The sequence below is a fragment of the Rhineura floridana genome, chromosome 6 (genome assembly GCF_030035675.1).
Source record: "Rhineura floridana isolate rRhiFlo1 chromosome 6, rRhiFlo1.hap2, whole genome shotgun sequence".
Lineage (NCBI taxonomy): Eukaryota > Metazoa > Chordata > Lepidosauria > Squamata > Rhineuridae > Rhineura > Rhineura floridana.
Window position 1 is genome coordinate 7,622,954 of NC_084485.1, and position 142,895 is coordinate 7,765,848.

At 44.7% G+C, this 142,895-nt stretch overlaps 4 protein-coding genes, 1 long non-coding RNA gene and 3 other non-coding genes across 16 annotated transcripts; 2 read left to right on the forward strand and 6 right to left on the reverse strand.

Annotated features, from left to right (window-relative positions):
• Positions 1–224: 224 nt before the first annotated feature.
• LOC133386546 (uncharacterized) lies at positions 225–19,499 on the reverse strand. 5 transcript variants are annotated; one of them, XM_061630214.1, is made up of 5 exons: positions 19,375–19,499; positions 7,187–7,487; positions 5,432–5,647; positions 4,350–4,490; positions 225–2,830 (listed from the first exon to the last, which is right to left on the reverse strand). In XM_061630214.1, the coding sequence occupies exon 5, from the start codon at positions 2,088–2,090 to the stop codon at positions 882–884; it is 1,209 nt and encodes a 402-aa protein (XP_061486198.1). In that variant the 5' UTR covers positions 2,091–2,830; positions 4,350–4,490; positions 5,432–5,647; positions 7,187–7,487; positions 19,375–19,499; the 3' UTR covers positions 225–881. The 5 variants fall into 5 exon arrangements, with proteins under 5 accessions (XP_061486198.1, XP_061486199.1, XP_061486202.1 ...); XM_061630215.1 differs by lacking the exon at positions 19,375–19,499 and adding an exon at positions 19,263–19,344; XM_061630218.1 differs by lacking the exon at positions 19,375–19,499 and adding an exon at positions 19,204–19,292.
• On the reverse strand, positions 3,493–3,613 carry LOC133388233 (small nucleolar RNA SNORA5). The gene has a single exon (XR_009763710.1). It is a non-coding gene; the product is annotated as a small nucleolar RNA SNORA5 (small nucleolar RNA).
• LOC133388228 (small nucleolar RNA SNORA5) lies at positions 4,841–4,975 on the reverse strand. Its single transcript, XR_009763706.1, has one exon. It is a non-coding gene; the product is annotated as a small nucleolar RNA SNORA5 (small nucleolar RNA).
• On the reverse strand, positions 6,850–6,984 carry LOC133388229 (small nucleolar RNA SNORA5). The gene has a single exon (XR_009763707.1). It is a non-coding gene; the product is annotated as a small nucleolar RNA SNORA5 (small nucleolar RNA).
• A 3,769-nt stretch (positions 19,500–23,268) lies between the features above and the next one.
• Positions 23,269–28,552, reverse strand: LOC133387016 (serine/arginine-rich splicing factor 6-like). Of its 3 annotated transcripts, XM_061630904.1 has the most exons (6): positions 28,193–28,519; positions 27,600–27,748; positions 25,999–26,120; positions 25,609–25,817; positions 24,935–25,018; positions 23,269–24,755 (listed from the first exon to the last, which is right to left on the reverse strand). In XM_061630904.1, exons 1-6 carry the CDS (start codon positions 28,297–28,299, stop codon positions 24,392–24,394), a joined length of 1,035 nt encoding a protein of 344 aa, XP_061486888.1. In that variant the 5' UTR covers positions 28,300–28,519; the 3' UTR covers positions 23,269–24,391. The 3 variants fall into 3 exon arrangements, 2 of the variants coding, with proteins under 2 accessions (XP_061486888.1, XP_061486889.1); XR_009763344.1 differs by lacking the exons at positions 23,269–24,755; positions 24,935–25,018; positions 25,609–25,817 and adding an exon at positions 26,454–26,721 and having other exon boundaries at positions 26,032–26,120; positions 28,193–28,551; XM_061630905.1 differs by lacking the exons at positions 23,269–24,755; positions 24,935–25,018; positions 25,609–25,817 and adding an exon at positions 26,557–26,721 and having other exon boundaries at positions 26,032–26,120; positions 28,193–28,552.
• A 13,678-nt stretch (positions 28,553–42,230) lies between these two features.
• LOC133386547 (uncharacterized) lies at positions 42,231–45,482 on the forward strand. Its single transcript, XR_009763190.1, has 3 exons — positions 42,231–44,042; positions 44,771–44,797; positions 45,287–45,482. It is a non-coding gene; the product is annotated as an uncharacterized LOC133386547 (long non-coding RNA).
• Positions 45,483–56,462: 10,980 nt separating this feature from the next.
• LOC133387017 (signal-regulatory protein beta-1-like) lies at positions 56,463–69,005 on the reverse strand. The gene is made up of 5 exons (XM_061630906.1): positions 68,799–69,005; positions 66,576–66,917; positions 63,712–64,026; positions 60,779–61,126; positions 56,463–56,979 (listed from the first exon to the last, which is right to left on the reverse strand). The coding sequence occupies exons 1-5, from the start codon at positions 68,866–68,868 to the stop codon at positions 56,810–56,812; spliced, it is 1,245 nt and encodes a 414-aa protein (XP_061486890.1). The 5' UTR covers positions 68,869–69,005; the 3' UTR covers positions 56,463–56,809.
• Positions 68,973–100,928, forward strand: LOC133387018 (tyrosine-protein phosphatase non-receptor type substrate 1-like). 3 transcript variants are annotated; one of them, XM_061630909.1, is made up of 6 exons: positions 68,973–69,056; positions 87,778–88,119; positions 91,972–92,076; positions 93,352–93,373; positions 97,194–97,236; positions 98,323–100,928. In XM_061630909.1, exons 1-6 carry the CDS (start codon positions 69,047–69,049, stop codon positions 98,446–98,448), a joined length of 648 nt encoding a protein of 215 aa, XP_061486893.1. In that variant the 5' UTR covers positions 68,973–69,046; the 3' UTR covers positions 98,449–100,928. The 3 variants fall into 3 exon arrangements, with proteins under 3 accessions (XP_061486893.1, XP_061486891.1, XP_061486892.1); XM_061630907.1 differs by lacking the exon at positions 68,973–69,056 and adding an exon at positions 72,535–72,719; XM_061630908.1 differs by lacking the exon at positions 68,973–69,056 and adding an exon at positions 72,535–72,719 and having other exon boundaries at positions 97,194–97,218.
• Positions 100,929–142,895: the final 41,967 nt, after the last annotated feature.

The following is a 142,895-nucleotide window of genomic DNA, read 5'->3' on the forward strand; positions in this document are numbered from 1 at the left end:
GTCAACACTAATTTTTATTGCCAATGATGTTTGATCGATTTTAGGGTAACTTTGTGTCGCTGATTCCAAATATGCCATCGGTTTTGCTAGATTGGCTCTAATTTTTGAGATAATGGATGTCCCCATTGAAAAACATAACAAATTCAAAAAATTTAATGGTCAGGCATAGCCTACCCACAAATGACATGGAAACTGTCTCAAATCAGACAAAAGAAAACACATGAAATACCTAATGGCATTGTATTCAGTACAATAACATTAAAACAAAGTAAGCTGATTCAGATAATCACAATTAATGGATAGAAAAACGCTGTGTGTACGATTTTCTTTTATGTGGGGCATCAGGACAATCACGTTGGAGGCTCCAGCAGTAGTCTGCCATCATGTGTCTGTCCCATCTGCCTTGATACCTTTCCTCCATCACCTTTATATCCTGATGGAACCTCTCCCCTTGTTCCTCACTAAAATCATCAAGATTATCCGGAAATCTGTCTAAGTGGCTATGGAGATAGTGTACCTTTATGCTCATATTAGTACCCAAATGTTTAAAGTTAGCAAGCATGTTTTGCACCAATCCTTCATAATTGTCTGCTTTGTGGTTACCCAAGAAGTTCTTGACAACTGAGACATAACTGCACCAGGCAGAAGCTTCAACATCATTCATACATTTAGTGAAATTCAAATCATTGATGAGTTTACGAATTTTAGGACCATCAAAGATTCCTGCTTTTAGTTTTTCCATAGTCAGTCCAAGGAACGATCTACAAATGTATTTGAAGCAATCACCATCTTTGTCCAAGGCCTTAACAAATTGCTTCATCAGTCCAAGCTTGATATGGAGTGGTGGGGGAATGATTTTTTCTCTGACAACCAATGGCTTGTTAATGATGTTCGCTGCACCTAGTCATGTGTTCCCTTGAAGGCCATGTCACTTTTTTCCAATGATCTCGCTTTGCCCTACTATCCCACAAGCAGATGAAACAAGGGTACTTCGTGTATCCACTTTGCTGCCCAAGCAAGAAGTTCACCATCTTTAGATCAACACAAATAGACCACTGGTGCTCATGATAGCAGAGCTTCTGCAAGACCATTTTGATATTTTCATATTCTTCTTTAAGTTTTGTTGAGTGAGCAATTGGAAGAGATGCACAGCGGTTACCATTGTGCAATAAAACACATTTCAAGCTTCTGGTGGAGCTGTCTATAAAAAGCCACCAATCTTCTGGTTGATATTCCAGTAGTCCCATTTGGAGAAGAAGTCCAGGAATGTTATTGCAGTATAGAAGTTCTTCATCTTGGCTGAAGTATGGAAGAAGTCCCTCCTCTCTTGTCTGATAAGCTATTATGTTAGCTTCCGGCTGTAGACAGTTCTTTTCCATTAGCCTGGATGCTAAAAGTTCAGATGCTTGCTTTGACAGACTGAGGTCTCGTATCAGATCATTGAGTTCTTTTTGGGAGAACTGCTCAGGTGTTGAAAAGTTTTCTTCATATCCACTTCCAAGGCTACCACCTGTGCTACACTCCACGTCCAGCATTTCTTCAACATCTGACAATGGAAGGTCAGGCAGTGAGGTAAACACTGGTATGGATACGTCTTCGCTGTGTGGCACAGATCGCCTTGCTGAGTCCAAATCGGGATACTCCCACTTATGTTTCTTGTAGCGATTGAAGCCTTTCACATTCACAACACAAAAATAACAATCATTGTGATGGTTTTGCGGCTCTCTCCACACCATAGGCACACCAAAGTTTAAACGTTTCCTTTCTCCATTTTTCCACTGTCGTAGGCACTCTACACAGGTTTTGCAAACCTTATGGGGAGCCCAAGACTTATCTTGATCTCCAAGCTTCACTCCAAAATAAGCAAGATATGGTTGTTTTACAAAGTCAGTGATGTTTTTTCTTTGTTTTTGCAGAGTGTATTCGCCACAAATGTAGCAGAATGCATTAGGATTGTTTAAGCAGCCTCCCCGTGATGAACTCATATTCCTCTTCCAAAAAAAAAAAAGTATCAATATGATATTATATGCAATGGATAAGCTTGCAAAACAATGTTCAACAGTAAAAACACAGACCAAACTCTGCTGCATATTTCAGCAGCTACAGGTCGTATTGGGGTACAATCGTCATTTGAGGGGTATCCATTATCTCAAAAACTAGAGCCAATTCCGCAAAACTAATGTCATTTTTGAATTTAGCACCCCCAAAACACCCTAAAGTCATTCAAACATCCTTGGCAACTAAAAAAATATATTTTTTTTGTTGGGTTGTGAGTAAAACTTACGAAGTCTGGCACAATTTTGATTTTAAAAGCATCAGTGTGTAGTGGTTAAGGTGTTGGACTACGACCTGGGAGACCAGGGTTCGAATCCCCACACAGCCATGAAGCTCACCGGGTGACCTTGGGCCAGTCACTGCCTCTCAGCCTCAGAGGAAGGCAATGGCAAACCCCCTCTGAATACCGCTTACCATGAAAACCCTATTCATAGGGTCGGCATAAGTCAGAATCAACTTGAAGGCAGTCCATTTACATTTAAGCTTTACTTTTTTATAAAAAAAATCAGCTTGATACAATGAGAAGATGCTGAGGACATGATACACAAGTCACAGTCCCCAGTCTGGCTGAAGAAACCCAATGAAATCCAGTCAAAGCTGGCAGACGTGTTATGACTTTGTTCTTCCTCAGAGGTGGTTTTACAACCACAAAAACCAATTCTTTGTCAGCGTAGATATACATAAGGGACAGTTTGTTGCTTATCACATGGTTTTCTGCTTTCGTGAAGTTTTGAAATAGTGGAACATTCAAGTTTAACTGTGAAGTCTTCTGAACCTATTACAAAAAGAAACATGCTTATTCTGTACATTCCTTCTCAGTTTCAAGAGAAAAGCCTGCCCAAAAATACTCCCCCGGGAAATCCCCAATTCAAATCGGCTATACTTGAAGGACAGGTTCTCAGTGAGGCGTCAAACTGCTGAACCAGCCAGCATAAGCAACAGAGGTGAAGACCCTCTGGCCTGGGCTCTGTATCCCTCCCCCCATAACCCCCCCCCCAGCCCCACTTTGCACCCTCCTGGAGTGCTTTTGGCCTGGCTGGAATGTGTCCTTGAGCTCCAGCAATGCCTCTTGCTTCCCTGGACGGAGGATAAGAGAAGGATGGGAGAGTCTGTGCAGAAATTAGTCTGCTGTACTAAAGTAACCTTGACATTTATTTATTTTTTGCTTTGCCCACTTTTGCCTCTGGCTCCATCCGCCACGGGCACGTGGTCCCCGGAAAGTTGATCAGAAGGGAATGCGGCCCTCAAGCTGGTAAAGGTTCCCCACCCCAGCAGTAGAGCCAGCTCGCAAACAAGAGGGATTCATTAAAAGCCCGCTGCTGATACCCAACACTACCCTTCCATTGCTATGATGGAGGAGGGGGAGGATGACTCCTCCTGCAGATGTTGAAAGGGCATAAAAGGACCATCTCTTTAACTCACTCATCTAGGCATTTTGTTTATCTGTAGCATGTATTTATCCCTAGGCCCAACGGCACAGACCTACACGTTTGTTATAGCAGTTGCAGGGCCGGTTCCAACCATTGAGCAGGCAAGCGCTGAATTTGACAAGGCTGCCTTAAGGTAGTCCCAGTTAGAGGTGAAAAGAGGATAGCTGAGCGATGCTGCATGAAGCTGTCTCTGCAATGCTGGGGTGGCTCTTTTAGGGAGGACTTCCAACCTAGCAACATCAGGCATTTGGAGTCAAATCCTCTCTTGGCACAAAGCCTCCGGCCTCAATCCAGAGACTCTGTCTAATCCCAACCCACCTCACAGGATTACTGAGGATAAAAGGGAGATGAGGGGGAAATGCCTTTAGTCTGCTCCTTACTGGAAGGGCAGAATAAAAATATGAAGTTAATATTGTCTCTGGCACAGATACCTCTGTTAACAGTAGCTAGTTGTGTCATGCTAGCGATTTAAGAACATAAGGAGAGCTTGCTGGATCAGGTCCAGCATCCTGTTCTCACAGGGGCCAACAAGATGCCTATGGGAGCCAGTGCTAGAGGCAAGGGATGGTGACGTGTGGTCAGAAGCAAACACTTCCTCAGATAGGACTCATCATTTGGCCTTTGCACGTTATGCCAAACTAGTTGTCTCCGCTTGCATGAAAGGGTCAAAACAGCATCAGTTAGCCTCACTCCAAGGTAATTAGCATTCAGATTGCCGCCTAATGCAGCCCAGAGCTGCTGAAATGTCAGTAGATAACACACACTCTCTCCTACTCAACTGTGCCAGACCTTGGGGGTTTACCAGACAGCACTGCAATTTTGCAGGCTATCATTTAAGTTCCACCCATTTCCTTGCCCACTCACCTGTGCTAAAGGCCTCAGAGACACCAGTTGAGTCACTTAAGGCTGGCAAAAGGATTTGAAGCAGTGCACTCCGTTCCCATGTGCCAATTTAGTCCTATGCCACCTTCTGATGCATCAGGGTCTGGTGGGAATTCAGCTTCCCTTAGAGAGAGGGGAATAAACGAGTAGATCCTTAAGAATGCTGATTTGAGCTGTGAAGACTGCAAACATGGCTGCCACTGATATTGTCTCACTTTAGAGATCCGATGTCCCCGTGCTAGAAGGGGTGCTGCTGCTAAGGTAAAGGAGGCACGGAACCAAGGAGTGGGCAGGCAACTGAGCCTGGAGTCATTTATGTGACAGAACTAAGTAGAGCTCCAATGAAGAGGACTCTGGGCCTTGCCCAGTTCATCTGCTAACAAGGCTTTACTTTGGAGGGCTCGCTTTTATGTCAGTTGTTTTGTGATGGAGTGCATGCACTCAGACTTGAAGGGGCAAGAGAGGCCAAGTAGCACTGTCTGCAATAAAACTATCCTCAGAGCCCACAAAGAGTTCTGAGGCCCATGAACTACAGACCATTGCTGTGGCAGCTGTTTGGACCAATCCCCACCACGGGAAAGGCAGGCAATGAATTTGACACAGCTGCAGAGGTTTTTGTGGGGAGAGACAGACTCGCTAACACCCCAAGAGGAGAAGCTGTGTAGGTAGAAAGCTCTGGTTACAAGCATTCAAAAATCAGGAAACTGAGCATGTTCTGCACCAGGGATCCCCCTTGTGGACTAGTCTGATCCTCCTTTAAATCCAGTTTGTGTTGGAGAGTATCACTTCTCACCTTGCCCTTCTAGAACATAGGAAGCTGCCTTATACCGAGTCGGACCATTGGTCCATCTAGCTCAGTGCAGTCTACACTGACTGGCAGCAGCTATCCAAGGTTTCAGGCAGGAAATCTTTCCTAGCCCTACTTCGAGATGCCTTTGGGACTGAACTTGGGACCTTCTGCATGCAGAGCAGATGCTCTGCCACTGAGCTAGGGCCCTTCTCTTCCACTCAGTGCAGGAGGGGCCTCCCCTTTAGGCATAAGCATCACAACACACTTTTCTTACCCTCATTCTGTGTCAAAGAGAGTTGCAGGTGCTTCACCAGGTGACTCAGGAGCTCGCTCTGGTCCCCCTTTACGGCACCGGCAGCAGCGTCCTCAGCCAGGGGAGGGAAGGCCCTTGGAAGTCAAGTCCCCAGTCCACCTCCTGCTCTGCCCAGCCCTACAGAATGACGGCTCTTCTGGGGGTTCAGCAAAGGGCAGCATTCCAGACCTGAGAAAGCTAGACAGAGCAGGAAGACAGGCAAGTTCTTAGAAAGGGATACAGGATGACAGACAGCTGAGGTTACTAATCAGGAAGTTAAAAAAAACATTTATGCCAAAGAAATATACTCTTCCCCAACTCTGGGGTAGGAAAAACCAGATTGTATGTGCCAAATTACACAAACAATTTAAAGTAAAGACATGTTTTCCTTATTGAATTTGCATATTTATTTCCATTTATGAATTGCTTCCTATAAAACACCTCAAAGCGATTAATAAAAACATAAACAATTAAAACAATTTCATCTATAAAACGTTTCAAATCCAATGCAGTTGTAGACAGGATCAAAAACTCCACCTGAAAGGCATGTTGAAAGAGGAAAATCTTCAGCAGACACAGAGCCTGCATCTTTCTATTAACAGGAGGGAATTCCAAAGGGAATTGTACAGAAGGGACCACCTGGTGAGATGGTATCTGCAGGAGGCCCTCTCCTGTAGAGCACAATGATTGGTTGGGTATACAAAGGGTTACATAATCTTTTAGGTATTCTGGTCCCAAGCTATACAGGGCTTTGTATACCAGTACCAGCTCTTGAATTTTTCTAGTAATTGGCAGCCACTGTAATTATTTCAGCAGCAGCATAATACAATGACAATATTCAGCCCCAGTGAGCAGTCAAGCTGCTGAATTGTACCCTAGCTGGTTTCCAGGCCAGCTTCCAGGGAACCCCCACACAGAGCACATTGCAATTGCCCAACATGGAGGTTACCAGCACATGGACAACAGCAGCTGAAAATTAACACATCTATCTTACCAACTGAAGCCGGTCAAAGGCACTCTTAGCCAATAAGATCACCTGGGCCTCTGGCGACAGAGATGGATCCAGGAGAATCCCCAAAATATGAACCTGCTCCAAATCAACTGGCCCCAGAATCATTTATGTGACTAAACTAACAAGAGCTGGACTTTGTCCAATGCCTCCAGTAACACCGCGTCACTTTTGGAGACCTCGCTTTGATGCCAGCTGCTTTGCTATGGGGTGCATGCATGGAGTTTTTGAATGTTTTTAAATACCTGTTAGTTACCTTTTATTGATAATTTAAATGTTTAATTGTATTTTTTGTAAATAGCTTTGAGGTTTTATTAAAATCAAGCAGTATATAAATCTTGTTTAATAACTAAACACATTCAAAATTTGGAGGGGCAGGAGAGTCTGGTGCCAGTGTCTGCAGAAAAACTATCCCCAGAGCTCACAGAGAGTTCTGAGGCCCATGAACGACAGATCATTGCTGTGGCAGCTGTTTGGACCAATCCCCACCACAGGAAAGGTGGACAATGAATTTGACACAGCTGCAGAGGCTTTTGCGGGTAGAAACAGACTCACCAACACCCCAAGAGGCGTTTTTATGTACATAGAAAGTTCTGGTTAACTCAATGAGCAGAAGAAAACCAGGAAGCCAATCCTAAACTGAGCATGTTCTGCTCCAGGGATCTCCTTTATAGACCAGTTTGACCCTCCTTTAAATCTACTTTGTGTTGGAATAGCTCAGTTCTCACCTCACCCTTCTCTTCCAGTTGATCCATCAGTGCAGAGAGCCTCTCCTTCAGGCATTAAGCGTCACAACACACTTTTTTTTATCTGTCAGTGTTAAATACAGCTTCAGCTGCTTCACCGGGTGACTCTGGAGCTCGTTCTTGTCTCCCTTCAGGGTACTGGCAACTGCGTACTCAGCCAGGGAAGGGAAGACTCCTAGAAGTCAAGCACTTCAATCACACTACCAATCTCTCTGCTCCAGCCCCACCAAATGAAGGCTTTTCAGAAGGTTCACCAAAGGGAGACATTCCAAACCTGAGAAAGCTGGACAGAAAAGGAACACAGGAAAGTTCTTCAACAAGGATACAGAGGACTGTCACAGTACTCTTGAGATTACTAACCATGAGGTTAAAAAAAAAATTACACTAAAGAAATATATACACACACCTTTCCCCAATTCTGTGGTAGGAGCAATCAGACTGTAGGGGTAGAGTTGCACAAACGACTTAAGCATTCTTACTGAATTTGTACATTAGATTTGGAGAATAGAATGAGGTAACTTCCATGTAATCCAGGAAAAAAGGAACTCTCTGGACATCATCAAACATCTCCTGTCCTCTACCCTAAGGGGGAAACTTGGTGGGTTTTGTCCATTAAGTGCGGTTTCCATTTCAGATGGCTGCAAATGAGGGTCGGGAGGCTTCAAACAAACCTCAAAGCACAACAACGCAGCTTTTTAAAGTGAATAAACTCTTGACTATTTTACTAAACTATTTTGCATCATTCCGGCATTCACATCTGAAGCTACTAAGCTAAGGCCACCGGTGGTGGAAGCCTTGAAGCGTCATCTGTGACGCCCACGTGGCGCCAGCTCCACGTTTGATCATTGGAGTATAAAATGGAACAAGATTTATGGATTCCCAATCCTTCACCCTCCCCACCAAACTAGTTCCCCTCCTCAACCTTTGCCCCCAGGGCCAGGGCTAGTGTATTCGGCGCCCCCCTGCAAATTATAAATTGGCGCCCTTACCTTTTATAATTTTTTTTGGTTCATTTTTCAATTCAAATGTTAGTGAATTATTATTAATTTTTCCAGATGTTTTTTAAAAAATTTCCAGGCTTAGGGGCGCCTTTGGTGCCCCTCTTTACGCTGGCCCTGCCCCTAAAGATCCAGTTGGCACCGATGTTGTTAAGTTTTCAATGCCAGCTGATGACTTCAATTTGCATCCACCAATGGAAATGGAAATGTTTGTTTTGGGACACGAACGTCGACTTTTGCTGTTTTGGGATATTGTTGCGGTTTTGTTCTTTCTGTCCCATCGCCGTCGTGTCATCATTGTGTTGCTGCTACTACAGCCTCTTTAAGAACGGCCAGTGTTGTTAACATAGTTGCGGCTTTGAGATTGCAACATTTTAACTCATTGCTGCCACCTGGATGTAATGAATATGTTTGAATGAGTATTATGTTTTGTGAATGATTGAGCTGTTAGTGTATGAGTTTTTAGTTGGAATGTGTTGTAGTTATTTTAATATTGTTTGAGTGTATGTGTGTATGTTAATTGCATTGTATTATTGATTAAGTGTGTGTATGTGTGTGAATTTTGTGTGTTTTGGTGTAAATTTTTATTATTTGGGGTGAATGTGAGCAGGTGTGTGTGTATTGGTGTTTTTATCTTTTTTAATATGTGCCTGGGAGACTGTATTATACATCAACCGGGGAGACCTTCGGGGGGCCCAATTAGCGTGGTGACGGGTAATGGGAGGTATGGTGTTGTGAGGAGAACATGCCAGGTAAGGGGAACCCATCCCAGACAAGTAGTGTCTGTGACCCGTTCCGGTTCTCCTCACATCCCCAGGACTGCTGGTTGTCCTATCAGTCAGCCTTTGGTTCTCCATATGCTGTTGTTAAACGCCAGGTCGGTACAGCATAAGATCTCCCTTGTGTTGGTCAGTGACGCAGGTTGTGAGACTTACAGATAAGGTTTTTAGCAGAGAGAGAGAAACCTGAAGCAGAAGGGAGTTCCAGACAATCAAGGTCAGTGTGGCTAGCTGAGGGTGTGATAAGCTGGGAACTGGCAGGAACTCGAGTGTGGGGGAAGAATTGTCAATGGAGGAAGATGTCTCTAATGTCTTTGCCTAGTAAAGACTCTTACATGAAACTTGCCTGGCCTGTCTTATTCCTGTTCTAAATGGCTCTTGGATCCATACCACGTCTCACCTACACACGCAGTGCACTACAGGGGTTATGGGCCCAGATTATGAGGCGTTGTAGCGGGTTCGAGAGCTGGTGAAGTGGCGTTGTTGCAGAGAGAAACAAAACGCAAGTGAGAGGCAAGTAAGAGTGAGCAACATGGCTATAAATCTATCTTCCGGGATGCCGATGGAGAGACTGAATGCTGTAAATTACTCCAGCTGGAAGTGGAGAATGAGAGCTGTTCTGATTAAAGAGCATTTAAATGATGTCGTGGAAAACCCCCCTCCGGCAGCTCCTTCAGCAGCGTGGCTGAAGAAAGACGAGAAAGCGAAGGCTTTTATTACTCTGGGGCTATCAGATTCACAACTGTTGCTGGTGAGTAATGAGCTGACTGCTAATCAGATGTGGGAAAAGTTAAGAGCTGCACACGTGCAACAAACTGCGGGAAGCAGGCTGTGTTTGGTACGGAAGCTTTATCAGATGCGTTTTACTGATGATGTGACTATGGAAGAGCATTTGGCTGAATTTCGTAGATTAAATGCAGAGCTGCAAGATCGAGGCGTTCATCATAATGACTTGCAGATGGTTTATCTCCTGTTATCTTCATTGGATCAAAAATGGGACGTGCTGGTTGCTGGTCTTGAAAGTCAACCTGACGGGACTCTATCTTTGGACTTTGTGGAACAGAAACTTCAACAAGAGTGGTGTAGGAGACAAGAAAACAAGAAAATGGACTTAAAAGAGGCTGGGACTATGTCTGTACAACGGAATCAAAGAAGCAGGGAAGAGACTAAAACATGTTATTTTTGCGGGTCTCGTGGGCATATACAGAGACATTGTTTAAAGAAGAGGAATTACAGAGACTTTGAAAGTCAGAGGGCAAGTGTGAACTTTGTTTCTAAGGGGAGCAATAAACTGATTAACACTAAGTGGCTTCTTGACAGTGGAGCGTCTAATTGCCTAATCACAGACTCTAGTTTATTTTACACTTCAAAGCCGACACAGGAGAAGCTTTATCTGGCTGACGGATCAACTCAGGACGCGACAGCAAGAGGAACGCTGAAGATGGGTAATTTGGGAATTTTAACAGATGTATTATCGATTTCTGGTTTAAAATATAACATTCTATCAGTGAGAAAATTGGCTCAAATAGGTTGTAAAGTTACATTTGAAGGGGATAGATGTTTTGTGAGAAAAGATGGTGAAATATGCATGCAAGGGAAATTACAGAACAAAATGTTTATAGTTGAATGCAAGATTGATAAAGACATGTGTGCTTGGATAGCAGTAAATAAAGAGAAATATGAGAATTGTGTCCATGAATGGCACAGAAAATTAGCACACGGACATTTCCAAAAGATACAAAACACCCCCAAAAATAGTCAAGATTTGAAGTTAACACGCTGTGAGCATGTGGATGAGTGTGAGGTATGTTATAAAACAAAAATGACTGTGAATCCAGTAAATAAGAGCTGTGAAAGCACGACTTCAGAACCCTATCAGGTTATACATGTGGATTTAGCTGGTCCTTTTCAGTGCTCAAAAGGTGGAGCAAGGTTTTATTTAGTGATTGTGGATGATTTTTCCAGATTTACACATGTGTTCTTATTGAAAAAGAAAAGTGACACAGAAGAGAAATTAAAGACATTCATACAGAAAACAGAGACACAACATGGGGCTGTTATCAAAAATATCAGATCAGATAGAGGAGGCGAATTTACCAGTAATTCATTTCAAACATATTTGGAAAAGAAGGGAATAATTCATAGTCTCACCGCTCCCTTCAGCCCATCCTCCAATGGCACGGCAGAGAGGAGGAACCGGTCATTGCAGGATTCATTGAGAGCAATGCTAGCAGATGCTGATTTGAATAACACTTATTGGAGTGAATGTATACTGTACACTGTTTATATTCAGAACCGCCTAATGCACAGAACAATAGGCATGTCTCCCTATGAGAAACTGACTGGAAGAAAACCCAGGGTGACACACATAGAACGTTTTGGGGCAAAATGCTGGGTACATGTTGCAAAACACTCAAGAGCACAAGCAGGACGCATTTTGGGATTTCAGAATTCATATTACAGAGTTTGGTTACCTGAGAAACAACAAGTAGTGTTAAGCAGAAACATAAAGGTGATAGATAAACCTTGGAGACACAGCCAAACAGTGATCTTAGAGAGTGAAAACAAACAGGAAGCCGCAGATGTTCCTTTCGGGCAGCAAATTCCATTAAAAGCTGCTTTGACAGATTTAATATATGGTGGCAAACGTATTGTTAAAAGGCTGAGAGGTGAAGACATAACAACACATGATACAGAAACGCCAAGTACGAGTGCTGGTCCAACTAAAGTTGAAAGTGAGGAAGAAATGGAAATAGATAATGTCAGGAGATCAGAGAGAAAAACGAAAGGTCAACCTCCTCAGAGATTTGCATTTAATGTTACACAACAGAATAATGAAACAGATGAAATTCCAGAGGAATGGGAAAAAGAGGGGCCTATAGATAAATAAACAATGGATCTAATGTGGAAGTATTGTGTTGAAGAATGAAATGTAAATGTATCATCAAATAAAAGCAAACATGAATCTGTGAAACTTGTGTAAATAAAGAATAAAGAGAAACTGAACTGAACTGAACTGAAATTGTAAATAGAAACTGTAAGAATCCATGTACTGAAATGTATTTGTAATGAAAAGTTAATGTTGTAGAAATGTAATAATTGTAACATGATGTTTTGAAGTCTGCAAGTCTCAGGTGGGGGCTGTTGGTCAGTGACGCAGGTTGTGAGACTTACAGATAAGGTTTTTAGCAGAGAGAGAGAAACCTGAAGCAGAAGGGTTAAACTGTGAGAACAGAGTTCCAGACAATCAAGGTCAGTGTGGCTAGCTGAGGGTGTGATAAGCTGGGAACCGGCAGGAACTCGAGTGTGGGGGAAGAATTGTCAATGGAGGAAGATGTCTCTAATGTCTTTGCCTAGTAAAGACTCTTACATGAAACTTGCCTGGCCTGTCTTATTCCTGTTCTAAACGGCTCTTGGATCCATACCACGTCTCACCTACACACGCAGTGCGCTACACCTTGTTCATGATTTAACTGTGGAGGAGGTGGCTGACCTGGCGTGCATAACCGAGACCTGGGCGGGTGATATGGGAGGAGTTGCTCTTTCCCAGCTTTGCCCACCTGGGTATACAGTTCAGCATCATGGTAGAGCCGAAGGTCGGGGAGGTGGGGTTGCCGTGGTCTATAGGAGTTCTTTCTCACTCACCGAGCACCCTGTACAGGTGACGACTGGTCTGGAGTGTCTCCACCTTGTGCTGGGCCAGAGAGACAGGCTGGGAATTCTGTTGGTGTACCGCCCGCCCTGCTGCCCAACAAATTCCCTAACTGAGCTGACAGAGGTAGTCTCGGAGGTATTGTTGCAGTCCCCTAGACTGCTGGTACTGGGGGACTTCAACGTCCATGCCGAGACTGCTTTATCTGGGGCGGCTCAGGACTTTATTGTGTCCATGACAACCATGGGTCTGTCTCAGTTTGTTACTGGCCCAACGCATGTGTCGGGACATACTCTTGATCTGATTTTTGCCACTGGACAGGGAGATGGTGATCTGGAGGTTGGGGGGTTTTCATCTACCCCATTGTCATGGACAGATAACCACTTGCTGAGGTTTAGGCTTACGGGGACCCTTTCCCTCTGCAAGGGTGGGGGACCTATTAAATTGGTCCGCCCTCGGAGATTAATGGATCCTGAGGGTTTCCAAAAAGCTTTGGGGGATTTTCCGACTGAGAAGACTGGCGCTCCTGTCGAAGCCCTGGCTGAACTGTGGAATACGGAGATGACCCGGGCGGTTGACACGATCGCTCCCATGCGCCCCCTCCTATGTAGAGCTCACACAGCCCCATGGTATACCTCGGAGCTGAGAGCGATGAAGCAAGAGAGGAGGAGGCTTGAGTGCAGATGGAGGCGGACTTCCGATGAATGCAATTATGCCTTGGTAAGTGCCTGCTCTAAGCGATATATAGCAGCGGTGAGGGCAGCAAAAAAGAGATATTTTGCTGCCAGTATTAAGGCATCACTCTCCCGCCCAGCGGAACTTTTTAAAACTGTACGAGGGCTTTTACATCTTGGCCCTCGGGACACTATAGATTCATCTGTAGCCCGCTGTGATGAGTTCGCTGGGCACTTCCAAGATAAGATCACTTGCATTTGTCGGGACTTAGACTCCAATATTATAGCAGTTGGATCCAATGAAGCATCCAGACCACGGTCTTGTCATTTATTGGATGAGTTGGTGCAGCTTGAGGATGTTGACAAGATCCTTGGACTGGTGCGGGCGACCACGTCTGAGCTGGATCCTTGCCCCTCTTGGCTGGTGAAAGCTGGCAGGACCGGAACCGCCGGCTGGGCCAAGGAGGTAATCAATGCCTCTTTACGAGAGGGAGTGGTCCCTGACTGCCTAAAAGCGGCGGTAGTGAGACCGCTCCTGAAGAAACCCTCCTTGGACCCAGCTAATTTGAACAACTATAGACCTGTGGCGAATGTTCCGTTCCTGGGCAAGGTTCTGGAACGGGTGGTGGCCGGCCAGCTCCAGGGGCTCTTGGATGACGCTGATTATCTCGATCCGTTTCAATCTGTTTCCAGACCTGGGTTTGGTACCGAAACAGCCTTGGTCGCCCTGTATGATGACCTTTGAAGGGAGAGGGACCCTGTTGATTCTCCTTGATCTCTCAGCTGCTTTTGATACCATCGACCATGGTATCCTTCTGGGGAGGCTCACGGAGTTGGGAGTAATGCTTGGCACTGGCTCCGCTCCTACTTGGTGGGTCGTCAACAGAAGATAGTGCTTGGGGAACACTGCTCGACACCCTGGACTCTCCATTGTGGAGCCCCACAGGGTTTGGTACTGTCCCCCATGCTTTTCAACATCTATATGAAGCCGCTGGGTGCGGTCATCAGGAGTTTTGGAGTGCGTTGTCACCAGTACGCTGATGACACGCAACTTTATTTCTCCTTTTCATCTTCTTCAGGTGAGGCTGTTAACGTACTAAACCGTTGCCTGGCCGCGATAATGGATTGGATGGGAGCTAACAGACTGAAGCTTAATCCAGACAAGACCGAGATGCTGTTAGTAAGTGCCTTCTCTGCCCAGATGGTGGATGTTCACCCTGTTCTGGATGGGGTTACACTCCCCTTGAAAGAACAGGTTCGTAGCTTGGGAGTTCTTTTCGACCCTTCCCTGTCTCTTGGGGCTCAGGTAGCCTCAGTGGCACGGAACGCTTTCTACCATCTTCGATTGGTAGCCCAGCTACGTCCCTATCTGGACAGTGACGACCTTGCCTCAGTCGTTCATGCTCTGGTAACTTCTAGATTGGACTACTGCAATGCGCTCTACGTTGGGCTGCCCTTGAAGACAGTTCAGAAACTACAGTTAGTCCAGAATGCAGCGGCCAGATTGTTGACGCGGACCAGAAGGTCTGCTCATATAATACCTGTTCTGGCCCATCTGCACTGGCTTCCTATTTGTTTCCGGGCTAAATTCAAAGTGCTGGTTTTGACCTATAAAGCCTTACACAGCATGGGACCGCAATACCTGGTGGAGCGCCTCTCCCAATATGAAACTACCCGTACACTGCGCTCAACATCTAAGGCCCTCCTCCGAGTACCATCCCATTGAGAAGCTCGGAGGGTGGTGACTAGAAATAGGGCCTTTTCGGTTGTGGCTCCCGAATTGTGGAATGGTCTCCCCGATGAGGTGCGCCTGGCGCCGATGCTGCTATCTTTTCAGCGCCAGGTGAAAACCTTTTTATATTCCCAGGCATTTTAATGTGTACTATTAATATTTATTGATGTATTTTGCTGCTGCTCTGACTATTTTTGTTTACGTCTGTTTGGTTTGATTTTACTGTATTATTGTATTTATATATTTCTTGGAGTTTTATTGTTATGTACACCGCCCAGAGAGCCCCTGGGCTTAGGGCGGTATATAAATTAAACTAAATAAAATAAATAAATAAATGGACTGCCTTCAAGTCGATCGTGACTTATGGCGACCCTATGAACAGGGTTTTCATGGTAAGCGGTATTCAGAGGAGTTTCCCATTGCCTTCCTCTGAGGCTGAGTGGCAGTGACTGGCCCAAGGTCACCCAGTGAGCTTCATGGCTGTGTGGGGATTCGAACCCTGGTCTCCCAGGTCGTAGTCCAGCACCTTAACCACTACACTACATTAGTCCTACAAAAAATATACTCATTGAAATTAATGGGCACAACTAATATAGGTCTATCCATTTTAAGGGCTCTACTCCAAGTAGAACTTAGCTAGATACAACCCTTTCCCTTTTTTGTCTGACTTTTTGAGTGATCTGAGTAACTTGGTCTGTGTTATATGTGAACAGATGGTTGGATTTTAGTGATTTGCCACTGTTTTGTCAACTCATGATTGTAGTAATATTTCAAGCCATGCAGAAGCCATGGGGCAGGGTTTACATTTTTAAATATATATATATAAAATAAAATGTGACTACATTCAAAAGAGACTGCCAGATTCATCCTTCCAAGGGTGCCTTCTCCACACAGCAAAAGCAACACCTGCTCCGTCTCCCAAAACCAACAGCCATCCTTTTCCACCCACGCATCCCAGTTTAAAGTGCAAAGATATTCTTATAAGCCTCACTCAGCAGAGGAAAAGATCTTTCAGGCTTATGCTATTCTGCCCAGTGCACTACACACTCATAGTGTTATACTGTATTTCCAAATACGGGTTTCTAAAACAATGTCTGAATACCATTTAGACTTGCAGGGCGGTTATAGCCCTGATGCTCAAAACTCTTCTGTGCAACCTGCCTGCATTCCACAAAGCTTTTGGGAGAGCTCTCCGTCTTCTTTCCTTCCTCTACATTGTGTGGGGAACCTTTGGCCCTCCAAGTGTTGCTGAACTAGAACTCCCACCACCCCTGGTCATTGGCTCTAGAGTCCCTCCTGTGCACCCCACTTCCAAAAGTATCACACCACTTGCGACAGGCCACTCAACAGGATCCTTTGCGCGAGGAAGACCAATGAAGTTAACAGGGTGCCTCTGAACATAGCCCTTCACAACACCGCTGAGCGGACTTCCGGGAAGGGTGACTTAGCCTGTGCCTGCTTTTGAGACGGGCTCCTGCCTCAAAAGAAGCTTATTCAGATATATCAGTCAGATTTTTTCTTTTTTTTGACTGATTAAACTTCTCCCGGGTAGGGAGAAACGAAGAGATTAACCTCAAAGCCTATTTTTGTTGGGACGACCAGATCTCATTAATTTATGGGACGAGGTCCAGCCGACGAAGGTGGGACGGATTTTTAACAACAAGCTCTATCTGGAAAAGCGAACGTTCATCTTATCTTCTAAGAGAGAACGCACTAACAGGCAAGCACCCTTCTTTCTATATTTTTCTTTTACTTGACTTAAATTGTTGCTGTTTAAAGAGATTTGCCAGATTGATCGGTTTTTGACATCTCACTGGGGAGCCATAACTTCTCTCTGCTACTCACTAATTAATAGCTTATCTCTGTTTTTGTTGCAAAAAGCTGTCCTGGATTTGCATTCTAAAGATATACACTGAAGAGGGATTTCTATTCCAGATTTTTATTTTGAAGAATATTATATTGCCTGAGACTACTCTCTTTTTGGTCTATTTTATTTTGACGAATCTGTTTTCTGACGACCGCCATTAATTGTTTCGATCCTGGGAACTGCATTTTGTTTACTTAAGCATGGAGAGATAAGGCTGTCTGCTCTGTTTATACTGTGATGTCACCAAGTTTGGAGTATTAACCCAATTGTTGCTGAAATAAGAAGTGGTTTTCCTATATTTTTCTTTTAAAATGGCAATTAAGAAAGTGGCTGAGAAGCTGGAAATAACTATGTTTCAGAAAATAATGGATGAGATTGAGATAACGAAACAAAACCTGCGACAGGGTTGTAAGGAGCTGAAAATTGAATTGAGTAAAATGAAGCAGGAGATTAAAGATATAGGGGTCCCTGTGAGAGAGGTGACCCTGGAAGGGGTCCCTGTGAGAGAGGAGACCCCGGAGATTGGAACAAACGTGGAACAGGAAAAAGATTTGGAGTCTATGGACTTTAGAAACAAAATTTATTGTTTGGAGACACAGGAGATTAAAGACATAGGGGTTCTTGTGAGAGAGGAGACCCTGGAGACTGGAACAGGGGTCCCTGTGAGAGAGGAGACCCTGGAGACTGGAACAGGGGTCCCTGTGAGAGAGGAGATCCCGGAGATTGGAACAAACGTGGAACAGGAACAAGACTTGGAGTCTATGGACTTTAGAAATAAAATCTATTGTTTGGAACTCAATGTTATCTCTGAAGAAATTAATGAAGATTCTAGAGATAAAGTTATCAATGGCATGGATAATCTTCTGGACTGGAATGATGTGATGGAGCCCAATATAGAGAAAATCTATGGAATTAACTGCAGCCATGTGACAATGGAAAAACTTTCAAGAGATGACCCAGTGTATTTTGAAAAAAAGAACAGAGATATGATTTTACAGCAGTATTTCAGCAACCTATTCAGAATGGATGGCAAGAAAATATTTGGGATAGAGGTAATTCCCATCAGACTCTTACTATATGACTATGGCTTTGACAGCAAGATTATTATGGAATACTGATAATGGAAGATTGGATACTGAAATTACTGGACTTAACAAGACTACTGAAGATGGAAGATGGAAAATGGAACTAATAGGGATAATAGAACAATGGCTACTGAAATTACTGAACTTAACAGATTCTGATGTGATGGATTAATTGAAATGTTTATTTTGACTATGGTTATGACAATAAGATTATCATAATTAGTAATGAGATGGATTAATCGATATGCTTATCTGGAAAAAAAAATTGATAGATATATTTCTTAAAGAATTGAAACCTCTCTTTGACTTTTTGTGGAAAGAATAAAGTAATGTTTATGAGATTTGATGATTAAGTAAGATAACTACTGGAGGAAAGTGATTTTATAATATGACTTAAGAGACAGGATTGTTATATATTATAGACTTATAACTGATTTGATCTTTGACAAATGGGAAGTCAATATTTTACTCTTTATTTTTTATTTTTGTTTTTTTTTCTTTTTTTCTTTTTGTTTAACTATTTTTGATTTTGTTTTTTGTCTTTGAATGTTTTATGATTTTGTCTTGTATGTTTTATGAAAATCTGAATAAAAATTATTGAAAAAAAAAAAAAAAAAAAAAACACCGCTGAGCAAGTCTGCCAGGAACAACACTTTCGGACAGGCTGCCATTTCCCATGTCCTCAGCCAGACAGACACCGACCCCTTCCAGAAACTCTTGCTCCTTAATCTTACGTCTGTGGGGTCACAGGTTACAGCTATTCAAGGTAGAGGGCCCACTGCACATGCTCAGAGGCGCCTTCCTTAGCAAGTGGATAGCCAGGGTATCTTGCATGCCTGGCCTTGAATGCCTCGCGGGGCACAGATTAAGCAACACACACCTCCCCCTCCCTCTTGAGCATTCTTTTCCCTCCCCGGCGCCCCTGCAGGCGCAACTTCAACTGAGCGGGCGCGCGCCTCAAACTCTCGCTTCTTTGCACGCTGGGGATACTTTCCCTCGGCTTCGAAGTGCAAAATCCCAACGGGCGTCATTTTCTCCCCCCCCCCGAAGTGAAGCAGGCGTGGAGTCGGCGGCAGCAGCAGCAAAGCGAAGCCTCCTCTCCTCTCCAAGCGCCAGGGGCGCCGCATGCTTGCAGAGCTGGCAGACGAACAAGCGCCCCGCCTCCGGCGCCCCTCAAGCGTTGCGCCCTCCTGCCATGCCTACCTTGCTTACCGTGTTACGCCAGCCCTTAAAACGCATTCCTTAAAAGTAATAAGTAAATAAACCCTCACCCTCCGCAGTCACAAACCAGCCCTTTTCCAAACACTGAGACACGGGACTGGACCCTCCCCCGTCCCCTACTCGCCCTTTCTGGCCCCTGAGATTTCTCCTGGTTGCCCTCACCCTTCCGCTCCCTGCCCACGAATGGCCACCCACACGTGCGCTGACACAAGAGGCCCGGCTAAGGGCCGTCGCGGAGACTAACACATCACTTTTTTCCGCGACCGGAAGGCAGGCTCGCCTTCTGCCAACGGCCATTGGTTGACGGAAGAAGACGGAGGACCGGAAACGCCGTCGGCGCCGCCATCTTTGTTGAAGGCATTCCTATACTGTTCCTGGTTCTGCCGCAGGGCTGGCATCCCAGCTTGAATAAGCGGCGTCGCGTAATGGGAAGAACGCGTAATGAGGCCGAAGTAGCCCTCTCCTTGCTTCCCTGCTGCTCTGCCCTGTTTGCCAGGCTTTGGTTACCTCAGAAATGTGTGGCGTTCACATCTCGCCACCAGTAGCGTAGTAGCAGATCCAGAAGTGCAGGGTCCGTTCATGATAGTCACGCCACACCCCCTTTCCCAGTCTTCCTTGGCTGCCTTGCTTTCCCTGTCATATCAATACCTTGGCACAGTCATCCACCAAAATGGGGACAATGGTCAAGTCCTACCCTGCTTCTGATTTCTTGACTATTGTCTCCAGTTTGGTCAGTGACTGTGCCGAGGTTTTAATAGTCCTTGACAAGAAGTGTCCTCATTGTCAACTTTAAAGTTACATAAATCTTCTGTTATCATTACTTTAGTCTTCTTGACGTTCATGTGTAGTCCTGCTTTTGTGCTTTCCTCTTTAACTTTCATCAGCATTTAAAAGAGGATGAGACTCGATACGTGGAGGAGGTGGCTATTAGTCATGCAGGCTACGCTCAGGCTCTGCAGTGAGAGGCCACATGCTTCTGAAAAACAGTTGTGGTACGCTCAGGCTCTGCATGAGAGGCCACATGCTTCTGAAAACCAGTTGTGGGCTTCCCATCCGCTTGGCCACTGTGAGAACAGGTTGTTGGATGAGGTGGGCCACTGACCTGATCCAGGAAGCAAGCAGGCTCCTCTCACGTTCTTAACTTCACTGAGAAACCCCTGTTCTTCTACTATCATGAGGGAAGAAGAGTCTTTCTTGACCGCCAACATTTCTCTCTCTGGTCTACAACAGACACCAACACCCCCGGAGACCCCACTGGCTCATGCTCACCATTTGGCACCAAGAGGAGGCTTTTTTGACAATGTTCTTCAAAGGGCCCGGGCTGAGTTTATTGACGGTAGCAAATTCAGACAGCTGAGTTAGAAACCTGAACATTGTCCAGTAGAAAGATGGAGCCAGCTCCCAGCCAGTTATGTGGCAGTATGATGTACTGTTTAAAGCAACCAGCTGCCCTCCCAGGAATAGAAGTTAAATATATATCTTATATTTTGGAGTGTAACTCCTGTCACCTGCAGCCCATATGGCCAATGGTCAGCTGGAGACTGGTGCAGGAGTGCCGTTCAGCAGGTTTCACTAACTTGTCAAATTCAACTCTATTTAAGAAAAGTGTACCTTGTCTAACTTACACTTCCTGGCTGCATCCAGACTTTATGTGCCTCCAAGTCAACTGCAACTTATGGCAACCCTATGAATCAGCAACCTCCAATCATAGACCACCCTGTTCAGATCTTGTAAGTTCAGGTCTGTGGCTTCCTTTGTGGAATCAGTCCATCTCGTTTGGCCTTCCTCTTTTTCTACTCCCTTCTGTTTTCCCCAGCATTATCTTTTCTAATGAATCATGTTGTCTTCTCATTGTGTCCAAAGTATGATAACCTCAGTTTCATCGTTTTAGCTTCTAGTGATAGTTGTGGTTTAATTTGTTCTAACACCCAATTATTTGTCTTTTTCGCAGTCCATGGTTGATATCTATATCTCAAAACTGAAAACAATTTTGGACTGTCTTTAAAAGAAAAACGAATCACCTGGGAGGCATTTTGGCTGAAGAGCAGTGTAAAAACGTAAATAAATCAGACTGTGAAAACTTGAACAAGTACATAACAAAGCCACTATATCCTTGGAAAAAAAGGGGGGGGGGAAGAGTAGTATTACCATCCACCTTTGAAGCCCTACATGCTTAACATGTTAAAGTACTGGCTGCATCCATACAATCCTGATGTCTTCAGACTGGTTGGCTTCTGAACCTCTGCCTCAAGATTCATTAGACTGGCAAGCAAAGTAGCACTTACTTATCCTTGGAACTCCCAAAATAAATATGCAGAACCCTGTCTTCATTCCTTTTTTAAACAACTCTTAAAAATGTATTTGCTACAGTTTGCATTCCATTCATAATGCTGAGAGGTGAACTTTAAACCGCTGGTTTTGATTTTTTTTTTTTTAAATGGATTTGTATTTTAAAATTTGACTTGATTGACTATGCTACTGGTCTAATAATGAGAATTTTAATTAAAAGCTAAATAAAAGTGATGAATTCTTATATTAAATTGGGGAGATTAATTGTGATCTATTCAGATGCTGATCCAGTTTTCAAAAAAGTGGTAACAAATCTTTCTAAGCAAGTGTAAACTGGCCATCCTCTTGCTTCAGATTCAGCAGAGTAGCATTAGGATAAACAAAAGTGGCTAGTCATGGAGAAAAAATTGCTGTGTTTGCATTAGGAATAAACAGATGAGAGCTTTGCCACTGCAAGCTTTTACTGCCAACTCAGATGTCAAAACTATAAATCTAGGGCAGTTGTAACATCAGTTCTGCAACAATGATGTGGGTATTTTCTTGGGGATACTATTCAGAAAGGAATTCCTCTGACTGAAAAATTCAATGACCAAGCAAAACACAAATGAACAGCTTGACTCCAATTGCTTTAACATAGTTTTGCTTTTCAGTAAGGCTTTTCCTACGTACTAACCCTTCTAACAATAATCACATTATTTGTTAAGAGTAAAAAGCCTTTCATAATATAGGGGCTATGTTTCCTCTAAAATCTTTTAAGCATGTTAACACCTTGAATTGGACCTATGAAGAAATTAAACACCAGCGACCCACAGGTGCAGCATTTTAGACAAACTGGATTTTCCAGACTATTTCATGAAATGTCTCCTTATACTTGAAACTACTCACGAGAACTTTGCTGATCCTCTGAACCTATTCTACCTGTCCCTAGGTACATGCTAGGTGCGGCTGGTGGAAATGAAGACAGCTTCTGATCAACACCACCCAGATTATGGAATGCCCTGTTAAAAGCAGCTTATTTGGCATCTTCTTTTCCCGCCATTAAGCCTTTCATGAAAGCTACTTTATTTCAACCATTATAGCATCTAAATGGTTTACTGTATTAGTACTTTTTAGAGTTTCTGGTTTTAGAGCTGTATTTTCAGTGCTTAATGTTCTTTAACTATGTACACCACCCTTGCAATGTGCGTATGCCCAGAAAAATGCAATATAACTTCCTAAGTACAAAGAAATGTTCTGGAAGTCTTCCACTGCACTCTAAAAATGGGCCAGAAAAATGCAAATGCTACTAGAGGAAAAAGGTTCCTAACCATGTATCAGCTTATTTGGACTAGGTAAAGTATAATCAGTGCAATAAATATGTCCCTCCCTTTGTGAGAGTTGTCAGCGTACCAGTTTACACAAGCTTCAGTCACTATTTTGCATGCTTTCTAGAGAACAAAACTGGACTCACACTAGCTTCATTTAAACCCATGTGGTACAAAAGCCAGCTTGAGAAACACATCATCTGGATTTACTTTGTTAAATGTAAATGGATGCTAGGTTCTACTTCAAACTCAGAACTGAAGTAAAGAACAGGTCTGATGACAGCATCCTGCATATAGGATGGTTATGCGTCACTAGTGGAGCCTGCAAGGCTAGTGAAACCAGTACTGAAACTGAGTTATTTAGGTTTCTAGGTCTTGGATCCTGATTTAACAGTGGCAGCTAAAGAGTCAACCAAGTAATGTATTTACAAAAAAAAAAGCAAACACTGCTTGATGACAAATCTCTTACATAAAAAGAGACACCCGTTTTCTATTTCAATTACTATTCAATATCTTGTGTGATCAATAACATTGGCAGACCAGCATTATAAGCCATTTTCAGGTTCCTTTACTCAGGTACCAGACCTAAAGTTAGTCTATTCTAAAACAGTATCTAGCAAATAATGCTATACTACAATGTAAACACTGGAGTCACTGATTTAATTTTATACAAGTCAAACTACACATTGTATAAAGATTACAAGGCTATGCTAATATTCCACTATTGTTGCTAACTGATTTGTTACATACATTAAGGGAATTCAGGTTTGAATTCTTAACCACTTGCATAAACTGCATGGGGAAATCTAGTTCTAGACTGCCCATTAAGACTAGAACTTAAGTTCCATCAACTGCCATCAATTTCAGGGAAAGTTAAAAAACTCTTAATTAAAATACAGAATGTCAGCAGTGAAATTGATAGCAAATTGAGCAACCAAGTAACAAAAAATTCATGTGGCACCTAGAATTTTGTTCACATGAGTCACCACTACACATCAGCTTAATTTTTTTTAGGCACCATGCAAAGTTAGAGAAGATCATTTTATTAGGTTATTGATACTGCCTCCAGGTGGTGACAAAGGAGCAAAGAAGTAACTTTTGGCAAGTTCAGGTACAACACAGAGGAAGTGTTCCAACTGAAACTTCGTTAGAAATTTCATCAGCTCATAAGCATCTCTGACGTGTTCAATAAGGCTCTCATGCACTTTTAGAAGCAAGTCATACCCTATTAAATTAGTTTCCATAATTGTTAACAATGGAACACTTAAAGAATTACCTTTCCAAAAACCTTCTGCACTCAGTTTTTATATAAAACCCATATTTCACTCCATAGAAGCTTTCTGCTGGGACACTATAAAAAAAATCAAAGATTTACCCTAATTTCTACAAAAAGAGGATCTTTTCTTGCTCTTTGCCACTTCTGCACAAAGTTTTACATATTTCAAACCTTTGCCTCATTTATGAGGGTTTCGGGCCACTTCTTTCTCCAATCAAGCAGCCCAACTTCGCCAATACTAACATAAAAGACTTCTGGCCTGGCATACAAATGTTCCATAATCATGTGAAAAGGAAAACGAGTTCCAGTCTCAATCTTGTGAACTGGATCTTGAACGTGAGCGAGATTTTGAATGTGAACGTGACCGAGATCGTGATGCATCCCTCTTGAGTGGGGACTCTGATCGAGCCTTTGCAGGTTGGTGCTGCGTAGGCGAACTGGAACGAGATCTGCTCCTTGACCTTGATTTAGACTTTGCTTCTCCTTTACCATTTTCTTTTGGTGACTGAGTCACAGACCTGGATCGGCTGTGAGACTTCTCAGACTTCTCTTTGGATCTGCTGCGGGATTGTGAACCTCCGTCGGATTTCAGCTTAGACTTACTCTTTGATCTTGACTTTCTACTTTTAGATCTCGACCGGGAACGATCTTTGCTTTGAGACCTAGATTTAGAGCTTTTCAAAATAAAATAAGTTATTTACACAGTAAGTCTACACTCAAAAGCTCTAACTATAAAGTCCACTAGTTTAGAAACCAGTATTAAATATCAACGCACAGTACAAGCACTTCAGGTAGGAAGAATATTTCCATCCAACACACCACCCAGTGTATTGTTGATAAACTTAGTACTCACTGAGATCGGCTTTTTGAGGCACTACGGGATCTGCTGCGGCTGCTCCTACGACTTCTACTGCGTGATCGCCTTCTAGAACGTGATCTGAAAAGAAACAGCACATATTTGGGCACCATGCATAATTCTATTTTCCCTTCTTAAGAAGCAGAATTACATGAAATGTGTTCCCTAAACATTACTATACTATGAGAATCATCTGACTGGTCTAGTTTTAAAATATCACAGCTTCTTACATCACTGATGACTGTATCCAATGCTACACCAGCAGGGTTCCACTGGCACAACAGGACTTGTTTCTTCTCCACCCCACTCCTCAAATCTGCTCTAGATTTGATTTTGAGGGTACACTGGAGGAGGGGCGCTGGAGGGGCCAGGAGAGAAATTTCCATTGCACATACCTTTGTGCCAGTGGAGGTGCAGAGTTGAATATGGCCAAAAGCATGTAAAGTTCTCAGAATTTAATGTTCTTGCATAGATATCCAAAGAAATGTGAGCGAGCAGTGTAACATCTGTAATGGGGACCACTGGAAGATTGTGGTACCTACCATTGCAAGGTGCATTTTTTCTCCAACCAGGGGAAATAGTTTCTGCAATTTTCTGTATATCCCCATTTCAGGCTTAATTTCTACACAGAAAAACGTTCAAAAACACATCAGCACCAGTTCTAAAGATACCTTGATCTACTGCCAGAATAAGATCGTCTATGGCTTGACCGTGGTTTGTCTTCAGCCAGCCTGATCTTTCGTCCATTTATCTCTGTACCATCCAATTTGTCTAGAGCATGCTTCATGGCAGAGTAGGAACGAAATTCAATTACTCCTTCGTTTGTTCGTTCTTTGTGAGCATCCGCATAGGTTACCTCACCAGCTTGCCTCATGAAATCCTTAAAAATTAAATTATCAGTATCACTCTACAAACATCGGTGTAGTACTACATCAATTTAAGACAAATCTTAGCAAGTTCAACAAACTCAATACACACACTTTTCAAAGTTAGTTCTTCAAAGTTTATGGAATTCATAAAGAATTGTTTTTTTATGAAAAAGGCTTATTGTTTCAACATACTTTTAAATCCTGCCAACTACAGCGACTGGAAAGGTTTTCAACAATTAATCTGTATTCTGTACGAACAGGTGGTCCATATTTATCTCTTCCTGATGCTCTCCGACTGCTATATCCTCCTCCACCTTTATCACACAAAGATACGTTAGCAACCTTGTATAAAAGCAAACAAGTTAGTTCACTTTAGTTTACAAATTGTATTTACAGGAGTAGGACTTTTATCTTTCTAATCCTGCAACAAAAATTTTAATTCGCCATATTTTATATATTAAGGGCAAATCAAGGACTAAAATCCTACAAGACTGTGCTCCTCAACTCTGTTAGAGAGTGACTGCTCCTTTATTAGATTTACCTTGCTAAGTTTTATTTTACATAACATTGTAAAATATAAAACTTAACTGATTACATGCATTTCTACATTTTACAAAAACGTTTACTAGTTTACACTAAGTACTTACATCACAGTATGAGGTATTTGGTGGTGGTTTGGCCACAACACACGCAAGGTAACAGTCACCTAGTTCAGTTTAACCAGTTTTGTCTAACCCTTGGAATCCTCACCATCACCCTGCGTCTAATGGCAAAAGGCTGCTGTCGTCATGGCTTCCGGTAAGGTCAGCCAAAGGGTCATAGGGCAAGGGTCACACAATGTATGGAAAAGCCATGGCCAATCAGGAAAGGCAGTCATCTTAGCCTCAGTGGACACAGCCTCAGCCCCACTGGTCACTTTCAAATTGAAACATCAAGGACTTGTTAAAAAGTTTGAATTGAACATGCAACAACTTTAAAAACAAACATACACATTTGCAAACCCCGCCCCCGCCAATACCAACCCATCAGAATAGAGATTTGTCTACCTTACTGCTCTTAACCATCATATCAATAAGTCTGATGCATCCCAAATCCTTTCCAGAAAAAACTAAACAAAATGGACATACCATCAGCATGTGTATATTTTGTTTCCAATTCAGTATAATCAGCCTCTGTTAAAATTAGCCATCACCATCCTCAAAAGTCTCAGCAGACATTTATATTTGAGAATTCAAAGCAAAGTGCTTCTGAACTTGGTAATGCTTAAAAACAGCTGTATGTGCCTATTTTAGACAGCACCTTTACAGCACAAACTTTTCTCCATTCAGTTGTAATTTCTGATCATAATATTTATGCCAGATGTAGTCTAATTAAGAGCAGTGAGTTCTTAATACAAAATCCCCGCATATGCCTCCCCACTCTCTCCTGTGCTTTGAGCACCTGCAGAGGGATGTTGCACTTTTGAGTGCAATTTACACTGGGGATGCCTAACCCCCTAATTTTTTTTCCAGCCTACAGAACTAAAGGGTCAAGTATAATAAGCCCCATACCGACAACGGAACCCACCAGGAAGAACCCACGCCCGCCACCCGCCACCCGGGGGCCTACCAAACCTCCTCCTAAACAACCCTCCTATCCCAGCGGTCCCAAGGGGACTGTCCCTTCCCATTCCCTCCCCGCCCACGGCCTGGCCAACCAGTCCCCTCACTCTGCCTCCCTAGTCTCGCCCAGCTGATCCCTCCTCCACCCCTCCCCCGCGCGCCTGACGTAGGCCGCGACGGAGCAACGCTCACTGCGGCTGCTGGAGCTGTAGCCGTCCCTGTCCCGGCGGGGCCCGCGGGCGTGCTCCACGATCACCCGCTCCCCGCACAGGTCCTTGCCGTTCAGCTCGTAAACGGCATCCTCCGCGTCCCTGGAATCCTCGAATTCCACAAACCCATACCTGGGAGACGAATTAGGGGGAGGAAAAGAGGGAGAAAAGTTACCGATGACTCGCGCAGGGCCGGACAACCCTACAGAGTAGAAAAAAAGCCTGGACTCAGCAGCAAACACCGTCCTTCCCCACAACCAAACCCACACGGATACGCACCCACTGCTTAGCTCCAGAGTTCCGGGGCCGCCTTTTCAATGGTAGTAAAGGGAGAGATTGGGTGTCGCGCACTAAAGATTCCCCTCTTCATTCGCCCGGCCCCCCGCTAACGGGACAATAGGGGCTGCCGCCATTTTCAACACGACGCCAGGCGGCACGAGAAGGGGGGAGCAGACGCCGCTGAGGACGTCCGTAGCCTGCCGCGAGACCGACGGCTCGCGTCCTCTTCCCCCCTCCCCCATTTCCTGCCTCAAGATGAACCCGCGCGGACCTCTTCCTGCCCCGCTTCACCCTCACCCGTTTTTTAAGTCGACCTCGAGCAAGCGGCCGTAGCTGCCGAAGAAGCGCTGAATGTCCTTTTCCCGCACATGGTAGCTTAAGCGGCCGATATACACGCGCGGCATCTCCGCGACCTAGAAAGGAGAAAGGAAGGGGGGGAGAAAGGGAAGACCACAAGATCGGAAGACACTTGCCCGCCAGGGGGCTCTTCGGGACACTCACGGCCGCGGCCTGTTCCACAGCACGATGGCGCCAACCCCCGCGACGGCTTGTATAGTGGTAGGCGGGGCCTGGCTGTTTCACCTCACCGCGGTCAATAGCGTACGAAGACGTCACAAGGGAGCCGGTGAAAAGAAGCAGAAGCAGGGAATGCGCATATGAACAGTTCTCCACACGGTCTTTATCCTGTCGTATGCGCCTTTCCTGTGTCTTGAGCTCCTCTTGGGTGGGACGTGCATTGACCTCCGAAAGTTTATAGTGTTTTCGGGATTAGAAACCTGAATGTGGGTTTGGCCCTTCGAGATAAAGGCCTCTGGGGCTTGGTACTTGAGATTATTTGGCAGTTTGCTTAAAGACACTAAGGTTTATGAAAGGTTGTGAACGAGTTGTGACATGAGGTTGATAGTAGGTGGTGATAATGGGGCCTTATCTTGGCCTTGATTTGCCATTAAACACCAGCAGCAGAAGAAGTGCATTGAAGAACACATGAGGTAGTAGACCTGCTCTTTTGCACATGTATGTTCGCCAGTGAGCACTGAGCTATTCAATTTCTTTGTGCTGTCTAAAGTGCAGTCTAATCTCTAAAGCCGCTAATACTTACCTGGGATTTAGTTCTGAATTGGACTTAGTTCTGAATAGATATGGTTAGGATTGCACTGTCTGTCAGGGATGACCAGCCTGTGTCCTTCCAGATGTTGAAGTACATCTGAACATTTGGTCTGATCCAGCATGTTAATTCTCATCATAGGAGGTGGGAATCCAACAGCATCTGGAGTCTTAAGGCAAGACCACATGGTGCTGGGGATTCTTTAACATTTACTGTACCCTTGCAATGCCTCTGGAGCTGTTTTGTATGTCTGCCTTTAATCACTGTATTAAGGAAATATTGCTGTAACCAGAAATTATTTGAAATATGTTTTGGAGCACTTCTTTACATGTTTCTTTTAGGTTGCAATCTTGTGTGCACCTAAGTGACAGAAAGATATAAGTACCACATAGTGTACTATTAAGTAAGTACCACATGGTGGCACTTCTTAGTAAATGTGTATAATAGGATTGCTCAGTTAGAACACCATCTAATGTGGCTATGTAGAAAACTTAAAACATGTCAAATTAGTGAAAAGTAGAATCTCCATAGACCTGGAATGGTATAGCTGAATCATTTACTTCGGATATTCTGCCACTGAAAAATTAGATGTCCATCAGGTACTTTCCAAAGCAGTTCCGGTTCCGGTCGCTGACGAGGGGTGAGTCTTCTTTTTCAGCTGACCCCGGCTTCTGCTATTACTTGTTTTAATCACAAATATTTTTACTGTAATTCAAGAATCTCCACAACAAAGAACTGCTGTTGCGATCTAGGAATTTAAAACTCCCTTCTGGCCGGAGATACAAGCAGGAGCCAATTAGTTAGAGCTCTAGAAACCTTTTTTTATTTCTCTCATTCACCTAAGCTGTTAATCAATCAAGAGCTATGCATTAAGAAACTGTTTTAGGAGTCTAAGAATTACAGCCAGATAATGGTGCTAACGAGGAAAGAGAGACAAGCACTGGGGCTCCCTCCGCCGTTAGAAAGTTTATCAGGCAAAGAAACAAAAAATAAAAGGAAGAGACGAGAGAAGGCTTTACAGGAAACCCTTACCTTTCCAGATCAAATGGAAAGTTCAGTTACAGAGTTAAAGGGACAACAAAAAATCACAAACTTTTTTCCAACTCATCCTCATCATTATACTGATCTGGATAGCTGGCATGCTGTACCCTCTCCCTCGGAATGGACCCTACCTATAAGGGGCTTCGCTCACAGCTCATTGATGACTCCATCTGCTCTGAGTCTGGCCAATGAAATAACTCTGGCTGTAAATCAAAACTCCCTCAACTCAATTAGGTCTCAAGGGGCCAGCTCTAAGGTGATTTCGCCAGAAACCAATGAACTGTCTTTTAATAATCCTTCTCAAGTATCTTCGGATTTACTACAAAATGTTCCTGCTGTCCAGAATGCCGATTTACTACATCAACCGGAAGTGGGCCCCTCCGCTGATACGACTCCAATACATGTTAGAACTTCTGGCTTGGATTTCAATCCAACTTACCCCTTTTATCAGACGATTTTTCAGGGCAAGGTTTGCCTTTAAAAGGGTGGTTGTTTATGCTGGCGACAGATCTGGAGCATGTCAAAACATATCTGAAGGAATGTAATTCGCTTTTAACCCTTTTAGTCACCACAAAACAAAAACTACAATCCCCTCAGCCTAATAATATTTACGTTAATTCTCCCAAACCTCCTGCGGCTGTGACGACGCCTAAGAAAAAGACTACTCGGCCGGAAAAAAAAAGGCGACCACCACTTCAAACACGAAAGAGTAAAAATATAAAGTCATATGGTTTTAGATTTGTGGATTTTATGTATATGTTTTTGTACCGATTTATGTGATTTTATTGTATATACTTTCTGTTGTACACCGCCCAGAGAGCTATGCTAGTGGGGTGGTATAAAAATTTAACAAATAAATAAATAAATAAATACAAACCCTCACGAAGAAACACGATGAACTTTAAGAAGCTTTTTAGATTGCTGGACAGTCTGGCAGACGAGGGCCGTGTGAAGCTAAACCCACAGTTGAGAAAGTATCCTCCCACGGATCGTCCTCACATCTCTATTGAAGGTGACGCGAAGCTCCCCCCCTCCCCGTCCGTTATGAAGGCGTTCAACCATACCCCTCTCACGAGCCCAGTTAGATTTACCCTCAATCAGGATCCCTGGCAAGTTGTTCTAGAGGGAGTTCAGAAACATCAGATCACTGCGCCCTCAGATGCAAAGCCCAGATGGAATCTTGTCCTGAACAGATGCAAACTGGCTTTTGAAAACTCCCAAACCGTGGGGTCATATTTCACCAGAAATCAGGAAACAACATTTTATAGATACTACAAGAAAAGTGATACCATCAGCTTTAAATCCCAGCGATATTAGCCAGGTCGAATATCTTTATTATAATGACACCAATGCCCGAGTGGTGGTTACTTTCTCCACACAGAAGATTGCCAAACAACTATGGCTCTACAAAGCCTTATTGGCTAAGGCGGGCTTAACCACCCTAAGACTTTTTGAAAATTTAGCACCACCTAGTGGATTAATCCCAAACCCTCTCCAAAACCAACAGAGCACACACAAAAAGCCTCAATCTAATTGCGACCTCCTGATTGACCTGGATTTACATGACCAACCGGAAAGGAATGATGATCCTTATAAAGTCACATGTGATTGTCTTAGTCCTCAACTGACTGACTCACAGGTGTCAACCCCGCTAAATATGCTTAATGGGACGCCCACCCTGAATCACCGGGAGGCTAATATCGTGAGAGGTGATATCCCCACCACTCTACCGCCAGGCTCTTTGCAAATCGCAAATAATGAGAGGAATCATCGGAAGGGACGGAGGGAGGATTCCTTAGAGAATGAAGAACACATGTTGCTTCAGTCTTTCAGTTTTTTAACCAGCGACTGATCGTGATGATATCCTTGACAGACTAGTTCAACTCACACTCCGCTTATCTGCAATCCATGAGAAAAATGAGGGCGGCTCGACCATTTCTCCAATAAGAAGCCTGGTGATGGAAAACGAGTCGAAAGAACAGTTACCTATTGAACAAACCTTAAACCAACCACTGCATTCGATACCCTCTCTTCCGTGGTTACAACGAGGGAGCTCTCCTTCCAGGACATCATTTATTATACAAATGAGGAAAGGACAAAACTGCCCGGCCACCCTGATGGACGCATCCAAAACAGACTGACAGACGACAATCCTCTCCTGGAACATAATGGGATGGGCTAATAAGTTTATGGTGGCAGACTTGTTTTCTTTTTTGTATAAGTTTAAGATCATATGCCTCCAGGAAACTTGGATGACATCTTCTCCAATGTTTCTAAATGGATATCATACTTTTACCCTCCCTGCAATTAAATCTCATAGTAAAGGAAGGGGCAGTGGAGGCCTCTGCATTTTTATTTCTACGGACTTATCCGCAGATATTCAAATACTGAACCCAAACTGTGATCATTACGTACAGAGTATAAGGATAACAGGCTCCTCTATAGATGCTCTTATCATCATAAACGCTTATTTCCCCCCTTTTATGGCCAGAAGACTAGTTCCCGGATCTATCTGGGATAAACTATCAGAGTTTTTATCATTTGCTGAATCCCAATTTCCATCGGATAGGGTAATACTCTGTGGGGACTTTAATGCCAGGTTGGGTTCAGAGTGGATCGATGTCCCGACATCGAATCAGGACCCGGCTGCCATCAGCCCTCCAAACCCTAGGATCTCCCAAGATCAGATCATTAATAAACAAGGTTTGAAATTAGCGGAACTCATACAAATACACCATCTAGAGTGCCTACATGGCTCAGCCATAGACCTGTCCAAAGGCGCATTCACATACCTTTCACCTAGAGGTGCTAGTGCGATAGATTTCACGTTTGTTTCAAGGCCTTTAATTCCAGTGGTCTATAAATTCTCAGTTTTAGACAGAATAGAGAGCGATCATTTCCCCACTTTGACAGTTCTGAGCTCAGGCCACTCTTTACCTCCTCCTGCTCCATTACACCAGGAGGGCCTCCAATTAGCTGATCGCAGAGTTCGATGGTCTCCAACTTTAAATACCTCTGTGTTGCAATTTTTGGATAGCCACACTATGCTCTCTCTTAGGAAAGCAGCCATGGACCCTGAGACAGACGCACTTAATACTTACCATCAAATTATCATCCTCTTAAAACCCATGTTAACTCAGAAAGTTTGTCTCAAGGCTGCTCCACCAATGACCAAGAGGTGGTTTGACCCTGACTGTAAAAACGCCAAACGTCAAGTAGTTAAATTCACACGCAGAACAAGAACGGATCCAACCCCAGCTCGTCGTGCCCATCTAGCCTACCTGCGCTCTACTTACAAAGTATTGTTAAGACAAAAAAAGGCCATGTTTATAAGAGCGCAATGGCAACAGCTCAATCAAGCGTTACAGGATGGCAACGAGCGTCTATTCTGGGATATGGTAGCTGGGGGGTTTGGATCCCATAGTCAATAATTGATCAAATTCCCGCCTCAGGATGGTATGATCATTTTATCAAACTTTACACCATCCCTGCTGATATTACTGGCCCCTCCTCGCCTTTTAATGAATCGACTTATCCTGATTGGCCCCCAGTCTCGGTACCCCAAATACACGCCCTTATCTCCGTGTTAAAAAAGGGCAAGGCGCCGGGGGAAGACATGATTGCACCTGAACTTTTTACAAATTTCCCAGACTGGTGGGCACCCATTCTTGCCAAACTATTCACCCAGATTAACAATACAGGCATTATGCTGGAGGGATGGAAGCAGAGCACTGTCATTCCTATTTTTAAGAAGGGCCAGAGACAAGACCCAAATAACTATCGGCCCATTAGCCTATTAGATATTGGAGCTAAGTTATATAGCAAATTCCTTCTGCTCAAATTTGAGGAGTGGGAAATTGCTAATGAGGTCATTCATCCAGAACAAGCAGGGTTTCGGAAAGGGCAGAGCACTACCAATCACTGTTTCACCCTTCATTTCTTAGCCAGACAATCACTGCTGGGTCCCACAAAACACCTATATGCCGCTTTTGTCGACCTGGCGGTGGCCTTTGATTCAATCGATAGAGGCCGTTTGTGGGACTAGCTCGCCCGAACCAATATAGATAAACGCCTCATATCTAATAACAGAATTGTACTCTAATAACACCGTGAGAATAAGAGTAGGAAACAACTTAACAGACTCAATTCCCGCAAATAAGGGTGTAAAACAAGGCTGTCTCTTAGCACCCTCTTTATTTAATTTCTATGTAAATGACATTGTTGCTGACCTAGCGGGTCCATCATATTTTCCTCCCTCCTTGGGAAATAGGAAAGTCTCAACATTATTATACGCGGATGATATGATTCTTTTATCTCTCACCCCAATCAGCCTAAGGAGATTATTGGCACAATTAGATGTTTACTGCAATAAAGAACATTTACAAATCAATTATCAGAAAACAAAGATTATGGTTTTCGGGAAAAGACATACCACACACAAATGGGCTATTGGAGATCACCCAATAGAACAATGTCGTTCCTTTAAATATTTAGGGATCCACTTTCAAGATACCCTCTCCTGGAACAAACAAATTGCTACCACCAAACTAACAGCCACCAGGACTGCAGGGGCAATCCTTAGATTTTACAGGACAGTGGGGGGATATCTTGTGGCCCCTGCCCTGAGAATCTTCCAGTACAAGGTCCAACCACAGATTCTATACGGGGTGGCTATATGGGGTTGGGAAATTCCTTCCCTTCACTAGAAGCCATCCAAAACAATTTCATTAGACAACTAATGCGCCTACCACCCGGCACACCCTCTGCATGTTTATGAGCTGAATCTGGTCTCTTTCCTGTCTGTGCCCAGATTCATAGAGCCATTTTAATGTATGGCACTTCGCTAACTAGCACAAAGACTAAGATCTTGGCGAAGGCTTGTTTGGATCTGGCTGAGAGGACCAGACATTGGAATTCTAGATTTTTGAATATTTACCAACAATACCATATTGCTCCTCAGCCTCTCGCCCATTTGAATAAAGCTAATCTAAGAGAACAGATTGAACAACACTGTATATGGATGGATAGGCTAGCTATTTCTAATTCCAAGTTTGCAAAATGGTATGCCATATTTAAATCTGACCACCTAAGGGCTAAGTATTTGTCAAATCTTCTATCTGTACACCTGAGATATGCTTTTACAGCTCTAAGATTGCAAACAATGCCCAGTGCTATTGTGTCTGGCTGTTTTCAGCAAATTCCATGGGGCCAGAGGATTTGCATCTGTCCATCGGGAAAGGTTAGAAGATCTACCTCACTACCTTCTTGAATGTCCATTCTACATACACCCAAGACTTAAATACCTTGATCCTCTAATTAGGGACCTGGGCCCTTGTGATGAAGAACAAATCATAAGTTTTCTACTAGCTGATATTGATCCTAAGGTCACCTATAAGGTGGCCCTTTTTGCCCTGGCTGCTCAAAAATTGAGGGCTAAACACCTTATAAACCAGGGATCCTTAGGTCTCTAGAGGCTGATGGTTCCTACAGTTTTAATTGAGATATTCGTAGTGTATAATACATTTTATTATTGTGCTGGTGCTTTCTGCTTAAATAACTGTTTAATTATGATGTTTTTAAAAAATTGTAATGTTTTTTCTTTTTTTAACTGTTGTGATGGCCTATGGCCTGGCAATAAACTTTACTACTACTACTACTTTCCAAAGCTGTATTTGATACTGTATGTTTGTTTTTTATTGGATAGAGACACGCTTACCGTTCTAGTTCCAGTGTGTCTCCACCTCTCTTTTATGAAAACGGCACACAACGCTAGTCAGACCCTGCCCCTTTACTGGAGAACCTGGTGAGATCAGCTGAGTGTTTGTTTTTTAATCAGTTTCAAACAGATTTTGCAGCTGATTGGCAGATCAACCCATTGTTCCTCCAGGTGTGGCTAATGGAAACACTTTGCTGTAGGTGACTAGTGTGCTCACAGCCATATAAACTGTTTAGATGTTTTTACCATTACAAAGTCTGTTAAATGAATAAAAGTCTGTTAAATGAATAAAATTTAACAAAGTCTGTTAAAGGAATAAAATTTAAAAAATGAAATATAGAGATAAAGGATGGTATACTGTGGTACACTAATGGATCTTTGATCAGTTTCTGATGGACTGCTGGTTGCTGAGGTCAGTGCTGATATTATGCAAGGAAAAGGTACTGAAATCCACTAGTGCCCCCCATTGATTTATAAATTAAACCACAAGTCCTTGTCCCATAAACCTCCAGAAACAGTCACTGAAGGAGCTCCCCCTCTCCTGAAATTTGAGCACAGGTTGGGATTCTCTAAAAAGTACAGCGCACCAGACTGAAAGCAGACCAGTTTGAGAGATAATATAGTCACTGTTTGAAGCTTGATCGATTTCAGTTGTTGGGAAAAGCAAAGAAGAGGAAATTTGCAAGACTGTTTTTATTCAAGGGGAGATCCCTGGGGAGGCCGGGCTCCCACGGCGCTGTTGGCCTACTGTGAAGTGCTCAGTTCTAATGTCACCATTGCTATTCCCTTAGCCTCAGTTCTAGCCTGCAGTATAGATACTGCAATAGAGGACTGACTTACTGTATAGGGCTAAGAATTATGGAAACAATGTATGTTTAGTACTTTGAACATTTGAAAGCTGCTGCATGAATGCCACGTAGTAGTATGTCTAAGAGCAGCCTACCAGAAATGAAACTAGTCAATTTTATTTATCTGATTTATGGATCATTTCATTTATGGATCACTTCGTATGGTTAGAGTGTTGGACTATGACCTGGGAGACCAGGGTTCAAATCCACACACAGCCATGAAGCGCGCTGGGTGACCTTGGGCCAGTCATTGCCTCTCAGCCTCAGAGGAAGGCAATGGTAAAACTGCTGCTTACCACAAAAACCCTATTCATAGGGTTGCCATAAGTTGGAATTGACGTGAAGGCAGTACATTTACATTTATTCCTATAAAACATCCTATAGTGATTCAACAGTACCTTCAAAGGATCTGTAGAGTGCAAGCCCATAGAACTTGGATTGGGGAAGTCAGGATTTACAGAGACAGCAATAAATATGCTAAAGGGGGGCAGAGTGGAAAGGTGTGGGAGTTCTCTTCAATTCTTAGAATTGGAGGGGGGTGGGAGGTGGGTTTCCAGGGGCAGCCAGGAATGTAACTAAGCATGCTGTGAGTGGAGCTTCCCTCTTCACACAGTTTAAAAGCCCTTGGATTGGGAAGTCTAGATTTGTAGTGCCACTCAGAAAATGCAACAAGCCACACATGCAGTAAAATGGAGAAGTGTGGGAGTTCTCTAAGCACACGTTAACAATCCTCACAATGGGGAAGGTGAGATCTCTTCTAACTGGGGAACCTGTGGTCTGGAGGGAGCATAGAGGGAGAGGAGGAGGGTGGAATGGGGAGAAATGGGAAGAGGGAGAAAGTCAGAATGGATGGAGTGATGAAAGGAGGAGATGGACAAAAGCCCTTGACGTGTGGCTGATGCAGACCTTCAGTAAGAAAAATCTGTCTTTCTAGCAGCTGTTGGGCAGAGAGGGAGAGACAGAAGGAGGTAACAGAGAACAGAAGGGGGCAGAAAAAGTGAAAAAGCAGGTGGCCCTGCCTACTTTTGTTTCTGGCCCCACCCACTACTGGATTTGCACCCATCTACTGCCAGCTCTGGATCTGCCCACCACCAGCATTTAGCCCAGAAGACTATTTCCAAGGGCATATAGTCCTCTACTATCTGCTAGAAATGGGTGGTGGTAATGGCCTATGGCCTTTGGACAAGTGCTTAGATTGGTTTAGTGGGGTGGGGACAGAGGCAAGAATTTGGTTTTGGTTTGTGATTAGATTTTGGATTGGCACATGGAAAGGAGACTCCGATTTAGGAACTACAGGAGGGTACTCAGAACCAGAAAGAAAGGGAGAAACTTTACTCAGTGACACAAGTTGCTCAGACAGCCAGAGCAGCCTGTATAGCAAGAGCTTTACAGGGCAAGACACATCCAGTGGCGTCACTAGGATTGGTGTCACCCGGTGCAGGAACTCATGGTGTCACCCCCATGGACCTTCTCCCGTACCAGACCATACAGAATCATAAGTAAAGTTTTTTGTAAATTGTAATTCCCGTATATCACTGAATGTAATAGCACACACACACACACACACACACACAACACACACACACAGAGAGAGAGAGAGCCAGCTGTGGGATCATCACACAAACAACCTAGAACATTTTTTCCCTTTCACAAGGACATGCAAAAGATTGAACCCAGGACCTTCTGCATGCAAAGCACATGCTCAGCCTACCACTGAGATATAGGGTAGAAAAGCACTCACTATTCTGCTGGCCTGGGGATAATTCTGAGGGCCAGTGGGAGCCACAGGTGTGATGGGAGGCAGGGAGAAGTGCATGGGCAAAGAGTGCAGGTGCAATGCCGAGGTGCCATCTCAGCAAAACTGATGCCAGTCCTAGTGGGTAAACCCCATTCAACAGGGTGGGATTTACTTCTGAGTAAACATGCACAGGATTGCAAGGTGGGGCAAGCAGCAAATCCCCCCTCCCTCAACCCCAGCTTAGCCCTTCCCTACTTTAAAGTTGACAATGAGGACACTGAACTTGTCAAGGATTATCAATACCTTGGCACAGTCATTAACCAAAATGGAGACAATAGTCAAGAAATTAGGCTAGGACTGGGGAGGGCAGCTATTGGAGAACTCACATGCAAATATGTATCACTGAACACTAAAGTCAGGATCATTCAGACCATGGTATTCCCCATCTCTATGTGTGGATGTGAAAGTTGAACAGTGAAAAAAATGGATAAGAGAAAAATCAGCTTATTTGAAATGTGGTGTTGGAGAACTTTGGACATACCATGGACTGCGAAAAAGACAAATAATTGGGTGTTAGAACAAATTAAACCAAAGCTATCACTAGAAGCTAAAATGATGAAACTGAGGTTATCATACTTTGGACACATAATGAGAAGACATGATTCACTAGAAAAGACAATAATGCTGGGAAAAACAGAAGGGAGTAGAAAAGAGGAAGAACAAACAAGAGATGGATTGATTCCATAAAGGAAGCCGCAGACCTGAACTTACAAGATCTGAACAGGGCGGTTTACAACAGATGTTACTGGAGGTTGCTTATTCATAGGGTTGCCATAAGTCATAATCGACTTGAAGGCACATAACAACAAAAACCTTGAAATGCAGGAAGCTGCTTCAGACTAAGGATCATTGGTTCATCTAGTTCAGTATTGTCTGCCCTGATTGGCAGCAGCTCTCCAAGATTTCAGGCAGGGGGTCTTTCCCAGAAATGTCGGCAATTGAACCTGGGCCCTTTTGCATCCAAGGAGGTGCTCTTCTAATGAGCTTTGTTTCGTTCCCCAAATGGTGAGCCCCCATTCAAAAGAGCCACCACCTGTCCACTGCGGAAGTGTATCCAGGGGGTGGAAGGTGGTGAGCAGCCTCGATGTCAAAGCAGGGGCAGAGAAAGGGCGGGCCTTGGCCTTGTTGGAGGCAGGTGTTTGTGGGGGCCATTACTGGCCCTGGGCTCACAGCCCCCCAAAAGTCTGGTGCCAGCCCTAGACCAACCCCTCTCATAACATCAGAGGAGCCTGGCTGCTGGGTCAGGCCAAGAGCCCAGCATCATGCCCTCAGTGGCCAACCAGAGGCCCCACTGGGAAGCCTGAAAGCAGGCCTCAAGGGCAACAGCAACACTCACCCCCAAATGACATTCCCAGCAACTGGTATTCAGAGACATTTCCTGCCTCCGACAGCGGAGGGAGCAACAGAGCCATCGTGGTCAGCAGCCATTGAGCCTCTAGAAACGTGTGCAACCCGCTTTGAAAGCCATCCAAGTTGGCAGGCATAGAATCATAGAATAGTAGAGTTGGAAGGGGCCTATAAGGCCATCAAGTCCAACCCTCTTTGGCATCCCAAAGTGCAGCCGCTGTTCCCACCCTCCCCATGCAAGGCGACTTACTCTGCACCAGGACAGCCCCCCCCCCCAAAAAAATTTGGAGGTTGCAAGAAAACCAGGCAATGGAAGCAACGGAGTTTGGGCTCTGTTTTGCATGACATTAGATTGGAGTTGATTGCACGGAGAAGCCCTCAGGTTCTTAAAAGGGGTAGAGCCTGGGAGTTTATTCCCCCTCCTCCGTCCCCGCTTTCCCCACCTTCTTTGCGAAGGAAACTGACCAGGCCAGAACAGGGAGGTGCAACGGCCAGAGACTCAGAAAAGCGGTGGAAGACATGCAGCCTTTCGGTCCTCATGGCTGGAACTGGTTTCATTGCCGTCACACCTCTTTCATCCCCCCTCCTTGTGTTTCTTTGGACCGGCACCCTTCCGCATTTTCTGAATGGGAGAAAACTACACATCCTCTACGGCAAGAAGTTAAAGAATTAGCAACTCAAGTAAAAGAAACCGCATACGTAACAGCGGAGATGAAGGAGCAACGAATGAAGCACAAGGCGCCATTAAAGCCTTGTCGCTAGAGCACAATAATATAAAGAAGCAGAGTGCGGACCTGGAGGATCGCTCTCGCTGCCAGAATCTGAGAGTGAGTGAACAAGTGGGAGAAACAAAAGAATCTTTACCGAAGACTTGGTAATGTGGCTGAACGTTCAATTTCCTGAGGTGAAACTGACAGAAGATATTGAAAGAGCTCACAGAGCTTTATAGGGGGTATTCACACCCAGTAGAAGCCCCCTGTACCTGGGTACAGCTGTTCTTGAGAAAGTGTCTACACGTGGTGGTTTCAAAAATCACCACATGTACAGGTATCTGGACTTTTTGTTGTTTTCTCTTTTGATGAGGTGTAAGTGATGCCTTCATTTTATGCTGATGGGGATTTTTACAATTTAGCTTAGAAATGCTAATGATTTAAGCGGTATGCAAGCGCCTTAATTAAAATAAAACAAATAAATACGGTGCTATTTGACTATATTAGGTATTGTAACCCGCCATCTATATAGTTGAAAGGCGGGTTATAAATATTTATTTTTAATAAATAAAGGGGCCGCCCTGTAACACAGCACTGTGCTTGTCAAAAGGTAGTGTGCGGTCCACTGATACGCGTGTCTGTTTACACATGTGAACAAGCAGCACTCACGCACACATACACCTCCCCAACCCGTTTACTCCCTTCCTGTGCTCCCACTCACTGGTGGAAAGAGATGCCCTTTGCTAGGCTCTGCCCGCTGTCTCGGGTGGCGCAGCCCCGAGCCGAGCAACTCCGAGTCATGGCTACCACTTCAGGACTTCAACCTCCTAAATGAGGAAAAAGCGCCCGGCGAGAGGGGGAGGCGCCTGCCAACCATTTATTTTCCTGCTCTCGCGAAAATATGGCTCATAGACGTATATATTGCAGACAGCTATACATGCCCAGCCTTTTAACGAAAAAAGAAAAAAAACCCGCCATCGTCTATGATGTTATAATAATATTTTTATTACTTGTTATAATATTTTTCACTCCCTCGCACTGGCCTCAAAACAGAAGTGCAAAGCCTATCTATGTTTGTCGTTGGAAGTGACTTTTGGACAGCAAGTGTCAGTAAGGAACGCGACAGAATACACGAGTTTGTTTGCTAGCTCTACGTATTAGCCGCCGCTCGTTGAAAGATGATTCAAAGCGCCGCTCTTGCGGATTCCGTTTTCCTTCTGGCTCTCTTGCTTTACTGTAACTATTTCTGATTGGTTCTCCCTTCCTTTCCATTTCTCCGCCGCTCTCCATATGTAATCTGATGTATTTCAAATTGTTGTAGCCCGCCGTGGGATCTCAGGGTGAAGGCAGGTTGTTATTATTATTATTATTATTATTATACATATGTGGCAACGTGCTGGTACTGAACTGGATGTGTTAAGTGATGCCCTGTAGCAATGTTTGTAGGTTTTCCTTCTGATAGAAGGTGTGATTTTATGCCGTAAGCTGCCTGGGGAGGACCTCCTTCCCAAAAGCGGCCTGAAATATTTTAAATAAAAAACTTAAATTAATAATACATATTATTATCAGTTGGAAGAGACAGTGGGAAATCCCTTCAAAACTATAGCAGAAGTACCTAGTAAGACAGATGCTGAGCGATTCTAAACTTTCTTGTACTTCTATGGATCGTGCCGTCACTCGCTCATGCGCCGGAAGCGGAAAAAGAAGGACAGGCAATCAAAAGCAGCGTTCGGCTAAACCAATGGGAGTGCGGCTACGTTAGGCGTGAGAATGAGTATCCCCACGCGCTGCGTAGTTGAATTCCTTTTGGGTCTCGACGTTTGTGGAGTGCGCATCTTTGTTTAGGAAATGAGTTGCAGTATGACTGTTTCCGGCCTAGGCCTCGTGGGGGCAGGAGTAGCTTTGTCCTTAAGTTTATTTAAGAGGGTGGTGGCGGGCGATGATAAATGCGGTTATTAATTTCCTCTCACTTAAATTGAATTAATTGTTTCAGATTTGGAGGCTGGGGAAGGGGGCTTGATAGGAGCTTCCTCGCTACCATGAGGTGAATCTATTTCTTGTAGTTAGGGAGAGGATGACTAGTAATTGTTTTCTAGTCATAGCGTTGATTTGAACAATGCTGCTCTTAATACAGCGCAGAGCAGCTTACAAAGCTCAGTAGTAGGCCCTTCTCTTAGGGTTACCATCTGAGAAAGAAATCTTGACACACGAGGGAGGAGGGACAAAGCTCATATTAGTTCCTCAAAATAATGTTTTTTGTAATGTAGATTTATGCTAATGTCCATGCAGATTCTGGCTGCCTTGAAGAGCATCCATCAACCATTCTATTTGGGAATACGGAACTGTACAGACTTTCCCACTTCCATTTCCCCTCTTCCTTTTCTGTTTCCGTTTGTGTTGCTTTTTTGATGCATATGAATACTGTGCTTGCAGCATAAAGGCAAGGCATTATCTTGTGACAGGCTTTTCTGAAAGGAAATAAGGTGCCAGTGAGGTGTCATGTTAATCAGCAAGTCTTATTTCTTTAATGAGTCTTACCTGTTCGCCAGTTAGGATTGTTCTCTATTTTGAGGTTTTGCTTAATTCAAAAGGGGGTAAGTGTTGAAGCTGCCAGCTTTAAATATGTTTGAAAAAATCTCACAGTATGTTCTTCACATTCTGCTCTACGGAAGTTTGAAGTAGGCCTGTCCCTGGCATTTATAGATGAACATAGAAATGCTGGGGACAGGACTACTTCAAAATTATAATTAGGAAAAAACATAGAACACTGCCTAAGGTTACCTACCACTACTAGCTATTTAATTTATATACTGCTTAATTCCAGAATAGGCTTCTACGCAGTTTACAAGTAGAAAAGTTGTTTACACAGGCAGTGAAATGTTAACATCCATAATTAAAATATACACCTAACAAAGGTTCAGAGCTGAGGAGCAATTCAGCCAGTACTCCCCAGGCCAGAACTCAACTCTGGTTCTTTGAGCATGGTAGTTTAGTGTCTGTGCTTATTCACTGTAGTGAGGCTTCCATAATGTTGCTTGAAGGTACAGCATTCTCCTATTTTGGTGCAATTGAGGTTTTCCTTACTCTGTTTTTGGTCCTTGAAGTCACCAAGTTAATATTTTTGAAATACTTTAGCAGTATTCTAAGTAAAAAATGAACATATGACTCCTTGCCATTAATGAATTGAGGAGCTCAATTAATAAGGTTCTACTGTGTGTATTATGTATCATAATTGTGCAAATTTATATTTGCTGCCCTGGTCTACTGGGAGGAAGGGCGGGATATAAATTCAGTAATAAATTAAATAAATATTACATTGTGAACTAGTTAGGATTTATTAGTGGTGTGTGGTGGTCAGTTAATGATGTATCCTATAATGAAAACTTGCTGTTCACATAATTTAAGGGGATTAGTATTTGGCTTGAAGGAAAAGTACTTCAAATGAATACCCCACTGGTGTTGAGTCTTAATGTATATTTTATGTATGGCTTTTCAGAGGAAAAATATATTTTTTTAATTTCCTTAGGATTTGCTTATTTTACAGATGGGAAGACTGCAGCAAAGAGTTCCAGACTTCTTGAGGTGTGACTTCAGTACACATTTGCTCTTATATTTTGAAGACTTTCTTTCACCAGTGTCATAAAAATGTTTCCCCCTCTATTGCCATTGTAGAAAAGGCTATTAATGTTAACATCAGTTGCTCTTCCCTTGTTACTACAGCCCAAGAATACTAAGTACTCTCATCTGAAGAGTACTTTGACAGAGTCAGCTAAGATCAGTGCCTTTTTCCCTTTGGATTTCATACGAAAAACTTTCTTTAAAAACAAAACTTTCAGAAGGATAGCCATGTTAGTTTTGTTATAGCAGGAGCAGAGCCTTGGGTCACCTTTAAAAAAGTCCACAAAAGTTTATGCTAAAATAAATTCGTTAGTGTTTAAGATATCACAAGACTCTTTGTTTTTATTAAAAATGTGAGATTCTCAGGATGCATTCATGGCTGATGTAACGCACCTATTGAATATATGCAGAGTAAATAGTCTACTCTAAAAATCCTCCCAAGTTGCTTGCATATAGGCTTAAACATAAGCATTGCAGGTTTATTTTTATTTCTTCTGTTTCTTCCCTCGTGTCCAGTGATTAAACTATTTTGCTGTTCACATAATGATTTACTGTGATTATTATTCATGAAAATGAGGACACGGTATTTAAAGTTCCAGATTAGATTCTTGAACACATTGTAATTTTCAGTGCCTGTAGGCTGAATTATAAGTTACATTTTTTGATATATACTCAATTTTTCCTGCTTTCAGGAATCAAGAAGTTTCCAGGATAATCAGGTAACCTTTCAAACTTCTGTGTAGCAAAATTAAGATCTAATTCATACAATATAAATATGTCGACCATGTGAACATGTGTTGTCAAGTGTGTTCAGATGGTGGGTACGAAATGTATTGTGTAAACCAACTCCAATAAACATTGATTCTGCATTTTGTGCATAACTGTCATCCATGGAAAGCTTTTATTAGGTATATATGTGAGTGTTGTAACTTTTACACCCTGATCTCCTGAAGAATTCAGAACAATGTATGTGTGGCAGCTTTTAGAGCCAGAGCTGCTTAGCTTCAGTGATAGATGTACATTTGGTTATTCTTTAGTCTTCACTGCCCTGTTCTTCCCTCCACTTCTATAATTTCTTAAGACAGCTAGGGATGTTCTACAGAGAGCTTGTTAAGAGAGAGGTTCATTTTTAACTGCTATGTCCATAATTAAGACCTGCACTCTTGAAATAGAGGTTACCAATAAAAGCATTTTCCTTCATGTTTTAGGTATATCGAGAGAGTTATGAATTCCTGGATTTCTCATCTGGGTGGTAGGGGCATTTGCTGACTTTGAGTTCATTCACTTGTGTGGAGGATCTGTTGGACAAATGTCCAAGCAGAAAAGGGAAAATGTGTAAATTTTGACAGATCTCCATAGGCAACATTTTGTATACTATTCTAAATAAATAAATACAAAAACAAAGTCATGTTGCTCTTGATATCTGCTTTAGGCCTATAATGTAGAATTAGCATTCTAAGTTTCATTATTATCACAGTTCTGGCAGAAAAGATTTATCCAAAGTTCTTGGAAGAATCTGGAATAAGATATACAGTTGGGTAATACAATAATGTTGACAAAACACAGCTAAAATCCAGAAACCAATTTAAAACAAATATACATAAAATAAACATAATTAAAATGGATATCTAAGTAACACTTATTAAACAAATAGAGGCATAACTAAGTTATGTGTCTGGGTAGGTTGGCCATAACAGTTTTCAACAGGCATCTGAACACATCTGTTGGCCTGATGCTTGTATTTGAAGGTCTCTCGCAGCTGCAGGATCATTCAACTTTAAAGTCATGAAGGTAGTCCTCGTCTAATTTCACATTGAAAACGAAGGATTTTGAGTAAACTTATGGAATAAGCCAGAGTGGTGTAGTGGTTAGAGTGTTGGACTAGCAACCTGGAAGACCAGCGTTCAAATCCCCACTCAGCCATGAAACTCGCAGGGTGACCTTGGGCCAGTCACTATCTCTCAGCCTAACCTACCTCACAGGGTTGTTGTGAGGATAAAATTGAGAGGGAGGAGAAACATGTATGCCACTTTGAGCTCCTTGGAGGAAAGGTGGGATACAAATATAATAAAGTTTATTTATATCCCGCCCTTCCTCCCAGCAGGAGCCCAGGGAAATAAACAAAAGCACTAAAAACACTTTAAAACATCAAAGACTTTAAAATACATTAAAACAACTTTTAAAACATTTTTTAAAAAAGCTTTGAAGACAGCTTTAAAAAAGTTTTAAAATACTGATATTCATTTTTTTAAAAAGCTTTAAAAAGACATTAAGAAGCAATTCCAACACAGAAGCAGACTGGGGTAAGGTCTCAATTTAAAGGCTTGTTGAAAGAGGAAAGTGTTCTATAGGCTCCGAAATGATAAGAGATGGAGCCTGTCTAATATTTAAGGGTAGGGAGTTCCACAGGGTAGGTTCTGCCACATTAAAGTGCCGTTTCCTGTGTTGTGCAGAACGGACCTCCTGATAAGATGGTCTCTGCAGGAGGCTGCAGAGCGCAGTGATCGACTGGGTATTTAAGGGATAAGACGGTCTTTCAGGTATCCTGGTCCCAAGCTGTATAGGGCTTTGTACACCAGAACTAGAACCTTGAATTTTCCCCGGTAGCAAATGCGCAGCCAGTGCAATTCTTTCAGCAGCGGGGTGACATGTTGGCAATACCCTGCCCCAGTGAGCAGTCTCACTGCTGCATTTTGCACCAGCTGCAGCTTCTGGACCAAGTTCAAGGGCAGTCCCACATAGAGTGCGTTACAGTAATCCAGCCTGGAGGTTACCAGTGCATGGACAACAGTGGTCAGGCTATCCTGGTTAAAGAAATGGCCACAGCTCTCTTACTAGCTGGAGCTATAAAAGGCACTCCTAGCCCCCAAGGTCACCTGTGCCTCTAGCTACAAAGATGGATCTAGGAGCACCCCCAGACTACAAACCTGCTGTTTCAGAGGTAGTACAACCCCATCCAAAGCAGGCAACTGACCAATTATCTGAACTCGGGAACCATCAACCCACAGCGTCTCATTGCTAGGATTCAGACTCAGTTTATTGGCCTCATCCAGCCCACCACCGAGTCCAGTCAGTGTTCTAGGGCTTGCATGGCCTCTCCCAATTCAGATGTTACAAGAGAAATAGAGCTGGGTATCAGCGTACTGCTGACACCTCACCCCAGATGTGCTGATGGCCGCTCCCAAGGGCTTCATATAGATGTTAAACAGCATGGGGGACAAGATGGTACCCTGCAGCACCCCAAGGCACAACTGCCAGGGGGCCGAAAGACAATCACCCAATGCTGTTCTCTGAAAACAACCCTGGAGATAAGATCAGAACCACTGTAAAACAGTGCCTCCGATAAGCATCTCACCAAGTTGGCCCAGAAGGATACCATAGTCAATGGTATCAAAAGCCGCTGAGAGATCAAGTAAGACTTAACGGTGTCACACTCCCCCTGTCCTCCTGATAAAGGTCATGTATCAGGGCGACCAAGGCCGATTCAGTCCCATAACTAGGCCTGAACCCAGACTGGGATGGGTCAAGATAATCTGTTTAATCCAAGAGTGCTTGCAATTGCTGCGCCACAACCCTCTCGATCACCTTTCCTAAAAAGGGGGTATTTGCAACCGGTCGGTAATTGTCGCAGATCAATGGGTCCAGGGTGGGGTTTTTCAGGAGCGGTCAGATCACTGCCTCTTTCAGGGTGGCTGGAACCACTCCCACAATGATGCATTGACCACACCCTGGATCCACTCGGTCAACCCCCCTTGGCAAGCTTTAAGAAGCCAAGAAGGGCAAGAGTCGAGAGGACACGTTGCTGGCCGCATCATCACAAGCACCTTGTCTACATCATTGGGCCACATCAACTGAAACCTTTCCCAAGAAGTTGCAGCAGACGTTGCACTGGACATGACATTGGGGACTAAGTAGATGTGGATGGGGCATCAAGACTGCTACGGAAGCGAGCAACTTTACCCTCAAAGTGCCTTGCAAACAATTTGTAGTGGGCTGAAGGGTCTAAGACAGCCTTTCCCAATTAGTGGGCCACGAGATGTTGTTGGACCATAACTCCCATCAGCCTCAGCCAGCATTCCCAATGGTCAGGAAAGTTGGGAATTGTGGTCCAACAACATCTGGTGGCCCACTAGTTGGGAAAGGCTGGTCTAAGACTTCATTTCCTGGAGTTGATGTCAACAGACCTCTGACAATACGGAAAAGCTCCTCTGGACAGCTACTTGGGGGCCAGTCTTCTGCGAGTTACAGACTCTCACTCTGAAGGCATCTGGCAACTTTCTCCTAACATTCAGTTCACTGCACAGGCTCTCACCCTGTGCAGGAACTACACGTGAGCCATATGCCATCCCCACTACCAATCTCCCCCAGATTTTTAGGGAAAAAAATAGAAGAGGGTAGCACCCTTGCCCTCGTGACTCCCCAATGGGACTTCCCAAGGGGCAACCCCCTTTGGTGGCAATCTTGCTGGCGGTAGACCTGCTACTCAAGAGCAGCCAGGCTTATATGCCTCCTGACCCAGCCAGGAGGTGATGCAAGAGGTTGCAAGATTTGCTGCAGCTTCTCTCTGGAACCAGGGTCAGGCAGGGGGTCCCAGTCCTTGCAGCACTTCAGGGACACCGGCTGTCTCAAAAGACAACAACCCAGAGGACCGAGCACCCAGATGCTCAGACTCACTCCCAGGCCAGGTCTTCAGTCTCCCTAGTGGTGCAGCTGTTATTTAAATAATAAATAACTGCTTAAAGAACAGGAAATGGAATAAATAGGCTGTTGTCACGATGGAGAGAGGTAAGTCATGCCTCCCAAGGATCTGTACTGGAACTATGCTTTTTAACTTGTTCGTAAATGATCTGCAGTTACAGGTGAGGAGTGAGGTGGTCAAGTTTATCAATGACATCAAATGATTGAGAACAGTAAAAACAAAAGGATTGTGAGGAGGTCCAAAACTATCTCCAAACTGGGACAACAAAATGGCAAATGAGGTTCAATGCGAGTCTAAAATAATGCACATTAGGGCAAAAGATTCTAGCTATCACATGAAATGATGCAGCCTCAGCTGACAGTAACTAACCAGGAAGGAAACATTGGGGTCAGTGAAAATGTCTCTTGGGCTGAGTACCGTAGTTTAACTATACATTGTGTGAAGAACTATTTTATTTTGCCCGTCCTGAATCTTCCAACATTCATCTTCATTGGATGCCCACGAGTTCTAGTGTTATGCAAGATGGAGAACAGCTTTTCTCTAGCCACTTTCTCCATGCCATGCATAATTTTGAGATCTGTCGTTCTAAACACACTTTGGGAGCCACTGGGACTTAATGCAAGTAGGTATTCTCTTGATCTCAGAAATGGTGTTTGTTTACATGAAGGCAGCTAAAATATTTTCCATGACTTAGAGCCTGACCAAATGTAAGTGCTCACGTAGCATTCAAATTGTAGTTTAGTAATTAAACCAGGAGTAGCTAAATTCCTGTTCGGAAGTCTTATCCTATTCCCCAAGAGCCACTGATTGAGGTGCTAAAAGAGAAAAATAGTAGACGAGGGGGGTGGACAGAATCCACTGCCATGATGGGGATTCAAATTGTCCCCTCCCCATCATCTACTAATCATTTGAAGAGCAGAGGGGATGACAGCCCCTGTTCAGCTGATCTGCACAAATCAGCTGAGAAATCTAGGTCCATGTGAGTGTGCAGTGGCCACCTTGCGCATTGTCCAAGGATGAATGTGGCCCTTGGACTAACCCCCCCCCATGATTTAGCCACCCCTGATTTAAATAGTGGCATCATTATGCGTGGTGCTTCAGAGTACAACAGGAGAAATCCCTACTCTGTCAGATCTGCAATCACAGGACGGAGATCAGGAGAAGGGTACTGAAATGGAGGCAGGAAGAATGAGCAATTATATCAGTTAACATGCATTCTGATTAAGTTGCAGTGTTTTCATGTAGAATGCTGCAAGTGCAGTCCAAAAGCAAAAAGCAATTATATAATTTTAAAAGAACAGCCTCTTCTCCCTTCTAACCCCACAGAAAATGCTACCTCCTGAAATAATTCGAAGATATGTTGATGTATGTACATGATATGTGCAAATGCCAATATACACCACTGCATAATGTTGGATTGAGGTTCAAATTCCTGCTTGGGCTGGCACTGGCCAAACCAGTCAGCCTAGAATGTTAAATGTCCTCATTCTAAAGAAACATTGAGGCCAGAGTCTAAAATTTACCTAACTACATCAACCGCCTTCACGGTTTGACTGGTTGGCCCCGTTCAGCAGCACTCTTCTAAAGTACCTGTGGTTGGTTGTTCAATGGTGTTGTGAGAAAATGAGCTCGTGCCTCGCTCTGGTCAGTGAAGAAGCCGGATGACAGTTTAGAAGAAAAGGTTTATTCAAAGACACTCACACAAGCAGTATGGGTGCGGTCAACGACTAACTGCTGTTTTCTGCTGGTATTTATACCCCTAAGTAAACATCCTACATAAGGCTCCATATTATACAGCCACAAGAGTGGCTGTATACTATAGTCAGTAGGGATTTTTTGCGTTCTACCATGTTAAATGAAAATACCCCCCTCAGCCCTTTCTGGACTTTGTATAGTCCCAATTCAAAACAAAAACTTACAAGTCTTATACTGTTGGATTCAGAATCGCTTGCTCTACAACTCTGGAAGTTTTCTTGGTGATACACAAGTGTCAGAGTCGGCCAGTTGCATTCCGGTTAAACGGTGGGATCGGTTTCAGCCTCTTCCCGCTGAGGAAGTGGACAAGGTGCTCTCTACTGTGAAGCCAACCACCTGTCTGTTTGACCCTTGCCCTTCATGGCTCATTATGAGCTGTAAAGAGAAGCTGAGTGAAGGGATCAAGGCAGTGGTAAATGCATCCTTGGAAGAGGGTGCAATGCCATCAGCCCTCAAGGTGGCAGTAATAAAGCCTATCTTGAAAAAGCCCTCCTTAGATCCCCAAGAGTTGAATAACTTCCACCCAGTCTCTAACCTATCATTCTTGGGCAAGGTGATTGAGCGAGTGGTGGCCAAACAGTTACAGACACACTTGGATGAAGCAGGTTATCTCGATCCATTCCAGTCGGGCTTCAGGACTGGACATGGAACTGAAACAGCCTTGGTTGCTCTGGTGGATGATATGAGGAGGGCGTTGGATAGGGGAGAATATACCTTCCTCGTCCTCCTGGACCTCTCAGCGGCGTTCGATACCGTTGACCACGGTATCCTTTTAGATCACCTGGAGGGATTAGGAATAGGGGGCACTGTTTTACAGTGGCTCCGTTCCTATCTTTCAGACAGGCACCAACAGGTGGCATTGGGGGATGAAGTTTCAGACCCTTGGCCTCTTAATTGTGGAGTCCCACAGGGTTCTATCCTCTCCCCCATGCTATTCAACATCTATGTAAAGCCGCTGGGGGCCATCATCAGGAGATTTGGGCTGCAGTGTCACCAATATGCGGATGACACTCAGCTCTATCTCTCGTTTAAATCTTCACCAGAGTTGGCTGTGAACACTGTGTCCAAGTGCCTGGAAGCCGTAAGTGGATGGATGGGAAGGAATAGGCTGAAACTAAACCCCAATAAGACCGAGGTGTTACTCGTGGGAGACAAGAGAAGGTTAGGAGATATAGACCTGGTGTTCAATGGGGTAAGACTACCCCTGAAAGACCAGGTACGCAGCCTTGGGGTCATTCTTGACTCCCAGCTGTCCATGGAGGCTCAGATTTTGGCAGTGAGCAGGGCAGCTTGGTATCAATTACATCTAATACGGAGGCTGCAACCCTACCTTCCTATCCACCTGATCCCACGGGTGATACATGCCCTGGTCTCCTCCCGCTTAGACTACTGTAATGTGCTCTATGTGGGGTTACCCTTGAAAACGGTCCGGAAATTACAGCTGATACAGAATGCAGCTGCATGTTTGATTAAAAACAGCCGTCGCCGTGATCATATTACTCCGGTGTTAATAGATCTACACTGGCTGCCAGTTGTTTACTGGGCCCAATTCAAGGTGTTGGTGTTGACCTTTAAAGCCCTATACGGTTTCGGCCCAGTTTATCTGAAGGAGCGCCTCCAGCATCACCAATTATGCCGCCCGATGAGATCAGCCATGCAAGACCTTATCTCGGTCCCACCAGTTAAAATAGCTAGGCTGGTGCGGACCAGAGAGAGGGCATTTTCGATTGTGGCCCCCACCCTCTGGAATTCCCTTCCTTTTGATCTTCGCCATGCCCCCTCCCTGATAGATTTCCGCCAGGCCTTGAAGACCTGGCTGTTCAGGCAGGCATACGGGATCTTTGGGGTAGATTAGTTTTTAATGCTGTTATTAACTGGAAGGGTGGTGTTAGATTAATTATTGATTGTTGTCCTCATTGGCTTTTATATTGTATTTTACTGTGTTATGTACGTCGCCTAGAGTGGCCATTCATTCAGCCAGATAAGCGACTCATAAATAAAATTTTATTATTATTTATTATTATTACAACCCCCCACGGAGAATCCACAGGTTAAAGTGAAAAACGGGAGGAAAAAAACTAGAAGCCGTTTGGACTTTTTTTTGAGAAATTGACATAAGAACATAAGAAGAGCCTGCTGGATCAGGCCAGTGGATCTAGTCCAGCATCCTGTTCTCACAGCGGCCAACCAGGTGCCCGGGGGAAGCCCACAAGCAGGACCCGAGTGCAAGAACACTCTCCCTCCTGAGGCTTCTGGCAACTGGTTTTCAGAAGCATGCTGCCTCTGACTAGGGTGGCAGAGCACAGCCATCATGGCTAGTAGCAGTGGCGTCAGTAGGGTTGGTGTCACCCGGTGCGGCCCACAGTGCCTTCTCTCTCCGAGCGATCACGTTCGCGGCGAAGCGCGCACGCAGCCTCTAGGAGCATGCGGCCGAACAACAGGGCCCAGGAGCGCTCCGCCTCGTTATCTGCCGCCGCTTCCAACTTCTAACAGCCAGCGCGCCATGCAAAGACGTTGGTGCCTAGGCGGTGCCTGGGGGGAGTGGCTCTGGTTGTCACCTCAATCTGGTGGTGTCACCCGGTGTGGCCCGCACCTGCCGCATCGCCCTGGTGACGCCCCTGGCTAGTAGCCATTGATAGCCCTGTCCTCCATGAATTTGTCTAATCTTCTTTTAAAGCCATCCAAGCTGGTGGCCATTACTGCATCTTGTGGGAGCAAATTCCATAGTTTAACTATGTGGTGAGACTCAGAGCTTGGAAAAGTTACTTTTTTGAACTACAACTCCCATCAGCCCAATCCAGTGGCCATGCTGGCTGGGGCTGATGGGAGTTGTAGTTCAAAAAAGTAACTTTTCCAAGCTCTGCGCTGAGTAAAGAAGTACTTCCTTTTGTCTGTCCTGAATCTTCCAACATTCAGCTTCTTTGAATGTCCACGAGTTCTAGTATTATGAGAGAGGGAGAAAACCTTTCTCTATCCACTTTCTCAATGCCATGCATAATTTTATACACTTCTATCATGTCTCCTCTGACCCGTCTTTTCTCTAAACTAAAAAGCTCCAAATGCTGTGACCTTTCCTCGTAAGGGAGTCGCTCCATCGCCTTGATCATTCTGGTTGCCCTCCTCTGAACTATGGCTTGCAAAACTATGGCCTGTAGTGGACTAACACAGCTAGAAATCTGAGCAACACGGCAAGTCTAATTTCTACATTTAAACGCTCACCCAGCATTTGCAGAAGAAGCTGCAGCAGAAGTGGGTAAGATGATCCAGAGAATGGACTTGAGGCGGCCATCTGGGTGGCAGACAGGAAACCCTTCTGTGCTGTGTCTTGCTTCATCTCTTTTCGCATTGTCTTGCCTCTGCAGAAGGAAACAGGAAATGGTGGCTTCCTCCTCCTAAATCTGAGCAAATTTGGATTCCTATACTCCAGGGATGGGGAACTAGCTGTGCCCCTCCAGATGTTGCCGAGTAAGATATGTTTATCTTTAGCCAACAGTGTGATGTGGCTGCAAAAAAGGCAAAATGCTATTTTAGGCTGCATTAACAGAAGTATAGTTTCCACATTGTATGAAGTATTGGTTCCTCTCTATTCGGCACTGGTTAGGCCTCATCGTGAGTACAATAGCGCCCCAATCATACGGCAGGTTGGGTTCCAGACCTCCGCCGAAAAGTGAAAATCACCAAAAAGTGGACCCTGACAATGAAATGGTGCCTGACGCCCTTCTTGGAGTGCGTCATGCTGAAAAATGCTGAAAAAGCGGAACAAGTGCCATATGAGTGGGGCCCTACTGTAATTGAAAACAGCCATATTAGTGGAATGCCGAGAAGCAGAATGCTGAAAAGCGGGGCCCTACTGTACTGTGTTCAGTTCTGGACACCGCACTTTAAGAAGGATGCAGACAAATGAACGGTTCGGAGGAGGGCAATGAGGATGATCAGGGGACTGGAAACAAAGCCCTATGAGGAAAGAGTGAAAGAACAGGGCATGTTTGACCTTGAGAAGACTGAGGGGAGCTATGATAGAAGGGGAATTTTGTAGTTTGTGGGACTGGGGGTCCTTGAGGGAATTGAAGACACAGGCTTGCAGCAAAAGGGTAGGCCTTTATTGGATGACAAGTGTACGCATGGTCAGTCTCCCTCTGCGTGAGTGAAGAACTGCCACATGGCACTGGTTGCCTGGTTTTTTTTATACATTTCAGGACAAAGACTTTAGCATCTACCAATCAGGAGGTTACACATCACTGACATAGGCATTACAGTATTACACAGGCATTTGCACAGGTATAGGCACTGTATTTTCTGCATCATGTTCTGGTGAATTTGGCAATGTTCAGTACTTCACATAAAAGTACATTTTCGGCATGAGCTGAGTAGTCCAGCTAATGAGCTAAGCAATTTAGGCAAGCATTTTAGCTACTGCAATTTTTCCTATGTTTTGGAGAATTCAGTTTCTATTCAGTGTTATCATAATTGTTTAGAGTACAAGTTGTTCCAAACAAACCAACGCAGTCAGGGAAGACAGCTCCAAGAAGAAAAAGAAAAAAGGGTTCTGGTTGGCTACTAAACTTATTAAATGTTAAACTACACTATTAAAATGTTATAAACCTTTATAGCTTTATAAAATAATATATTTTGCTTATTGTTTATATTTAAAATTTCCCCAACACACTCTTCAAGTACTTGAACGATTGTCACACGGGAGGGCCAAGATCTCTTCTTGATCGTCCCAGAGTGCAGGACACGGAATAATGGGCTCAAGTTATAGGAGGCTGAACATCAGGAAAAACTTCCTTAACTGGAAGTTAATGGTCTTTTTGTTTTAATATATTTTAAAGTCTGTTTTTATGATGTGTTAAAAGTGTTTTTAATGCTTTTGTTTGCCGCCCTGGGTTCCTACTGGGAGGAAGCGCAGGATATAAATCTAATAAATAAAGAAATAATAACTGTTAGAGTGGTACGACAATGGAACCAATGACCTAGGGAGGTGGTAGGCTCTCCAACACTGGAGCCCTTCAAAAGGCAGCTGGACAGCCACCTGCTGGATATTCTTTAGGTTGGATTCCTGCACTGAGCAGGGGGTTGGACTCGATGACCTTAGAGGCCCCTTCCAATTCTATTATTTTATGATTGTATGTGGTTGACAGCTATTGGCTAAAAGGCAAAAGTGCTTCTTCAGAAAACTTGGGACTGAGGCCCCACCTGTGGAGCCCCGTTGCAGCCCTTGTAACTGGCTTTCCCAAGCACTAACTGCCCAGCGATACCCTGTCAGAAATACATGTTGGCAAAGTGCAGCTCCCAGTGCTGGCTCCAGTGACCTAGGTCAAGCAGCAGTTCATTTTGGGGGTCCCACCTGCACTATACATCTAAATCCGTATAATACCACTTTAAACAGTCATTCCCAGAGTGGTTCAATAGTGAATCCCTCTTCCTAGGGAACTCTGGGAATGGTAGTTCTGTGAGGGGAATAGGGGTCTCCTGACAAATCCTCATCACCCTTAACTTGCTACAGGCCCCAGGATCAGTGGAGACTGGCGGCTCCATTGTCAGTGGGGCACTGAATCACTGGGTTTTAGTCCGAACCTTCAAGGAGCTGTCCCAAGTGGTAAAAGACTGCTTTAAATGTATAGTGCAGACAGGGCCTGAACATGTGTTTTTGGGTTTGGTTCCAAGATGGATGCCAGGCGGCAAAAAGAAACAAAGAAATGAAAGCAGTTCTTGTTTTATTTCACTAGCGTAGCCTATATATAGCTGTCCTCTGTGGTCCTTTCCTGCATCAGATCGATTGTCTTACACATTTCTAGCAAATGTTCACTTCATACATTTTCCTTATTTCCAATCCATTTTCCTTATTTCAATTTCACGCTAGGACAAGAGAGCAGAACAGAAGATTTATTTGTTTATTTCATTTATGAAACTTTTGCATGAAACATTCTGAAGTGATTAACAATAAAAAAGTACATAAAAACAATTTCCAATCCAACGCAGATACAGAATAAAAATCTCCACTTGCTGAAAAAGGAAAAGTCTTCAACAGGTGCCAAAAAGACAACAGAGATGGTGCCTGTCTATTCTGTAATGGGAGGAAATTCCAACAGGTAGGTGCCACCACACTAAAGGCCTAACAAAAAGGACTTCTTGATGAGATGGTATCTGCAGGAGTCCCTCTTCTGCAGAGCAGAGGGATAGGTTAGGCATATAAGGGGTGAGATGATCTTTTAAGTATCCTGGTCCTCAGCTGTGTAGGGCATTGTCCACCATCACCTTGAGATGCACACAAGTTCTAAATAGAACCCTCTGCCAGTCCCTGTCCATGGGGACTCACAGGTGTGCATCTTGGATTCATCTTGCCACCTTCTTTTCTTAGGAAAAGGTATAAAAGGAAAGGGGCAAGTACAAGTTTAGCCAGGACAAGTCCGATCCAGAGGCTGGTGCTGGAGTCCAGCCACTGACCTGCAAGGAAATGACAGTCGATCAGCCAATGAATGGCAACCAGAAAGGAAACGCTTTGCACAACAGCAAGGAGAGATTCTCTCCAGAGACTGAGACATAATCAAGGAAGGTACATGGAAGCACTTGGGACGAGCAAATCAGCTGTTCTCAGGTTTTACTTTTTTACCACATTTCTGCATCAGTTTGCAGATTTCTTTTCTAAAGTCCTCATAAGAATTCATCAGAATTTTAGTGTGCATTTCCTTCAATGTACCCATTTTTACCAACATTTTTCTGGCAAATAAATGACATATAAATGAATTGCTTAATAGTACTATATGCATTTTTATGCCTACTTTTCATAAACATAATTCATTTTTGTACATTTTGTCTTGTAGATTAAAAAAATCCTTTTTCAATGTTAAAAGAAAGGGTTGCATCCCATGCTAGGCCGACTCAGAGTAGACCCATTGACGTTAATGAACATGACTCACTTGGGTCTACTCTGAGTAGGGCTTAATAGGCTACAATCCAAATACAATAAAATGTTCAGCCTCGTTGCGAGGATGCAGAGTATCCGGACATTAAAGTCATTGAAAAAGTCTCAGCTCACATGGTGTTCTGTCATTGCATTGGGTCCATATGAAGCTTGGAGGTGTCATGAAAGCAGTGCCAATGGAAATAGTTACTAGGGTTGTGCAACCCCGCCTCCCTTGCCCCGATTCAGTTCAGAGCCTGATACGGTCATTCAGGTTCAGCATGGACTGATTCGTGCCCTCGCTGTTTTGACCCATGCTACGGATGTGAATCATGACCCATGTCTTGGGTACTCCCATTCACTTGCATTGGGAAACCAAAATAGCCATTCTTAAAAAGCATAGGTGCATGCAATTAGCAGTCCTAGAAAGGACTAGCCTGACTGGGGGTGAACCAGTCTAGCTAGTCTGCTGCTGCTGCCAGCACCTCTGCCATCCTGCGTCTGGCACCGCAGCTATCACGAAGATACCTCATGCTCTCATCCAGCCCACCACCAAGTCCCTGGACCAGTGCCTGGACTCGGTGGTGGGCAGGATGAGGGCCAATAAACTGAGTCTGAATCCTTACAAGATGTAGGCACTGTGTGTTGACGGTTCCGGAGGTCGGATAATTGGTCATTTGCCTGCTTTGGATGGGGTCGTACTCCCTCTGAAAGAGCAGGTCCATCGTCTGGGGGTGCTCCTGGATCCATCTTTGTCACTAGGGGCCCAGGTGACCTCAGTGGCTAGGAGTGCCTTTTGTCAGGTTCGGCTGGTAAGACAGCTGCAACCGTTTCTGGACCGGGATAGCCTGATCACTGTTGTCCATGCACTGATAAGTTCCGCGCTGGATTACTGTAACATGTTCTATCTGGGGTTGCCCATGAGGTTGGTTCGGAAGCTGCAGCTGGTGCAAAATGTGGTGGCGCACCTGCTCACTGGGGCAGGATATCACCAACATGTTACCCTGCTGTTGAAAGAAATGCACTGGCTTTCCATTAGCTACTGGGCCAGGTTACAGTTCTAGTTTTGGTGTACAAAGCCCTATGCAGCTTGGGACCAGGATACCTGAAATAATTATCAGGAGGTCTGTTTCACACAACATAGGAAGTGGACCTTTAGTGTTGCGGCACCAACACTTTGGAATTCCCTCCCCTTAAATATTAGACGGGCACCATCTCTGTTATCTTTTCGGCGCCTATTGAAGACCTTCCTTTTTCAACAAGCCTTTTAAGTAGAGACCTTATCCCAGGTCTGTGTCTGTGATGGAATTGCTTTTTAAGATGCTTTTAAAGTTATTTAAAGATGTTTTTCAGATGTTTTGTTTTAATATGTTTTAAAGTCTTTTGTTTTTAAAGATGTTTTAAAGTACTTTTAGTGTTTTTGTTTGCTGCCCTGGGCTCCTTCTGGGAGGAAGAGAAGGATATAAATTTAATAAATAACTAAATGAATAATGCTAGTGCTAAGCTTAGTTTACACACTCACTGTATGTGGGCTGCTTGTGCACTGATTGTGTTCAGTGTACTCACAAGACTTACTGACACACCTGACAAAGTACTAATAAAAACAGACAGAGCAAGCAAAACACCGCTGGGAAGAAAATGCAAACCCTAACAGAAAAAATTAGGACCAATTTTTTTTGGAGGGGGGGGGATAAGGGAAGTGACATTGCCTAAGTAACCAGTAAGACTAGCACAGATACATTTTTTTTTTTAGAATAAGGATGGGACTGGGATTGATTGGAAAATGATGGAAAACAAACAGGAAGATTGGATTGCAAACTAGAGCTGTCAGTGAGCAATTGTCAGCTCCCCTCCTCCGCCACCCTGGTATTCTCCTTATATGATGTTGTTTTGCAACACTTTGGAGACAGACTATCTGGCTTTCTTAGAGAGTGTTTTGAGCTCCAGATCAATCCAGCCTGCGTCGGTATGATCCGGAGCTGCTTTGCGTCATTCCCAATTTGGAATATGTCCTTGACCTCTGATAATGTCCCCTCTGGCTCCTAGCCTGGCCACCACTGGCATGTGGCCCTCAGAAAGCTTCCCAAAAGAGAAATTGGGCCTCAGGATGAACAGGGTTCCCTGCCCCTGTTCTAGAGAGAATATGAACACGGCAGTGGGTTGGAATTGATGGCTTTATAGGCCCCTTCCAACTCTACAGTTCTATGATTTTATTGTATTAGATTGAATTCTATGAAATGCAAATTGTCATAGAATGAAATATAATAAAAGAAGCAATAAAATACAATTAAAAATCATGTAGCACCTAGCACAGTACATTACATTTTTGTTAAATTTAAAACAATTGCTAAAACAGGCAGAAAAACCATTAAGTGGTCCAACAACACCATCAGCAATTTTCAGTTTGTCCTTGGGTGGGGGGGGAAGGTTTGGAAAACTGGTCTAGATAAAGTGTCATACTACCAAAAATGCCCACTAGATGGCCACCCTGCCATATTTATTACTTAACTGATCCAGCCAATGCAAACTGCTGAGACAAGACACATAAGACAAAGGCTTCACAAGGCACCAGAATCTTAACTGAGGGGGGTAAGCCAGATGTCCCAGAGCACAGAGAGGCCAACTTCCTGGGTATTGCAACTAAGAAAGCCCTTTCCCTTCCATTGGCATCCCACCTTCTCATCTCCCATGCAGAAGGACTGTAGCTCAGTGGTTAGAGCATCTGCTTTGCATGCAGAACGCCCCAAGTTCGATTCCCAGCATCTCCGGGCAGGGCTGGGGGAGATCACTTTTCTTTGCTCTTGTCTGATAGTCCTAAGAGAAGCAAAAGGGGCTCTCCTCATGACGGTTGGGAGGCAGGTCCTCTGGTGTGGGTCGGGTGGAGGAGGGAAGAGAAGGTCTACATTGGAATATATGAAGCTATCTTACACCCAATCAGATGTCTGCACCCTAGGTCTACAGTGACTGGCAATGTCTCTCCAGGGTCTCAGCCACATGACTTGGGAAATGGTCCATCTAGCTCAGTACAGAACGTCAGTGGCTCTCCAGGTTTTCAAAGAGGGGCCTTTACCCAGCCCTACTGGGAGATGCTGGGGATTGAACCCGGGACCTTCTACACATGAAGCAGCTGCTCTTCCAACGAGCCAGAGATCCTTCCCTTTAAGTGTGAAGAGGACTGAAGGTTAGCATAGTCTGCCATCCCTGGACGCAATAGAATTCGCAAGGCCAATATAACATATATTGCCAATATCAGTTGACAAATAAAAGAGAAATAACGGTCAACATGGATTGAGGGGGGAGGGGAGAAAAATCTGAAAAACAGTTGCCCAGGTCCATGTTTACCTGGCTTTTGACCGAAACTTCCACTTTCTCCAGCCGTTGCCCTGATTATCAGCATGGTTGTTGCATTAATTGTAGCCAGGGAGTTGTGCTTAACCTGGCAAATAAATACGGAATGGTTTCTCTCTTCTGTCGCCTCCACCTCCAGGGAGCTCCTGCGGGTGAACGTCCCATCTCTATTCTCAGTCACGGACTCAGCCGTTCCGATTTCGCTCTTGTTGTTGTTATTGTCCAACAAGACCAGGCCGATGTCATCCGGGTAAAATCCTTCCGCGCTGCAGCTGATGGTCACCGAGACGTTCAGCTGGATGGGATTGAGTGGCTTGGTTTCCAGTTGCACTCTGGGTGGAACTGTATGGACAAAGGCAAAGAAATCAGAATCAGGACCTCGAAAGAACTGGGCATGTTTAGCCTGAAGAAGAGAAGGCTGAGATATGATAGCACTCTTCAAGTACATGAAAGGTTGTCACATAGAGGAGGGCCGGGATTTCTTCTTGATTGTCCCAGAGTGCAGGACACGGAATAATGGGCTCAAGTTGCAGGAAGCCAGATTTTGACTGGACATCAGGAAAAACTTCCTAACTGTTAGACCATACGACAATGGAACCAATTACCTAGAGAGGTACTGGGCTCTCCGACACTGGAGGCCTTCAAGAGGCAGCTGGACAGCCATCTGTCGGGAACGCTTTGATTTGGATTCCTGCATTGAGCCCAGGGGGTGGACTCGATGGCCTTATAGGCCCCTTCCAACTCTACTATTCTATGATTCTATTCTATGATATTTGATAGGAGAAATGGTTCCTGGATTCCCAGGTGGGCTGGAATTGCATTCCTGGTAAAGATGCATAAGATTATGCACGGCGTGGAGAAAGTGGTTAAAGTTCTCCTTCCCTCGTGACACTAGAACTCAAGGACATCCAAAGAAGCTGATTGTTGGAAGATTCAGGGCTCACACAAAAAAGTACTTCTTCATGCAGCATGTAGTTAAACTATAGAAGTTGCCACCACAAGAGGCAGTGATGGCCACCAACTTGGATGGCTTTAAAAGAGAATTAGACAAATTCACGGAGGATTCGGCTATCAGTGACTACTAGCCATGATGGCCATTTCCTACCTCCACTGTCAGAGGCAGTAAGCCAGTTGCTGGGCCTCACGGTGGTGAGAGAGCCGCGGCACTCAGGTCCTGCTTTTGGGGCTTTGCAGAAGAGGCATCTGATTGGCCACTGTGGGGATAGGATGCTGGACCAGATGGGCCTCCTTTGGCCTGATCGAGGAACCAGGCTCTTCTTCTGGCCTCCTTGGTTTTGGTTTCTGGTTTCTGGGGCAAAGGCCAGAACTTGCGCAAAAATTCAGCTCACAATTTTCTAGCAAGGCAAGCAACAGGCAGTTGCTCTGTTCCATCAGGGCTGGGTTGCTGTCCCTTTAAGAGCTCTAAAGCAGGACAGCACTCAACAGGGGCAGTTCAGCTTGCAATGCCATGGGAGAGGAGGCTGCACCGGTGGGTTTGTTGCCTTCCTCAGCGTTCTCAGAAGCTCCACCCTGGTGCAACATCAGCAGCCCCCGCCCCGGTGGCCCCTCCCTTTGCTTGTGGGCTGGGCAGAGCAATGGGCCCTCCCTGTGCTTTTAGAAAGCTGCCTGAGAAGCCATCCTGCTCACCAGCACACAAGGTGTCACTTCAGAGCCAGCCTATCCCAGTGGGATATCCTCCCCTTTGATCCTGGGGGGGGGGCTGCCAATTTCTCATCTGTGGGGTCAGCCTGGGGCCATAAAGCCCTGAAGCAACGTAGGCAAACAGGGTCCACCGCCCAGCTCAAGCAGTTGTCCTTCCCTGGTGCAGACAGTTTGCACACTCCGTAGCAGCCTTGGCCAGCCTGGCACCCTCCAGCTTTTTCAGACTTCACTGGCTGTGCTGCCTAGGGTGATGGGAGTTGTAGTCCAAAACATCTGCCGGGTGCCAGGTTGGCAAAGGTGGCTCTACAGGGCTCCATTCACATTCCAGTATCATGTGCTCTTGGTGTGATGCTGTTGAGTGGGTGTGTGGACTGTGGAGGCTGGACAGGCACCCCATGCACATTTGGCCTTCTTTTAAGCTGGTGTGTGGCTCTGCCTTAGCCTCCATCCTGGAAGGAGGAAATGCATTTCCCCTTGACTGAACATCCCTAAGGACCACCGTGAACGCTCCATGCTTACCTTTGGCCCTTTTGCTCACTGCTTTGGGAAAGGGCATTTAAGAGTGAAGCAGCAGCATAGGGGAGAGGTGGAAGGGGCACTTGACCCTTGCCCTGCTGCGTAACCCTTCCCATTTGTCCCCACTCCCTGTCCAAAAGGAGCTTCAACAGCAAGAAGACCAGCAGGTGCTTGCATGTTATGGGTAGCCTGCCTCAAAGCTGCCCCGTTAGAGAAAAAGTTCACCTCTGCATACTGAAGATCCGGAGAAAGACTTTTGTCAATGAAGTCTATTGGGGAGGGGGGTCTCCAACTCTCCTGGCCTCTCACCCCAGCCAACTCAATAGGGTTAAGCAAGAGTTATTGGCAAGTCAGGTGGCCCATTCACAAGTGTAGAAATCCCCCATGCTATACCTGGCATTATTCTATTTTCAGCCCTACCAAGAAGGAAATCAAATCAAGCCACACAGACGGAAAGCTGGATCTTAGCCTTGCCCTAGCACATGTTCCCTTCCTCATGCCAAATCTTTCCCCAAAGTCCTCCTAGACTGTGCCTCATTCTTAAGAGCACAAGAGTTGCCTTGTTGCATCAAGCTGACTCCAGCCAGATGCTCTTTGGAAGATTGATAATGGAGATTCATAGTTGTATATTCTCCCTTCCCACCTCCAAGGAGCCCAGAGGGGCAACAACCCCCAACTGTTCTTTTTATCCAAGATCCACAGCCTCTTTCCCGTCCTTGCCATGACCCCCCATCTGAGAGTCCTCGTACCTCTTAGGATCTCTCCAAGTCTAAAAACCTCTTGCAGGGGACTCTGTAAGGTTTCGTGGTCGATCTGGCAGATGAGCTGGGACTTCACATCGTCTTTTGTGAGTGGCACCTCTGCTGTGCTCCGGACTTGGTAGGAGATGCTCTCGCCTTCTGGCAAAACAATGGGCTTTGGGGCTTTGATCCAGCTCATGCCTTTCAGCCAGGTGACTCTGATCTCTCGGGGGGAGAATCTGTCCGAGGTGCAGTTGAAAGTTGCCGAGGTTCCCGACTGCACTCTGCTCGTGGGGCCGCTGATAGATGGTTGGGATGGGGTGGCTGCGGGAGGAAGCACTGACACATCATCAGGTATTCCCTGCAGAATAGGACCCAATCCCAAGGGAAATCCTTCCTACAAAGCAGAGCTCCTTCTGCCTGGCTTTGCTCCAAACTTGGACTATTTTGAAAGCTGCACTGTGAACATGTGGCTGAGGACACACTAGGCCACTGTTCTTCAGCCTTGGGTCCCCAGATGTTGTCGGACTACAACTCCCATTATCCTTGGCCATTGGCTAAGCTGGCTGGGGCTGATGGGAGTTGTAGTCCGACAACATCTGGGGACCCAAGGTTGAAGTACAGTGGCCTAGGCCATCTTGACTCCATGACTATTTGTGTTTATTATGTGGGTTTGAAAAAACAGAAAACTTAACAGTCAAACCATCATATGCTCATGGCGCCCATGCCTCTCATGCTCATTGCGCTAGCCAAGAGTTGCCAACCTGTTCTGGGCCAGTTTTGAGAGTGCGCCATGGTGCCAGTCACAGAGTTGCATCATACAAAATGTCTTCTCCATCTCTTTTAGAGACAGAGACCACAAAATGATGCCTTAGAGACAGAGACCACAAAATGATGTCTTAGAGACAAGACCACAAAATGATGAGGGCATGCCCTCCATCAATGGGGAAAAAGGCACTTACATCAGCCCTTAATGGTCCTTACTCTTTGCACCTCTCCTCTGTTCAGAATGGAAGGGAGGGTGGGCGTCCAGTCCTGGCATCCAGTGAAATGTGGGCATGTTTAAGGGAGCACATTTAACATAGGAGAGGCCAAGTCAGTGCAAGCAAGAACAGAGCAAGAGCAAACTGTCTCATGGTGGCCTTTTCAGGGGACATTTACTGGGACCTTTCACAGGCACCATGGAAGGTGTTGGTGGGCATGCTGGCGTCTGCAGGCATTGCATCAATGACCCCTGTGCCAGCAACTTGATGATTCCATTTCTGCAGCCCAATCCAGGGCTTCAAGACTAAGTTCTGAACCATCAGCAAATGGCCAGGTAATTAAGAGAATGGAAAAAGAGAGCCAGTATGGCGTAGTGGTTAAGGTGCTGGACTAAGACCTGGGAGACCAGGGTTCGAATCCCCACACAGCCACGAAGCGCACTGGGTGACCTTGGGCCAGTCACTGCCTCTCAGCCTCAGAGGAAGGCAATGGTAAACCCCCTCTGAATACCGCTTACCATGAAAAGCCTATTCATTGGGTCTCCATAAGTCGGAATCGACTTGAAGGCAGTACATTTTAATTTTTCACCTCAGATCAATTAGGAAATCAGACCAGGCTGGGGTGGTGGGCAGGGCAAGGCCACCTATTCCCATGGAATGCAGTTCCTACTACATGGTAGGCATTATGAGAGCTGTTTCTTATAAAGGTTAGTCACAAGAGAACTTGCTAGTGGGAAAATGAGAATATCTGGCCCTTGGGACTCTCCCCAACCCATACCCCCTCTCCAGCCACACCCCTCATTGTTCCTGCTTCACACTCTCCTTGAGTATTTCTGTTTAGGTAGAATGTGTCTTGAACTCCGAGAATGCCTCCTGCTAGCCTGGGTGGAGAATGGAGGGGCGTGTGCACGTAAAAACTAGCCTACTGTACAAAGGTACATTTCACACCCGTTGCTCCACCCACTCTTTGCCTCTGCCCCTGCCCACCACTGGTATGTGGCCCCTGGAAGGGCTGCCCATAAGAGAATGCGGCCCTCAAGTTGAGAAGTGTTCCTCACCCCTGCAATAGGTTGTCCACCTGGCTGCGTTTCTAAAGGGTGTTAAGTACACATTACACATAAATGCTCGTAATGAAGGCTAGACTTTCAAAGAATGAAAAGCAGCCTTTGGACCCTGGGGGATGTTGGAAGTGGGGCAAGAGCAACTCCTGTTTGGGTACTTTTGTGTGTGTTCCAGAAGGAAGACAGAGTTAGGATCCTCCAGCTGACTAGGCTTGCCTACCTTTACCTGTGCTGTTCTCTACCTACTTCCTTCCGTTGTAAACTGATATGCTCAGGGAAGCTGACCTGTCCCTCCTTGTCTTCTTCTTCAACCATCCGAGGACACAGGAGACGTCTTTGCTCTCTCTCCTGAGCCATGAGGGCAACACCCAAGTCTGGGCATTGTGTTTCCAACTTAGTTAGAACTAGGTATGCCTTTCCCATCTTCTATGTATTTCTATAAATAAAGTAACTTTTCTTATTTTACTAAGTCTGAAGACTCAGTGATATAAATGCAGGGGAAAAGCCTGCTTCTAATATAAATATACACACTGGCACATGCAGCTCAGACCACTGAGGATCTCTGCATATATATATACATATTTCCATAACAGGGGAGGGGAAAAAAAGAGATTTTGAGCAGACAAGCACCCAGCAGGGAAAGAGCCGTGCACCCTTTCTCTTTCCATCAGTCTTCCACTCAGACATGCACACCCCTGCAGGCTGCTTTTCATTTTTTAAAAAACACTGAGGTTCCTTAGAGGCCTTTGCATTTGTGTGCAACATGGAACTTCTGGGGCGAGTGCGGCAGATTTTCCTCCTTGGGGACGAGAGTTTGAGGGGCACTTACCAATCACAGACACCTCAGTGCCCGCTCCTGATCTGTATTCCGTCTCTGGGCTTCCTGCCCTGTACTTGACACAATAATAGGTCCCGGCATCCTCGGGTCGGATGTTGCTGAGGCGGATGCTGAAGTCTGTTTGTGATACATTATAAATCCTGGTTGCCCGGGAAGAATACGCTTCTCGGTCACTGTAAATGGGTGGCTGCTTTCTGTCAGAGCCCTTGTGCCATCTCACGCCTCCTGGTGGACTACGCCCAATCAAGTCACAATTCAGAGTGAGGGTCTCTCCTGCCGACACTGACAAGGGTCCTGGAGGCTGCACCACCTGCAGATCCTGGCCTTGGGCACCTGCAGCAAAACAAATACCAGTGTCAGCTTCTTTCCTCCCAACAGTGTGAGTTCCTCAGCTGTGGGGCAGAAAAACAGCCCTGCTCCCCCCAGCTCTTCTCACAAGCATTTAATCAGGGGTGCATGCTTTATGGGAACATCCCAGCTCCAACGCTCACAAATGCACCTGACTTTCATGCCTCTGGCAGGTGGAAGTTAGAAGCCAAGGCTACCTTGACTGTCTGTCACCAAGCTCCACTCTCCTTCCTGCTTGCCACCAACAGAGAAAGTACTCTTGGGCACTGCCCTTGGTTGGAACAATGCCAGAAGAAAGCGTTGGGGTCCCCCCCCCAATTATTGCTGCTCCCAGCCAGCATCTCTCTCTTGGTCTCCTAATGTGACTCTCAGCTGGAGGAGAAATTTGGTACGTTCACATTTAAAGGTGAATCTACCTAACACAAGGTCTGAGTGAGTGATATCAATGAGATTAAAGGGGAAACCTATTAACATAACCATCATCCAAGTCTATGCTCCAACAGCAAACACAGAAGAGGAGGAATTGGAGTGCTCTTATGCACAAGTACAGGAAGAAATTAATCACACATCAAAACAAGATGTTTTGATAATCATGAGGGACTGGAATGCAAAACTAGGGCACAGAGAAGAACTAGGAATTGTGGGGAAATGGGGCTTACAAATTATTGGCTTCACAAAATTCAATCAGTCTTTCTCCTGCTTCATTTCTGTCTCCTAAGCCCCATTTCCCCACAAGGTGATGTGGAGAACTGAAGACTGGAAAATTGTAAAACTGAGAGAAGCTGAAATCGGCCCTTTCTGTTTGCTGCCCCTGCTTGTTCACTTGCCCTCTCTGAGCATACAAGCAGTGATCAGAGTGAGGAGATCAAGTACCTTTCCTGCACTTGCCTTGCATTCTCCTTCCAGGTGGTGCCCTTTGGTTCTTATCAGCTCCTATCAGCCCCAGCCAGCAGAGTTGTGCCAATGAGAGCTGTTGTAGTCATCTGGAAGGCAGCAGGTTTGCAAAGGCTGCTCTAGTAGATGTGCGGAAATCTGAGTAACACTGCAAGTCTATGTGACGCCCTTCCCTGGCTCTCCCTGTCAGGTTCCTACCTGCTCGTGGCTACTGCCTTTCACTAGGCACCACCAGGGACTCCACCAGTCTGGACTGTCTTGTTTTATGGTTTCTCTCTCCGCTCTAGCACAGATCTCAATAGATCCCCCTGCTAGGCAGCACCACCAGTCACGTTCTACAACCAATGTTCCCAGAAACCTTGCCTGAGTCTCCCTATCCGGTTATATTTGTGACTGCGTGCCTATGCTGTTCCCAACCCCCTTGTATCAATGCAGATAACTCAGAACTCGGGGTTGCTCTGGATACTTATAATGTTATCTTCTCCTCTTCACCGCTGCCACCATTTGTTACCGTTTCCCTTCAGCCTTGGTCATTACCTTACCCTCCCTTCTGGTCTGTGAAACCCCAGCCAAGGATCAGGCCTTCGGTAAACCAAAATAGTATTTATTAAATAACATTAATAACAAGATAACGTTGATAATGATCTACAAGCTTATGGTTTCATCTATTACTGTGATATTTGACTTATTACTAATCCGAACTCCACCTCCCTCTTTCTCCACACTCTCCTGACATACACCAACTCACACCCACCTCCCAACTCCACCAAAACAACCCACTCACATCCACCCAGATTCAACGGTCATCCTTCCATTTATACTCTCAGCCATCCAAACACTCAGCCAATCATCCAGCATTCTACTGCTCATTTACTCCCCCCCTCCTCTTTCATTCCACTTACCATGTATCTTCTAGACAAACAGCACTTACCATATATACATTAATACAGGAACATCACAGTCTACACTTACCAAAAATTTGCAGAAGGAGCAGCAGCAGCAATGAATGAGGCAGCCCAGAGAGGAGACTAAAGGCGTCCATCAGGGTAGTTGAGAGGAAAGCCTTCTGGGTACTGTCTTTCGTGATCACTTCTTCCTTCTGCAGAAGGAAGGGGAAACTGTGGCTTCCTTCTTCTAAGCAGAGGGTGCAGTCCTGTCTTCAGGGTTGGCTTCAGAGAAGAGCACTGGGTGATTATCTCTCACCTCTCCTTGCAGTTGGGATGCTGCAGGGTAAGATCCTGTCCCTGATGCTATTTAACATCTGCATGAAGCTGTTGGGAGGGGTGGTCACTAGCCGATTTGGGGCAAGGTGTGACTGGTGACGCTCAGCTCTGTTTCTCGGGAACATTTGAATCAACTCATGGGAGGTTGTGAAAGCCCTGGACTGGAGTCTGGACTCAGCCCAATAAATTGGCTCTGAATTGGGAATGTGCTAGTATTCTGCCCAATTTGGATTTGGCACCAAAGTTTCCATCAAATCACTTATTCTCTATCATTGCAGATCTGATTTTTATGTAGGTATTTTCCATGGCTATTCTTTCACCATGAGGGGTTAAAACTGGATTAGTAAAAGCAGTGGCTAGCAGACAAAGAATGAACTCAAATCAATTCTGGCTTGCGAGGTCGAAGGAATGCTTTTGAATCAGCTAGACAGCGGGTCCCATCCCTACTTTGAATCATGGCAAGACAGCAGTGCTGTGGGTTGGTGGTTCCTGAGTTCAGATAATTGGTCAATTGCCTGCTTTGGATGGGGCCTTACTCCCTCTGAAACAGCAGGTTCATAGACTGGGGGTACTCCTGGATCCGTCTTTGTAGGTAGAGGCCCAGATGACCTTAGTGGCTTGGAGTGCCTTTTACCAGCTTCATGTGGTAAGACAGCTGCAGCCATTTGTGGACTGGGATAGCCTGGCCACTGTTGTCCATGCACTGGTAACCTCCAGACTGGATTGCCGTAATGCCCTCTATGCGGGGCTGCCCTTGAGGGTTGGTCCAGAAACTGCAGCGTCTGCTCATCCTCTCCTTCTCCCCCTGTACTCTCCTCGCCACCCACCAAACTGCATGCTTAATTAAGGTTTTAAACCCTGATTAAGCATGCGGTCAGAGGGCAAGGAAGGGGATGGTGAAGGAGACCAACTAGGTCAGACGCACTGCCTGCATTTTTTTCTCTATCCCCCTCCTCACTGCCCAACCTCATGTTTTTCCCACACACACACCTTTTGACAGCTCTAGATCGCTCTGAGTTTAACCCAACCTAGGGAAATCCAGGGGTGCCTTGACTCATGCCAGACAAATCCCAAAATGGCTTGGATCGGCTTGATTCAGTTCAGGATCCAGGATTTTTCCATACTGGATGCCCAGCCCTAATATCTACTTAGAAGCAAGCCCCACTGAGTTCAAGGAGACTTATTCCCAGGGTGTGTGTACAGTATTGCAACCTTTAACTGAACTATAAGAAGAACCAGTTGGACATATATTAGCAGCTTTCCCCATTCAGCTCCCAGACTCAAAACTGTTCCTTTCCCCCCCCCACACACCAAATTTAAAACCTGATTATTGATCCTGCAGGCTGTATTCAAAAAGGCAATGGGAACCTCCCTCCCTCCCGCTGCCATGTGTTTCAGGCCACAAATGGTTATTCCTCAGAATCAACAACATCCGTGGAGAGCTCATTACACCCTTGAGGACAAAGTGCACGTCACGTAGAAGTTTTGTGCAACTTCCCTCTGTTTTTTTTTAAATTAAAAAAAAAACAGCTTGAGGTTGCACTCATCAGCAGAAGATGAGGTGAGGGAGTGCTTCCTTCCCTTGCTGGCTGATTGTCTTCTTAAAACTGCTGAAGCTGTTTTTCTTCCTACAGATGAGAAGATGCAACCCTCAGTATCATTTGTGCAGCTGGAAGGGGGAGTACGATTTTGAAAAAAAAAAGTGGCAGGAAAGGGGTTAAACATCCCCACCCAGTAGCAGCTGGCAGGGCCGCATGGGTGGGGATGTGTTGATCTCCTGGCTTCCCAACACCGTGCATTGCTGCCAGTTAGCACAGTTCGGTACCATGGCAGGGCCAATCCCCCACGCAGTAACCAGCAGCAACACACAGCATCGGAAAGGCAGAAGAGCAAGGTTCCTGTCCCCACCTGCTTCTCTTCCACTCCTAATGGCAGCCTCCAGTGGCTGCTTTTCATTCAAAGCAGTGTAAGGGAAAGCTCTGGAGATGCAGAGCTCCATCTCATGTACATTTTGGCTGTGGATGGCAACAATTAGAAAAACAGATTGGGCTTATCTACTGGGCTAGGCTCAGCGAGCCATACACCCTTTGCCTGAAGCTCCCCAAATTCACTGAAAAACCACTCCGGATTATTCCCCGACCCTCCGAGTCACTTTTTCGTGGGGCTCGGGGAGGGGTGAATATGAGAAGGAAATATTTGTTTGAGAAGAACTGGTTCCATTTGCACAGGGAACCAAAACCACACCAGAGAAAAGCTAGAGGCAAATCAGTGTCATGGCCCCGTCAGAGGACTCATCAAACGAGGATGACTCGGGAGTAACAGCAGCAGACCCAGAAGGAGAAATGGAGGAAACTCCTGAGAACCCAGCTCCTTCTCCCCCTCAGCTGCAGAGCACCCCAGACACAGCTGAAGCCCTTCAGCCAGACGCAGCCAGTGAACAGGATACTCCCCCCTCACCTGCAGAACATAGACAACAGAAGGTCAGGCAGAAGAGGGGCAGGCCTGTCCACTTAAGGCCAAAACGCTGATGGCTCACACCTGCTGACAAACTTGCTCCTTAAAAGTCAAACCTTGGCTTCAGCTTGTTGCTGACTACAATGTCAGGCGTCGTGACCACTGTGTGTCTTCCTATTCCCTGAACCTTGACTTGGACTGATCTCTCGGCAAACTAGACCCGGACCTTCACTGACGTCTCTTCTGGATTTCTGGCTTGGCACGTAAGCTTTGAACGGTCTCTGCCCTTATCTTGCTCCCTCCTTGCTAGCCTGGCAGATTTATAGCCAAGCTGCCGGCTGAGGACTTACGGCCTGGCAATTACCAAGGAATCTCCAGCCCTGCCTGCACCCCCACTGACACTGCTGTCTCAGTGAAGAGCTGACAATCTGTGAATTTCAGTTTCTCTTAGATTCTCATTTCCCCAATTTTAATTTTAAAAACCTTGATTCCCCCGCCTCTGATGTACACATTTCCACAACCAGTTTCCCTAATATCGTATTTGTACATCATTTTCACAAATATATGCATTTTTATGCAAACTTTTCCCTAATAGATGCATCTTGGTTGGACACAATGTTTCCGTTGGAGAACTGCATTGCAAAATTTGGAGAAGCGTTCAAAGGACAGCTGTGTTTTGGTTCATGTATCACTCAGGTAGGCTCATTAAAATGCAAACTCCATTAAACGATCCTCAAATCAAAACACTTCCTGATCATTGTTCCAGCACCTCCTTTGCCCTGTTGCTGTTAACAAAAACAACACTCTCCTGAGTGTTGCATCTATATTAACCAGAGCACACTGTCCATGAAAAGTTTCACACATGCACACACCAGGTGAAACTAATACGGTAGGCATTGATTGAATGACACTGAAATCCATCTCAGTTCAATTTCCTGCTGTGAGTTCCTGTTTGTGCTTTGTGGGCTGAACCCAGACCATAAGAATGCTGAAATATCCTAAACAGAGTCCTGTGATAAAGTGGGCTGTAATGGCGCGTGACCGCATATGTCACAATCAAGTGGTTGGTGCTTAAGGTGCCCAGGGCTCTTCGCTGCTTCAACTAAATCAGCATCTCAAATGGCTTTCAAGAGCTCCTTTTTGGGTCTGCTTTTTGGTGCGCTGCTGAGTCCGTCTTCAGGAGAAACAAGAGGCGAGTACAAGCCACAATGCTACGGTAGGAACTTTATGTCAAAATTAAACTGAACAACTAGGATCTCCTGTTCAGAGTTACAGCCATGCCCTCCCCTAGGATACTCCATTCCATTGTCTCCTGCCTGATTTTCAGAAGAGCAATCTGTAATCATTCAGCATGTTCCATCCTCACTGGACTGTTTTGGGCGTAGCTGCCTCCTTATTTTCCCCAAGATTTTCTTCCTAGTTCTGTAGACTATGAGTTTTCCCTAAGTCTGCTGATACCAACTGCTTGTTTCTCAATAGCCCACTCCCTCAGTAGCCCTAAGGACTGGCACTTTTAGAAGGAGTGATGTGGTTAAGCTGAAGCTCTGTGGATGGGGTGGGGATGAGACTCATATGCAGTTAGTCCCGGATTCTTCTCCCTGTCAGGCTTTTATTTTATCTTATCGACTGCTTGGATAAAATACATGTGTTTTCCACTCTTTAAGCCAGGTATGGGGAACCTCCTCCCCCCATATTGTTGGTCTAGCACAGTGGGGAGGAGAGCCTGGCTGGGAGTCCAGAGTCTGTGAGTTCAAATCCCCGCTCATGTCTCCTGGGTGTCAAGGGTCAGCTAAAGATCACCCCACAGGGAGTGGCTCAGGGGTTACGTGCCCTGCCACCTGTGCAGCCATGGGCAAGCTGCATAGTCCCAAGGAGACCAGTTGCCCCTAAACTGGCAGTTGCGGACAAGGAAGCGGCTGGCTTGTGCAGCTGTGGCAAGCTGAGCATGTCCTAGCCAGCTGGGGAGGACTAGCCTCAGAGGGAGGCAATGGGAAACCCCCTCTGAATAACGCTGACCATGAAATCCCTATTCATAGGGTCGCCATAAGTCGGGATCGACTTGAAGGCAATTCATGGTCTATAATTCCCATTATGCCTTGCCATTGATCATGCTTGCTGAGGCTGATGGTACTTCAGCAACTTCTGGAGGGCCAAAGGTTTCCAACATAAGGTTTCCTGTATCGAGCAGGGGTTTGGACTTGATGGCCTTATAGGCCCCCTCCAACTCTATGATTCTATGAACACATACTTTAAACTGACCTTATAACAACTGCAATATCATTCGCCTCTTGAGAGAATAAGGGGTTGAGTGGGTCAGGAAGGCCATGCAGAACACATATTGCATCAAGATCTTCAGAGGAAGGATGAATTAAAAACGAAAGATGAATTAAATAAGCCTAGCTTTTCTGTTGAAATCAGGGAGAGTGCTTCAGTTTGGCTAGAACGAGTGCATTGCCATTGAAAGACTTCTTGCTTTGTCACAATTTGACCTTAAAATCTGTACATACAAATTATCTAAACTCACTCTTACTTTCAGTCCAATAATCCTTTAGTCTTCCTTGCTTGTTTAACTGAGTATGTTAACCTCAGTGTGCTGAGGACCTCCCACGCATTGTATAATTCTATCTGAACAGAAGGTACTTTAAAAAAAAATACTTTTACTTAATATTGTATTTTGCATATCATTTTAGTGGTTTCAGTTAAATAAAACACTTTGGGTGATATCCAGTGTTAGTCATACTCAGAGTAGGCCCATTTTAATTAATGGCTTTAAATAATGGAGCAATCCTAACTATGGCAAGCCAGGATAAGTTACACTGGCTGAAGTTTGTTGTTGTTAATGTGCCTTCAAGTCAATTATGACTTATGGCGAACCTATCAGCGACCTCCAATTGCAGCTGTTGTAAACCACCCTGTTCAGATCTTGTAAGTTTAGGTCTGTGGCTTCCTTTATGACATCAGTCCATCTCCTGTTTGGTCTTCCTCTTTTTTTCCCCTACTCCCTTCTGTTTTTCCCAGCATTATGGTCTTTCTAGTGAATCATGTCTTCTTATTGTGTGTCCAAATTATGATAACCTCAGTTTCATCATTTTACCTTCTAGTGATAGTTGTGGTTTAATTTGTTCTAAAGCCCAATTATTTGTCTTTTTCACGGTCCATGGTATGCGCAAAGCTCTCCTCCAACACCACATTTCAAATGAGTTGATCTTTCTCTTCTCCACATTTCACTGTCCAACTTTCATATCCATACAGAGATCAGGAATACCATGGTCTGAATGATCCTGACTTTAGTGTTCAGTGATACATCTTTGCATTTGAGGACCTTTTCTAGTTCTCTCATAGCTGCCCTCCCCAGTCCTAGCCTTTTTCTGATTCCCTGACTATTCATTTTGGTTAATGACTGTGCCAAGGTATTGATAATCCTTGACTAGTTCAATGTCCTCATTGTCAACCTTAAAGTTACATAAATCTTCTGTTGTCATTACTTTAGTCTTCTTGACGTTCAGCTGTAGTCCTGCTTTTGTGCTTTCCTCTTTAACTTTCATCAGGTAGTAGTATGGTATCATCATAGAATCATAGCATCATAGAATAGTAGAGTTGGAAGGGGCCTATAAGGCCATCAAGTCCAACCCCCTGCTCAATGCAGGAATCCAAATCAAAGCATTCCCGACAGATGGCTGTCCAGCTGCCTCTTGAAGGCCTCCAGTGTCGGAGAGCCCACTATCTCTCTAGGTAATTGGTTCCATTGTCATATGGCTCTAACAGTTAGGAAGTTTTCCTGATGTCCAGTCGAAATCTGGCTTTCTGCAACTTGAGCCCATTATTCCGTGTCCTGCACTCTGGGATGATCGAGAAGAGATCCCGGCCCTCCTCTATGTGACCACCTTTCATGTACTTGAAGAGTGCTATCATATCTCCCCTCAGTCTTCTCTTCTCCAGGCTAAATATGCCCAGTTCTTTCAGTCTCTCCTCATAGGGCTTTGTTTCCAGTCCCCTGATCCTCCTCGTTGTCCCTCTCTGAACCTGTTCCAGTTCGTCTGCATCTTTCTTGAAGTGTGGAGACCAGAACTGGACGCAGTATTCGAGATGAGGCCTAATCAGTGCTGAATAGAGGGTAACTAGTACTTCACGTGGTTTAGAAACTATACTTCTGTTAATACAGCCTAATCTAGCATTTGCCTTTTTTGCAGCCACATCACACTGTTGGCTCATATTCAGCTTGTGATCAACGACAATTTCAAGATCCTTCTCACATGTCGTACTGCTGAGCCAAGTATCCCCCATCTTATAACTGTGCATTTGGTTTCTTTTTCCTAAGTGTAGAACTTTGCATTTATCCTTGTTGAATTTCATTCTGTTGTTTTCAGCCCAATGCTCCAGCCTATCAAGGTCCCTTTGAATTTTGTTTCTCTCTTCCACGGTATTAGCTATGCCCCCCAACTTTGTATCATCTGCAAATTTGATAAGCATGCTTTGTACGTCCTCATCCAAGTCGTTAATAAAAATGTTAAAGAGCACTGGGCCCAGGACCGAGCCCTGTGGTACACCACTCGTTACTTCCTCCCAGTCTTAGAAGGAACCATTGATAAGCACTCTTTGAGTACGATTCTGGAGCCAACTGTGGATCCACCTGATAGTTGTTTCATCTAGCCCACATTTAGCTAGCTTGCTAATCAAAATATCATGGGGCACTTTGTCAAAAGCTTTGCTGAAGTCGAGATATATTATGTCCACAGCATTCCCACAGTCTACAAGGGAGGTTACCCGTCTGCATATCTTAAATTATTGATATTTCTCCCCCCAATTTTCACATCTCCATCATCTTGGTCCAATCCTGCTTTCTGTATGATACATTGTGAGTATAGATTAAACAACTAGGGTGATAAATTATATCCCTCACACCCTTTCCGATGGGGAACCAATCGGTTTCTCTATATTCTGTCCTTACAGTGGCCTCTTGTCCACAGTATAGGTTGCGCATCAGGAGAATCAGATGCTGTGGCACCCCCATTTCTTTTAAAGCATTCCATAGTTTTTCATGATCTACACAGTCAAAGGCTTTGCTGTAGTCTATAAAGCATAGGGTGATTTTCTTCTAAAATTCCTTGCTCCGTTCCATTATCCAACTTATGTTTGCGATATGATCTCTGGTGCCTCTTCCCTTTGTAAATCCAGCTTGTACGTCTGGCATTTCTTGCTCCATATATGGTAAGAGCCTTTGTTGTAGAATATTGAGCGTTACTTTACATGCATGGGATATTAAGGCAATAGTTTGATTATTACTGCATTCCCTGGGCTCCCCTTTCTTTGGAATTGGGATGTATATGGAACGCTTCCAGTCTGTGGGCCATTGTTTAGTTTTCCATATTTGTTGACAATGTTTTGTCAAAATTTGGACAGATTCAGTCTCAGTAGCTTGTAGCAACTCTATTGGTATGTCGTCTATTCCTGGTGATTTGTTTCTTCCAAGTATTTTAAGAGCAGCTTTCACCTCACATTCTAAAATTTCTGGTTCTTTATCATATGGTTCCTCTGTGAATGAATCTGTCATCCTGGCATCTTTTTTACAGAATTCTTCAGTGTATTGCTTCCATCTTCCTTTTATTTCATCTCGGTCAGTCAGTGTGTTCCCCTGTTGATTATTCAACATCCCTACTCGTGGTTTAAATATCCCTTTAATTTCTCTAATCTTCTGGAACAGGGCTCTTGTTCTACCCTTTTTGTTGTCCTCTTCTATTTCTGTAAAATAACTATTGTAATAGTTCTCTTTGTCCCTACATACTAGTCGCTGTATTGTTGCATTTAGGGTTCTGACTGTGTTTCTGTCTCCTTTTGCTTTTGCTTTCCTTCTCTCTTTAACCTGTTTAAGAGTTTCTTCAGTCATCCATTGAGGTCTTTCTCTCTTTTTAACTAACATTTTGCATTCTTCCCTGATAATGTCTCTGACTTCATAGTTCTTCTGGTTCTCTGTACACTAAGTTTAAAGCCTCAAACCTGTTCCTTATTTGATCTTTATATTCTTCTGGGATGTTATTTAAATTGTATTTTGGCATTATGATTGCTTTGTTCTTCTTTAGCTTTACTCTGATTTTCGATATGACCAGTTCATGATCTGTACCACAGTCTGCTCCTGGTCTTGTTTTCGCCGAAAGTATGGAACTTCTCCATCTTCTGCTACCAATTATATAATCAATTTGATTCCTGTGTTGACCATTTGGTGATGTGCATGTGTACAGTTGTCTTTTCGGTTGCTCAAAAAATGTGTTTGCAAGAAACAAATTATTGGCTTCACAGAATTCGATAAATCTTTCTCCTGCTTCATTTCTATCTCCTAAGCCCCATTTCCCCACAATTCCTAGTTCTTCTCTGTTCCCTACTTTTGCATTCCAGTCCCCCATTATTATCAGAACATCTTGTTTTGCTATGTGATCAATTTCTTCCTGTACTTCTGCGTAAAAGAAGTTAAGTTACCATAAAGTACACCAAATCCTAACCCCATTCTGGAGCTGGCTGAGCTGGTCCAAGCCTGGCAGAGGGAAAGCAAGCCTTTAAAACAGCTTGATGAACATCACCTTTCTTGCTGGTGCAAGTCCCATGTTGCCAGGTCATGTGACAGAGCTGAACAGAGTTAGGATCCAGTGTAAATCCACCCCCTGCCTGGTCCTGCCAGCAGAATACTGCCGTTTGGGGACTTGCAACACACTGGCCTCAACTGACCTGGTCTCAGCTGACCTGGAATGAGGGTCTTATACTGGCATAGCCCCAGTTGACCTGGAGATCTACCAGATCCTAACTCTCTTATCCCGGTGGATCTAGTGTTTGGATTGCGCCCTTTGTCTGAGGATGACTGACATTAGATATCACTCTTGCAATTGTACCTGTGAATGTTTCCTGATATTGTGAGTTGGCCTGATGTGACTGGATTGTTGTAAATGCTGCCGTGTTGTTTACAGGACATTTAGTTGCTGTTGTTGTTCTCTATGGTTTAAGTACTTAAAAAGAATGCCTAGTGTGACCGTGTCAGGCAGAACAATTGGTAGATAAAGGAGAGTTGTTTCATCCTGGAGAGCAGCTAATTTTGTTAGACAGTCACTCTGGGAAAGAGGAGCAGGGTTGAGAGCTGAAATCCCAGACTTCATGTCTGAAAGCCACAAAGCCCTCCTGATTTGCCTTTTGCCTCTGGATTGGTAGCCAGAAAGGCAGAAGAACCGAGGAAGCCGCTTTATACCAACTCAGACCATTGGCCTATCTAGCTCAGTAGCGGACACACTGACTGGCAGCAGCTCTCCAGATTTTTCAGACAGGAAGTTACAGGAGACCCATAACATCTTCCCTGAGGCAACGTCTTCCCTGGGGCTAAAGTAGCCAAATTCTTACTGGCCCCACTGCTGGCCCTTGAACTGCAGCCCAGCCAGCAGAAATTAAGCAGGTGAAGCTCTTTCTTGTCATGGAGATAAGTGGAGGAAAATACTTCATTTGATTTGTTGAAGGCATAGGAGAAGGGCTAGTAAAAAAAAAAGGAATGGGGGGGTTCACACTTAATAGCTTGTCATTTGGTGACTGGCAGTTGGATCTCCCTGAACTCCGGGGTCTACTGAAAAAACTTTCCTGTGATGTGTGTGATGATGCTCACATTCTGTTTCTGTGGTGTATTTGACCTTGGATACCTCATCCACTGATATAGGGGACTACTTGACATTGCAGTCATCAGGTCCATGCTAAAATTATGAACGGGCACTGAGGTTGAGTTCCTGAGATAATCATTTAAATGGTCTCCCATGAGCCTCCCCCTCACCGGTGTTCCATAGTCTCACTAACCACTTGCCACAGCAGGTGTGCACAGCCTTTGGCCCTCCAGAAGTGGCTCAGCCTCAGCTCTTGCCATCCTTGGCCACTGGCCATGCTTGCTGGAGCTGATGAGATCTGTAGCCCAGCAACATCCGGAGGGGACACAGGTTGCCTCCTCCTGTGCATCGGCAAAGGAATAGGCAACACGTTTGCCATCTGCTCTCATTTTCTTTAAAAGCACAGGGTCAAACTATGGAATTCACTGCCAGAAGATGTAGGAATGGGCACCAACTTGGATGGGTTTAAAAGAATATATATATATATTCAATATATTGAAATAAATATTTATGCACCACCCTCTCATAAAATATCAGGGCGGTGTACAACAATGTAAACATTTCAAAAGCCCATTAAAAACAGTACATTAAAAACAAATTCAGGGATTTATTTATTTATTATTGTATTTGTATACCGCCCCATAGCCAAAGCTCTCTGGGCGGTTTACAGTAACTAAAAACATTAAAAACAGGTATACAAATTTAAAGCGCATCTTTTAAAAACAATTTGAAACACAATTTAAAAGTTTAAAACAATTTAAAACATATGCTAAAATGCCTGGGATGATAAGACGATCAACGTGGTTCCTTGCCAGGATGGCTGTGGACTGCCTCCAGTATCGGAGGCGATATGCCTCTGAATACCAGTTGCTGCTGGGAATTGCAAGTGGGGAGACTGCTGTTGAGCTCACATCCATAGGGGCATCTGGTTGGCCACTGTGAGAACATGGACTAGATGGTCTCCTCTTGAGGCCAAGTTCCTTGTTTTCATGCACACATCACAAGCTCAGGCACATGCATTCCCAAAAGGGGAAGAGGCAATGCATGAATTGCAGAAGTTTAAACGAGAAGAAGCTGCTTCACCCAAGTAGGAGTATTAGAGGCAAGCAGAAAGGAACATATGCAATACAAGGGACCAGCTCCTGCCTCCTGGCCTGGATAACAGGGCTTGGAAAGAAGGGAATCTACAGGGTGTTATTCAGTGCTAGTCCTACTCTGAGCAGACCCATTAAAGTTAATAGACATGACTATCGTAGGTTCATTCATTTCAGTGGGTCTGCTTTGTGTATGATTGAGTTGACTATATGCCATACTCTCTTTTTTTTTTAATGAAACTGGATTAAACTTCTTAATTTATACAGAGGGCTGTTTTACACACCCACAAGTCTGCTGACTTGGGTCTACATACAGCAGGTAGAGTAATTCTAATGATCAGTAGGGAAAGCCTCTAGCATAATCCACCATGGAGAAATCATTCCCTCTATTTCCAATGTTCAGACTGTGAGGGCCCATGCTTACGTAGCCCAAATTCTATCAGTTCTGCACAATGGGGAGGGATCAGCAGGTTTAGAGGGACCCCAAGGTATGCAGAACAAGATGATACAGTGGCCATGAAATACTGGCTGACTGTTGGAGGTAGGGATTGGAAAACTGGTGGAAAGCACCACTCCACGCTGCAATATTTTGTTGCAGGTCCTACCTAAGGATGGAAGAAGGCAGCTGTTTGTGTTCCAGCCCATCTTTGCTGCAACCAGCACTGTTTCCATTCCACTGCAGTTTGGTTGCCACCAAATGCTACATTATTTGTCTGCTAATTAACATAATCTGCATAATTATTAACATAATTTATGCAAGTCGTGAATTTAACATAATTGATGATGTAATTATTTTCCCACCATCCATTTCAATGCAAAGGAAACACAATTTAAATTGGGGAGAGGGAGTCATCAATGACTTATCGTCTGCGGACTGAAAAAAGCAACAAAGAATACTGATCAGTATTCACTTGTTTCGTTTCCATTCTGGGCATGGGATAAATAAGCAAGCCAGCAATTTCTGCTTCTGTATCCATTTTTGTCACAATTCTAGGACATCTTTAGTTCCACTTGTAAGTTTTCAAAAACCCACTCTTTCAAAATGGAGCCACACTGTGTCTTTGACTATGGGCTCATCTACATGGGAACATTTCTTCATAGCAAATACACTGCTTTTACCTTCATTACTGATTTGCACTGTCCTCAGTTCCCACTCAATGGTAGCTGCCAATCAGTTTTTCCCATTCACACAAATAGGAATTACTTTGAGAAGGATTAGTCTTGCTGTTTTCTTGTGGCCCTGCCCTTTAATTATCCATTTCCACTCCCTCTGGTTGCTAGGTGACCAAGCATGCTAAGTCTGTTCTACCAGCTGCAGTAGGTTCCTTTAAAAAACAACCCAGAAATGTGAATATCTGTGTTTTCCTTGCTTATGGCTGGTAGTCTACAGCTGAAATACAAATCTTTGATTGAGTAGTGTTACGTTTTGCACACAAGTTAGAGGAAAAAGAAAATAAAGGCACTGTTTCAACAGCATAAAAAAGGCCAGCAGAACAGAGGAGAGCAGTTGGAAGTTGCACATCAGCCCATAGGACTGAAAATGAAAGAAGAGAGGAGGAGATAGTGGGCATGGAGACAGGAACGATTGATACACCCATCTAAAAGCATTGGAGCAAAGCATCTGTAACCACTAGAGAAACGGAGTGGAGACTTCCCCCTCCCCCCACTTTTTGAATTCTCAGTAGATTGGGTTAGTATGGATTTACAAGGAGGAAACTGCATTATAGCTTCTGTTTGCTGGTAACGTCATGTGAACCATGCAAATCTAAAGGAGATGGGAGTAGCACCAAACACACAGAAAACCACTGTGCAGATAAGCCGTAGGACACAGTGCTAGTTTCATGAGTGGAGAGGACGTTTGTGCAAAATAAACAATTGTACCTGCCCGCTGCTCCTCTCTTATAAAGCTCCCTCACCAGATGCAGGATCCCAAAAGGATGGTTTAACAGTTCTTTCCTCTTCCCAGGAACCCTGGCCATTGTAAAGCAGGCTGGGATGGGTGGGGTGCCTGATAGGAGTATACATGTTGCTTGCCTCTATTTACTTTCTACTTGTCTATCTAACTGCTAAAAAATGCCACAAGTCCCCAGGACTCCCATCCAAGGAAACCAAATCTGGGTCATGCTAAAAAGCAGATTTTAATAAACTCAGAACAACAATAAGTAAGGTTTTGTGGCAAGCAACCCTAATGGAAAAGGAGTCCAAGATGGGTGGGAGTTTCTAAAAGAGGAAATTCTAAAGGCACAATGGCAAACAATTCCGTCAAGGAAAAATGAAGGTAGACAGCAGATGAAGCCAATGTGGCTTCACAGAAGGCTTAGAGATGACCTGAAAACAAAAAAGGACACATACAGGAATTAGAAAGAAGGCCAGGCCACAAAGGAAGAGTACAGGCAGGCATCATGGAATTGCAGGGATGGCATCAGGAAGGCTAAAGCTGAGAATGAGCTGTGGCTAGCGAGGGATGCTAAAAGCAACAAAAAAGCTTTCTTCAGGTACATTCATAGTAAAAGACAGAGAAAAGAAATGGTGGCACAGCTGCTCAATGAGGATGTCAAAATTATAACAGATGACAAAGAAAAGGCAGAAGTGCTCAATTCGTACTTTGGCTCAGTCTTCTCCCAAAAAAGGGCCTATGACCCTCCTGGGAAACATGAAGTAGAAGGGGCAGGACTGGAGATAGACAAATGGTCAAGGAATACCTAATCACTTTGAATGAGTTCAAATTGTCAGGGCCCGATATACTGCATCCTAGAGTATTGAAGGAACTGGCTGAAGAACTCTCAGAACCGCTCTCTGTTATCTTTGCGAAATCATGGAGGACCGGTGAAGTGCCGGATGACTGGAAGAGAGCTAATGTTGTCCCTATTTTCAGAAAGGGCAAGAAGGAGGAACTGGGGAACTACAGACCAGTGAGCCTAACAACAACCCCTGAGAAAATTCTGGAGCAGATTATAAAGCAGTCAATCTGTGAGCACCTTGAAAGCAATGCAGTTATCTTAGTTGGTATCAAATCTCATTAACATCATATCATTTTATTCTTCTACAAAAAGTCAAAGAGAAGTTTCCAATCCTTGAGATATATGTCCATCAATTTTTTTTCTAGATAGACATGTCAATTAATCCAACTCTTCAAGTCTATTAAATCCAGTAATTTCAAATCGCTCTTCTTCCTTTATCTGTGTTGATTCCATCTTCCATCTGCTGGAGGAAGGTGATTTTATAATTTATCAAGAGACAGGTTTGTTATATATTATAGACCTATAGCTGAACTACGACAAATCGGAAGTCAATAGTTTTTTTGTTTTTTTCCTTTTTGTTGTATTAGTTTTAATTTGTGTTTTTCTTTTTGTATTGTCTTGATATTGAAAATTTGAATAAAAATTAATTGAAGGGAAAAAAAGAAGCAATGCAGTGATTACTAGGAGCCAACATGGATTTATGAAGAACAAATCCTGCCAAACTAATCTCATCTCATTTTTTGATTGGATAACCTCCCTTGTAGACTGTAGGAATGCTGTGGAAATAATATATATCGACTTCAGCAAAGCTTTTGACAAAGTGCCCCATGATATTCTGATTAGCAAGCTAGCTAAATGTGGGCTGGATGGAACAACCATCAGATGGATCCACAGTTGGCTTTAGAATCATACTCAAAGAGTGCTTATCAATGGGACTTCCGGGAAGGGTGACTTAGCCTGTGCCTGCTTTTGAGACGGGCTCCTGCCTCAAAAGAAGCTTATTCAGATATATCAGTCAGTTTTTTCTTTTTTTTTTGACTGATTAAACTTCTCCCGGGTAGGGAGAAACGAAGAGATTAACCTCAAAGCCTATTTTTGTTGGGACGACCAGATCTCATTAATTTATGGGACGAGGTCCAGCCGACGAAGGTGGGACGGATTTTTAACAGCAAGCTCTATCTGATAAAGCGAACGTTCACCTTATCTTCTAAGAGAGAACGCACTAACAGGCAAGCACCCTTCTTTCTATATTTTTCTTTTACTTGACTTAAATTGTTGCTGTTTAAAAGAGATTTGCCAGATTGATCAGTTTTTGACATCTCACTGGGGAGCCATAACTTCTCTCTGCTACGCACTAATTAATAGCTTATCTCTGTTTTTGTTGCAAAAAGCTGTCCTGGATTTGCATTCTAAAGATACACACAGAAGAGGGATTTCTATTCCAGATTTTTATTTTGAAAAATATTATACTGTTTTGAGACTACTCTCTTTTTGGTCTATTTTATTTTGACGAATCTGTTTCTTGACGATTGCCATTAATTGTTTCGATCCTGGGAACTGCATTTTGTTTACTTAACTATTGGAGAGATAAGGCTGTCTGCTCTGTTTATACTGTGATGTCACCAAGTTTGGAGTATTAACCCAATTGTTGCTGAAATAAGAAGTGGTTTTCCTATATTTTTCTTTTAAAATGGCAATTAAGAAAGTGGCTGAAAATCTGGAAATAACTATGTTTCAGAAAATAATGGATGAGATTGAGATAATGAAAATTGAATTGAGTAAAATGAAGCAGGAGATTAAAGATATAAGGGTCCCTGTGAGAGAGGTGACCCTGGAAGGGGTCCCTGTGAGAGAGGAGACCCCAGAGATTGGAACAGGGGTCCCTGTGAGAGAGGTGACCCTGGAGACTGGAATAGGGGTCCCTGTGAGAGAGGAGATCCCGGAGATTGGAACCAACGTGGAACAGGAACAAGATTTGGAGTCTATGGACTTTAGAAATAAAATCTATTGTTTGGAACTCAATGTTATCTCTGAAGAAATGAATGAAGACTCTAGAGATAAAGTTATCAATGGCATGGATAATCTTCTGGACTGGAATGATGTGATGGAGCCCAATATAGAGAAAATCTATGGAATTAACTGCAGCCATGTGACAATGGAAAAACTTTTAAGAGATGACCCAGTGTATTTTGAAAAAAAGAACAGAGATATGATTTTACAGCAGTATTTCAGCAACCTATTCAGAATGGATGGCAAGAAAATATTTGGGATAGAGGTAATCCCCATTAGACTCTTACTATATGACTATGGCTTTGACAGCAAGATTATTATGGAATACTGATAATGGAAGATTGGATATTGAAATTACTGGACTTAACAAGACTACTGAAGATGGAAGATGGAAAATGGAACTAATAGAGATAATAGAACAATGGCTACTGAAATTATTGAACCTAACAGATTCTGATGTGATGGATTAATTGAAATGTTTATTTTGACTATGGTTATGACAATATGATTATCATAATTAGTAATGAGATGGATTAATCGATATGCTTATCTGGAAAAAAAAATTGATAGATATATTTCTTAAAGAATTGAAACCTCTCTTTGACTTTTTGTGGAAAGAATAAAGTAATGTTTATGAGATTTGATGATTAAGTAAGATAACTACTGGAGGAAAGTGATTTTATAATATGACTTAAGAGACAGGATTGTTATATATTATAGACTTATAACTGATTTAATCTTTGACAAATGGGAAGTCAATATTTTACTCTTTATTTTTTATTTTTTTTTTCTTTTTTTCTTTTTGTTTAACTATTTTTGATTTTGTTTTTTGTCTTTGAATGTTTTATGATTTTGTCTTGTATGTTTTATGAAAATCTGAATAAAAATTATTGAAAAAAAAAAAAAAAGAGTGCTTATCAATGGTTCCTTCTCAAACTGGGCGGAAGTAACGACTGGGGTACCACAGGGCTCGGTCCTGGGCCCAGTGCTCTTTAACATTTTTATTGACGGATGAGGAGGTACAAAGCATGCTTATCAAATATGCAGATGATACAAAACTGGGGGGCATAGCTAATACCGTGTAAGACAGAAACAAAATTCAAAGGGACCTTGATAGGCTGGAGCATTGGGCTGAAAACAACAGAATGAAATTCAACAGGGATAAATGCAAAGTTCTGCACTTAGGAAAAAGAAACCAAATGCACAGTTATAAGATTGGGGATACTTGGCTCAGCAGTACGACATGTGAGAAGGATCTTGAAATTGTCGTTGATCACAAGCTGAATATGAGCCAACAGTGTGATGTGGCTGCAAAAAAGGCAAATGCTAGATTAGGCTGTATTAACAGAAGTATAGTTTCCAAACCACGTGACGTACTAGTTCCCCTCTATTCAGCACTGGTTAGGCCTCATCTTGAATACTGCGTCCAGTTCTGGTCTCTGCACTTCAAGAAGGATGCAGACAAACTGGAAGGGGTTCAGAGGAGGGCAACAAAAATGATCAGGGGACTGGAAACCAAGCCCTATGAGGAGAGACTGAAAGAACTGGGCATGTTTAGCCTGGAGAAGAGAAGACTGAGGGGAGATATGATAGCACTCTTCAAGTACATGAAAGGTGGTCACATAGAGGAGGGCCAGGATCTCTTCTCGATCGTCCCAGAGTGCAGGACACGGAATAATAGGCTCAAGTTGCAGGAAGCCAGATTTCGACTGGACATCAGGAAAAACTTCCTGTTAGAGCCATACGACAATGGAACCAATTACCTAGAGAGGTAGTGGGCTTTCCGACACTGGAGGCATTCAAGAGGCAGCTGGACAGACATCTCTCGGGAATGCTTTGATTTGGATCCCTGCACTGTGCAGGGGGTTGGACTCGATGGCCTTGCAGGCCCCTTCCAACTCTCCTTCTATTCTATTCTAAAAAGGAAAGTTGGTCACAGGAAACCCCCAAGCAGGACCTGAGTGCAACAGCAACTCTCCCCACTTGTGATTCCCAGCAACTGGTATTCGGAGCCATGGAAGGTAGAAGGTAATGGAGGTAGAACATAGCCATTACGGCTAGTAAACATTGAGAGCCCTTTCTTCCCCGAGGTTGGAGAAGTTACTTTTTTGAACTACAACTCCCAACAGCCTAATCCAGTGGCCATGCTAGCTGGGGCAGATGGGAGTTGTAGTTCAAATAAGTAACTTTTCCAAGCTCTGTTTCTTTCATGGATTTGTCTAATTCTCTTTTAAAGCCATGCAAGCTGGTGGCCATCACTGCCTCTTGTGGGAGTGAATTACCTACTTTAAGTAGGAAGTATTTTCATTTATCTGTCCTGAATCTTCTGTCATTCAGCTTCATTGGATGTCCCCGAGTTCTAGTTACGAGAGAGAGGGGGAAAACCTTACATCGTCACAAACTCTGCCCCTCTAATGCGAGAAGCTTCTGACATGCTTTTTGATTAAAAGCTGGCACCTTCTACATTCCAGTGCTGATCCAGCAAATGCAATGGGGGGAAGGGTTCCCAACGCTGGGCATTTTCTGGGTCATCGAGACTTTTGTGAATCAAGGCACATTACTCAGGGCCTTCAGAACAGCTGCCTCAATGTGCAAAAAGCAATGCTTTATTTTCATGTTTGTTACTAGCATTGTCCTTCCTAGGTCATTTTCAGCATGGGCTTATTTAGGGAAATGTTTACTGCAGACCACCGATGGTTTGTTGACCACAGTTGAGGAGCAGCTGCCCTAACCAATCAGAACTAACAAAGGGTTGCTTGGAGGAGGAGCTGGAGCAAGAGACTGTTGAGTGTCTTTCTTTTCAGGTGCTACGGACCAGGAGGTAGAGGTGAACCAGCCACAGGGCTCTATCGTGGTACAAAGGGGAGATAATCTAACATTGGAATGTAAGGTGACTGGTGGGAGTCGGGCAGGACCTGTCAAGTGGTACTTGGGGGAAGTTTCCAGGAGGACGCCCATCTATCAAGATACTAAACAGTTTGAGAGAGTAACAAGGAAAATCAAAAGCTCCAGCTCCGATTTCACCATCTTCATCCATAATGTTACCTTTGACGATGCCGGCACTTATTACTGTGTGAAGTTTAAGACAGAACATAAAGGTGAAGAAGTTGTGAAATGTGGACGTGGAACTCATGTGCAAGTGAAAGGTGAGTGGTGGAAACTAGTGGCGATCTTTTGATTTTTTTGAAGGTCCTAGCTAGGGCTTATCCACATGGGAGCATTAGTTCTTACTAAAGATGCTGTTTTTACCTTCGTTTTCTATTTGCACCGTCCACAGTAAGGGCTCAATGCCAGTTGCAAACACAGTGTTTTCTATTCACACTGAGGGGAAGGATCACCCATGCAGTTTCCTAATGACCACGCCCTCTACTTTAACATTTCCACTCCGTCTAGTTGCTTGGCAACCAAGCACACCCAGTTTGTTCTACTAGCTGCAATAGGTTCCATTTTAAAAACAACAACGTGGAAGTGAGATTATTTGTATTTTCACTGGTACAATACAGCTGAAATATAAATGTTTGAGGAGTGTGAAACTTTTGTGCACAAGTTCGGGGGGGAAATAATGGTACCATTTGCAGCAATATAAAAAAGGCCAGCAGAATGGAGGAGAGCAGCCGGAACTTGCTTTTCAGCCCACAGGAAACAAAATAAAAGAAGAAAGGAGTAGATAGTGGGTATGGAGAGGGGAATGATTGACACACCCACCTAAAAGCATCAGAGCAAAGCACCTGCAAGCGCTAGAGATATGGAGTGAAGATTCTTTTTTCTCCCCTTTTTGTATCAGTGGATTGCGTTAGTTTGGATTTACAGGGAGGAAACTGTGTGATAGCTTCTGTTTGCCGGTAACGTCATGTGAACCATGAGAATTAAAAAGAGATGTGTAGATGAGCCTCTAGTTTCAGTGGCTCAGGCATGCTATGGGTTTTTGGAGAGCCTCAGTACCTCAAGGACAGACCTGTTCTCCAAGAGGCCATTTTTGTTCTGTCCATGTACTTGCACATGGAAGGGTGGGCATTCCATCTTGGCATCCAATGAAATGTGGACATGCTGAAGGAAATATGGTCAGCATAGAAGAGGCTGAGCCAGTGCAAACAGAAACTGAACCATCTCCCATGTGTTGTGGATTTTTGAGAAGATATTTGCTGCAATCTTTCACAGGCGCCATAGAAGGTACTGGCACACTGGTGCCCATGGGCACCACTTTGGTGACTTCAGCAGTTGCTCCTGCTTCTGGATTGGCTTGGTGGTACTATAACAGGCTGGGGGACTAGTACCCACCCGGCTCCCAGCCTGTTACAGAGCTGCTGCTGCATCTGGGTAAGCCACTTGTGTTGTGGGTGATTTTTCATTCGTAATTTTAGTTCATTTAATTTCCCCCTGTGCTCTGGAAAGCTTTGGCTTGCCTTCTCATTTAGGCTGAAAACTTAAAAGCATGCTAACTGTGAAGCAAGTGCAATTGCAACAGTGGGATTCGTTCCTCAGGAAATTTGCATAAGAGAGGCTAACACAGCTTTCATTTTTCGGCCCTGTCTGTTCAGAGTGAGCCATTTGGGGAGAACTGCTTTTTAGGGAAGACATCCCCCCCCACAAAAGAACTCCCAGACAAGATCCCACAATCAGTCTGCCTCTTGGCCCATGTGCCAGATGCCTTTTAAAGTTCTCTGGAAACACCCAACTGACCCCAGTTGGACAGTCTCCGTCATTCTACCATGTCATGTCCAAGCCGGTTGGTACTGAGTCACTGCGCTAAGCTTTCCAGTAGGTTTGTGGCTATTCTTCACTGGCAGGAAGAGGAGGTGGAGGGGCAAGGTGGTGGGAAGGTTAGTACTGTGCACACGCACTGGCAGAGCCAACCTGGTGCTCCTTTTACACCATTTCTACTGTGGCAACCACCCTCTTGCCTTGCCCACTCTCCCTCCCGCTAAGTAATGGCAACCCACGTGCCGGGAAGCCAGCATAGCAGCCCTACTCCACCTGGCATGCTGCTTCTGGTCCAAGTCTCTTTCCCCCCCCCCCACGCCTCCATTTGCATGCTAGAAATCCCAAGTGGTTGCACCATACACCATGGAGATTTCAGCCAGATTTGCTGAATCTGGAGCAGAAAAAAAATGGCCTGCTGAGTTTTGCTTGTTTGAACGCCAGCTGCCTGTAAAACAAGGAGGGGGCAGAGTTTCATGGTAGAACAAACACTGTGTATGCATAACGTCCCAGGCCTAGTCCCCTGACATCTCCAGGAAACAAGAATCGAGTAGAAGTTGATGAAAATGTTGTCGCTCCCCTGTGAGGAAAGGTGGCAGCATTTGGGGCTTTGTAGTCTACAGAAAAGGTGAGTATGAGGTGACTATAGAAGTGTATAAAATTACACATGGCATGGAGAAAGTGGACAGAGGACTGTTTTTCTCCCTCTCTCATAGCACTAGAACTCAGGGACATCCAATGAATGTTAGAAGATTCAGGACAGGCAGACAAAAGGGAGAACAACAAGGGAGAGGCCCTTCTCAGTGATGGCCCCTAAATTCTGGAATGATTGTCCTGATGAGGTGCGCCTGGCGCCAACCCCGTTATCTTTCTGGCGTCAGGTCAAGACTTTCCTCTTCTCCCAGGCATTTTAGCAGGTGTTTTTAAATAGTTTTATAAATATTTTAATTGTGTTTCTAAATTGTTTTTTGTGCTTTAAAATTTGTATGTTTGTTTCCATTTTTTTTAATTGCTGTGAACCGCCCAGAGAGCTTCAGCTATGGGGCAGTATATAAATGTAATAAATAAATAAATAAAAGTACTCCTTCATGCAGTGTCTGAGAGAGACACTTCCATGATACAAAACCAAGCTGCTCTGGAAACGGACTTCCAGTCAGAAGAGCAGGGGTGTAGTCATCCGGGGTCTTAGATCCCTTACTTTTTTGGGAGCAGGGCCCCTATGTCTCCAGCATCCTATGCAACAATCAGTATGAAAGGGGAGTATGTTAGCCACTGGGAAGAGTCTTCTAGCATGCTTTCTTGTCCTTTCCTGCTGATTGGAGTAGAAAGGAGGTGAGTCAGCTACTGAGAAGACTCTCCTTAGCAGCTAACACTCTCCCCTTTCGTACTTACTGGCTCCTAGGCATATATGTGTTGTCGTGGAAGAAGGAATTAACAAGGATCTCATTCTCAACCCAGCAGCAAATAAAGGGGGCATGGCTGTGACTAACATAAAGGGACCCTGCACTTCTGAATTTGCCGCTACACTACTGCAGAGGAGAGAATGCCTGGGCAGGCAGACAAATAATCTGACCTGGTCTAAAGCAGCTTCCTCTGTTACAAGGAGCAAGGCCACTCTCCCCCTGCCAGCTTCAGCAGAGGGTAGGAGGCTATCCTAGATCACGTGTGGCTAGCCACATCTGGGGAAGGGCCATAGCTCAGTGGCAGAGCATCTGCTTTGCATTCAGAAGGTCCCAGGTTCAACCCCCAGAATCTCTAGAGTCCAGGTAGGGCTGGGAATGTCCCCTGTCTGAAACCCTGGAGAGCCGCTGCCAGTCAGTGTTGACAGTACTGACCTAGATGGACCAATGGTCTGACTCAGTATAAGGCAGTTCCTAATAGTTTTTTGTGGTTCCCCCCAATACCGATTTCCCCCCATTTTATTTTATTTTATTTTATTTTACTGACCACTCCCATGAGTCCTCTGCTGTGATCCTGTGATGCCAAGAAGGATGGCAAAAGGATTTTGTGACCCCCCCAAGACCCTCCAAAATGTGTCCCTTTGTTAAAAGAATTGGCCGTGCCCTCTCTTGCACTTTGGCTGTGCCCACTTGGATATGCGGCCCTTGGATGGTTGACCATGGGTCAATCCGGCCCTCGGCCTGGGATAGGTTAACCACCCCTGCCTTGGTGGAATAGATTGCTTTTGTCCTGGACTCTGCCTCTCCCTGTGGCCCAGACCCACCAAGAGAGTTGGGTTTTTGATGCCAACATTTGCCGGTTCTCAGCCTTACACTGCTGTGTTTGTCTAACCTCTATAGCTTCCCAAGACGACATGGTCATCCCAGTGGCTGCCGGGGTGGGCTGTTTCCTCCTCGCCATCTTGCTCTTTGTAGCCGTTTACTTCTACACAAAGAAGAAGAGAGGTGGGTGAACAGGGAATTTGGAGCGTAGGGTTGGAGACAACTGACCTCTCCTCCCTCAAATCAGAGTGAGTAGTCTGAAAGCTGGACTAAGATGGGTGAGACCCCCAAGTTCGCATCCAACCTTTGGGGGCATTTATTTTCACCCCCTCCCCAAAAACGTGGTACCAAAATGTTGGATCCGTCGCTTTCACTCAGCCTTGTCTACCTCTGTTGGGTCAGAGTAAGGGATGAACCGCATGATGTGACAGGTCCACACCATCCATTCAAAGCACATCCAATGCACATTGAAAGCACGTGACTTTCCCCAAAGGATCATGGGAACTGTAACTTGTTAAGGGTGATGGGAATGTGTAGCTCTGTGAAAGGTAAACCACAGCCCCCAGGATTCTTTTGTGCTTTCAACGTATAGCGTTTGTTGGCCTGGTTGCTTTTCTTTTGGAGAGCACTTGCATGTCCCTGACCCAAAACGTGCTTCAAATCCAGATTGTGGTCTCATGTTCAGCTGCAATTAGCAGGGCACCGAAGGTAGAGTGGCGTTTACTCACCTGCCTTCCTAAAGGTGAGTGTCATCGCCGGTTCCTGCAAGTGGAAGGTACAGGGAGCTCAGTGCAGGTGTGGCAGCGGAGCCAATCTGAGGCGCCTGCTGCCATGCTAGCACCACACCAAGCTCACACCTTGCTCCTCCCCCTCCATCTCTCAGGAACCAGCAGCAACTTTCAGCGCTGTGAAGACAGGTGAGCAAGACCACCCAAGCTGAGCTGCCCTATCCACCGCTCCTGCTTCTCTCGGTTTTCTGCTGAAAATCCTGGCTGCTTTCCCTCCTTGAATGTGACCCCTTTGGGGAGGGGGGGGGGAGTAGCAGCCATATAGTGGCAATTTTTAGCAGTAAACTGGTTCAGGGCCTCGAGCCAGACCAGGGCCCCACAAGTGCTCTTTCTTAAAAATAAAAAGCGGCCGAGTTCAGCATGCTTATTTTAAGCACATGACTGATGTTACGCTCAGTTTGGCCCTTGGACTTCAGGTGCCCTGATTCAGCTCCTTGCTCAACCATGAACCTCACTGGGCAACCTTGGGCTAGTTGCTATCTTTTCTGCCTAATCTACCTCCCAAGGTGCCTGTCAGGGTCAAATGGCATCTGGGAAGGGAAAGACCAGATCTTCTACCCTGTGATCCTTGGAAGAATAGAGGGATGTAAATGTAATCAGTTAGATACCATTACTATTTTGAAAGCCACTTTACCAACCTGGTCCTCTCTCCTCCTGTGTGTTTATCTAGGTAGAAACCACTGCACCTCCAGGTCTGTATAAATTACATACCATTTCATTAACGTTTCCTAGTGTTTGAAGAGATGTGTATTTAAGTCACAGCGGTTTGGCCAACAGTGGCAGAACTGTGTGCATGGCAGAGCTTGGAAAAGTTACTTTTTTGAACTACAACTCCCATCAGCCCCAGCCAGCATAGTGCTGTTCAAAAAAGTAACTTTTCCAAGCTCTCCATATTCATATTAGGGACAGACTAAACTGTCAGTTTCAGTTCCTTGTTTTTCCAGTCTTCAGTTCACTATTTTGTCCCTTCAAAAAGCACACACGCACACATTTATTTGCATGCACCGTTGTGCACATTTATCCTAACAACACACACGTTTTGCGTATCATCCCCCACATATAGTTATTTTCATTAACAATACATTTTTGTGCAAATCTTTTCATTGGAGAAATTCATCACACAATTCTGGAGACGTGCAAATTAAAAAGGATATGGCTGTGTTGCAATTCACTTATTGTTTCAGGAAATGGGCATTAGGTCTGTTCTCATTTAAATGCAAACTGGACAAATTTCTCCCCCATTCCTCCACTACGTTTTGTTTTAAGCAGCAGCCCTCAGTGTCATGTGCCAAATTGCTTTTGAATCTGAGGGGAGTTTACAAAGCAGCGTGTGGTGTAATGTGGCACTGGGGGTGGGGGAGAGTGTTTCTGTGGTTCAGGAACGAGGAAACCAAATATCCCAATAGGCAGGTCTGAGTCTGTCTGTTTGGATCCCAGATTTAGTGCTCAACGTGTAAAAAACCATAGCCCTGAGCAGAGGGAGCCCAAATTCTCTGCTGACGAATCCTGCAATTTGCACCAACTTTTCTTCATTGCATAATTTATTTCCCTTCTGTTAAAGCCAAACTGTACATGATACAGGAGGCAGCTGGATGGATCGGTTGATATTTTTATTTCTGCTTTAGAGTAGCCACAAAAGCTTCTGATTTTGACTGCAACTAGATGAAAGGCGGGCTAACCCTTCGCTCCTGTGCCACTTGCTCTATCTGAATACCCATCCACCTACCCACCCTGAAAATGGCTATTAGATTTTATTTGCAGATTTATAAACTCCTTCAAACCCAAAAGTTACCGAAGCGGTGTACAATAAAATAAGATAAAATGAAAAAGATGACAAAAACTCAGTAAACTAAAGCAATATAACAACTTCTACAACTGCACAATTTATATCTGTACCCCCCCCCCCCGCTGGGCTAATAGCAGCTTAAGGGGGGGATTTTAAATCAACAAATAGCATGAGGGAAAAATTAATCCCCTCCTCCTGCCAAAATACTGTCTCCATCAAATTCAGACCCTAGGCCCCACATCTGCTTTAAAATAAAAATAATATAAGCAACATGAAATGTGATCACAGATCTGCCCATGTGGCAGGTAGCTTGTTTGTTACTCGTGGGTGGAGGCAAGAAGCCATGCAGGCCGGTTAAGATCTCTACACACACGCACACCTTTGAACCCTGGAAATCATGCTAACCCCAAAGGACAGTGGGTTACACAGAGACTTTGCCCAAGATCTTTGCATTTGGTACTATGCTGTAAAAAAATGGATATATTACAAAAGAATTATTATTTTATTATTTGGATATTTAAATGTTTAGCCTGTTTGGTTGTAAGGCTCCACATTAAAGCACTTCTGAAATAAGAAACTGAATTGACAAATGTATCACATATTAAGCTCTCGCTCTCTCCCTCCCTCTCTCATTTTCAAGCAGCCAACAAAATCCAGACAGATTAAAAGTTTTGAAAATGTTTTGAAAAAATGCAAAGGCCTTAACGGCTTAAGAAATATTAGCACCAGTGCCTAACTGAGGGGCCGCAATAAAAATACCAAAGAATAATCATGTCTGCTTTGTTAATAATGCAGATTTTAAGAACATTTGCCTTCATTATTTTCCTCATATAAACCTGTGGATTATAATCCAGACCACTTTTAAGTGTAGAAGACAGCAGCCACATATTTTTTGTATCACACTCTGTGCACTGAGTTCCACATGGATCATGACAGCAAATGTAGAATCCGGGATCTAGAGTATCTTTGGTTTAAGCTTAGAAAGCAAGTTTCCTGTAGATGCGAAGATAGGTGATGGCACAGGGTCCTCAAAGGACTCCAGCATTTAGGATAGGGATGGCAAATCATCAGCACCCATTTTTCTCCAGCTCCCGTGCAATTTTTACTAGCGGCAGTAGCAGACTCTGTGGCAGGAAACACTGCAACACTGGGTAGGGATGAGCAAGAAATTCATCGGCTGGCCACCCTTTACATTTCCCACAGTGCCCTTGACCACTGGTGGCTGGTGGCTCCATGTCAGTGGGGCAGTGGAATCCACTCCAGGTTTTAGTCCAAGGTGCTCAGACTAAAACCTGGAGCGGATTCTTCTGCACCACTGACTTAGCATCATCTGAGGGATTGTGGGAAATAGGCATAGCCAAAACAGAGGGCACAAGAGTCACAGATTTCTATACAATTTGTGTATCCAAATGCATACGTATAGATGCATATTTAAAACTAATAATTATAATTTCAGTAGAAATACAGTACATTTCACCCACCATTAGGGATGGGGGAGAAATTTGATTCAGTTCCCATGCCAAGCCGAATCTATCAAATTTGCACTTTCCAAAACAAGAGGAGAACCAAAACACGGCAGAATTCAGAATTCACACTTATCCGAATTTTGCAATGCTGTTCATCAACCAATGTTTACAAAAATGCATATGTTAGGGGAAAGTGCATAAAAATGAATACAGAAGTGAAAGCAACATACAGAAATACATTATATGATGAGAAATTACTTGCACAAATGTGCACATTAGTCAAAATTAGCTTAAAATTTAGAGAAATTTGCACTAAAATGCTGGAGAATTTTTATGAGGATCAATGAAAACTGAAACACATATTGCTGCAGAAATGTGGAGAACTGAATTTAAGATTGGAAGAAGGAGAAACGGAGAGAACTGGAATGGACAGAACTTTCCATCCCTTGCATGGGGCTGGGTGGGGAGGGAAATCGCACCATCCCTGCTCTTCACATAGACCCACATATGCAAACATATGAAGAGCCTGGCTGCTTGATCAGACCAGTGGCCCACCTAGTGCAGCATCCTGTTCTCACAGTAGCCAAAAAGATACCTGTTATGGGATGCCCACGAGCAGGACCTGAGCACAACAGCACTCCCCCACGTGCGATTCCCAGCAACTAGCATTCAGAAGCATATTGCATCCAACAGTAGAGGCAGAACCCAGCCATCATCATGGCTACTATGGATCAGTTGATGAATATGGGGTGAGCTTCTGTGCCTGTCTGCTTATGCATGTGTATGTGCTGTTCTGCATATGTGCGCTGCGTGCATGAAAGTGCGGGGTGTGCATGCCCATTGTTATGGCCCCTCCCACTGCTGCTATGTGGGTATGTAGCCCCCAGAGGGATTGTGATGCGGGAATGTGGCCCTTGGACTGAACAAGCTTGGCCATCAGCTTGCAACGATTCACTGTCCATCCAGATTTCTCCAGAAACTTGGATCCCTGGTTCATCATAAAGTGCACAAAGAAGTTAATGAAAAACTAAGCATGTTTTATCGTTGCTTTTGGCGACACAAATTTTGGGCTTCCCAAGCAGAAAAGCTGGAATTTTGGGGGGTGTGTGTGTGGATAGAATGCGGTGTTGGAGGGAAGTGGAGAAGGAGACAGAGCTCAGCCACTCAAAGCCTAAATTATTGTAAAAACTTGCAGGTGCCAAACAAAATATCCCTCCAGGGACTTCTAAAGTTATTTCTCTGTGCTTCTTCCCTCTGTAGGCCTGAAGTCCCCTGTCCAGAAAAAGTAAGCATTCCTCCTCAGGTATGAAAAATGATATTGCTATACGTCAGCTCCGCCACCACACAGACCAGGAAATCACAGGGGCAGCCTTCTGCAGGATCAGTTTGTTGGGGTGGGGAGAGGAAAGAATACTGAAATCATTGGCATGTTTGTGTAATTAATATCAGCTTATTTGCAAACTTGCAAGGTGAGCAGGATGGAACAGACAGTGCTAGGTTGTGTGTTTGTGTTTGAAGAAGCACCAGTGCATCCAAAAGGAAACTGAATGCCCTTGGGGATTCTTGCCAGGCTCCAGGAGCTGCAAAAAGCTCAAAACGTTTGTCGACTGCTCTTGTTTGGGTAGGTTCAAACTGCCAGCCTGTTTTCTTGAGCAGGTGGGGGTATATGCCACACTTCCCAGTGGCCTTGAGCAGCCTCCAGTTATCACAGATCATTAAGCAAACACCTTCAGCTAACAAACTGCATAGAGGCTCATCACATGTTTGAAGAAGTCTTAGAGGCCCCGCAGACATGTCGCTTGCTTGGAGGGAACTGAAGCGGCTTTATGAACGTCTCAGATTATCTGTTTAGGCGTCTGTTCTCTCCCAGCCAGGCAGCCAAGTCAGAGAGACCCATATGACTATGCAACCTTTATTTGCATGTCCCTGAGGCAGTGTGGGATTGCTCCCATGCTGCAACAGGTCCATGTGAATGTAGTCTTAGTCTAAGTGGGGCTGTGGGCTCAGTTCAGAAATAATGAAAGTCTGCAATAAGAAAAGTTCAGCTTTGCAACTTGCATACATAGCCACATTTTCTCTGATTTTAAAACATTTATTCTGCCATAGTTCTGCTAACCTTCACCTAAAGCACTGTACTTCTCCCAGAGATCTTGTTCAGCCCCTCCCCCTTGGGATGCTAAGATTTCAGGCCCCATCACTTTTAAGTATATTTCTGCAATCATAAGGGCTAGAAACTTGATCCTTAAAAAGAGAGAGAAGAAGCTGAAACTCTCAGGAAGCTGTATTCTGTCTGCATTCAGTTTTACATTCTGCACATTTTCTGCACTGCTGTAGAATTGCGGAACTACACTGCCCTGGCTTTAACATCATGAAACATCTTTTGTTTCAGACCACTGGCAATAAAGAGATTATCTATGCAGACCTGCAGGAGTCCAGGGGTCCACAAAGGCCCAAGCAAAGCAAGGCGGAGGAACATTCTGAATACGCCGTTGTCCAAGTAACACAGTCTGGCTAGACTCAACAATGACTAACAGAGATGAAAACTCTGCAAGCTGCCAACAGAGTCTACAATGCAAATTTGAGAATGCTGTACCTGCTTTGTTAATTCTGACGACAGACAGAGCTTACGCTTGTCATTGGATTTGGCTGTTCTTGCAAGAAGTTTGAAAGGAGGAGGCAAGGTAGCCCTAGGAAAATGGCTAATCACTGGCTATTTATTATTGTTGGAGAAGGCCAACCAGCATTGCATGGTTCCTTCCACGCTTGCAGAGGGAGACCAGCCATGCTGATTATTTTTAATATAAAAAAGGAGTCGAAGTGTTAAAATTAAACAGGCTCAACTAGGCCAAGCCATCCTGAGCTACCTCATTTGATTACGAGACAAGCAATGCCATGGGGGGGGGTTCTAAGGGGCTGAGTGATGCGACTGCGCATTTGCTGAAGCTGCTGAGGCACATCGGGTGACGCATCATTGCAGAGGCGGCTCTGGTGCCACCAACAGCAAGCGAAGAGCAAAGACGCTGTTGAATTCTTTTTGCTTTTGCAGCAGCGTGGAACTTCACCCTGCGCTGGCAGCAATGATCTGACCTTCTCCTGCAGTCTTCCACCTCCTCCACCTCCCTTTAACGCCCTTGTGAATCTTTCATGCGTTTCCAGATAGGTTTTTGTTGGAATGCATCAATACCAACACAGCCTCCCCGGCTGTTTTTCTAACAAGCTGGCAGGACAGGAGCAAACGACAGACCCGGGCGAGTTGCTCTGATTGAGCTGGCAATTGCTCTGAGCCATCGACAACCTTGCCTGAATTGGGGGGGGGGACCCTTTTCTGCAGACTTATTCCAGGGAACCCTTGCAATCCCAGGCATCCATGGTGAGAGGCTTTCTTAACCTGAGGACGACCCCTAATGTCCAGAGGAGGCAATCTCTGGTTCCCCCTTCTCTGTCTCCTCTCCGGGCAGTGGCTCTCTTGCATCTTCATTGCATTAAAACCAGTAGTGTAGTGGCAAATTCAGAAGGGCAGGGTCCCTTCGTGGTAGTCACAGCCACACCCCCTGCTTTTTTTCCTGCTAGCTTAAGAATGAGACCTTTGTTAATGCCTTCTCCTACAACAGGCAACCCTTGGAGCCAATAAGCATGAAAGGGGAGAGGGTTAGCTGCTGAGAAGAGTCTTCTCAGTAGCTGACTCACCTCTTTTCACTCTGATTGGTTCCAAGCAGCAGGAAAGGACAAGGAAGCATGTTAGAAGACTCTTCAGTGGCGAGCACATTCCCCTTTCATGTGGATTGGTTCATAGGATGCTGGAGACAGAGGGACCCTGCTCCCCAAAAAGTAAAGGCTCTAAGACCCCCGATACCATGGGTGACTGCACCCCTGATTAAAACTGTCCTCACGCAACATGGTCTCGCAAGCTGCCTTTCCCCCTGGAAGCTTTAAATCACACTCAAAGCTGGCAGGAGCCACTCGTTTGTGAACCATGTTGCCTTCAGTGCAGCGGATGGCAAGGGAGGGGCATGTCTGGTGGTCCAGGAAGCACGTTTAGTTTGCAAAGGGATTGGAAGGAAGGAACCCAAAAGGCCATCTCCACTCCACAGCTCACCCCCATCCGTGCCAAAAAGGCAGGACCACACAAACACCCAGGCAGCTGCCTTAGCCACACTGACTGACAGTGGCGCTACACAGTGGCAGCCGTTGGCTCCATGTTAGTGGGGCAGTGGAATCTGCTCTGGGTTTTAGCCCGAACTTTCAAAAAGCTGTCCAAGGTGCGTCAGACTAATGCCTGGAGCGGATTCCACTGCCCCACTGACATGGAGCCACCAGCCGCCATTAGTTCTACAAGATTTCAGATAGGGCGCAGAGCTTGGAAAAGTTACTTTTTTGAACTACAACTCCCATCAGCCCCAGCCAGCATGGCCACTGGATTGGGCTGATGGGCGTTGTAGTTCAAAAAAGTAACTTTTCCGAGCTCTGGATCATAGGGGACCCTCCCAGCTCTACCTGGAGACGCTGGAGAATAAACCTTCTGCATGCAAGGCAGATGCTCTACCACAGAGCTATGGCCTGTGCACCATGTATTAATGCGTGCATTTGTGCAAGAACGGATCTTGTAACCCTGAGAGTAAATCCCACTGAGCTCCACTGTGTATGCAATCCAAACAGCCTGGTGATATAGAACAAGAAAGGATTCAGTGCAGCGCATATAGAATCTGCAGTTAAAGCGTTAAGCCGGTTTACACCAGAGTTTTAGAAAGTTAATGCGAGAATAACAAGACAATGATGCTGGGGGGGGTATGCATGCTGGCCTCCAAACTGATGTAGTTTTATGTTCACCGCCCAGAGAGCTATTGCTAGTCGGGCGGTATATAAATTTAATAAATAAATAAATAAATAAATGTAGATTGCTTATTATTCTTTGTATACTGCTTCATACACAGAATCACTATGTGGGTTGCATAAAATATTAAAACAACATTTTAAATACATGTATCACAAGAGAGACTTGTTATCTTGTTTTATTTATTGATGAATTTATTTATTTGTTTGTTTATTACATTTATATGCCGCCCCATAGCTGAAGCTCTCTGGGCGGTTTACAGTAATTAAAAACAAGAAAAACAAATATACAAATTTTAAAACACAAAAAAACAATTTAAAAACACAATTAAAAAAATTAAAAAAAAAATTAAAAACATCTGCTAAAATGCCTGGGAGAAGAGGAAAGTCTTGACCTGGCGCCGGAAAGATAACAGTGAGTGTCAAAGCAGTTGACATAGAAACAACAAAAAGACAGCTTTACAGAACAGTGCCAAAATGACAACTAAAGATGGGTTTTAAAATATATGCAGTATATACAGAATAAGCACCTAAGGCAGAGGCCTTTTCAACCGTCTGGAAAAGCTCATTGATGTAAAAATGTCTTCAATTCCTTCCAGAAAGTATAGACAGTGGGCGCCAGTTGTATCCCTGCAGGGATGCTGTTCTACAAACGAGGGGGAGCCACAGTGAAAGCCCTCCTCTATGTTAGCATGGAGCTGGCTTCTGATATTTTAGAGACTTTGAAGGAGAGACTCTGCAGTAGAACATGGGGACCTACTGGATGGGCAAGTGATGAAGCGGTCTCTCAAGTAACCTGGTCCCGACCGAAACCTTGAACTTGGCCCACAGATGGGCGGCCAGTGCAGATCCAACAGGCAAGGGCTTCATGTTGATAGCAGTTTGCCCCATGTGGACTAGCCACCACATCCTGCACTAGCTGCATCCTCTGGACCAGCCTCAAGGGGTAGCCCCTCATGCAGCGCATTGCAATAATTCAAACTGAAGTTACTACAGCCCCTGTGGGTTTTATTAAGGGGGTAGGAGTATACCATAGATCACTAGTGGCTAGCCCATGGGCTGCATCTCGGGCAGGGCCCTAGCTCGGTGGTAGAGCACCTGCCTTGCATGCAGAAGGCCCCAGGTTCGATCCCCAGCTTCTCCAGGTACGGCTGGGCGAGATGTCAGCCTGAAACGCTGGAGAGCTGCTTCCAGTCAGTGTAGACAATACTGAGCTAGATAGGCCAGCGGTCTGGACTCAGTATGGGGCAGCTTCCTCTGTTCCTCACTCCCATCATCCCTGACCATTTGCTGTGCTGCCTGGGGCTGATGGGAGTTGGGAGTCCCGCGGCATTTGGAGGGGCCACAGGTTCTCCATCCCTGATATGTTGTTGTAAACCGCCCAGAGAGCTTCGGCTATGGGGCGGTATACGAATGTAACAAATGAATAAATAAATATAGTGGCATGCTTTATTAAAGGATAACTAGGCAGGAGGTAGAGTAGCATCATATGGCATCGCAGAAGTGGGCCTCCTACCTGCAATTCACGAGGCGGAAACAGGGAGTAGTTCTAAATGCCTCCTGAAAACTTTTTTTATGGCCTTCCCATATAAAGTTTCCCACACTGCTTAGGTTTATTGATATATTCATTAGGAGATTTGGAGCAAGGTGTCATCAATATGCTGATGATACCCAACTCTGTAACATCTAAATCAGGAGTAGCTACGCAGCCCCTGGACCAGCGGCTGCAGGGTCAGGGACAAAAGGTAGCCAGGTTGGGCCCCAGCCAAGGGCCCCTGTGGCCCAGAGGGGCTCCTAAAGGGCTCCTCATTAGGGTGGGAGAGTAGCATTCCCCTTGCACAATCCGCGGTAGGGTCCCTGCTGCAGATCGCAGGGAGGGGGCTTCCAGGCCACCCGCCTGTTTGCGCACTCCACCTACCTCTCTCCTGTCATGTCTCTAAGGGGCTGATGCCCCTGCCACCATCTTGGTTGATAGCGGGCATGGGGGCGCATGCAGCGTACCGCGCATGCGTGCCATCAAGCAAGATGGTGGCAGGGGCATCAGCCCCTTAGAGAAGCCTCTGCTGCCATCTTGGTTGATGGTAGCCCTGTGTGCAGAGTGCCCGCAGCAGCACAAGACAAGAGAGAGGTCGGTGGAACATGCAGTAGCCGTGCGCCCAGGGCAGGCTGGTGCCCAAGAGCCCAGTCATGCCTGGCGCCGGTCCTGAGCATCTGGATGCATTGCTGGCTGGATGAGGCTTAAAAAACAGATTCTTTTACGGATGGAAGGATCTGCCAATTCTGGTTCTCTCTGTTTCACTTTTTTCCAGTTTTAAACTCAGGTCTTCACATTTCTGTAGCAATTTGTGATTTTTTTTTAATCCTCATGAAAACTCTTCAGTATTTTGGTATGAATTCCTCCTAACCAGAGCTTGGCACAGTTACTTTTTAAAACTACAACTCCCATCAGCCCCAGCCAGCATGGCCACTGGATTGGGCTGATGGGAGTTATAGTTCAAAAAAGTAACTTTTCCAAGCTCTGCTCCTAACGTACACCTTTCTCCTGATATCATCCATTTTGTATCTTATTTTCACCAATAGAATCGTGGAATCATAGAACAGTAGAGTCGGAAGGGGCCTATAAGGCCATCAAGTCCAACCCCCTGCGCAATGCAGGAATCCAAATCAAAGCATTCCCGACAGATGGCTGTCCAGCTGCCTCTTGAAGGCCTCCAGTGTCGGAGAGCCCACCACCTCTCTAGGTCATTGGTTCCATTGTCATATGGCTCTAACAGGAAGTTAGGAAGTACATGAATTTCAATACACACTTTACCCCAACATATGCACTTTTGGTTGAGAACTGCATCACAAAATTTGGACAGGTGTGACTTTCAATGTATGGCTGTGTTTTGGTTCTCATATTTTTTTTGGAAAGTGCAAATTGGATAAATTTGACTTTAAATGCAATCTGAATCTACTTTCTCCCCCATTCCTTCTGTAAATTCTGGAAAGATGGAGCTCTGTCTGTGAATGGTTCAGTTGCCTGTCCTGGAGGGGGCTACAGTCTCCCTGAAGGAGCAGGTGTGTAGTCCGCAGATGCTCTGGTCTCCAGCTCTGTCACGGAGGTGCAAGTTGGTAGGAGTGCCTTTTATCAGCTTTGGCTAGTAAGATAGCTACAGCTATTCCTGGCTTGGGAAACCCTGACTGCAGGGTTGTTGTTTTTTAATCTTCATGAAAATTTCTCAGCATTTTCATGGGAATACCTCCTCATAAACACACCTTTCTGTATGCAGTTTTGACTAATGTACACATTTTTGCAAGCATTTGCTCCCAATATGATCATTTTGCATGTTAATTTCACAAATATATTCATTTTTATGCACATTTTCCCCTAGTATATGCATTTTTGTAAACATTGTTTGGTTGAACTGCACCACAAAATTTGGCCTTAGCCCAGGTTCTGTCCCCGGGTCATTCTAGAGTGAGATGGACCTCAAGTGCTGACTATGACATACACATAGGTGGTTTTTACTTTGCGCCCTAAGCGCTACCATCTACCATTTGTACATTCCAGAGATGGGAAATCTGTAGTCCTCCAGGTATTGCTGGGTTCCAACTCATGTTCTTATCCAGTGCGCTTCATGGCTGTGTGTGGATTTGAACCAGGGTCCCCACAGCTGTGGCCTGCCACTCTATTACACTGGCTCGATCTACGTCTTTCCAGCCCCAGACAAATACCTTGACCTTTTCAAATATGGTCTGAATTGGTTTTTCCCTCGGCTGCAGCAGCTGTTTTTATTGCTATGCAGTTTTAATATGTTTTTCAAACGGTTGGCTTATTTTGACCATTTTAGTATTGGTGTACACTGCCCAGGGAGTGTTGATGGTAAAGGGTGGGATGTAATATGTCAAGCTGGGAAATAAATAAGTAATTCTTTGCCCAACGAGTTTGTCTCGCAGCCTTTTCTCACATCACTTTCTCCTGATCATCCTAACAAGGGTCTCGGCACCACCCCTGAGTCCCACTTGGCCGTGCGAGGTTGCTGCACTTTCAAAACAGAATTTCAATGAACGCTTCGAGCGCAAGACTTCCTTGTGTTGATCGTGACCCCAAAAGCAATTTTACCTTCCTCTTGTTATTTCCCACGTGGGCTACCATGGAACAGCTTGAGCAAAAGAATTGCAATTGCTTCCTGACACACTTGCTCTGATCAGCAGGGTGTTCAGTGTTGGCTCTTGAGAAAGCACAGCCTACCCCACCCTGCACCACCACCGACAACACCACCACAAATGAAAAGCACACCACTCTTTTCTATTTGCCTCTCGCTTTGTGTCATTTTGTGTAGTTACACCGCTGCCAGAACTTTGAATGGGAAACACTGCTGAAGGTTTTGGGCCCGCAAAAGTCACACAAAGTGCTTTGTATTGTTGATTTTTTAAAATTAATTATTTTTCATGGAAGAAACTGAGTCTTTTCTCACATTCCTGAAAAGTGCCATTTCAAAATTACTTTTAGTAATTTATTTGGCTTGTCTTCCTCTACAGCAGCCTTTCCCAACCAGTGTGCCTCCAGATGTTGTTGGACCACAACTCCCATCAGCCTCAGCCAGCATTGCCAATGGTCAGGAAAGATGGGAATTGTAGTTCAGCAACATCTGGGGACCCAAAGGTTGGGAAAGGCTGCTCTACAGTAACAGTCAAGTGACTGGAGTTGGGCTAGGGGAACCTGACAACTCTTGATCATACCATGCAGCTCACTCAGTGAACCTTATGCCAGTCACTCTCTCACACCCTAGTCTACCTCACAAGGTTGTGAGGAATGGATTAAGGGGGTTAATCTCATCCATGTATGGCAACCTAAGCTCTTTGAAGGAAAGGTGGAATATAAATGTGAGGAATAGGCAGGACCACCACCAAAGGGTGGCCCCTCATTAGGGTGGGGGAGTAGTGCTCCCCTGCTGCCATCCACAGCAGGGTCCCTGCCGTGGATCGCAGGAAAAGCGCTTCCAGGCCTCCCACCCGTTCGCTCGCTCCAACTACCTCTCTCTCTCCTGTGTTTTGCTGCTGCACTCCCTTCCTCCCTCAGAACACAAATTGAAAGAGAAGATGATGGAAGACAACCAAGGATGCATCGGACTCATGGAGTCAGAAGGGGTGCGTTCACGAGCCAAGCACATAGATGCGAAGCCCCATTTCATTAGAGATACCTACTACAGAGGACTACTCAAGGTGGAGCATTGTCCAATGGAAGATATGTCTGCAGCTGCTCTGACAAAGGTGTCAGGAAAAGTCAGATACTGCAAGCTGTGAGACAAGATGAACCTTGTGGGCTGAACCAAACACTTTTTTTACAAGGGGTGTTGGAAGTGGGGCAAGAGCAACTCCTGTTTGGGTTCTTTTGCTTGTGTTCCAGAAGAAAGATAGAGTTCGGGTCCTCCAGCTGAGTAGGCTTGCCTTCCTTTACTTGTGCTCTTCTCTGCCTAAATTCCTTCCCTTGTAAACTGATATGCTCAGGGAAGCTGGCCTGCCCCTCCTTCCTTTGTCTTCTTCTTCAACTGTCTGAGGAGAGAGGAGACATCTTTATCTTTGCTCACACTCCTGAGCCAGGAGGGCAATACCGAAGTCTGGGCATTGCGCCTCCAACTTAGTTAGAACTAGGTATGCCTTTCCTATCTAATATGCATTTCTATAAATAAAGAAATAAAGTCTTAAGTCTCAGTGATCTAAATGCAGGGTAAGAGCCTGCTACTTAAGTAAATACACACACTGGCACACACGCAGCTCAGACCGCTGAGGATCTCTGCATACATATTTCCATAACAAGTTTCTCCTTGGCTAAAAATATCTTTCCCTGAATTTGCATCCATTGGTTCTATTCCTGCCCTTTGGAGCAACAGAGATCAAGTCTACTCCTTCTTCTATATAGCAGACCTTCAGGCTTTTGAAGACCACTTAATCTTCTCTTCTCCAGCCTAAATCCAATGGAGACCGGTGGCTCCAATGTCAGTAGGGCAGTGAATCGGGTCTGGATTTGAGTACAAACTTCCAAGAAGCTGTCCAAAGTGCTGAAAGCATTCAGCTACTTGGAAGTTCGGATTAAAACCCAGAGAGGATTCACTTCCCCACTGACATTGGAGCCACACGTCCCCACTGCCTAAATACATCCAGCCCTTTCAGCCATTTCCAGACTTCTCACCATTTTGGTCACCGTCCTCTGGACACACTCCAGTATGTCAATGACCTTTTAAACATATGGTGACCACAACTGGACCCAATTCTTTGTCTGTGACCTATTCAACAGAATCATAGAATCATAGAACAGTAGAGTTGGAAGGGGCCTATAAGGCCATCAAGTCCAACCCCCTGCTCAATGCAGGAATCCAAATCAAAGCATTCCCGACAGATGGCTGTCCAGCTGCCTCTTAAAGGCCTCCAGTGTCAGAGAGCCCACTACCTCTCTAGGTAATTGGTTCCATTGTCATATGGCTCTAACAGTTAGGAAGTTTTTCCTGATGTCCAGTCGAAATCTGGTTTCCTGCAACTTGAGCCCATTATTCCGTGTCCTGCACTCTGGGACGGTTGAGAAGAGATCCCGGCCCTCTTCTATGTGACAACCCCTCACGTACTTGAAGAGTGCTATCACATCTCCCCTCAGTCTTCTCTTCTCCAGGCTAAACATGCCCAGTTCTTTCAGTCTCTCCTCATAGGGCTTGGTTTCCAGTCCCCTGATCATCCTTGTTGCCCTCCTCTGAACCTGTTCCAGTTTGTCGGCATCCTTCTTGAAGTGAGGAGACCAGAACTGGATGCAGTATTCAAGATGAGGCCTAACCAGTGCTGGATAGAGGGGAACTAATACTTCATGTGAAGTGAAGAGAACAGAGTAGAACCATTATTTCTTGTGATCTGAACATTACACTTCTGTTAATGCTGTCTAAGATCACATTAACTTTTTTAGCAGCTGCATCACACTGCTGGCTCATCCTCAGTTTGTGACCAGCTCGGACTTGTCTCATGTACTGCTCCAAAGTAAGTTTATCATTTTTACAGTTCTCCACATTTCCACATTCGCTTGCGATAAAAAAATCTTCTTGAAAATTGTCAGCATTTTAGTGTGCGTTTCTCTTAATGTACACATTACTGTGTTCAGTTTTGCTTAATGCACATATTTCACAAGCACTTCCCCCTAATATAATGCAATTTTGTATGTTGCTTTCATTAATATGTGCCTTTTTATTCACACTTTCTCCTAAAATACACTTTTTTGTACACATTATTTGATAAGCGAACTGCATTGCAAAATTTTGAGAAATGCAGATTTCAAAAAGTAGCTCCTTTTCTGTTTGCATTTTGCTTCAAGCCAAATCTACCTCATCCTACACTTGTGCCTTGGATTCTTGTCCGTAAATGCATGACTTTAAATTTATCCCTACTGAATTTCATCTTGTTGTTTTCCATCTGGCATTCCAACCTGTCAAGGTCATTTTCAATCTTGATTCTGTCTTTTTGGTCTTAGCAACTTCTCCCAGCTTCATGCTATCTGCACATTTTATGAGCCTTCCCTATACTCCTTCATCCATGCCATTTACGAAGATGTTGAACAGTTCAGGGTCTTAGACAGTGCCCTAGAGATGCGAAGGCCTGGGGGGGGGGAGAACCCAGAAAAAGTCAGAATTTTTTTCCCCCTCCCTCCATTATCCCCAGTTTTTCAGGGGAAAGTGGAAAACTTCAGAGGAAAAAATGAAAAACAAAAAACCCAAGTTTTCCCCCTGATTATTTTCTGTTCTTTTTTTTCCTGGGCCTTCATATCTCTACAGAGCCTTGTGGCACTCCATCTGAGATCTCCCTTAGGAATGATACAGAGCATGGTGGTTGGTGCCCACTGAGACTGATAGGGCAAAAGGCAGGGAGGCCAACAGTAGGTGGCTCCAGAGCCAATGACAGAGCCAGAACCAATGAGTGGCAAGGACAACTCATTCCAGTTTTGTCTCCCTCCTAGTCTCTGCTGAGTTCTACAATGGCAACACCGAAACTATGGTGGAGGAAGCTGACAGCTAGCACCACCCCTCTGGACCGGATGCAAGAAGTAGACAAGCAGGTGGGGACTGGCTAAGGGCAGGCTGAGGATGGAGAGGCAGTGTCCCATTTGCCCTAACTGACCAGTCTCCACTCATGCAGAGCTACCGAGGAACATCATTGGCTTGGGCTTCTGACGGCTCTAGAGACCTGTGTACCACTGCAGCTTGCAGAGGTGACAAAGTGCCACCTGAGTGCGGCTGGGAAGCCTTGGCTTAACCTAAACATTTTGCAGAAGCATCTCATCTCGTTTCACAGCCTCCTTTGCCGCTGCATCTAGTTTTCCCATGCCCAAAATTCCCTGTGCTCGTTTCAGCGGTTTTAGCACCCTGTCGCTTTCAGTGCCATTCCCATTTGCCAGTGTTCACCAGACAGATGCGGAATCAATGAAGATGGGTCACCCAGGGGAGAGTCAGATGAGGATAGGAAAGGCCATGATGAAAATTGCAACTGAAAAGGCAAGATGGCATTTCTGTGCAGTTCAACGGTATGGGAGAAGAAGGAAGAACTGGTGTGCCACACGTAGTGCAAGACATGCGGAGATGGGGCCCCAAAGAGCCCCCAAACTGATGCGACGTGCATGGATTACTCACATAACCTAAAAGGCTAAATGACTGACACATCTCCAGGAGTGCCCCCTCCGATAACAGCTAATCCAAACGTTAAGGTTGGCATTGGGAGTGGGGAGGGCTCTGCTTGAGGTCCCAAGCTGGATTTGGGGTGAGGGGATGTGTCAAAGGGCATTCTTCATGGGAAGGCTCCATCTCTGGAATGATCTTCTCTCAGAGGTGCATCTGTCTCCCACACTGTTGGTTTATTTGTTTGTTTGGAGAATTTTATAAACCTATTGATGAAATTCTTCAAGGGGTGTACTGATAAATTACAAATACAAATGTAGCTAAAATCCATAAACCAGATGTGGTGAACTTCCAGCCCTGCAGATGTTGCTGAACTACAACCCATCAGCCCCAGCAAGTATGGCCAATGGCAAGGGATGGTGGGAATGGTAGTTCAGCAACATCTGGAAGGCGAAAGGTTTCCCACAACTGCCATAAACCAACTACAAACAAATATACATAGAATCGTCGTCGTCATCATCATTTTAAAAAAATATATGATTTTAAAACAAAGGTAAGTGTCAAAATACAAAAACAAGCATAAATAACTAAATCGTATAACAAATGTAAGTAAGGTTTCAGACACCATTTGAAAACATTTTTTTATGCCCAGGCTTTTGTGGCTTGATAAGTAAGAGGTTTGCTCCTCAGTAGTGATGTTTGTATTTCTCTTTTCATTAATCTGTTACATTTAAAAAAAAAATTTCTAGTGTGGTGTTATTGTATTTTGTGTATGAGGCATGGCACCCTTGGCTATTTCTAAGGAAAGGCAATTTATTAATAAACAAATAAATCACCATGATAAAAATAATAATCTTTGGTACATTGAGATAATTGAAAATACAAGGTGGCACATTCCAGAAAATAGAAGCACACAGAGTGCAACTCTTTGGACATAGAAACATAGGAAGCTACAGACTGTAGTGACAATCACCAACTTGGATTTTTTGAAAACATGTTTAGACAAATTCATGAAGGATAAGGCTATCAAGGGCTACTACCCTTGGGACCACAATACCTGATGAAACACCTCTCCCAACATGAACCCACCTGTATACTACGCTCAACATCAAAGCCCCCCCTCCGGGTGCCTACTCTCAGGGAAGCTCGTAGGATGGCAACAAGGGAGAGGGCCTTCTCAGTGGTGGCCCCCAAATTATGGAAAGATCTCCCTGACGAGATGCGCCTAGCTCCAACACTGTTATCTTTTCGGCACCAGGTCAAGACTTTCCTCTTCTCCCAGGCATTTTAGCATGTGTTTTTAAATGGCTTTTTAAAAAAGTGTTTTTTAAATTTGTGTATTTGTTTTTAATGTTTTCATTGTTGTAAACTGCCCAGAGAGCTTTGGCTATGGGGCGGTATATAAATGCAATAAATCATAATAATAATAACATCCACAATGGCTATGTTGTACTTCCACTGAGAGAGACAGTGTGGCTTTCAATACCAGTTGCTGGGGATCACAAGTGGGGAGATCGGTGTTGCGCTCAGGTTCTGCTTAAGGGTTTCCCAGAGACGTCTAGTTGGCCACTGTGAGAACAGGATGTTGGGCCAGATGGTCCTTGGTCTGATCTAACAGGGCTCTTCTTAAGTTCTTAAAATGAGCACAGCAAGGAGTAGACATGGATAGAAATGTTCTTCTTGAAGTGCTGCCTTTCTACATGCAGGGAGATTGGGGAAAAAGAAAAGGAACATTAAAGACTGTGATTTTCCCCTACCTTGTTCTGTATTCTCTGTTGCTGATCTTGGAAAATCTAAATAAACACACACACACACAATAGTGTAGTGGCAAATTCAGACATGCAGGGTCCCTTCCTAATAGTCACAGTCATGCCTCCTTCTAAGATTATAGAATAATCTTGCCAGGCTTGAATACGGCTTTCTGCTTCTCTGTCACTGTCACTGTTTGACTGTCCCTTCCAACTGTCAGAGATATTGCTTGAATTGCTGAGTTTTATTAAATTACACATTTCTCTCCTGCTGCTACCAAACTACTTGATGATGTAGATGGGATGCTATCATTAGGATTCACTGTCTGTTCTTCTGCAATTACAGAATTTCCCCTCTCTGCAACTTGGCTTTTTAAAGAAGGAACTAATAGAAACTCCTTTCACTCTGACTGGCTCCAATCAGCAGGAAACGACAGGGAAGCAGATTCTTCTCAGTGGCTAACACACTCCCTTTCCTGCTAATTGGCTCATAGGATGCTGGAGACATAGGGATCCTGCTGGGATCTGCTTCCTGAAAAAGTAAGGGACAACTACACCCCTGAACACAGGCACACAAACGAATGTGATTTTGACACCTGCAATCTGAAGAAATAAAGTCCAGAATTCCTGTCCCTTTTGGGTCATGTGTGTATTATAGGATAATCTTAGGGCAGAAACACATTCACCGTTCTGCTGGTTGCAGTGCATTTCCAAGGGGGTACATGACGCTAAATATTTTTTAAATATTCAGCTTCAAAGAGATTTCACAACTGATTGGCAGATCAACCCATTCCCCCTCCAGGTGTGGCCAATGGAAACACTTTGCTGTAGGCGATTAGTGTTTTCACAGCCTTAATAACAGTGAACCAGCAGAGCTAGGAGATCTCTTAGCAAGAACCAGGCTGGTTAAGGGAAGGCTGTGAATCTGTTATAATAACATTTCCATTAAGACAGTTGTTGGCTTCATCTCTTTTAAGGAAGCAGAATGGTACACGGAGTGGGATCCCTAATGCTCCAGGCCACATCCACACCAGAGAGAGAGAGTTGTTAGGAGACTGTTTTTCCCCTCACAGAGCTGCAGTTCCCAGAATTCTCTGGGAAGAGGGGCTGACTGTTAAACCACTCTGACCACTGGAGCTCTGTCAGGGGAATAGGAGTCTCCTAACAACTCTCAGCACCCTTCATAAACTACACTTCCAAGAATTCTTTGGGGGAAGCCAGGATTATTTAAAGTGGAATAAATGTCTGGGGTGGATATGGGCCTACTTTCATCAGAAAGAAAAGTACAATGATGAAGAGAGGGAGCTCCACAAATGAAGCATCTGAAGATCCCTTAGGAACTGAAGCACCCAAGCCATGCTGAAAGACCTAGGAAGAGAGTCAAAGCTGTGACAGAAAAATAAGCAGAAAAGACTGTACTCCTGAATTCTGCAAGACCCGAAGCAGTAGCCAACATTCTAAATAGCATATGACTAAGTCAGACGGAGAGGACAAACTTTGACATGTTTGCAAAAGTTTGACGAGTTTTATATAGCCAAAAAAACACTGGGAAGATATACAATTTGCAGGAGGACTTAGAGAGAAAGTAAGTTGTGTGAAGAATTTTTAAGGGACCTGAAACTGATGTAATGGGCAAAACTTGCAATTCCAGACAGCTAATAGGCTCCATCATGAGAGATCAGATTGTGGTTGGCATTAAGAGATCCAAATCTACAAGGACAGAGAGTGGCCGCATGTCTTACTTTACAGAGGACAATCCTCTGTTTCTAGTGTAGGTAAACTAGGCACTAAGTGCAAAATATTGCTTGCAGATTTTAATTCACAAATAGGCAAAAAACCCTAGCGGTTTAAGAACGTACCTATAGCCTACAGCTATTCTATCAAACTTTAAAAAGCAGGGAAATTGGGAAGCTATAGTGAATGCACCAGGGGAGCAGGAGACTGGACCTCCTCTCTGAGATATTGTACTGCCCTACAAATTTGTCAAAATTCAAACACAATTTGGATTGGTCTTTCACATTCCAATCCACTTCCTATGTAGCTTGGAAGAATTTGGAAACATGTGCCTCTGAGCTACGGTGAGTGGTGGCAACACCTGCAATCAGGACTACATCTCCAAAGATGGAGAATTACATTTTTTGTATTTTGTTGGTGTTCTTCTTACTTTGCTTCTTTCCTGTGTTACTACTGTTTCTACAGAGAATCTAACCTAGAAGATTATATTTCTCTCATTATTCATCCCAGAAATCTGTGTCAAATTTATTTTCATTAATTTCAATGCCTTTTTATTGGTCAGTGTCATATGATGGTGAAGACAGCCTTTTGTGTTTCAAACTGGAGCTTATGCTGTTTCTATTTTGGGTGCATTAACAGTTGAATCTGAAACTGCAGTTTGATGTAAAATCAGACTGATTCCAATATGTTGCTACTTAAGTAATGACTCTAGCTGTTGGAAAAAACAAACTTGTCCTGCCCAAGATCCATGTTTTCAGCCTGCTATGCTTAATCTACTCCACTTAAGGAAGGGTGGGCATGGTTAATTAAAAACATAGAGCACACCTAGAAATTTGCTAAAATATATTTCACATCCCACTATTCTATCTTATGCAAACTGAGACATTCCTCATGTCCATTGGAGAGTATTCTGCAGAATAGTCAGCGCCATAATTCCACAATTGTTTTTGGAGTTTTTTTAGTTCAAATTATGCAAAGCGTTGCTGTACTTCACTTATTCACAGAAACAGAAGCAAAAGAAAATGATTTACTATAGGAAACCTCACTAAAATTGCAAAGTAAATCAAACATATTTAAAGTGACTATCTGAACTATATCAACTGTCTCAATAATGTTGCTTCCTCCCTGCTAAAACAAGATCAGCACAGCACATGTCTTGTTTCTGTTATTTGAGCTAATTGCAAGTGTTGCCACCACTCACCATATGCTCAGAGGCATGTTACCAAAATTCTTCCAAGCTTCACAGGAAGTGGATTGGACTGTGAAAGACCAACCCAAATTGTGTTTGCATTTTTACAAATTTGTAGGGCGGTACAATATCTCAGCGAGAAGGTCCGGTCTCCTGCTCCCCTAGTGCATTCACTATAGCTGCCCAATTTGCCTGCTTTTTAAAGTTTGATAGAAATATCTGTGGGCTATAGGTACGTTCTTAAACCGCAAGGTTGTCTCTGCTTTTTAATCTGAGATGTAAGAAATGGGATCCTGTGCAAGTTTGCTGGGAATGGATTGATCATTTGCATGCTTATTGAGTTCAATGGGATCTACTCCCCTGCAATTATGCTTAGGAAGACCACGGGGAAGGGGAGGGGAGGAGTGTGATGTTCCTATATTAGTGTAAATAGGGTAAGTGCTGGTTGTATAGGAGATACATGGTAAGTAGAATGAAAGTGGAAGGGGGAGTGAATGGGCAGTAGAATGCTGGATGATTGGCTGAATGTTTAAAATGGCTGACAGTATAAAAGGAAGAATGTCAGGTAAATCTGGGTGGATGTGGTGTGGATGTGAAGTGGATGTGAGGTGGACGTGGGTGGACTCGAGTGGGTTGTTTTGGTAGGTTTTAGAGAGTTGTTTGTCAGGAGAGCGTGGAGAAGGAAGGGAGTGGAGTTCGGATTAGTATTAGATAAAACCATATGCTTATGTGCCTTATGAAGAAATCTTGTTAATCTTGTTCTCTGTGTTATTTAATAAATACTTAATTTGGTTTACCAGAGGCCTGATCCTTGGCTGGGGTTTCACAGACCAGAAGGGAGGGTGAGGTAAATAACCAAGGCTGAAGAGTGGCAAATGGTGGCAGCGGGTGAAGGGAAGAATATAACACCACAAGTATTCAGAGCAAACCAGAATTATAAGCAGTCTGAGTAAATCAAAGGGATTGGGACAGCTTAAGCACGCAGTCACAGAGGTAACCTGATTGAGGGAGACTCAGGCAGAGTCTCTAGGAATACTGGTTATAGGACGTGACTGGTGGTGCTGCCTATGAGATCTATGCTAGAGCGGAGAGGGAAACCATAAAAAAGGACAGTCCGGACTGGTGGAGTCCCTGGTGGTGCCTAGAGACAGGCAGTAACCACGAGCAGGTAGGAACCTGACAGGAAGAGCCAGGGAAGGGCGTCACAAGGAGGAAGAGGGCAGGTTTGATCATTTGCATGCTTATTGAGTTCTGTGGGATTTACAGCCATGCAATCATGCTGAGGATAGGTGAAACTGATTGCAGGGGGGGAGGAGGAGAGGGAGGGAGGGCTGGAGTGGACATGGGAGGAAGAAAGAAGATGGGAAGGGGAGGAAAGATGGAGGAGGAGGGGAGATGGAAAGGGATGGAGGGGAGGGGAAGGACATAGAGGGAAGGAAGGAAGAGAGGAGGGGAGGAAGGCAGGCGTGATCATTTGCATGCTTATTGAGTTCAATGGGATTTACTCTTGTGCAATCATGCTTAGAATAGGTAAAACTGACCATGGGGAAGGAGGAGAAGGGGGGAGGGGGGAGGGAAGGAGGAAGGGAGAGTAGTGGGGAGGAAAGGTTACTGGAAGGAGTGGAGGGGCGGGAGGAGCAAAGGAAGGGGGAGGGAAGGAGCAAGAGGAAGGGGGTAGGAGGGAGGAGGAGTGGACATGGGAGGAAGAAAGAAGATGGGAAGGGGAGGAAAGATGGAGGAGGAGGGGAGATGGAAAGGGATGGAGGGGAGGGGAAGGACATAGAGGGAAGGAAGGAAGAGAGGAGGGGAGGAAGGCAGGCGTGATCATTTGCATGCTTATTGAGTTCAATGGGATTTACTCTTGTGCAATCATGCTTAGAATAGGTAAAACTGACCATGGGGAAGGAGGAGAAGGGGGGAGGGGGGAGGGAAGGAGGAAGGGAGAGTAGTGGGGAGGAAAGGTTACTGGAAGGAGTGGAGGGGCGGGAGGAGCAAAGGAAGGGGGAGGGAAGGAGCAAGAGGAAGGGGGTAGGAGGGAGGAGGAGGGGAGGTCAGGTTTGATAATTTGCAGGCTTTTTGAGTTCAATGGGATTTACTCCTGTGCAAGAAAGCTTAAGATAGGTAAAACTGACCTGGGGTATGCAGGAAGGGGGAGGGGGAGGGGAGAAGATTGGGTGGGTGGGCACTGGGCAGAGGAGAAGCCCCTTTCCTTTCCAAAAGTAAAACGATGTGAACCGTATCATTTTTCAGCATTTCCCCCATGTTTTTATTCTACAGCAGGCACATGTAGTCTCCCATCCAAATTTAAACCAAAGCTGTCCATGGCCGCATCCAGGCCAGACCTTTATTTCACTTTATAAATAATAATAATAAAATTTTATTTGTGAGTCGCCTATCTGGCCGAATTAACGGCCACTGTAGGCGACGTACAGTGACACAATAGAATACAATATATAGATCAAAACAATAATCAATATTGTTGATTGGCAGACTGCCAAGACCTGAGCCTCCATGGACAGCTGGGAGTCAAGAATGATCCCAAGGCTGCGGACCTGGTCCTTCAGGGGTAATCTCACCCCATTGAGCACCAGGTCTATGTCTCCCAACCTTCTCTTGTCTCCCACGAGCAACACCTCGGTCTTGTCGGGGTTTAGCTTCAGCCTATTCTCTCCCATCCATCCACTAACGGATTCCAGGCACTTGGACACGGTGTCCACAGCCAACTCTGGTGAGGACTTAAATGAGAGATAGAGCTGAGTGTCATCCGCATATCGGTGACACTGCAGCCCAAATCTCCTGATGATGGCCCCCAGCGGCTTTACATAGATGTTGAATAGCATGGGGGAAAGGATAGAACCCTGTGGTACTCCACAATTGAGAGGCCAAGGGTCTGGAACCTCATCTCCCAATGCCACCCGCTGGTGCCTGTCTGAGAGATAGGAACGGAACCACTGTAAAACAGTGTCCCCTATTCCTAATCCCTCCAGGCGATTTAAAAGGATATCGTGGTCAACGGTATCGAAAGCCGCTGAGAGGTCCAGGAGGACGAGGAAGGTATATTCTCCCCTATCCAACGCCCTCCTCATATCATCCACCAGGGCGACCAAGGCTGTTTCAGTTCCATGTCCAGTCCTGAAGCCCGATTGGAATGGATTTAGTAATCTGTTTCATCCAAGTGTGTCTGTAACTGTTTGGCCACCACTCGCTCAATCACCTTGCCCAAGAATGGTAAATTGGAGACTGGGCGAAAGTTATTCAACTCTTGGGGATCCAAGGAGGACTTTTTCAAGATGGGCTTTATCACTGCCTCCTTGAAGGCTAATGGCATTGCACCCTCTTCCAAGGATGCATTTACCACTGCCTTGATCCCTTTGCTCAGTCTCTCTTTGCAGCTCATAATGAGCCACGAGGGGCAAGGATCCAATAGACAGGTGGTTGGCTTCACAGTAGAGAGCACTGTGATGTTCCTATATATTAGTGTATATATGGTAAGTGCTGGTTGTTTAGAGTATACATGGTAAGTAGTGAAAGAGGAGGGGGAGTGAATGGGCAATAGAATGCTTGATGATTGGCTGAATGTTTAAAATGGCTGACGGTATAAATGAAAGGATGACAGGTAAATCTGGGTGAATGTGAGGTGGTGAATTGTGGAATCTGGAGGGAGAAGAGAAAGAGTGGATTGCTTGGTGGGGTTTAGAGAGTTGTTTACCAGGAGGGAGGTGGAGTTCGGATTAGTATTGAGTAAAACCATATGCTTATGTGCCTTAAGAAGAAATCTTGTTAATCTTGTTAGTTAATCTGTAATAAATACTTAATTTGGTTTACCAAAGGCCTGATCCTTGGCTGGGGTTTCACAGACCAGAAGGGAGGGTAAGGTAATGACCAAGGCTGAAGGGGAACTGTAACAAATGGTGGCAGCGGTGAAGAGAATAACAATACCAGTATTCAGAGTCTCTGGGAATACTAGTATTGGGACGTTACTGGTGGTTGCCTAGCAGGGGGATCTGTTGAGATCTGTGCTAGAGCGGATAGGTAAACCATAAGAGAGTGCGGTCCGGACTGGTGGAGTCCCTGGTGGTGCCTAGAGACAGGCAGTAACCACGAGCAGGTAGGAACCTGACAGGGAGAGCCAGGGAAGGATGCGTCACATGTGGTGGCAGTAGCGGTGGGATACGAACAACAGAGAATCCAGATACGAATACTAGAGAATCCAGAACAGTGGTGTGGCAAACAGAAATAACAAAACAAGATTTCTTGTGAGAGTGACTGGCAAAGAGTGTGTGGCAAAGAGTGAGTGAACTCAAACACCATGGCTGAATACATAAAAATGAAAAGAGAGGAGCTGGTGGAGAAGTGCATAACATTCAATTTACCTCACGAGGGTAAAGGGGTAGATGAATTGAGGGTAGCACTTATAGGATTTGCAACTGCCCAGCAAAAACAACCTGTCAGGGAAGAGACCCCAGAAGAATATTTAAGCAATCCCGCTTATATAGAGTACTTGAGAGAGAAGTTAAGATGGGAGGCTGAGGAAAAAGACAAGCAGAGGGAGTTGGAAGCTGAGAGATTGAAGATGGAAGCTGAGAGATTGAGGATGGAAGGTGCAGAGAAGGAAAAACAGAGGGAGTTGGAAATTGAGAGAATGAGATTGGGGTTTGAGGAGAGGGAGAAGCAACGAGCATTGGATGCTGAATTACAAGTAGAAAAGTTAAAATTTGATAGAGAGAAATTTCACTCTGAGGAGACAAGGAAAGACAGAGATGGAGCAAAAATAAAAATTACTCCAAAGGACTTTGCTGTCTATGAGCCTGGTCAAGATCCTCAAATTTACCTCAGCACCTTTGAAAAAGCAGCTCAGTTGTGGGGGCTACCTGAAGATAAATACATGCAGTATTTATCAAACCTGATTAAAGGGGAATTGGCTGAGGTATACCAATATTTCCCCTCAGACAGGCCCGTCACCTATGCTGAATTCAAAGAAGCAGTGTTTAAAAGATTCAGACTGGGGCCTGATTATTTTAGAAAGCTTTTCAGAAACTGCCAGATACAGACAGGGAGGTCTTTTGTGGAACTGGGAGCAAAGTTGATGGATATATTTGGAAAGTGGATGAGTAGTGCCAAAGCTCAGTCAGTGGAAGAGGTGAAAAGCCTCATGATACTGGATCAATTATACCATCAGTTACCATCAGAAATAAGGCTCCTGGTCAAAGACCGTTCCCCTACATCTGTGCAGGAGGCCGCAGAGATGGCGGATCACTTCGCCTCCAATAGAACTGGCTGGGTGGGGAAAACATCAAGAGAGTTTAAACCCAGACCATATAGTGCTGGCAGAAGGGATGTGGTACCACAGCGAGTGAGTCCTCCATTAAAATCTGAAGGGCACAGGACACCCCAGAGTGGATCTGTGTACCCTAAAAGTGAGGAGAAATTATGCTACAAATGTGGTAGACCGGGGCACCTACGTTTTCAATGTGAGGTTGCCAACCCCATTAGTAATCCTGCTCAAACAAGGGCAGTGAAAACAGAGCCCAAGGCTTTAGAAGCAGCGAAAAAGTTTCAGTTTTGCCAGATAAACTGGACAGAAGTAACAGACCTTGATTCAAGTCTGAGAGAGGAAGTGAGAGTACAAGGGGCAAATTATTGGGCATTGCTTGATACTGGTGCCGCTCAGACATTACTGAGGCCAGATTTAATAAAATCTGAGGTAATATTACCTCAGGAAACTGTGACTATCCAAGGAGTGAGGGGTCAACCAGAAAGTTTGCCTGTGGCCCTGGTGGAAATGACTTGGAGAGGCCGAGAGGGCCGATATAAAGTAGGCATTAATGCCCAGCAACAAGAACCAGTAATACTGGGAAGGGATGTAATGGGCGCCCAAGGAAAGATCTATGTAGTGACCAGACAGCAAATTGGCAGAGAAAAAGAAGCCATATTAAGGGGGGCTGAAACAAACAGGGTGGAATCTGTTAACCAGCCTCAGGTCACCATAGCAACCACTAGCAGGCCTGCTGAAGAAGACAAACTGTATCAAGTGGTCTCTGGGGAAGAAGCAGAGCAATTCAGGGAAGAGCTGCATAAAGATATCAGTTTGAAGCAGGTAAAGGAACAAGCCTTGACCCAACAGATTCCTTTCACTGACAAACTGAGGAATCAAGTTGTGTGTGAGAATGGGATTTTATATAGACTGTGGATGCCTGCTGAAAGAAAGGATGAATGTGAACCAGTGAAGCAATTGATAGTACCTAGCAAATACAGAACCAGATTGCTAGAGGTAGCCCACGATGTCCCATGTGCAGGACATCTGGGAATAAAAAAGACCAAGAGGAGATTGGCTGCACATTATTATTGGCCAAATATCTCCAAGGATGTAAAACAACATTGTCTATCTTGTGGAATATGCCAAAAGGTGGGAAAGAGTGGAGTAAAGACCAAGGCACCCTTAAAGCCCCTTCCTATAATTGGACAACCCTTTTATAGAGTGGGAATAGATTTGGTGGGCCCTTTTTCCAAACCCACAAGGCATGGCAAGAAATATCTATTGGTGGTGGTGGATTTTGCCACCAGGTACCCAGACGCAGAAGCACAGATCTGTAGAAGCCCCTGTAGTGGCAGAGGCTTTATTAAAAATCTTTATGAGGCTGGGTTTCCCTCATGAAGTGCTGACAGATCAAGGCAGTGTATTCATGGGAGAAGTGATGCAATGTATGTGGAAATGTTGTGGTCTAAAACATCTAAAGACCACTACTTACCATCCCGCCACTAATGGGCTAACTGAGAGATTTAATGGAGTTTTGAAGGGCATGATAAGAAGCTATGATCAAGATCACCCACAAGACTGGGATGAACGGTTGGGATGCTTCTTATTTGCATACAGAGAAGTCCCTCAGGAGTCAACAGGCTTCTCACCCTTTGAACTCATGTTCACTAGAAAAGTGAGGGGACCTTTGGAACTATTAAAAAATTCATGGGAAGGAACTCTGGGAGAGTACAAAACTTCTGTAGTAGATTTTGTGTTGGAATTCCGCAATAAATTAACATCAATGATGGAAGTAGTGAAAGAGAATTTGAGTCATGCACAGGAGAAGCAAAGTTACTGGTATGACAGAACAGCCAGAGAACGTGTGTATGATGTGGGAGATATGGTTATGGCGTTCATACCCAGGAAACATGACAAATTACAGGCTAACTGGGAAGGACCATATACCATCAGAGAAAGGCTTGACACAGTGACATATGTAATCACCACAGACCAATTAAACAAAAACAAAGTGGTTCATGTAAATATGTTGAAGCCTTACCATACCAGGGATGCAAAGGTGTTGCAAGTTACCTTATTCCCTGAGGGAAGTGGGCCTGAACTTCCAGATTTGGTACAGGAAAGCAAAGACAAAGGAGGGGTAGATCAAGTGGAATGGTCAGAGGAGGTAGAGGAGGAAGTAAAAGAAGAGATTCTGAGAGTTTTGAAAACCTATAGGAATCTCTTTAGCAACAAACCTGGTCGAACCAGTATAGTTATACATTCCATTGATACTGGAGATCATGCCCCAATCAGATCTGTTCTGTACCGTGCGAATGGGAAAGTTTTGAATGAGATCAAAAAGGAGATGGAAGATATGCTGGAATTAGGAGTGATCAGGGAATCCATCAGTCCCTGGGCCTCAAGTATTGTCCTGGTTCCGAAAAAAGATGGAACGACAAGGTTTTGCATTGATTATCGGCTAATCAATAAAATTACTGTCCCAGATGCGTATCCTATGCCTAGGGTAGACGCTATGTTAGAGTTATTGGGGGCAGCAACCATTATCTCTACACTAGATCTCTGTAAAGGATTTTGGCAAATGGAACTAGACGAGCAATCCAGAGCCAAAACTGCCTTCAGTACACCAGGTGGGTTATATGAGTTTGTGACCTTACCCATGGGACTAAGGAACTCACCAAGTTCATTTCAGAGGCTAATCAATACTGTGTTGCGAGGCATGTCAGATTTTGCAGTGGCCTATATCGATGACGTGGCCATTTTTAGCAAGTCGGTGCCTGAGCATGTCCAACACCTGACAACAGTATTGGAGGCCTTAAGAAAAGCAGGCCTCACAATAAAAGCTAAGAAATGCCAGTTTGGACTAAAGGAAGTAATCTATTTAGGACATAAGGTGGGGAGTGAGAAAATCACCCCCTTATGGAGCAAGGTGGAGGCAATACAAGCGTGGCCGATCCCCTTAACCAAAAACCAAGTAAGAGCATTTCTGGGTGTGGCTGGATTTTATAGGAAGTTTGTGAGAAATTTTGGGGAAATAGCAACCCCCTTGCATGAATTAACAAAGAAGAAGTGTTCTGAGCGTGTGGTATGGACAGATGAATGTCAGAAGGCTTTTGATCTACTGAAGCAAGCCTTGTGCCAAGGACCTATATTAATAGCACCAGACTATGAGAAACCATTCATCGTGGCTACAGATGCGTCGGACCTCGCGCTGGGAGTCGTCTTGCTGCAGGAGAGAGAAGGCACCAGACATCCAGTGGCGTATCTGAGTCGCAAGCTGACGCCGAGGGAGAAAAACTATTCGTCGGTCCAGAAGGAGTGCCTAGCGGTCGTGTGGGGACTGAACAAGTTGCGCCCATACGTGTGGGGACGAAGATTCACAGTGACTACGGATCATCGGGCCTTGTTATGGTTGCAGACTATGAAAAACCATAACACTATGCTGCAGAGGTGGTCCTGGGCCCTACAGGACTATCAAGTGGACTTCCAGTTCATCAAAGGCAAGGACAATGTACTGGCCGATGGACTTTCCAGGCAAGTGGCTGGGACTGCAGTGACGTGACCAGACAGAGGAACAAAGAAAGACATTTTCCCCATAGGGACTTTTATTTGTTAACGCGACGTATAAATCCTGGAACAGGAATAATACTCTGCCATTGTTTAAGGGGGGGGGGAAATGTGATGTTCCTATATATTAGTGTATATATGGTAAGTGCTGGTTGTTTAGAGTATACATGGTAAGTAGTGAAAGAGGAGGGGGAGTGAATGGGCAATAGAATGCTTGATGATTGGCTGAATGTTTAAAATGGCTGACGGTATAAATGAAAGGATGACAGGTAAATCTGGGTGAATGTGAGGTGGTGAATTGTGGAATCTGGAGGGAGAAGAGAAAGAGTGGGTTGCTTGGTGGGGTTTAGAGAGTTGTTTACCAGGAGGGAGGTGGAGTTTGGATTAGTATTGAGTAAAACCATATGCTTATGTGCCTTAAGAAGAAATCTTGTTAATCTTGTTAGCTTTGTTATCTGTAATAAATACTTAATTTGGTTTACCAAAGGCCTGATCCTTGGCTGGGGTTTCACAGACCAGAAGGGAGGGTAAGGTAATGACCAAGGCTGAAGGGGAACTGTAACAAATGGTGGCAGCGGTGAAGAGAATAACAATACCAGTATTCAGAGTCTCTGGGAATACTAGTATTGGGACGTTACTGGTGGTTGCCTAGCAGGGGGATCTGTTGAGATCTGTGCTAGAGCGGGGAGAGAAATCATAAGAGAGAGCGGTCCAGACTGGTGGAGTCCCTGGTGGTGCCTAGAGACAGGCAGTAACCACGAGCAGGTAGGAACCTTACAGGGAGAGCCAGGGAAGGACGCGTCACAAGCACCTTGTCCACTTCCTCAGAGGGAAGAGGCTGAAACCGATCCCACTGGATCGGAATGCAACTGGCCGACTCTGGCCCACTTCCTGTGTCCACGGCGTATGGAATCATGCTCTTCAGGCGCTCGATTTTATCGGCAAAGTGTTTAGCAAATCTATCACAGGAGGCTTTAGACTGCTCCATGGGTTCTTAAGCAACTGGACCGACCAGGCTTCGGACCACTTGGAACAACCTCCTGGGACAACACTCTGCAGACGCAATAGAGGCAGCAAAGTATTCCCTCTTTGTTGCCTTTGTTGCCACCTGATAGGCAGCTATTGCTGCTCTAAACAGTGTCCGATCGTCTTCAGCGCAAGATTTCCGCCACCGGCACTCTAGTCGTCTCACCTCCTGTCTCAGACCCCGCAACCGTGGTGTATACCAGGGTGCTATCTGAGCTCTATTCAGGGGGAGAGGACGTTTCGGAGCCACCCGGTCTACTGCCCCAGTGATCTTACTATTCCACTCCATCACCAGGGTTTCAACCGGGTGTCCTTCAGTCAGCTCCAAGTTACCCAGCACATTCAGGAATCCTTTCGGCTCCATCAAGTGTCTGGGGCAGACCATCCTAATAGGTCCTTGTCCCCTGCGGAGGGTGTGTGGCATTGAGAGGTCTATATTCACCAGATAGTGATCCGACCATGACACGGGGTTAGAAAAAACATCCCCCATTTTCAGAGCACTTCCCTCCCCTCCCGAGACAAACACAAGGTCAACAGCATGACTTTAGACAGTCAAGGCTTCCCCCCAAGAATCCTGGGAAATGTAATTTGTGAAGGATGCTGAGAGTTGCTATGAAAGGCCCTATTCCCATCACACAGCTACAATCCCCAGAAGAGGGGCTGACTGTTAAACCACTCTGGCCACTGGAGCTCTGTCAGGGGAACAGGAGTCTCCTAACAACTCTCAGCACCCTTTACAAACTACACTTCCCAGGATTCTTGGGGGAAAGCTATGAAATAAATGCCTGGCCTTGGTGTTACCCCCTGATTAGCCAAGCCAAACAGCTGTGAGTCTGGCTTTTAGAATACTGACAGTTCTTACTGAGCATGCCCGACATTATAATAGACTTCAATGTGAAATTTCTTAAATTAATTAAAAATCAGTCAGGCAATTTTTTACTTTTAAACTGCAGAAGATGAAGATCAGAGTACGGAGCAAGGTCGGTAATAGGATTACAGGTACTCTGTGAACATGGCCAATTTTTAATTAATTTCAACAAATTATGAGACCACTGACAGAGAAAAGTCCAGCAGGGGTCTGGTTTTCTCTCTCTCTTTTTACACTTTGAACTCTTGATTCTCTCTGACTTTTTTGTGTATCACCATGAAAACTCAGAGGGTTGTTAAGCAAGCGTCTCTGAGTTCAGGACTATAAGTTATGTAAGGTTTTGTTTTGCAATGAGTTTATGGGAAGCAGCAGAATGGCATGGGGTTTATTTTCAATTTAACATTGCAGAATGTGAAAAATCCACGCTGGCTATAATATGCAGCCACCCTCATGGCTTTATATTCAGATTACTGAAAACATATGAAATCAAAATGATATGTGCAAAATAATACTAATACTAATGCTAATGTTGTTTTGTTGTTGTTACATTTATGTCCTGCGTTTCCTCCAAGGAGCTCGAAGTTTTATATATTGTTCTCCCCTCCCCATTTTATCCTTACAGCAACCCTGTGAAGTAGACTAGGTTGAGAGACTGTGACTGGCCCTAGTCACCCAAGGAGTTTTGTGGTGATTTGAACCCAGGTCCCAGTCCAGTACTCTAACCTCTACACCACACTTGACATCTACAAATGTCATGGCAATTTGGGATAGAGGGGTGGGGTGGGGGTCTCTTTTCATCCAGTCCTAGTTTTCAAGCTCACTTTCTTGGTTTTTAAAATTAGTGGAGGTTAGGTGAATATGGCAGGAACGAAGAACCTGTGGTCAACTAGTGGATGCTGTTGGACCACAACTCCCATCATCCCTGACCATTGCCTGGGGCTCAGTCCAAAAACATCTGGAGGGCGCGCAAGTCCTCTACCTGTGGAATACAGCATACAGTGTGTGGAATATTTGTTGGAAGACTCAGGACAGACAAAAGAAAGCACTTCTTCACACAGGGCATAGTTACACTTACGGCATCCGCTCCCACAAGAGGCAGTGATGGCAGCCAACATGGATGGCTTTAAAAGAGAATTAGACAAACTCAGGGAAGATAAGGCTATCAGCGGATACTAGACATGACGACTATATTCTACCTTCACTGTTGGAGACAGTGTGCCTTTGAATACAAGTTGCTGGGAATCACAGGTGGGGAGAGTGCTGTTGTGCTCAGGTGCCGCTTGGGGCTTCCCAGAGGCATCTGGCTCACCACTGTGAGAAGAGGTTGCTGAACTAGATAAGCCCCTCCCTGATCCAGCAGAGCTTTTCTTAATAAAGCTAGAGTGCAATAGTAGGCCTGCGGATTTGGGTAGTGATCCTTGGAATAAGAACAGGGGAGTTAAAAGCACATCCCTATGTCTAACTAAGAAATGTCAGAGAATATTTGTTTCAGCTTCAGATATATGAACCAAGTGCAATTGATTATAAGCAAGGAAAGACTTGGCAGGATACTATTACAGGAAATGCTGAAAAAGATATTAATAATATAATGCTCTTGATTTATTAAAAAAATGTATAAAATGTGCCAGTCTCGGACAAAAAATGGATGGAATTTGCAAAAGCCAAATTAGATGCAGCAACCAATCAAAGGTATCATATCAGTTTGATTCATTGGCAAATGAATGAGATTTAAAAACCATTTAATCGAAGGAATCTCCAGAAGGTAACCTGATCTCTTTATACCACAATTGTTGGTGGATTACATCTCCCATCATCCCCAATCCCATCATCCCTAACTATCTGCAGTTGATGGTATTCTGTTCCAAGGCCATGGACTGTGCCTAAATTATTACATAAAAATGCTAAAATACATGGGGGATATTTGGATATCTAACACAATGTAAGAGGAGATTCTTGGCTCTCCTAATGCATTTTTTCTAATAACCAAATCACATTTCTTGTAATAATTTAGGACTCAGTTAAATCTAAATATGGGACAGATGGTTAAGAATGTCAAACCTGAGCAACATACCAGCCTAGACAAAGGAAAAGACCCCATGTTGTTAAACAGTGGCAAGCTGCAGGCATTGCACCAAGTGGCTGTTGGCGTGTTCATGTATTTCAGACAAAGGCTATTTATTGGCCACAAACCCATAATTCACAGTGTCCTGAGCCAATTGTGTTAGAAAAGCAGCAGAAAATAGTGTGATGCCTTTGAAATCTGGGGATTTTTTCCAGGCATGGAGTTCCCCATGTTTTGATGTCTGGCAACAGCCCTTAGTTTACTGGGCTTGAGGGACTATGCGGCCTCAGGGCCTAACTAACTATCCATTATCAAATTACAATGTTCAAAGTGGAGTTAAGATAATGAAGCAACTACCAAAGATGGTCATAGATTCAGGGACAAATCCCTATCTGGCAGTACTCAGCGTCAGTGTGGTGCCTTTGCCGCTTCAATATAAGAAGAGCCCTTCTGGGTCAGGCAAAAGAATAATCTAGCCCAGCAGCATTCTCCTTTCCACAGTGGCCAACCAGATAACCATGGGGATAGTGACCAGCAGGGCATGAAGGTGATAGCCCTTTTCTACAGTTTTTCTCTAGCACTTGGCAATCAGAGATAGACTGCATTGAACCTAGCATTTCCATTTAGTTCTCGTGGCTAAAAGCCATTGATAGACCTCTCCTCCATGAATTTGTTCAATCCCCTCTTAAAGCCACCCTAAGCAGTCGGCATCACCACATCCTGCAGCAACAAATTCCACAGATTAATTGTGTATCGTGTGAAGAAGTGCTTTCTGTCCTGACTCTACTATGAATCAATTTCACTGGATGACCCCGAGTTTTAGTATTATGGGGAAATGTCTCTCCATCCATTTTCTCCACGCCATGTGCACAATCTCCAGCTGGAGTGTTGTTCCATGGGCAACTGAGAACTCGGCTTCCTAGCTGAGTTGCTGTATGGAAAAGAAGCTCCACAGGACAAGCAAAAATGTATGATGACAGGAAGGCCCAAGAGTGACAGCCTTCCTTGTGATCATATGGCACTTGTGATCATATGGCACAGGGCTTGCTGTGCACAGAAGACACAAGCCACCAGAGAGGTTGTTCTGCAGTCACATGAAGTGAAAACACCAGATGGTCACATTTTTAGTCACAAGAGAAGGCACTTTCCAGAAAAGGGAGTGAAGGGGAAAACAGGCATTCCAGGAATCACACCTGAACAGAGTCAGGACAAGAATCCCAATCATAACACAGAGAGAGAGATTAAAACAGAGTCAAACAGACTGAGCAGAGGATGCCGCACTTCCCAAAGGCTCCATGCACCACATTGGGATGAGGGAACCTCAAGCCCAGGGACTGGATGCAGCCCTCCAGGCCTTCCTGCCTGGCCCTCACGACTCTTTCCAGGCCATGCCCCTTCCCAGACCACAATCTCTGTTCCCAGGCCATGTGCCCTAACGGCTGTGCTCCATGCTCTCCTCAAGTGCTTTTGCCTATTTGGAATGTGGCCTTCAACTGTGACAATATTTCTTGCCTTCCTGGGTGGAGGAAACAGATGTGTGTGGGTTGTTGTGTAAATGCACGTTAAAAAACCTCTGACTCTTGCATAGCTGGAGTGTAGCCTGGTGTACAAAGGTAACAGTCACATCTAGTGCTGTGTCCGTTCTTGCCTCAGGCATCACCCACCACTGGAATGTGGCCCCCAGAAGATTGTCCCTAAGGAAATGTGGCCCTCACCTCTGGCATACATAATTAGAGTTACTCTGTAATCAGTTTTGTCCTATTTCATCCATGGCTTTGGGGGATTGCAATCTCCCTGCCAAAATGCCCTGGACATTTGGGGGTGGGGTGGGGGAATGGCAGACACCCCCTGCCCGAATGATGCTACATCTGATGGATTCTGGGCTGGAAATGGCAACTACCACTTGACAGATGGTAAATCAGGGCCGTCAGATGTAGTCGTACCTCTAAAATTCAGTTAGGTCAGTCCCACTGCTATGGTACATGTCCTGCTCTCGCTGGGCTCCTGAGTAAACAGGGCACTTGCTGGCAGCAACAGCAACTTGGGCAGCAACCAAAGCAGTATCCAGGGCCGGCCAAAGATTGGGGTTCAATCGGTCTGTGGGTAAAGTGGGGCCAAGGACAGCAAGCAGAGCAGAGGGTTGATAAACATCAACATTAGTATAGCAACATTTCCGGCCAAGCACTGGGATTTTGGAGCTAGAACCACACCCCAACCTTAGCTGACTCCTATCAACTCCCTTTATCTGGAGCTCTCCTCGGGAGTAGGAGACCTTTACTTCCAAAGAGTCCTTGCCAGTAGTTAGATGCTTCTCTGGATGGCCCAGCTTTCCATCTGGGGTTTATAATAATAATATAATAATAAAATTTTATTTTTGAGTCACCTATCTGGCTGAATTAACAGCCACTCTAGGCGACGTACATTGACATAATAAAATACAATACAATATAAAACCAGTACAAACCACACTCAATAATCAACTAATCACCCTGTGATGTTCCTGTATTAATGTATATATGGTAAGTGCTGTTTGTATAGAAGATATGTGGTAAGTGGAATGAAAGAGGAGGGGGGAGTAAATGAGCAGTAGAATGCTGGATGATTGGCTGAGTGTTAGAATGGCTGAGCGTATAAAAGGAAGAATGACAGTTGAATCTGGGTGGACGTTAGTGGGTTGTTTGAGAGGTGTTTGGTGGGGTTTTTGAGAGGAGATTGTGTGGAGAGTTGGTGGATGTGGGGAGAGTGTGGAGTTCGGATTAATACTAAGACAAGTATCACAGGAATAAATGAAACCATATGCTTATGTGCCTTTATAAAGTAATCTTGTTATTTCTAATATTTAATAAACACTATTTTGGTTTACCGGAGGCCTGATCCTTGGCTGGGGAATATACAGACCAGAGGGGAGGGCAAGGTACTTACCAAGGCTGAAGGGAAACTGTAACAATTGGTGGCAGCGGTGAAGGGAAGAATATAACACCACAAGTATCCAGAGCAAATGAGAATTATATGCATTCTATATAGGTCAAAGGGATTGGGACAGCTTAAGCACGCAGTCACAGAGGTAACCTGATTGAGAGAGACTCAGGCAGAGTCTCTGGGAATAGGTTATAGGACGTGACTGGTGGTGCTGCCTAGCAGGGGGATCTGGTGAGGTCTGTGCTAGAGCAGAGAGAGAAACCATAAAAAAGGACAGTCCGGACTGGTGGAGTCCCTGGTGGTGCCTAGTGACAGGCAGCAGCCACGAGCAGGTAGGAACCTGACAGGGAGAGCCAGGGAAGGGCGTCACACACCCCTCTTACATTAATCAACAGCATTAAAAACTAACCCACCCCAGAGAACCCATAGGCCTGCCTGAACAGCCAGGTCTTCAAGGCTCGGCGGAAACCTATCAAGGAGGGGGAATGGCGAAGTTCGAAAGGAAGGGAATTCCAGAGGGTGGGGGCCACAATCAAAAATGCCCTCTCTCTAGTCCGCACCAGCCTAGCTGTTTTAACTGGTGGGACCTAGAGAAGGTCTTGTGAGGCTGATCTTGTCAGGCGGCATAATTGGTGATGCTGGAGGCGCTCCTTCAGATAAACTGGGCAGAAACCGTATAGGGCTTTAAAGGTCAACACCAGCACCTTGAATTGGGCCCGGTAAACAACTGGTAACCAGTGTAGATCTACTAACACCGGAGTGATATGATCCCGGCGACGGCCGTTCTTGATCAAACGTGCCGCCGCATTCTGTATCAGCTGTAATTTCCGGACCATTTTCAAGGGCAACCCCACATAGAGCGCATTACAGTAGTCTAGGCGAGAGGAGACCAGGGCATGTGTCACCCGTGGGAGAAGATGGGCAGGAAGGTAGGGTTGCAGCCTCCGTATCAGATGGAGTTGATACCAAGCTGCCCAGCTCACTGCCGAGACCTGAGCCTCCATGGACAGCTGGGAGTCAAGAACGACCCCGAGGCTGCAGACCTGGTCCTTCAGGGGTAATCTTACCCCATTAAACACCAGGTCTATATCTCCCAACCTTTTCCTATCTCCCACGAGCAACACCTCAGTCTTGTCGGGATTCAGCTTCAGCCTATTCCTTCCCATCCATCCACTTACGGATTCCAGGCACTTGGACACGGTGTCCACAGCCAACTCTGGTGAGGACTTGAACGAGAGATAGAGCTGAGTATCATCTGCATATTGGTGACACTGCAGCCCAAATCTCCTGATGATGTCCCCCAGCGGCTTTACATAGATATTGAATAGCATGGGGGAGAGGATAGAACCCTGTGGCACTCCACAATTGAGAGGCCAAGGGTCTGAAACCTCATCCCCCAATGCCACCCGTTGATGCCTGTCTGAAAGGTAGGAACGGAGCCAACGTAAAACAGTGCCCCCTATTCCTAATCCCTCCAGGTGATCTAAAAGGATACCGTGGTTGACGGTATCGAAAGCCGCTGAGAGATCCAGGAAGACGAGGAAGGTATATTCTCCCCTATCCAACGCCCTCCTCATATCATCCACCAGGGCGACCAAGGCTGTTTCAGTTCCATGTCCAGTCCTGAAGCCCAATTGGAATGGGTCTAGATAATCTGCTTCCTCCAAGTGTGTCTGTAACTGTTTGGCCACCACTCGCTCAATCACCTTGCCCAAGAATGGTAAATTAGAGACTGGACGGAAGTTATTCAACTCTTGAGGATCCAAGGAGGGCTTTTTCAAGATGGGCTTTATTACTGCCTCCTTGAGGGCTGATGGCAATGCACCCTCTTCCAAGGATTACAGCTCATAATGAGCCATGATGGGCAAGGATCCAATAGACAGGTGGTTGGCTTCACAGTAGAGAGCACCTTGTCCACTTCCTCAGAGGGAAGAGGCTGAAATCGATCCCACCAGACCGGAATGCAACTGGCCGACTCTGGCTCACTTCCTGTGTCCACGGCGTACGGAATCGTGTTCTTCAGGCGCTCGATTTTATCAGCAAAGTGTTTAGCAAATATGTCACAAGAGGCTTTAGAGTGCTCCATGGGTACCTGGGCAACTGGGCCGACCAGGCTTCGGACCACTTGGAACAACCTCCTGGGACAACACTCTGCAGATGCAATAGAGGCAGCAAAGAAATCCCTCTTTGTTGCCTTTGTTGCCACCTGGTAGGCAGCTATTGCTGCTCTAACCAGTGTCCGATCGCCTTCAGAGCGAGATTTCCGCCACCGGCACTCTAGTCGTGCCGCCTCTCCTTTGGGCTTTTTGGTCTGGATGACAATGGCCAAACTCACCCTGGGAGTGGATGGGCCCTCCTCAGCTTCACTGCAGGACCTTGGTTCCCCGGCCCAGATGTACTGCAGCCTGACCCAAGGCTTGATGTAAGGCCAGAGCCTGATGGCTATGCTCTGGTAGGGTTGCCAGGTAAGAAGCATCCCAAAGCCTGAGATTTCAGGGGCAGGCCCTAGTGATGTCATGGGGATGAGCCATAGTGATGTCACAGGGGCGGGCCCAAGTGATGTCATTAAGCATGATACATTAAATATCAGCCACAGTTGCTTGGAGCATACAATTCAAACAAAAAAATTTATCTGATTGGAAATTAAGACAGAAATCTTAGCTGAAAGATGGAGCCTGGGCAGGGAACATTTAACCTAGCCTATTTGCTTCTTGGCAAGAAGGTTTAGGTGCCCTCAGGTGAGGCCACTGTAGGAAGAAAGGAGCCTAGCATTCTGGAGATGTTAGATGGGAGCATTCGGGAGTAAAGATGGATGCCCCTGAAGGCTGCAATCTAAACACACTTACTAAACTTACTAAATAGGACTTATTTCTGAGTAGACAAGGTTTGGATTGTGCCCTTGGTAAAGCTTGGCTAGGGATCCTCTGCAAAGATATCCATATCCAAGCAGGGTTGGCAACTCCCTGCCTGCAATGCCCTACCTGTAGCTTTCAGCATGGCTGCCCATTTGCTACCGGGCCAAGTTCAAGGTTCTAGTTTTGGTATACAAAGCCCTATACAGCTTAGGACCAGGATACCTGAAAGACTGTCTTACCCCTTATATGCCCTGTCAATCACTGTGCTCTGCAGGTGAGGGTCTCATGAAGATACTATCTTATCAGGAGGTCCATTCTGCACAATATAGGAAGTGGACCTCCCCTTTGAAATTCCCTCCCCTTAAATATTAGGCAGGTGCCATCTCTGCTATCTTTTCAGCGCCTTTTGAAGACTTTCCTCTTTCAACAAGCCTTTTAAGTTGAGACCTATCCCAGTCTGCGTCTGTGTTGGAATTGCTTTTTAATATGTTGTTTTAAAAAAACAATATGTTTTTAAACCCTTTTAAAAATGTTTTTAAAGTTGTTTTGTTTTAATGTATTTTAAGGTCTGTTTTTATGATGTTTTGATGTGTTTTTAGTGCTTTTGTTTGCCGCCCTGAGCTCCTGCTGGGAGGAAGGGCGGGATATAAATCAAATAATTAATAAATAAATAAATAAATAAATAAACAAACATGGCTGCTCCAAACTTCTTTACAGATTTGACCCTTCACTTCCGAAAGAGGTCTGAGAAATGAATAAGAATAAGAAGATTCTCTACCCTTTTCTGTCTACGTTTTGGGCTGCTATAAACTCACTTTGACAGCCAATCCAATTCCAGTGAGTAATAATTGACAGAGAAAACACATGCTTTGATCTACCTTCACAGACAGCAGCTTGGGAACAACAAAAATTGCAGCCACACAATATGTGAATTGTCTTTTGCCACAATTAGGCAAGAAACAAACTGTCATGCAACCAACAAGGTGCACCATCAACGGGTTTAAGGGGCTTGAGCTAAGTGCATGGAACCACTGTTGTTGCTTCTATGGATGTAAGGGAGTGAGGTTAATGGTAAATTAAATGCAAATAGAAAAGAAAAACAAAAGACAGTGATGATTTCCTAAATGCAGTACCATGCCAAAAACAACAAAATTCCTATGAGTAAGGCAGAAAACTCAGCATCCCACAACTGGTCAGGATTCATAACCAAAAACCAAAACTAAAAAAATTCTGGCAGTCAGTCAGCCAAGGTCACAGAAATCCCCATGCAGCACAACCTCACCCAGGGGCTGCAGTTAGTGCAGAATGCTGTGGTACAATTGCTGACATGAGTGAGACCTTATCAGCACATTACACCTCTGCTCTGAAATCTGCACTGGTTGCCGATTTGCTACCAGGCCAAGTTCAAGGTGTGCTTTCCATGCTACAGGTGCCACATAGTACTTGTTCTGCTCTTATAAGAAAGTAGTCCTTTAGTATGGCAGCACCTACGCTTTGGAACTTCCAGCCTGTTGACATTAGGCAGACTCCTTCATTGTACTCTTTTCAGCACCTGCTAAAAACATTCTTGTTTAGGCAAGCCTATCCAGGCATGTAGAAGCTATTGTGTTTTTAATCTGTTTTTATTATTTTATTATTTTATTTTGTTATTTTATTATTTTGAATATTTTTAAATACCTGTTTTTAACTGTTTTTGCCAATAATATTATTGCTTTAATTCCTTCTGTAACCCCTTTTTAGGTTTTTTACAATAAAGCGGTATATAAATGTTGTAAATAAAATACATCAATAATTTTTTGAGTCACTGTGGCCCTTCTGGTGCGGAGTCTCCTGGCTAGGGTTGCCAGGTTCAATCCCTGAGACTGATCCTGAAAAGAAAGTCAGCCAAGTGCAGGTGTTCTTGCAACACTGTAATGGGAAAAACCACAAGGTGGAATTCTCCCTTCCCCCAGCACAACTTTTAAAGATGCAGAAGACCTCTTGGTTGCCAGGCCCAGCCTCCATGTAGAAACCCTTTCCATATAAACCTTGTGCATGTCGTTCAGTGTAACGTGTGAACACGTCGTTAAAGCCAGCTCTTCAGTGTTCAAGGGTTCATCTGCTCCAACGAACCAGAACATGACACTGAACATCACCGTTTGATGGGAGTGGGTGGGTGGAAATGCAAAACCAAAACCTGAATTGCCATCCTCTCACACACACTACTTTAGGAAGTGACCAAAAGGCTGTTTTCAATATTTCTCCCCTTTTGCCCTTCAATAAGCCCTCCAAAAAAGGGAACTTAAAGGAGAAAACAAGATAAATATACAAACAGAGGCTTAGTCATAATTCTCACGAGCAAGAGGGAGGAGCAAAGAAGAGAGCAAGAGAGCTCAGCCGTGGACGGAGACAGTGAGGAAAAGTGGAGTTGGTTTTCTGACAGGAGCAGCGTTTGATTTGGGGGGAGCTGGGCAGTGTTCCTCAGGTACCCCCGCCCGCAAGCCTACTAGGAACGTTGGAGTGAGAGGCAGAAACAGATGGGATGGGTAGCAGCACATAGACCAGCACTCCAAAGAGAAGCCCAGGGCAAGGCGACTGCAGCTGCCGCCATCTTGATTTCCTCAGAACGCCCACGGGCCACAAGATGTAGTGCTGTGGTGGCCGCCACCTTGGATGTCTTTAAAAGAGAATTAGACAAATTCATGGTCCTAGCCACGATGGCTATGTTTTGCCTCCACTGTCATAGGCGGTCCGGCTCTGAATGCCAGTTGCTGGGGATCGTAACTGGGAAGAATGCTGTTGGGTCCTGTTTATGGGTGTCCCATTGAGGCACCTGGCTGACCACAGTGAGAACAGGATGCTGGACTAGATTTGCCATTGGCCCGATGCAGCAGGTTCTTCTTATGAGAGGAATTCAGATGGCTGCAGATGAATTCAGGTCTCCTCTTTGGAATGCCATGTTTTGGAGGAAACTGATTGTTGGCTGTAGGACCCTCTCCCTGCTTGCTGGCCTCTTTCCACCTGGCCTGGAAGGGTGGGGCCTTGATTGACTGCAGCTGCAAAAGGTATCACTACCTGAAGATGCCAGAGACCACCTTGACTGTGGGGTGTTGTTTAGGGGCTTCCGTTTGGGTAAAAATTTAATTTCTGACGGTCGGTTTTTTGTTTTGGTGTTACTGGGCTTATGCTTCTGTATTTTTCTGTTGGATTTTATTAGGAATTATAAGGATGTATCAATTTATTTTATGTTTTTTAATGATGTTTTTGTTAACTTATTGACCATTTGAATTTATTTCTTAGTGAGTTGTGTAACTTTTTTTCTGTTCATGTTGTGATCCGCCTTGTGCATAAATTGTTATGGAAAAGTGGCATTCAAATAAACAGTTTATTATTATTATTATTATTATTATTATTATTATTATTATTATTATTATTATTATTATATAGTGTTGTATCCAACTAAATTCTACTCAGAGTAGATCCATTAGGTGGCAGCAGTGGATAAGAACACCTTCTGTCAGCTTAGGCTGATTTGACAGTCACAAATCCTATCTAGAGACACAGTGGAACTAGCTTCAGTGATTCCTGCCATCCAGACTATACTGCCATGTGCTCTATGTGGGTCTGCCTTTGAAGACCATTTGGAAGCTTCAGCTGGTGCAGAATGCAGTCATCCAAGTGTTGACAGAGGCTAAAACTTTGGACCATATTAGCCTAATTCTATGTCGGTGGCACTGGTTGCCTGTGCACTTCCTGGCCCAGCCCAAAGTGCCGGACGTGACCTTTAGAGCCCTTAATGCCTTGGGACCAAGTTGCTTCTCACCTCCACCCCCAATGATAACAAAAGAACAGAGGACCAAAAAAAGTAAAATACAAACATCTCCAGTTGGCCTTAGCAATAAGAACATTCCAGAACTTGGCAAGACTTTGTGTCCTTTATTGACCATGATGGCACAGATCCACAAGTGCCACACCTATATGCCCACTTTTGGAGTTCATAGAAGACCATGGAGTAGCCTGTCGCGAGCAATTCAGCTGGGTCAAGCAGGGAAAGCTCTCCCCAGCAACAAACAAGAGTTCTTTTAGCCTAATCCTTAAACTACCTCCCTGTACTTCATAATATGCTAACCTTAACCTTAACCTCTTGTCATTCTATGCAGATGGTTGTATTGTTTTTACCTAGTTGTTGTTATATGCCTTCAGGTCGATTACGACTTATGGCGACCTTATGAATCAGTGACCTCCAATAGCATCTGTCGTGAACCACCCAGTTCAGATCTTGTAAGGTCAGGTCTGTGGCTTCCTTGGAATCAATCCATTTCTTGTTTGGCCTTCCTCTTTTTCTATTCCCTGCTGTTTTTCCCAGCATTATTGTCTTTTCTAGTGAATCATGTCTTCTCATGATGTGTCCAAAGTATGATAACCTCAGTTTCATCATTTTAGCTTCTAGTGACTGTTCTGGTTTAATTTGTTATAATACCCAAGTATTTGTCTTTTTCACAGTCCATGGTATGTGCAAAGCTCTCCTCCAGCACCACATTTCAAATGAGTTTATTTTTCTCTTATCCGCTTTTTTCACTCTCCAACGTTCACATCCATACATAGAGATTGGGAATGCCATGGTCTGAATGATCCTGACTTTAATGTTCAGTGATACATCTTTGCATTTGAGGACCTTTTCTAGTTCTCTCATAGCTGCCCTCCCCAGTCCTAGCCTTCTTCTGATTTCTTGACTATCGTCTCCATTTTGGTTAATGACTATGCCGAGGTATTGATAATCCTTGACAAGTTCAATGTCCTCGTTGTCAACTTTATAGTTACATACTTTAAAGTTTTACCTTATTGTTTTGTTTTATGCTTGTGTTGTTGATATACAATAAAATTATTTTAAAAAACTGTTAGAATATTCCATCTATTCTAACTTATAGATAAACTAAATAGATTAATATATACACTCCATATGTCCCAATAGGTATCTAAACGAAATTGACCGTTATAAGCCATTTGTTCAAATGTAGACCGGGCAGTGAGATCTTACAGAATCAAAGAATGCATAGTAGAATTGGAAGGGGCCTATAAGGCCATCAAGTCCAACCCCCTGCTGAATGTAAGAATCCAGTTTGAAGCATACCTGACAGTTGCCTGTCCAGTTGCCTCTTGAAGACCTCCAGTGTTGGAGAGCCCACCACCTCCTTAGATCATTGGCTCCATTGTCGCATTGCTCTAACAGTTAGCACATTTTTCTTCAGGTGGTGAGTATTTCCCCTCCCAGCCTTGCATATAAGTCTCTTTGCCAACATAAGGGCCTGCAGGATTTATTTTTGTTAATTCCCAAACCACAGGGATATAATTTAAGAATGTGTGAACATCTACAACCATAATTTCTCTACATTTATTTTATTTATTGAGATATTTATAATCCACACTTTTGTAAAATATATCCAGGCAGTTCACATGAACAATAACTTTCTGTTGAACACAAGGCTGCTCAGGCCAAGTTGCTTGTGCCCATAGGGACCTGCTTGAGATTTAAAACCAGCAAGAGAAGCCTGACTTGTATTCCGTGGCTTGAGACCACAAGGGATATGACATTTTCTGTGGTACCTCCCTGGCTGTGTTAATTCCCTGCCCAAAGAGGGCAGTCTCCTTCTTACTATCCTTACTGGGCTCCTACTGGGAGGAAGGGCGGGATATAAATCTAATAAATATAAATAAATAATAATATCACTTAAACAGGCTCTAAACACATGACTGATTTTCATTACTTTTTTTAAAAAAAGCAAACTGATTTGGAAATCGAGAGGAGGGCCAGGATCTCTTCTCGATCATCCCAGAGTGCAGGACATAGAATAATGGGCTCAACTTACAGAAAGCCAGATTTGAACTGAACATCAGGAAAATGTCCTGACTGTTAGAGCTGTACGACAATGGAACCAATGACCTAGGGAGGTGGTGGGCTCTCCAATACTGGAGGCCTTCAAGAGGCAGCTGGGCAGACAATTGTCATGTGTGCTTTGATTTGGATTCCTGCATTGAGCAGGAGGTTAGACTTGATAGCCTTACGCGGCCCCTTCCGACACTAATGTTCTATGATTCAGTGAAATCATAGAATTGGAACAATGGGAAAACCTAAAACTGACAGATGTGTCCATCCCTAATGGCAAATAGGGAAGTCAGAGAATTCTGATAAAAATGGAAACTGGAGCAGCAATAACCAATATTCATGTATTTGTTCCATGTCCAGAACAGAAATCAATTTGGCAAATACAACCAGCCTTTGGTGTTGTTTCTTTCAGTCCTCAAATGATATGTAATTGATTATGCCCCCCCATTTATATTGTGTTTCCTTCGCATTGAAATGAATGGGAGAAACAACATAATTACATAATTTACATAGTTAATTACATAAATTATGTAAGTTATATGATTTTGCCAGCGAGACAAATAATGCCATTTTGGGCAGAAGACAAACTGCAGTGGAGTGGAAACAGTGCTATATGTGACAAATAGGGATGGACGAGAATTTCAATTCAATTCACATTGCAAGCAGAATTCCTCATATTTGCACTTTCTGAAACAATAGAAGAACTGAAACGCAGCCATCCTTTGAAATTCACACTTATTAGGGTTTTATGATGCAGTTCGCCAACTAAATATTTACAAAAATGAATATATTAGGTGAAAGTGTTCATAAAAATGAATATATGAGTGAAAATAACATGCAAATATGCATTATATGATGAGAAATGGCTTGCCAAAGTTGCGTATCTTTGTCAAAACTGTCTACAAAGATGTGTTTATTAGGAGAAATTCACACTAAAATGGTGGAGAATTTCATGAGGATTTTTTTTTTAAATTGCAGAAATGTAGACAACTGAATTTAACATTGGAAATATGAGAAACTGAGAGAAACTGAAATGGACAGATCTTTCTATGTCCAGCAACAAATACAGGGCGAAACAAAGCATGATGCCTTTTTACAGCCTAATGGGGGAAAGGGTCAAGTAAGCTCTCCCTAAACATCCCTTCTCTGATAAAAACTGGAACCCCTTTTGAGTTGATTTGAAGTTTTTAAAAACATGCTAGGAAATCTGTGTTGGGAGTAAGACACCCAGGGGTGTAGTCGTCCAAGGTCTCGGGGGGTCTTAGACCGTTTACTTTTTTGGGAGCAGGGTCCCAGCAGGGTCCCCTTGTCTCCAGTGTCCTATGAGGCAATCAGCATGAAAGTGGAGTCTGTTGGCCACTGAGAAGAGTCTTCTAACATGCTTCCTTGTCCTTTCCTGCCGATCAGAGCCAATCAGAATGAAAGGAGGTGAGTCAGCCACTGAGTAGGCTCTTCTCAGTAGCTAACACTCTCTCCTTTCGTGCTGATTGGCTCCTAGGGACATATGTTGCTGTGGGGGAAGGTGTTAACAATGAACTCGTTCTCAACCCTGCAGCAAAAGGGAAAAAAAGGGAGAGAGTGTGTGTCTGTGACTATTATGAAGGTTCAAGACTGAAAGCACTAACGCTTGTAACGTGAACCTGTGAGGGACGTTCCGTTGCTGATACCTGAGGGGTAATCTACAACAGCTGGATTGTCAAACTAGTATTCCAAGCAGAGGTATTGTTAGGGGGAATGCCCTGCCCCCCAGCCTATTGCTCTGGGCCCCAGATATCCTCCTGCCCCTTCCCCTGCTTTCTAAAAAAAACCTTATTCAGTAGCTGGACGTGCTATGGAGTTCAATGCCTGTGACGCTTCACCCACGCAGATTAAGATGATGCTCTTAATTTGCTCAGAGGCCTACATTTGTATCTCTGCATATCATTTTGCATATGCAAAAAAAATCATTGCACATTTGGGCCTGGGCCTTGAGTTGTTTAAGCACCCAGCAACGCCCCAGATAAGTGTGAATTATTGTTATTATTATTATTTCCCACCCTTCCTCCCAGCAGGCGGCAAACAAAAGCACTACAAACATTAAAACATCATAAAAACAAACTTTAAAACACATTCAAACAAAACATCTTCAAAAACATTCCTTGAAAAAGCTATAAAACATCTAAGATTAAAACCATTTTAAAAAAGAAAGTTTAAGAACATACTAAAAACCAATTCCAACACAGATGCAGACTGGGATAGGTCTCAAGGAATGAATGGGTCCTTCCAAAATGGAAATGGACTGCCTTCAAGTCCTTGCACTCAGGTCCTGCTTGCGGGCTTCCCCCAGGCACCTACTTGGGCACTGTAAGAACAGGATGCTGGACTAGATGGGCCACTGTTATTTTGATTTGTGCCAAGAAACCTTCCTTTACCTTTGTTACTAAACACCTTACCCGTTTGGGTGTATGGTTTTAGGATTCAATTCGCTGCTACGAATTATTTGTGTGTACCTTTTTGCTTTTTGTACCCTTTTTTATGCTTTTCTTATTTTCTTTTTAATAAACTTTAATTATTTTTAAATCAACGTGTGTTTATTCTAGAGAAAGGGGTCAGTTCCTAAATTCAGTCCTTGCCATTTGACCACAACTACCGTGTAACAGAGAACGTTTTTACCTAAGACTTCAGAAGGGGCCAGGAGGGTATCTAGCCTCTGGTCCTGAGAGGCTCAGGTGTTTAAGTGGGCTCTGGGGTTCCCTTCGCCCCAGAGTAGCTAACCAGTTGAAGGGTGGTGGCAGTACTACCTTGCAAGGTTGGTGTTGACGTACACAACCTTGGCAAACCAGGATTTGCTGGGATCAATTGCCCAAGGTTGGGGATTGACTCCTAGGACAGTGAGAGCAGACGGGGAAGAGCTCCCCACTTTCACTACACCTACGAATAGGGTTTTCATGGTAAGAGGTATTCAGAGGTGGTTTACCATTGCCTCCCTCTGAGGCTCAGAGGCAGTGACTGGCCCAGGGTCACCCAGTGAGCTTCATGGCTGTGTGGGGATTTGAACCCTGGTCTCCCAGGTCGTAGTCCTACACCACGACACCACACTGGCTCTCCATCTGGACATACCTGGACACATGAAGCTGGTCTGTCTAACTCAATCTTATATATTCCCAAACTATTTCTCCCCGCCCACAGGACTACTTGAAAATTGCTGAGGGTCACCTAATGATTTTTCTGCCTGTTGGTTAGCCATTGTAATGCACTTAACCACTCATTCATTGGCGATCACTCGTGGCCGAGTAAGATTGTCTTCCAGGGTAAGGTCTTTAACAGTGCGTCCCTAAGTAAAAATGCGTGCAGGAAGGAGCCCGCCCTCGGATTGTTTCGCTTCAAAACGAAAGGCGTCATCCACAGCCCCACGGGATCGAAAGAGCTAGGAACCTTATGAGGCGGGCTGACCCATTGCGCCGTGCGATAAACGCGCAAGTGGAGGCGCAGTCATCGTGACCAAGAGGCAGGGAGGACAAGAGCCAGAGCGCTGTGAAAGTGGCAGAAGAGGGGGGGGGGAGCTGTTTCCCAAGATCTGGCGGAGTCGCGGGTGGAAGAGGTCACCTCGCTCCTCGGCTGCCCACGCCACACGCGCAGAGGCAGCCGGCGTTGCTTTACGCGGACAAGTTCCATCTTCAACGGCAGCGGCAAACCCTCCCCTTTGTGCTTTGGAGGGGTCTGAAGATCAAGCGGGTCAGGCTGCAGGGGAGCTCCTCGACTCTCCCTGCCACACTCAGCGGCCTGTCAATCACCGGGAAGCAGAAAAACGGAGACGGAAGACGGGCGCCGAGGAAACCATGAGCGAGGAGGAGAGAGAGAAAGGGCGATTCGATGCTGACATTTCTTGCTGTCCTCTCTGACAGAGGCAAGCTCTGAGGAGGTTAGCGCAGGCCTGGCAAAAGGCTGCTTTGGCACGGGGAATAAATCCAGACCGAGCCTGGGCAACTTTCTTAAGAGACGCACAGAACAGAAATGTGATTTCTTTGGCAAGCTCAGCCTACCTCAATGAAAGAACTGGCAAGCTTTCATGCAATGCAAAACCCTTCATCCTCGGCAGAAACGAGTTTTTCTAAAAGCGAAAGGGCTTGCAAATGCTCATAAAGTGAGCATGAGCACGGGTAAATGAACATAGAATGGTAGATTGGAAGAGTATAAGGCCATCGAGTCCACCCCCCAGCTCAATGCAGGAATCCCAATTAAAGCATCCCTGACAGGTTGAATGCCTTCCATGTTGGAGAGCCCACCACCTCCCTAGGTCATGGGTTCCATTAACGCTAACAGTTAGGATGGTCAGCTGAAATCTGGCTTCCTGAGCCCATTATTTCGTGTCCTGTACTCTGGCATGATTGAGAAGAGATCCTGATGGTGCAATCGCTAACATTATAGGGAGCGT

Excerpts from the sequence above, each read along its gene's own strand:
- LOC133387018 (XM_061630907.1), top strand. The coding sequence starts at position 72,551 with ATGTCACAATCAAGTGGTTGGTGCTTAAGGTGCCCAGGGCTCTTCGCT. Across the intron at positions 72,720-87,777 it reads GTACAAGCCACAATGCTACG|GTGCTACGGACCAGGAGGTA; the intron begins GTAGGAACTTTA and ends CTTTCTTTTCAG. Across the intron at positions 88,120-91,971 it reads AACTCATGTGCAAGTGAAAG|CTTCCCAAGACGACATGGTC; the intron begins GTGAGTGGTGGA and ends TAACCTCTATAG.
- LOC133386546 (XM_061630214.1), bottom strand. The coding sequence starts at position 2,090 with ATGCAGCAGAGTTTGGTCTGTGTTTTTACTGTTGAACATTGTTTTGCA.
- LOC133387017 (XM_061630906.1), bottom strand. The coding sequence starts at position 68,868 with ATGGACGCCTTTAGTCTCCTCTCTGGGCTGCCTCATTCATTGCTGCTG. Across the intron at positions 66,918-68,798 it reads GCTCCTTCTGCAAATTTTTG|GTGCCCAAGGCCAGGATCTG; the intron begins GTAAGTGTAGAC and ends GTTTTGCTGCAG. Across the intron at positions 64,027-66,575 it reads CACTGAGGTGTCTGTGATTG|CCACCCCATCCCAACCATCT; the intron begins GTAAGTGCCCCT and ends TTCCTCCCGCAG.
- LOC133387016 (XM_061630904.1), bottom strand. The coding sequence starts at position 28,299 with ATGCCGCGCGTGTATATCGGCCGCTTAAGCTACCATGTGCGGGAAAAG. Across the intron at positions 25,019-25,608 it reads TATTCTGGCAGTAGATCAAG|ATCACGTTCTAGAAGGCGAT; the intron begins GTATCTTTAGAA and ends GTTTCTTTTCAG. Across the intron at positions 24,756-24,934 it reads GCCTCAAAAAGCCGATCTCA|CTCTAAATCTAGGTCTCAAA; the intron begins GTGAGTACTAAG and ends TATTTTGAAAAG.